Source organism: Vidua chalybeata, chromosome 13, assembly GCF_026979565.1.
Source record: "Vidua chalybeata isolate OUT-0048 chromosome 13, bVidCha1 merged haplotype, whole genome shotgun sequence".
In the NCBI taxonomy this organism is placed as follows: domain Eukaryota; kingdom Metazoa; phylum Chordata; class Aves; order Passeriformes; family Viduidae; genus Vidua; species Vidua chalybeata.
In genome coordinates this window covers 14326706-14451246 of record NC_071542.1, presented here as the reverse complement: position 1 = coordinate 14451246, position 124541 = coordinate 14326706, and the positions used below count along the sequence as shown (strand labels likewise).

Genomic DNA, 124541 nt, shown 5'->3' with positions numbered 1-124541 from the left:
AAGGAAAAGGGTGCCAGGGGTTCTCATCCTTTAGGACTACAATGGGTTGGTGGATCTAGATGTGGATGGGCAGAAGTGAGGTGGTTTAAGCACAGCCCTTCCTCACCACAGCTGTGCTGGAAAAAGGCAGTGACTGCTGGATTATTGTGCACCTGGGAAAATGAGCTTTATGTGATCCACACTGTGTATGCAACTGTCTGCCTCTGCCTCTGTAAAAATCATAATGTCCACTGGCTGATTTGAATGAGATACCTGGATAATCAGAAAGATTTTAAGTTCCCAGAAGGAAATAGGCCAGCAGGTAGAAAAGTGTGTGTGTCTATGTTCAGGCTGATACTAGGAATGAACTCACATTTCTTATGAAACACTAGAGAACCAACATTAGACAGAGCTATTATGAACATCCCAGCACTGCCAAGCCCACCACTAACCCATGTCCTCAAGTGCCACATCTACACATCTTCTCAATACCTGCAGGGTTGGTGACTTCACCACAGCTCTGGGCAGCCTGTTCCAGTGCTTGACAACCTTTGGTGAAGAAGTTTTTCTCACATCCAATCTAAGCCTCTCCTGGCACAACATGAAGCTATTTCTTCTTGTCCTGTCCCTTGTTATGTGGGAGGACAGCTCGACCCCCACACGGCTACACCCTCCATTCTGGGAGTTGTGACACCAGAAAGGTCACTCCAGTCTCCTTTTCTCCAGGCTGAACCCCCAGCTGCCTCAGCTGCTCCTTATCAGACTCCTGCCCCAGTTCCCTCACCAGCTCCATCTTCTCTGGACACTCTCCAGGCCCTCAATGTCCTTCTTGTGGTGAGGGGCCCAGAACCGACCCCAGGATTTGAGGTGCAGCCTCACCACTGCCAAGAACAGAGGGACAATCACTGCTTTTGTCCTGCTGGCCACACTGTTGCTGACACAAGCCAGGATGCTGTCAGCCTTTTTGGCCACCTGGGCACACTGCCAGCTCATATTCAGCTGCAATCCAGACGATTAAACCCAGGATAATCCAAATACCAGACGCAAAATGGCAGGAAGGAGGTTTCGTGAATTCACTTGGGTTTTTTCCCCACATCTCTCCCCAAGAAGTCCTGCCAGGAGGGCTGTTCATGCCAGCCCTGAAGACCCTGTGCCCACACTTGGTGTGTGCTGGAGGAGGAGAGGCAGCCAGTCTGGGAGTGTGAGCAAACCAACAGATCTGCTTCCAAGAACAGGGGAGGCAGCTGAGTGTGGAAGGACACAAACTTTGTTTGTTTGTCTTGGATTGAAAATGAAGGCTCATTTTAAGCTTCATAGGGTTTTTTGAGGGATGGAAGAAATCAGCCTTTACCAAATGCAGGGAAAAACTGACTTTTCAAAACCTGGAGAGGATCAGGGCTTAAACAAACAGAGCCTCTGGAATTAAATCATGCAAATGTACTTGACAGATTCCCTGTTCAGAAAATGGTGCCCAAGAACAAATAGTTCTTTGGCTGTTGAAATGTTACAGGATATTGGCAGCCTAAAGAAATGAAAATAACCCCCTGAATCAAGACATTCTGCATCCCCTGAGCTGCTGTGCTCCTGCCCTGTGGTCAGGGGGTGTGAGCACTCTCAAGATGGTGATGACTGAATGATTTATGAAGTCCCTTTTTCAAAGGATGCCTTGAAAGGTGCATCTGTATAGCTGATCCCAGCCAGCCATGGCATCAGTCTCTGAAGACTGTTCCACGTGTTGTCTGTTCATTACATAAAGCAGAGTGTGGGCCACGGGAGCCTTTGTTTGCTGCCTCTCCAAGCAGTTTAGAGAGGGGACAAATGTGAGCAATGTGAAAAATGGACTGCTCAATTCAGTATTTAATAATAAAGCAAGGACCAAGAGGGTGGGGACAACCCAGAAGATCATGTTGATGGCCTGCTTAATCTGTCCCTCCAAACCTGCTGCAATCTCAAGCCTCCAGAGCTCATCCTTCCAGGTGAGCCAGCTGATTCCATCAGATTAGGAAGATAGGATGTTGTTGGGAAAAAAGGCCTCTTCATTAGGATCATTTGACCATGGAACAACACGCATAAGAAGTTCCTTAGCTGGACACTGACTTGAAAAGCAGTAAAAGGAGGGGGGAAAAGCAAGAAGTCTCTTGGACTGCACTCTGACAATCTGAAAATTCACCAGTCATTTCGACTATCAAGCTACCCCAAAACACATGAGCAGTATGAAGCATGAAAGTAGAGCAAGATCTGAATTTGATGGATCAATATCTCCAGTGATTTCATTGCACTAAATTCAATCTTTAGTTCAGAGAGGTGACACAGAGCTGAAAATTGAAGCTCAGCTAGAGAAATTGAGTCTGAGGAAAGCAAGAAAGCAGCAAGGCATAAAGGGAAAAGAAAATAATTTTTAAATAACTTCCCTTTAGATTCCTCTAGCTAAAGCCAGTGTTTGCCAAGAGATAATCCATGCATAGCTTTGCCTCCTGTGCTTTGGAAAGGGAGCCTCTGGGGGCCAGACTTTGAAACCCCAGCACCCAGCAGCCAAGTATGAACTATATTGCTGAGGAATTTCTTTCATGACTAATCCTGCTGGCTGTTCTGGTAGCAGGGGGAGCCCTTCCCTCCTTGGGGGAAAGGAAACTCAGCCTGGGCCATGATTTGCACACAGCAGAGACCCTGAGGGCAATGGTCAGTGCATGGTAGTGTCATGCCATGGAGATGTTCACCTACCAGGAGCAGGTGCTCCCTTATCACTGGGGCTGAAGAGGGAATGGATTGAAGATAAGATGAGCAGCTCTCAATGTGTTGGCAGAGACCCCAGCCAAACTGGGGATTGTCTACAGGCTGCTTTACTTTCCAGGGCTGTCACCCGTCTTGGAACAGTTGTTGTTCTCCAGGAGCCAAGGCCATGGCCCTGTGCGGTCCTTGGAGCCACTTCATGTCTCACTGTGAGGAGTTCTGTTTTGTCCTATGATGACATAAAAATTTGGTCTTTCCTGCACTCAAAAATACTCAAACAAGAGAAACTCTGAGTTTAGCCCTCTGCAGGAGCTTTTGGGATTTCCTCCCTTCCCAGCCTGGGAAACCTCTTGCAGGCATGGTAGAGATTATCAGTAGTAGTTACAACAGTATTTATACATTGTATTTTAAAACATTTTGCTTGAAGCGTTCTGCAAATAACCAATATTACAATAATAAGAAACAATTTAGAAATGATCATCAAAGTGGAAAACCAAGATAGATATAACATAAAGAGCCAAAGGGCATCATTAGAAGGAGGCTTCCCTTTGGAATGCAGCCATGATGCAGAAAATGCCTATTCAGAGCTAACTTTCACCTGATCCTTCTTCCCTTCCAGAAAATGTGCATTAGAATTTAATGTTGCAATTTCTATTTTAGAATTCAGAAAGCAAACATAGCCATGAGCTTCTGCTTGTTCTGAGATCTCGTTCACCCTACTTCTCTCCTTTTAGGTCTTATTCCTCTTTAATAGGTTCTAAAGGAAAACACAGCTCTCTTGACTGCACCAGGGTTCAACAATATTTTCTGCTCTTGATTAAGTGAAAGAACAGGATTTTCATGGACTTGGGCCACAGTTGTAATGTGTCTGACCACACAGTCCAATAGCAGTGACACAAGCAGAGAAGAGGAATAGTTCTAAAGTATTATAGACACAATTTACCATGCTTCTTATGTCACTGTGACTGTACAGATTCTTACAGCAATCAGCGTTTTTCATTAAAGCCCATTTTTAAGAGAACTTTCATTTTCATTGGAGGGAAAAATATTAAAGACATATCTGCTTTCCTTAAAGTATGGGAATATTGTAAAAAATAGTTGGAGTCCTAAAGGAGAGTATTTTAATTTTCAGCTGGAAAACACTGGCTGAAGTGCCAAAATCTCAGCTTCATACAGAAGGGGAAAAATAAATTAAAATGTTTGGTGAAATCTTTTCCTCTTCCTCTGGGTCATTTTTACTAGGTCAATGCTACAAGCTACATTCCTTTTCTTCTCTTCCTTGGCTGCTCTAGAACATCCCTTCACAATTCTGCTCTTTCCCTGGAATTTCCCACCTCTGCAGTTTTATCTCCACTGTCCCTCGAGCCTGGCAAAGCCCCAGAGGCTGCTGGTTTGGGGCAGCTGCTCTGTTGTGCTGTCAGCTGAGAGTCCTCCCTCCAGTGCTGATCTCTTTCTAAGGCAGCTTTTACATCCGTTTGTAGGTGAAGGTGTCCTTCACTCTGCCATTTATGGAGTTCAAGAATAAAATATTTAATATTCTCATCAAATTTCTCATTTCAGACTTCTCTAAGCTTCATCCAGTTAAGCTTAACTGGGCATACAAACTATTCAGTTTATGTGAAACTTCTGATAGAACATATAGTTTTTTTTTAAAGAACATGGAAGATGGGACAACTATGACATTAATTATTTTGCTGCTTAAGCATTCTTCCTGTTTAAATGTTTTTGTCTTGCACTCAGATTGAATTTTTTTAGTATTTTGATATTTACTTTTAAAGTATTTTCCACAGAACCACAAACAAATCTAGTGGCCATCTGTATTGTAAATCTTCCTTTTGATCCTAATATATTTTAAAATTTCTGAGTTCTGACAGCTGTGGCTTTCCCCTTTTCATTCTCACAGAAGTGTTTCCACCGTTCTTGATGGGATGATTGATCACACCTCTTATTTTTCACATGAACTACTGTGTGTGTATATATATAACATGTATATGTACATTCTATATGTTTAGTTTTGAGCAGCTGGCTGTCAGTGAGGTGCCCTTAGCCAAGGCTGTTGGGTGGTGGCTCTGGCTTCATCTATTTAAGACAGCAGGAGCTCCTCAATTTTAGGACCCTATTTGCCTCTGCTGAACAGTGTCTGGTACTTCTGGCACTTGTGCTGGTCACTGAGTAAGTGCTGTAGATAATTTCAAAATCATTGGCAAAATATCTTCTGGAGGCACCAAGATCGATCCTTTGTGAGGCAGCAAAGGCTGAGTGCATCAAGGACTGTCTTTCCTCCTGATCCAAGTGGCTGAGCACATCTCTGCCTTTAAGAGCTCAGTGTGGGAGGCAGCTGGGCTGGCAGGCAGAGCCAGCCCTGTCACAGGGGCTGGAGAAGGTTGACCAAGAAGCCACAGGTTCCCCCGTGCCCCATTGTCAAAAGCAATGTTCCCATTTAGTCACTCGCACTCGCTGTCTTTCAAGCCTCATTGAACTCCACCAGGGGTAAAAAAGTCTCTGCCACGAATGTGATCTTCATCTGCAGGACAGAGATGTTTAGAGGATGGCACTGCCATCACTCAGGCTGGGGGTAAGGCTGAAATAACTGCTGTCAGCCCCATGAGGAAAACAGGACGGAGGAGCGCTGCTAACAACAGGCAGCCGTCAGCACTTCCAAACTCTCCTCTGAAATAAGGCCACCGGGCTGTCTCTAAACCTTGCTGCGGGTGTGCGTGGTGCTGTGAGCTGCAGGTCTCTGGGTATTAGGGGCTGTCTGGAGCAGTGAGGGGCCCTGCAGCTGCCAGACCCCAGCCGAGGGTGACAGCTGTAGAGGCATCATTACTGCCCGCCTCCCACTGCTCCTGCTCACAGCTACAGCCGCCTCGGTTCAGTTTAGTTTATGTGTGACATAATTTCCGCGTAAAGGAGGGCTGATTGTAAATCCAGATGGAAATGGATTTGCATGAAATGCACTTTAATTAATTAGCTAAATGTTTGCAAAGTGCTTTGAAGATGTAAAACTCCATGCAAGTGTTCAACTGTTCTAATAATAAAATAACAATAATTAATTTCTCCAGGAAGCGTGTGTACAGCATGTGCTCAGAATATTCCTATCCAAGAACATAAAAAAAAAATAACCCCACTTTACCTCTGACATTTTATTGAGGACTGAGTACTGCAATAAAATAAATTAATTCATTTATTCATCCATGGAGACTTCAGTTTGGCTCGAGTTTAAAAAAGAAAATAGCAGCCATAGTGCCCATAAGTCAATGTGACAGAACAGAAGTATAATTTAGAGCAGTTAAGCAGGAAAGAGCTGTTTAGCAGTGAGGTATCAGATAGGGGACCAAGTATCTCTGCTTTCAGTTTTCCCCTAAAAGCAGTATGGCCCTGCAATAAGGTGGCCTGCAGTGACTCAAAATCTGGATGTTATTCTGAGTACATGAAATATAAAGAAGCAGCAGAAACCTGGGCTGTTGCAGATGCTTTTACACATTGCTCCTGGATGGAGTCTGGGAAATTCTGCTCCCTTCCCTTGGAAGAAGTGGTCATTGTGGTGCTTGCTTTCCTTTGGATTTGATTTCTACAAACATTTGGCCAGATTTCTGCTCGCAAGAAGTTAGTGAGATAAAAAAGCCATCTCAAAAGCTCATGCAAATATGCATTTACCAGAGGATTTGCTTCTCCAGCAAAAGCTTCTTTACAGCAAACCTTCAGCTCAAGAGTCAACCTTCCCTGTGCTGCACCACCAGGACTGTGTTCTCTAAGGGAAACTAGGCTAGATCATCCTCACTCTGAAGGAAGAGTTGACAATGCAGTGCTCTTCCCTCAGCTTCCTGACAGCTTTTCACTTGAAATCATCAGACTTGTTAATTTACCCATGACATCCCACCAAACACATCTGCTGGAGCTGGTCACCACAGAGACTCAAGGGCAGGGCAGAGAAGAACTGTGGATGGGCTGATTTCCCCCTGCATTTTTCATGCTTTATACAAGTGCAGAGATCAGTGGTGAAAGTTTGTGTCATTAATCAGTAGCTTATACCCAGAAAATTAGGGATTTTAAAGCTGAGGAGATAATGTGACAAATGAAAAAAATGATGTGAATTAGCAGAAAACTGACTTTTCCCCTTGATATTAATTCATTTCTATGGCAAGGGTGCACTTTCAGAGTGCAATCAAATTCATGAAGAGGTTTTGATGGATATGGAGAGACAGGAAAACACCATTTATCACTTGGAAAAGCTTCACAAAGCACAAGAAGGGCCCCTTTATGGAGTCATAACTGCAGGAGATGTCATCTGTCAGGGAGCCTGCACGATGGCTCTCCCTCCCCAAGTGGGGATGTGCAGATTGCAAGTGAGGCTTTAAACTTCTCTCCAGAGCCTGAGTTCAGGAGTTTGTTTTTAGTGTATTTTAGGAATAAAATCAGAGAAGAAAATTGGGAGAGCTGGGCTGCTTTCTACAGAGGGACTCACTGTGAGATTCACCTGTCTCGGAGCAGAATTTTATGACAAAAGACATCTGGTTTGTTCCCAGTAGTTATTATTACATAACAAGAAGCACTAGAATGAGACACTCAAACAAAACCAAACCTGTGCTTTATCTCCATGCATTTAAGCAGATTGAGTGAGAGCAAATGATTTTAGATGTATCTCTAACCTCCTTACCAAAGCAGAGGAAGTATTCATGTTCCACCAGAAGTACAAAGAAGCATTCAGAAGAATAGCTGAGGCCAGCCATTTTCCCTAAATACTGAGCTGTTTGCCAGACCCTGGAAGATTATTTGACAGTCATCAGAATGAATTTTCTTGAAGAGGATGCCTGGAGTAAGTAGAAAGATTTTGAGCATGCAAAACTAATATAACTTTACCCTGACTCTGAATTCATCCTGCTTCTGGAGAGAAGCAAGGGGGAATTTGTAATCTCCATACAATCTCAACAGCCTGACTGAACAAAAAGAACACGATTGACCTGCTGCATTTGACCATTATGTTATTGAAAAATTCCCACCTATGAACTAAGGGATTTAGCCCTTGTAAAACCTACTTGTATTTGCAGAGCTGTTTCCTGACCTTTTCTGTAAGCCAACGTAGTCATGAGCAGTAAGATCAAAGGCCTGATGAATGTCTGATGTGAAGAGAAAAGAAAAGGCTTCAGGCTCTTTCCCTTAGAGACTGATGAACACTCATTTCTGGTTAATTTAATAGGGTATATGCTGAAACAGGGACTCTTGTATACAGTACATTGAACACAACCTCTTATATTTTCTCTGCTTAAGTGGATGGCCTGTTCTAGTGAGCCTCTGTCTTAGCAGACACTAAATATTTTGTTTGTCAGATGAATGTACCTCTTCAGGAGCTCAGTTTGCAGGCACTGAGGGCACTTCAGAGGGCAGATGTCGATTCAGAATGGATATAGAAACCCTGCCTGGTTTGGGACAAATGGAAGAAGTGACCCGAGCCTCCAGTGAGGTAAACCAGCCAAATTTAACCAATTTCGGTGCAGCAGCAGTGATTGTGGTCCCTGATGATCCAAGCTGGATGCTCTAGACCAGCTGACTGTGGAGCAATTAAAGAAAGGGATGGAGAAGGAGCGTGTTTTAAGGCAGCAACACCAGCATCAGGCTTTAAGCTGACAACTGAAACTTAATAATGCATTTCACAACATGTGAGCATTTTGTTCCTGAGCCATCATTGTGGACTGTTTTTTGGCATAATAATTGGGCCACACACCTGGAAGGAGCAGGAATGATCCTGGGGGGAAACAGCCCCCCTGCCCGAGGCACAGCTCAGTGGGACCAGCTCTGCCTGTCAGCTCCTCAGCATTGACTCCTGCGCATTCCACAGGAGAGGAACACACAAATATGTGTTCTCACTGGTAGTTCCTAGCCCAAACCTCTCTATACAAAAGCAAAATTCAGCTAAATTTGTCAAAGATATCTTCAAAAAGCTTTTTGGCTGGTTCCTACCTGCGGAGTAATAATCTGTCTCTATAGAGAATGACTTTGGGAGGGACATAATCAAAGTGAGGAGGGAAAGAGTTGACATTATTTAAAGAAATCCTTTTAGTGAAGCTAAGCATGTCATCTAGATCTTAATTTTGTAGGTGTCAAGTAAATATAAGAAGACTGTATTTGCAGTAGGCAGGAGTCCATGCTCAAGCCCAGGTATCTACATTAATGTAGATACCAACTGCTTTAGGGTTTTCTTCACTGGGACATTTTTACAATTTAACCCCTTCAGCTGCTAATTTCCTGTGCTTTGCAGGATGGTAAGCAAGGTACAGGGAAGGGAGAATGTTCTTAGAGGGGAATGGGGCATTTTACTGCAGTAAGTAATTACCAATTTAATTATTTAAAATACTCTCTGCCTTTGATGGTTATCATCAACATACAAATACTCTGCAACAGCATAATTTCTCTGGCAGCAGCAAATAAAGAATCAAATGGTGATTGGAGCCATGACCTTTGTCATCTGTGTCCCTTCTTCTTTTGTCAGGTTCCTTTGTAGAGCTCAAGTTTGTGTGGAACTCTCCCCTAAATCCACTGAGCAGAGTCAGGGCCACAAAGCAGACTGTTCTCTGTTCTTTTTGGAGCTTAAATGAAGTCTGGAAGAATAATAGAATGTCCTGCGTTGGAAGGGATCCACAAGGAGCATTGCTAATCTATTTCATTGTAGCTGGGTGGTCAGGGCAGTAAAATGGTCCAGTGCTTAACTTTAATAACCCTGTACAGAAGACAGAGTGATGCCAGAAAGCCTCTGCATTTACCACTGCAGAGGAAGTGGAAGGAGACATGTTCCTAAGAGTGCAGCTTACCAGGGGAAGCTGCAGCAGCTGTATCTGTGCTAGCAATGAGCTCTTCCCTCAAATTCAGCCCAGAACTCATCCTCCCTTTTTCCTGAAACTCAGACAATTCCACGTTGGATCAAACACATGTGAGAAGCTACCAGGCTGATCTCTGGCAGCTGGAACAGCTCCAAGGATACTACAGACTGCTTCTATTGTAGCAGGTCTGAATTACATGAGCAGGAACTGAGAGCTTGCCATCATTACCCTCTGCAAATCAGGACTGAGAGGCTGCCCTGCCTGTCCTGTTCACTGCTATCACTTCACTGTTCTCTTATCCTCTTGTTCTGTTTTCTCTTGATTTAGTCTTCAGTCATGAGCACTTTCATGCCACGTTTCTTCTCCTTGGATGAGGGTAGAATGTGGCCCCTGCATTAAATAGCCACCCTACCTCACAGGGTACCTGCTGTGCCTTACAGGCACTGTCCCTGTGAACCAGCTGGGACAGAACTTTGCCTCCAACCTGGAAAATGGAAGTGCCAGCAAAATGAGGAGCTGAAGGTCTTCTCTCTAAGTCCTGTTGTTGGTCTCAGTGGTAATAAATCAGTGTTTAAAATACTTTAGCTTTTCATCATCCATTAGATGAAACATCCGCTACTCATCTATTTTCCTTCTGCGGTATCATTGTCTTTACGAGTCGGAATTAATTGATTTCTTTGTCTTGGGTTGGGTTTCATAAGAAGACTAAATATTCCCAAGAGATGAAAACATGAACTGAGTGGTGTGTGTGTGCAAAATAGACTTCCATCTAGATAAGGGGAAGAGTTCAATACAGAGCTACTGTGATAGTCCTGGAGATGCAGGAAAACCACAGAATTGCCCTATGTGGAACATGGGAACAGGTTGCTCAGAGAAGCTGTGGCTACCCAAACTTTGGAATTGTTCAAAATCAGGCTGGATGCCTCTGCACACAGCAGAAGTTTTGGACTAGATAATCTTAGAATGCCCCCTCCAACCCAAACCAGTCTGTGATTATATGGGGCCTCTTAGGTAGGTAGAGAAATATCTATTTTATAAATAAAGTAGAAATCCATGACAGAAGTTAAATTGTTTGAGAGACATCAGACAACAGACAAACTACATAATCCTCAAGAAAACAGAGGAATTCTGGATGTCACTCATGCTCTCCCTTCTGAACCATGTTATCATCTGAATGTGTAAGAAAACAAAATCTACAGTAAAATAAGCTTCAGTCATAAGTCAGTGAAGCTGAGGGGTCAGCAGGTCTCTCAGTTCCTCTCAAAATCAAAACCCAAAAAGACAAGGAAAGTTCCATTTCTGTCCAGTACAATGCCATTATTGTGTCTGACAATGACAGGTTTTGCATACACAGACACACAATGTACATGCACATGCATACAAAGCTGTTCCATAATAATAGGTTTTCTGGCTCGGTCTCAAAGCTGACATAAATGAGAAGACCGAGAGCTTCTCTCCTGCTATTTTATGGACTATGAATAAGATTGCACTTGTCCTGATGATCCTTCCATTTGGCCATCATTCATAACCATCAGACAGAGTGTCCCTCACAAAGAAAGGACACATCCATACCCAGGAGTCTGTCAGACAGAGTGAACTCTAAACTTACCCACAGTGACCCAACACATATTCTTCTCCCTTCTTTAATTTAAAATAGTTTTTCTCTTTGCTTTCCATTTTCACCTGCTCCCTGGATGGAAATTGCACTGCTAGGAAGGCAGGGGCACCAGCTGCTCTGTGGCTCTCTTCATTCATCTCTCTTAGGTCCTGAATCAGTCAGGTGTTTTTGTGATGCTGAATGATAAGCACCTGCTTGAATCCATCCTTGTTCAGTGAAACATTTAAAACTCATTGTAAGCCTCACTGACACCAAGCAGAGTTAATGCCATACTTAAAATTCAGCCCAGTTGTGTAGTGCTTTGCCAAATCATTATTTGGCACTGGATAGCAATGCAGGCCTAAGTGACCTCCAAAAGGCTGCTCATTATAGCTGTTTATAGCAGTTAGAGGCAAATACTTTAAGGTGCAGTTAAGGAAATGTACCCAGCTTCAGATCTTTGCCACTCACAAGCAAAAGCTCAAGGAAGCTGAGAGGAGAAGGTTCAATTTGTTCTCAAAATGTGACATAAACTCTGAGGAATAAATGCACAGAAATGCTGCTTTTAAAATTTTGAGTTTAGCAATCATTCACAGCTGCCATAAAATCCAGACAATTTCCATATACTGCATTGTAGCTGCCTAAAAATTAAACTCACATGTTACAAAATCTGAAGGTAACTTCGGGATGTTTGCTTGTGGCTGCCTACCTACAATTTCTAATACTTGAAAATTCATCATCTAATAAAATTGAGTGGAAACCATTCAGCATCTCAGTTATCTTCCTGACTTTTCATGACCAACTGAGATAACTCATCACTAACACAAACAGTGCATGTGCACATCAGCATGAGCAGAAACAGCCCCCTGGAGGGTGTGCAGTGGGCTGGTTATGTGAGAGTATTTATGCCAGAGTACAGGGAGTGAGGAGTCCAGAGCTGTACCTACACCATCCTCAAGAACATAAAGGCACTGAAACTGCCTGACTCTGGTCTACAGAAAATCTACAGAAAAGCTGTCTGAGCCATCTGTTCTCCAAGAGTTTGTTGACCAGTGCACAACTGGAGTGGCAGTGCCTAATGGGAGGTGTCTAATGGGCAGATGAAGGGAGCATGCTAAACAGCTCAGTCTCTGACTATTAAAAACTGGCTTTGGTTGGGCTGCCTGGCTGAACTGCCAAAGGTTCAGCTATTAGAGGGCTCAAGATGCTTATCTAAAAATAGGTTTAGGGCTTTTTGTCAAATTTCAACGCTTTGGTTCTTTCTAACCCGCTATAAAATCTGCCTGATCTTTGGATCTGCCTGGAGCTCTGTAAAGATCAAACTAAGGCAATGAGAGCCACAGAAAAACAATAGATTTAGTGATGGGAAGTATTTAAGCCTATCTTTTATTTTCTCTCAGATACAGCTGCTAGTACTGATATCACCAGAAACATCTGGAAGTTCTTTCAAAGTGCAGGGAATCTCTCAGGTCAGGTACTAAATGGAAGAAGCAAGACCTCAGCACCAGCCATGCTGTCTGCAGGCAGAACCCCTCAGGTCCCACTTCTTCCTGTGCTTGAAGGAATCTTATGCCTTGAAAGAGCTCCAGTGGAGCACAGCTCCTCTGCCTAGCAGTATACTCACCATGAGCTCAGCAGAGGTGACTCTGCACCATTTCTCTTGTTCAAAATATCTGCTGAGATGTTTATATTTGGCTCTGCCTGTGTGTGAAACCTCTCCTCAGCCAGGACCCTGTAAAGAGCTTTGCTGCAAAGCATTGGTGAAGCTCCAAACTGGTGAAATGAGTGGTGAGACAGGAGGCACAACCTCCACAGGAGGGAAATCATGACAACACAGCTTGTAAAGAATAGCAGATGCTACCATGTTCACCCAAAGCTTGCCAAAGACATTGTTTGTTTGAGTTGCCTCCATTGCCTTTTTCCACGTATGTGATTGCTCATGCACACAAAGCCAATGAGAGACTGCACGGGGATGAACACACACATGCTCAAACCCAACCACATTGTGCTCCTTCTGCCAGCTGAAAAAGGAGGGCTGGAGTGTTTCTTGTTTTCCCTGCTTCTTACCCCCACAGAAAAGTCTGGGATACCAAACAACCTGTATAGAGAAGATAGGGTGGTTTAAAATGGACAAAAATACCAAACAATCTCATCTGCTTTGCCCAGGAGGAGCTGCTATTTCACATCCATGCCTGCTGAAGCTGTGGATGACTCCCTTAGTCTCAGCAGTGATTTTCGTTCCTTAATTAATCAATTACACATGTAACTGTGGTCCATTAGCAAGGCAGATGACTGTCTTCAGATGCTGATTACTGGTTTCGGAAGAGCCCAAAAATATTTCAGTAGGATGAATAAATTTCCTCTATGAGGTTTTAATGAGACCATTTAGCTTTTTTTTTTTTTTTATAAAAAAAAAAAAACAAACCTGCAATGGGCATAATAAAACAACTCCATCTACATGATGCACAGGGGAAAAACAACAGGCCCCAATTTTAGACCCTGTCTGCACTTAATTGTACTTGGAAGAGTATATAATGGAGGACTAATGGTACCTATGTGTTTAGCTCACTTAGCAGTGCAGGAGGGATGATTTCCTATAGACAGTATAGCACTCTGATTGGCTGTTTTATAAGATAATGATCAGGACACATACATTAGTAATAGACTGCCGTGGCTAGTATGTCCTGAGTTATAAACCCCAGCTGGTCATGATCATAATTATTAATAATAACAGTAATCTGCATTTCTAAATCATATCTGACCCCAAGAGCTACTGAAATCTGTTTACACAGATTATAATGTATTATAGTATACACATTGCAGTAAATCTAAATTCATCTGTGTATGAATATAGGGGCATTTTTTTCAGTATGGGGACACATTTTTAAAGAAGCAAGAATTCAGTTCTTAGAGCAACTCAGTCTGCTGTGCTGCACACAAAAATACAGCCAGGATTTCAGTACTTAGTTTTCTGACATCTTCCCATAGTATGCACATTGTGTCTGTTCATTTCATTAATCTGTTATTGACAAGAAGAGCTCAGGACTTTGATTTTAAATCTCATCTGAGAGTCTGAAAGCCTCTCCTTTCCAGCAGCTGCTTGCCCCTGGGTCACTGCTACTCTTACATGATGATTTATATTTACATATTCTGCTTGGAGGTTGCATTGTATTTGCTTGCTCCTGTTTTTCTTCCTGACATTGAGGATAAAAACAGCAATCAACATGGGACATCGGCAAGGGCTTACAGCTGGCCCCATCCCCATTACCTTCAGCCTTTCTTAATGTTTCACTGATCATTTTCCAAAACAAGAGGCTTAAGCTGTGAAATTCCTGAAAAATTAGTTCTGAGCTCAAGTGTTAAAAATACACATCTCATGTAATGCTGGAAAGAAGACAGCGTGATCCCCACTCTATGTTTGCCAAAGCATCTCTGAAATCCAAATAAATTAAACTTCTTATTCAATCAGTGTTGCCAAGTGGATGGGTACAAGCAGCTCCAGTGGTGAGCAAGTAATTTGGCCATATTCTGGGATGTATTCTGGTAGGGTTTTTACTAGTAAGGGAGGCATCACAGTCTTTTATTCCTGCTGGACCAGTGTCCTACATCCCCCTGGACACATCTCCAAAACTCCTGGTGCTGTCCAAAACTTTGGAGTCAACTGGGCTTTGACTCCTCTTTCCTTTAAGGATATTTAGATTCGACTCAGGAATCAGAAGTCAGGAATACATGGATAAAACATCCCCAAAGCTGGGATAAAGGCAGTAAGAAGCAATTTGCATTGTAAAGAAGTTTTATAAGTATGCAGCCTATTAATAATTGCCTCCACTTGTGACAAATGTCACTGGGCTGATTTGAGCTGCTTTGGAGGTGGAAGAGATACAATTATCTATCACCCTGGAAGATACTCTCAAGAAATTATTCACATTTGAAGGGTGTTGGGATGGTGTTTTATTTTCTTTTGTGTACCTGATGAGCAATTGCAACCCAAAGGTCCTGGTTTTTAAAGGCTTCAGACTCAGGGTCACTTCCACAGGGCATTTGTATCTCCCCAACCCATCAGCTCTGCTGTGTTTGTGTTGCACAAACTTGAAAGCAGAACATTAGAAGAATTAGAAATCAATGGAGAAGATTTGGGCATTTACATAGCTTCAGAGCTGTGATGGCCAATGAAAAGGTTGATTTGGCACCTGGAAAGACAGGAGTCTGTGAGCCTTCTTCAGAGAAAAGTTTTGCAATTACCTGGCCCTCATCATAGTTTGACACTTCTGAGCTATCTTCTATAGATGAAGTGCTCTTGCTGATCCCAAGGCATTTGGAGGAGAAAACAAACTCCCACACAGGCAGAAAAATCACTGTAATTCACCTGGTGAATTCACTCTCAGCACAAAGCCCATGAAACAGATCCCATTACCCTGCCCTTGAGCTGGGAACAGGGGGAACAGAATTGGTCACATCTCTGGATGTGACTGTATGTGGGAACTGTCAGTCCTCAAGACTGCATGAATCATGAAAGCCAGACAGCAAAGTCAACAGTGAACATGTCAGCTCTCTCCATCTGTCCCTGCAGATGCACTGGAGAGCCCCATCTCCTGCCAGCTCCCAGGGGCTGACTCTCCACATCCCCAGTCATGTCCTGCAGCAAGCTGGGATCTTGCTGGAATCAATGAACATGGTTCTTTGCAGGACTTGGCTTCCAGCAGAAACAGTCACACAAGGTGTTGTGACAAGTGACCTCACACCCATCCCAGTCCAAGCAGGCACTGACTGCAGCCTTAGGCCACAGGAGTGGTTTTGTGCCCAGTTACAAAGGCCCCAGTTCCTCACTGTCACCCAGCCCTCTACACCTCTCGGGCAGTTCGAGTCAGTAATGGCACAGTTACCAACACCTTCACATTTTCTGTTTTGTTACCTCCAGTACAAATATCAATTACACTGTCTGACAAGGAGAAAATGAAATTGCAAAGTGTTAGGCTGCAGGTATTTAGCCCAATGATTGGGGCTGTCTTTAAGACACTGTAATGACACCATCCTGGATGGATAAGAGAGAGATGGGGCATTATGTTGCATTCCTACACTTTGAATTTAAATTAAAATTTGCTGTGATTTAAGATGTTATCTCCTTTGAAGGTCCTATAGTTTCCTCGGAGAGAATAATTATTCTCAGCTAATAATGTGAGTTGCTAGGCTAGTGATTAGTATATTTGCAACAGGGTAAATTTGCTTCCTATTGACAAAGACTCAGGTATATTATTTACTGTCTGATAATTTCAATCTGGAATTAATCTTTGACTTCAAAGGACACCTATTCTTTAAAGCTCATCATCCCCTTGCCCTGCTTTTGCTTATGTCTTCAGTTTTGAAGGTACATTTTTCTTCATGATTTGCAGAAGTCATTACCAAATGCTTGGAAGTCCACCAGCCAGATTACCTTGATAATTTCTTTTATGAATAGTAATAACAACAATGTCAATAAATAAAGCTAAATCATGCCCAGAGGAAAACAAAGTAGTCACTTGTGAGTTGTGCTTGCAAAGATTGGTAATAAGAAGGTAGCAAGGACATAAAATAAGTAGTCAGCATTAACCCCCGTGTCTCATTTTGAAACCAAATTAATCAGGCCACCACCCAAGGACTTTATTCATAAATGTAATGCCAAGCAACATGTTTTTGCTGCAGAGTCAAAGGGGAACACAAGAACTAATAGCTCAGAGCTATGACCACAGAGCAGCTCAGGACAGAAAATTTGAGTGCTTTATTCTTCAATCAGCACAAGGTTAGACATCCAACTGGACCAGGATATCTATGTGGCAAACAGAGATTGTCCTCCACACTGGCTTTAATGCCTTGTGCACTTATTCCAGAGGCCTATTGAGAACAGGGTCATTGCACTGGGAATCTCTGTGGGACAAACATTTCACCTTGTGCTCATTCCCTGTCACGTACGAGGAAGCCCTGGCTGAGTAATGCCTGGTGATCAGCTCAGCCCTCACTCCTTCCCTGCTGTTATCTCACGGACTGGGGGAACTCATTCTCAATGATTATGTTGCTGATAAGGGAATTCCCAGGACTACAGTGGCTGAATATATTGGATTTACATAATCTTGCTTAAAAATCAGCATTTCATTTGCATCATGTCACCAGATTCCACCTGCATCAAGCAAGGGAGGGTGCCTGGGGAAGTCATACCTGACAAGAAAAAAGAAAACCCAGAGAGAAAAGGAGACAGAAGGCAATTTTCCCAGATTTTGCTGTGCTGTGAGACACCTCAGAGACCTAGTTCAGAAAGTCTTCTCCTAAAGTGAGAAGGAGCTGTCAGCTTTCCAGTGAGCCACACCACCACCCTAATTTTCATTCAGAGAACTTGCCACCCACACCTCCACGAGCCTGGGGCTTGCACATACAGCAGAGATCTGGGCTGAGGCCTCTGCCTTTGCACCAGTGTGACCAGTGTGGCACTGGGAGAGGGCTGGATACAGCTTTAAACAACCTGCTCTAGTGGGAGGTACCCCTGTTTAATATGAGATAGTGGTCAGAAAAGGGTTTGGGTTTGAATTTGGGGCATTCTGTTTGGTTGGATGTTAACATTTCTCTGCGTAATTTTCCCATCTAGATGTCTTCTTCTTTATGAAATCCTGTCTCTAAAGCCTATCAAGGCAATATTTCATTCCCAGTGGACACTGGAAGGTCGCAATAATCATGTTCATGATTTAGGGATACACTTAACTTCAGCCTTGAACTCTTCTGTGGTTGATGTGGCATTCACTCATGGTTACCTCTTTTTTTTTTCTTTAACGAGCTTTTCTTCCCACAAGTTTTATACCGAGGGGAACTGGTTATTTGGAAGCAAATGTGTAGCATTTACAAGGAAAAGCTGCTTTAACTGACCTGGAGGAAGGGCGTTCTGCAATACCAGAGATAAATGTCAGCAAGGACATGGAATAATAACTGGCACTCCAAACCCAAAACCTCAGAAAATCTGTCTGAGAAGGTCTCCCAAGCCCCTAAAATAGGGGTCATCCCACACAGAGCAAGAGATCTGTCCCAAAGACCAACACAAAGGTGACACTATTCCTGTCCTCTTCCAGGTGGGATGCAAAAGGGGACAAAGCAACTTAGCAGGGTCCCACAGCTGTGCCAAGCCAGGGCTGCTCAGAACTCTTGATGGCCTCTTTGGATAGGGTCAAAAGAGGGCTGTAAATAGTTGTTCTGAAATATTTATAGGCCTAAGGGCCCAGTACGAGGCTGGTTCCTTCAGAGCAGTTTGTTGTTCAGGGGTCTAAGGGAAGAAACAAGGCTGCTGGGAAGATTTCTTATCCTAAATAAGAAAGGTTAAAAGAGCTGAGTTTATCATTCAAAGATGTGTTTTGGAGGGCTGAGTACAATATTTTTTTCCCATTCTGAAGCAGATTTCAAGGCTAAGAAAGGGCTCCCTCTGGAGAAATCTCACCAACTTCTTCTGAAACCCCAGGACAAGAGCAGCTCCTGCTCCTGTCTCTCCACTGCTGGACAGGCTGCAGCCCTGGGAAGTCACGTCCTGCCTGGGGTGTCTCTTTACTGTGCCAGGGTAACAAAAGCAAGGAATGAAGATACTTGAGATCTGGCTTTGGTTTCCTTGCTATTAGCTCTGTTTGTATTTACTGAGTAGCTCTTTTGTTTATTTTCTAGAGGGAAGTTTAGAATTCCAGGGAATTCTAAACTTGTGGTTCTCAGAGGGAAAACATCAACACAAAATCCATGGTGGACCTCAGCTGTATCCAGGTGTGGCAGGAGTGAGCTCCTAAGGCTGGGGTAAAGCCCTGCTTAAGAGGATCACAAGCCTCAGGCTGGGCTCTGTAGGTTCTGGAAGCTGTGGGCAGGACAGCTGCAATGTTGATTTTAGTTGGTTAATTCCCAGCAGGATCAGAATTCTGATCTGAATCATCCATAGAGGGAAAACATCGAGGGTTTGCGGCCTCAGGTTGTTTTGAGGTGATAAGCAAAGCACTTAGAAATATCTGTGTTGTCCCCTGCCTTACATTCCTCATACAGAGATTTGGGAGGGTTCTCACCAAACCACTCTGTGGTGAGACTTCTCCTTTTATTAGCCCAAATTTTAACTGCAGAAGGTTCTGCCTTCTGGAGAAGGAGGAACTTACGAGACAATGTTGGTGACATCTTGTCATGAGTAGCTGGGCTGGAGACCTTGTCTACAAAGCCCATCCCTACAGCATCTCAGCAGGCGGCCCCAGGAGGCACCACTGGTGCAGCCCCACTCAGAGCCCTGCAGGTAAGGCACTGCCCAGTCCACAGCTTTTCTCCTCTGACTGCAGTCTCACCACATTACTACAAAGAATCTATATCTCCCCTGGAAAACTTTCAGGTTGTGCAGGCTGAGAAAGCTTGAAAACCATTGCACTAGCCTACTGAAGCAGAAATCCTTATTTTCTCCCCCATAATTACGTTTGCTTTGCTTCAGGTTTGCACAACTTGCATTCCAAAAGCTTTGGCATTAGTCAGCACCGTTTGTTCCCTAAACTTTTGAGTCACTGCTTTTTTTGTGACCTCCTTTTCCCCGATTTCGCTGAGGGTCAGAGCCCTGTGAGCTGTATCTGATGGCACTGCTGCAGCACCTTGTCTGTCTGATGGGGGTCCTGGGCACAGCCTCCAGCAGTTACTGGTGAGCCGAGACCAGTTAGTGTTGTGGGCAACTGCTGCCATCTCCTGGTCTTTCAGTCCCCCAAAAAGCTTGGGCATCACCAGTAAGGTCAAGCTCAATAATTTAGTTTTACATATATGTGCATGCATGTGTATATATGTGTATGTAGGTATATACACACACATATTTTTATAGGTGAAAAAAGAAGTGCTGAACAATAAATTTAAATCTGACTTCTATTATTATTTTCAAATGGTACTATGTGGGTTAGTGCAGTAATAACTCTGTACATGTAAAAACTGTATGTAATCCCATAAACCGTTTGCATTGGCCAGGGTAGCTGAAAGTTCTTCAGCTAATTCTCTTTGCTTACTGAGAATGGTGGAAAAAATATTTTGATAGTTTTTTTCTGGTTTATAATCACCTGCTCACAGAAAAAAAACAAAAACAAAAACAAAAACACCCCAAAAAAAACCCCCAACCTTGTCTGAGAAGGACAGACTTACTTAGTGTCAGCCCCAAAATCATACCATGGTTTGTGCATTGGCAGGGTGCTCAGTCTACAGCAATTTCTGCCCCAAGCTGGAAAAAACAGGGCTCCATTTCCCACCCACAAGGACCTGGCCAAATTTTGCCCTTCCCTTGTCTTTTCAACAAATGTGAACTCAGATTGCCAAGTTTGATCTCTACATTTAAAGTCCCCAAATTAGGATCTGAGATACAGGAGCACTGGTAAAATGATTTGCCATCTTACCATAACCTGACTCATATCACAGTCCTAATATGAAGCCACTTCACAATTCAGAAGCATCACTCAGACCTATTGCTGGATTTTATGGCTGCTAAGAATGCCATCATCCCCAGCTTTCTTCCTCCACCAGGTAACCTTCTGTGACAGCTTGGATGAACTTGCACATCCAGGGAATCTGGGTCATTTATTAGTAGCTAGGAGAATCTGTGCCAGAAAAGCCACATGATGAAAATGAGATGGTCAGGGCAGGAACACCAATATGGAAAAGCAGGAGCACAGATTTGCAAAGGTTTTCTTACCAATCAGTCCATCCTATGTGATCTCAGGCAGACGTGTCACATAATCCTGCCTTTAAATTCCCTGTGCCCTACTTTAAAATTAGTCAGGGTTTTTTATGCACTGTTTTCATCAGCAACCCTGCCTGAACATTCAAATATGGGATTTTTGTGCTTACTGAGACTTCAGCCTTATGCAGAATGTCAACTAGCCTGGAGTAAGAATGACTCAAAAACACCTGCAAGGCTTTCAGAGCAAATCTCTGACCTTTATCTAAAAACTCACTTTGTAGAAAATGCTTTCTGATGGTGTTTGCTGATGCACGTTTTCCTACAGGCCAAACACACAGAAGGGCTCAGGGAAGGTTGACTCCATAGCTCTGTACTCTGCAGCTGGACAGGAGCTTTGCAAAATTCACAGCTGGCAGCTCCCACCTGAGATCAGTCCTTACTGATTCCCACCTGAGACCAGTCCTTGCCAACCCCAGCTGCTGCTGGCTCTGATTCACCCAGTGGAATCCCAGCCCAGACAGATCCTATGGGACCCAGCTGAACCCAGGCTGAGGGAAAATGCTGGTTTAGTCCCCTGATGGTGGAAATACCTTCATGGTTTCATTATTACATTTCCAATCTCTCTGGCTCTTTATCTCTCATTTTAATATTACCTTTGGCATGTTGCAGTGGATGTGATGTGTAATCAATGATTTACCCAACAGCTTTTCAGCACTTAAATTTATTAACAACAAGAGGGAGCTGACTCAAATCAAAACCCTTTAGTGGGCCTAGGACAAGTGGGATTACTGCATTTTATTTTCTACATAGAGAAATTCTTGCATAAGCCCTATAGTCTGGCAGCCAGCCTCCACTGATTGTGCCATGAGCTCTTTTCCTATACAGTTGCTGTTGTCTGTATCATTGCTCTGAAAGCATGGCCTGGACAGTTAGATGTATACAAAGAGCTGCAAATAAAAAGAAAGAGCTCACAACCCTAGAAATGCATCCGAGAAGGGAGTATACTGTGGTCAACTGGTGTGCCAAGCCTCAAAAGCAATGCTTCTTTGGGGATGCGTTCTTGTTACAAAGCAGAGTTTAGCTTTTTGGTCTTGCACAGCATTTGAAGATATTTTGTGCTTCTTCCTACCAGAAAATTTCTCAGGGTAAAGATTTTCTCATGTCCTGTGTTTGGAAGTCCACAGTGTGAAAGGATTGTGATAGAAGGCAGACTAAATTGAGTTGGGATTGTATAAAAGAAGGAGGATGAACAAGTAGCAAACATCAAAGAAAGCCCCTACAGTGTCAGGGTACAAAGTTACCCAGTAGAGCCCTTGTGAAAAGGCTCAAAAAGTTCATTAAACTCAAACACTACAAGAGCCATTCTTTTTCTTCCAGCCTTTTAATGTGACAGAGAGAACAAAAACAAAGTCCATTGGAACAGCTGCAATTTCCAGTGACAACCAGACACAGATCAAATAAAAAAATAAAAGAAGGTTTTAAATGAAGAAAAGGAACCAAGGGACTGGAATTGGCTATTTCACACACAGAGCTGACAGAACATCTAAATGAAACTTTCCATTAAAGCACAACACCAGGTGTTATTTACAGTGGGACTTGCAGTGTGTGTACATTTATACAGCACTAGCATCACATACAGCAAAGAAATTAATTTAAGTTTGTTTCCTTCACAGTTCCCAGGCTTGATTCTTCCTAAAAGCAGCATTTGCTAATATAAGGGTAGGAAACTGAGGGAAAAACTTAATGCAAAATAAAATACATAGGGCTCAAATCTACATAAAACTAAAAATATCCTCTCAGGTTTTGCGACTCCTTTGGAAAGTCAAAGGACATAAACAGGGAATATAAAAGGATCTAGGGCCTCCTTAAGAGCATCAGAGTATACTCTGCTGTTGGAGGTCTCAAAGCAGGACCTGGAAGGAACCTGGAATCTGCAGAAAGCTCAGCTCCATGCAGTCCTGCTCTGTGCCCTTGTGTGAAGGCAGCCTTGGGGCTGGACCACTCCCAGGCTTGGGAAACATCCCTCAGTGTCTCTCCAGTATCACTGAAGGACATCAGGATGTGCCTGAGCACTTCCCAGTGTGCAGAACCTCTGGCACTGGATATGGGTTTTCCAAGACTGACCCTTTTCATAGTCCAGAAGATCCCATACACCACCGTTTGTAAGTCCCATAGCATTTCAAGGAATTTCGAAGAGTGATGTTGGTATGGACAAGGAGGGGATCACCCCACCCAGCACAAGCTGCAGCCACCTCCTCTAAGATGTAGCAGAGCCAAAGGCAGTAACAGGAGCTTTCCTGCACAGCTGGAGTAAATAAATCACAATACCACAACCTGTTAAATCAACAGGGAATACAAGGAGGCAGAACTCTTATTGTAATTCCATTGGTCTTTAATAATAGCATCAACAGTGCTTGGTGTTCCAAGAAAAGGTTGTGTCTGCATGCTCAGAAATTCAGCAATGGTCTCCTCCCTCTACAGTGCTGTAGAGCTGAAAACACAGAGCCACAGCAGGCCAGTTTGGGGTCCCTAGACTCACCTTTCCCATGCCACAATGTCCCTGGCTAAGTGGCTGGCCTGCTGTGCAATACATGCATGAGGAGATCCAGGTGTCCTCTAGAAGAGATCTTTGGGATTTAAGGCAAGTCCCCTGCCTTGGTCCTCTGTGTTGCAGTGAAGTTCACAAATCCTTGGAAATGGTGATGTGCAGAGACCATCAGGGGACCTGTGGCCAGCAGATTTCTCCATGGATGGTCCAGTGTATCCAAGACAGAGACAGTTCCCTGTGACAGACGTGGGCAGAGGAACTGAGGGAGGAGATGTGCTGGCCCTTGAACAGCAGGAGCAATGCTGATTTTACAGCAGAAATTGAGCTGAGCCATCAGAAGAGGTGCCTGAGGAGAAATCTTCCCTTGCTTGAGGCTCAAGGATCCATGACTGAGGCTAAGCCTAGCAGGTGGCCAAGGTTTGAAACTGAGCCTAAAACAAACCCCAGCCAATGAAGAGGAGTCTGCACCCAGCTGCTGTTTTGCTCTGGAGAGCAGCAGTGTGACACCTACACTGATTTACACCATGGCAAGGGCAGCAAACAAACTGGGAATATTGACTAACTTGGGAATATTGACTAAGCCTGTCCTCACTGAACTGGGTGGGAGATACCAGCCCAGGAGGCACAAATGCAATGCCTGAGCTGGAGCTGTTGCCCTGGATCTCTCTGACCCTGAAGAAGCAGGACTGTCCAGGGCAAGTCACCTCCAGCTCAGCACAGGGCCTGGGCAGGGTCCCACACATTCCCTCTGCTTTCAGCTGGGAATAATGCCAATCCATTCAGTCCAACCCTAGGTGTCTCAGCTAGGTGATTGGAGCTCTCCTCAGCTTTTCCTTTCTTCCTTCTCTGCTTGTTGTTGTCCTTTATCTCAGGCTCTCATATGCCAGCTGTGCTGTGAGTTTGCTCTCTCCTGTTAGGTCACAAACTCCTTGGTCAAGCCAGGGGTAGGAGCCTTGTCCCAACACGTGCAATATCCCTGAGCCCTCAAGTGACTGACCCATGGATTTTAGGGGTGCAAAGAATTTCCAGGTGACATTGACAATGAGATCCCAGTGCTCTTTACCTGTTCCCAGCTGGTCTGTGAGGTGAGGTTTAGCCATTTTGTAAGGAAGAAAGGTTTCTAAGACTGGATAATATTTCCTAATATTACCTTGCCATTTCTATCTCCTCATGATTTCAGTTTCTTCCTTCTCTGAAAATTAACAGGGAAGCTTTGCAAAATGAATGATGTCGTTAATGTCACTGCAAAATGTCAATGGAGAACACAAATAGTCAGGTTTGCTGTGAGCGTTGGGTGATATGTAAATAGGAATATTATGCAAAATAAATATTTAGACAAATAGGTTCTAGCTCCTCAGAGTAGCACAAGCAAATAGTCCAGAAAATGAAACAAAATTTCTCCCCCTCTCTCTAGTTGCAATGTGGTAACCAGCAAGCACAGCCCAACAAAATTAATGAAACCTAAAGGTCATGCTGACCTTTTGTGTTAAAATACATATTTAAACTGTTTCTCATCATGCAAAAAGACCAGATATTCCTAGAGAAAAAACCCACATTCTGGGCTGTGATTCTGAACAGAAACTGTGAACTGCTGCCAAAGGACATAATTACATTCACTTCTAACTTAGAGAAGGAACCTTGTTGTTTAGAAGACAAATAAATAAAATAAATAATAATAATAAAAAGCCCTAAGCTACCCATAAAATGAAGAAATGAGGCATAATAAGCTAAGTTATTAGAGCAGCTTGTGATTTCATCAATTTCATAAACTTCAGAATAAAGGTCAAAAATTTCAAACAGTCCATTGTAGCCTAGCTGATCCATGAGTGTTTATCCCTGATTGACACAATGATAAAAGTGATGCTCATTAGAGGCTTTTGCCTCATTGGCAAGGATTTGCTGCTTGTGATCTAACCCTGCTGTGTCCTTCAGCTGCCCCTGCAGCAGCACCACGCTGAGTCCCACAGCTGCAGCCTGGGCTGGCCCTGGTGCCAGCCAGCCTAAGTGCAAGGGGCTGTGCCTGTGCAGCCAAAGGCAGGGGTGTGAGACATCACTCCTGCAGGATTTCAGCCTAGCCTGGCTTGGTTTTCTTAAAAGAAAATCACCAAAAAAAGCAAAAACAAACAAAAACCAACAAAGAAGATCCAACAAAAGGTAAACGGGAAGATCACCAGCAAAAGTACAAAAGAACATTTTTATGTCACAAAATATCCTGGTTTGACAAATTAGCTGCACTATGTGGTGGTTTCAGACCAATTCTGGTCTGTTGCTGAGCTTGTTGAAAGGGTATAATTAGTGTTATCTCATCCATTGTGAGCACTGGTGTGTTATTGAACAGGGTGCTTTTCGTTCTGGTTTCCCAAGAAAACACACCCCAAAATACACAACTCACTCTGCCTCTAGGTGCAACAGGACTTAACTTGTATGATAAAAAGGGCACATGAATTTCAGAAATGTTCTCCACAGGATATCAAACTAAACTATGCCACTTAATGGGGAATTTAATGTTCTGTACAGTGAAAGCTTGCTGTGTGCATTCCCTGTGTAACAAGTTAAATGGCTTTAAGTAACTGTGCTTACAGTGTTTCAATGAGACCCAAGTATATTATAAAATCAAGCATCATATTCTTCAAATAATATGGCTAAAATGCTGGTAAATTCACAGTTACCATTCTCTAGGTATTAGGCAAAAATCCCCTATTTACACTGGATTATATGTACACATTTGGTTTGTGGAATGCTCCAATATCATATCAATTTCTCCTCTGTGAAAGTTGTAGGGAAAAAACCCTCTTAATCATTATAGAAATATATATTCACAGCCACTAATACATTTAAATATTTGGTATCTGGATGTAAAGAATGAAGTGTCACTAAGTTGGTCATGACTCCTGATAAACTTGAATTACTGGGATTTGTTTCTAGTGCCACTCTTAAAATCCTCTTAAGGGTGCAGAAATTAGAAATCCTAAATTTTAATAGCTGATCACTTCAATGGGTGTACGTACATTTGCAAGTAGGTGTAAATACATATGTATATATAATTATTTAGATATTTCTCTTCCACAGCAAGAAGGTGTCTAGTGATTCCCTGTGCCCAAGTGAAGACAATAAAGGGCTTTGAATCTCTGAGTCTTCTGAGAGAGCTGAGCACCCACCCTTACATCCTCGAGAAATCAGGGCTCTCACTCTTCCCGGTGGGTGGAGTGGTAATCCCAAAATCAAGACTGCTGAGGCCTCTGGCCACATCTGCAACTCTTCCCCCTGTTGCTGGAGCTCACCTACAGCAGGTTTGTTACCTGCCTCCCCCGGATGCTCTGCGTGGCTGAGCACAGCTGACGTGGCTGGCCAGGGGGTGCTGGGCGGGCAGGGCAGGGTGCCACAGCTGGGCAGAGGCAGGAGGGTCGGGTCTGTCTGTCCTCCCGTGTCACACCCACGCGGGCACAGAGCCGCCGTCTGCGACTGGTGGCCTTGCAGGCGGATGGACAGGGACAGGGGGGCTCCCAGCATAGGCAGGGTGGAACCCAAGCTCTGCAAGGGGTGTGTGGGGGCTGCATGCACCAGTCGTGGCTGTAATAAGGTCAGGAACGATGGTTTTGTTTAAATCCCTGCGGGTTCTTCTTTCCCTCTGCCGTCTCGCTTTGAGGTACCGACAGAACAGTACAGAATGAACATTTGGGGTTTTTCCAGACACGGCTCTTTTCTGCTCTTCTTCTACATCTGCCCCCCCCCACAAGCCCCCACAGCCTCTGTTGCTCACATCAGGACCTGTTCTCGAGTCTCTGGCAGGCGCAGAGCGAGCAGGCCACCTCCAACCAGAGCGGAGGAGGCCAGAAGGATGGGAACCACCTTGGTTATCCCTACGAAGGAGGAGAAGATGGAGTTCCCCAGGATGGCACCAAACTTGCAAAGCCCATTGAGGATGCCAAAGGCAGTTGCCCTGTGGGGAGGAAAAGCAGAAAAGCAATGGTTAGGAGGCAGGTTCTGGCACAGCTACAGAAGGTTTGGATGGGTAATTTTGTGAATGCTCCTATGCTGCCCAGGCTATGCTTCTAGCAAGTAAAACCGGGTGGAATAAAGAAGTAGATAAATAGATGCATCTGATTTGCATGTCTGTGTGGATGAGGAGGATGTCTGTGTGCACTCATTTCTCCTTTTCATCTCACCTTCTCACTAGAGTGACCCACTCTAGGGCCCTTGAGTGGCCCATTCTGTCAGCCTTTGCCCTCCCCAAAGACAACAGGACAAAATCTGCTCTAGATCTCCTCAAAGCCCTTCCAAGGGCTGCCTGGAGTGGGTTGTCACCAGAGAAGCAACCACAGCTCTCCTCTAAATCCTGTTTAACCCAGCAGCTAAATGCCCACTATATTCAACGTACAGTCCCTCTCCTTCATTTTTGGCTTCCCCCAACATTCTGAAAAAGGCAAAAAGGGGCTTATAATGATGTAAGGAAAGATTTAATCTGCAGGACATTGTCCCAAAGTCTTCTGCTCTTCCCCATGTCTGAAATCACTCTGTGTACATGGTTTTCTCCTGGTTTTGGAGGGGAGGGCTGCCCCAGTGATGAGCCATGATGAGAGGATGGGGATGCAGTATGAAAGGTCAGACCTCCATGCACATCCATGGAAATGACAGAGTACTTCTTTCATCTGGTGCTTTAGAATTAGTTGATCTTTAAGGTCCCTTCCAACCCAAACTATTCTATGATATCATGATTCTGTGATTCTTTGATTTATCAGCCCATAATTTCCATATGTCCGTGTGATCCCTGTGTTCAACCTGCCACGCATGCAGAATTATGCTTGCAAATGTCTGTTCTGACCCAGGATTACACAGCCCTGAAGGACTGGTGAAAGTAAAACAAATAAAAATATACAGCTCCCCCACCTACATGTCTCTAGGGCTGCTTTTTCCGTTGGGAACCAAGAGGACTAGGTAGAGGGTGGAGATTAAAGGAGAAATGTTCTGAGCACCTTTTGTCTGTGGGGTAGAGCTCCACGGTGATGACATCCAGGGCGTTCCAGGCAGCGATGCTGGCCCCGCAGAAGAGGCACTGCCAGCCGATCATCGCCGACTCGCTGTTCCCGAAGAACAGGAAGAAGCAGCACACGGCTGAGATCAGCATCGAGCCGCCTGCAGGGGAAACCAACAGAGAAACGCTGGCACCAGCTTCCCCTGTCCACAGCTGAGCAAATACATTTGTTAAAGATGGCTTTCAAGTGATGGCATTTCACCCCAATAAGAATGAAATCTGTGAGAATGCAAAAACACCTTGATGCTGCCTATCTGTCACTCTCTGATGCTGGAAACCAGCCTGGAAACGTTCTCAATGTCCACTTGGTCCTGCTGATAGTCCTGCTCTACAAAGACTATGAAGACAGGCTTTTCCAGGCAGGCTTCCAGCATCTCAGACTTCCAGATGGACCCAGGAAGAGCAGAGGGAAGTAAACATGAAAGTCAGTAAGGAGGAAGCATCACTGTGAAGGTTTTCCAACTTGAGTTTCAAGTGATAAGCTTGTGCATTTCATATTGTATTGAAGTCACTTGACACATTTCTAGTCCCAATTAGTTTAATTTACAGTCACTTGTATGAAGCACTTGAGGTCTCTTTTAATTATAAGAACATCATTAGATTTCATGGCACATTTGCACAGGAGCCATAATTTTATGAACATCACCGAGGGAGAAAGTGAGAGCATTCATGCTCAGTTAGGCACAGTTCAGATTCAGAAATATTAATAGCTACATCACTGCTTTCTACCCCATTGGGAATTTTCAACTGAAAGATGAAATCTGGGAAAAATCAAACTATTTTTCATGAGAATGTTCTATTATCAATGAAATATCTCCATTTATTACCAGAAAAGCAAACAATTTTCTCTGTTGTGTGGTGATTTTGGAGTCAATTTAGCACCATCCAAAATAATTTGGATGCTGAAGTGTAACTAAAATGCTTCAATTTGGACATTATGTTGCATCTTGCCACTGCAGTGGCCTGCCTATGAAAAGCTGCTGTGCAGGACTCCATGTTCACTTCTCCTCCAAGGTACAAGGCCAAACTACATTCCCACAGTGTGGTGTGGATATTCCCCCTGCTGCAAAAGCCCAGCCCAGCACTGGTCACTGTAAGGGCACCAAGAGATCTGCTGTTTTGTACAAGAGAAGGTTTGGCAGGACGTGATAAAAACAAATTGAAGCCCCAGCGAGGCACGTAACACAAAGGAGAAATTCAGTTTTCCTGTTAAGCTGACCAGAAATAATATGTTCGACGGAGTGATACAGGTGGGATGCCAGAAGGCTCTTTCAATTGGAAATTCCATAGTGAAACGTTTCAGTGTGTCATTACTAATTTTTGTCCTGTTCTCTTCTTTTTGCAGGAGAAATAAGCATTTAGGGCTTCAGCTGTCATCTCAATTCCAGATGAAAATGCTGAAATGCTGACATGTTTGCAGGATGGACAATCTGATTCTCATTCAGCTTCCTCTAATTTATTTCTCACGGACCCTCTGGTTTGTTTGGATCCTTTTCAAATTCACCACATGAATGCTCATTTTCCCTCAGTGTAAATTCATGAGCCAGTCATCTTGTTCTACTTTATCCTGTCTGAAGGTGAGGCTGAGCTAAACCTTCCCTCTGTTCTCAGAGGAGAGAGAAGAGCTCAAGAGAGTGTTTCATCCCTTTCCCCTGAGCCACATACCTGATTTTATTACCTTCCTTTGGCTGTCCCTCAGGGCATGATTCCCATATCATGGGATGAAAGCAAGGTCTGAACCTGGAGGCTGCAACATCAGCAATTCCCAAAGTATTCATAAAGCTGATAAGGTGATAACTTGATAACTTATTCTCATGATGCTAAAGGGTGGCTCCTTTCTTGGCTGTGACATGGTCAGTTAATTTACCGTATGGTCTCTGAAGCTGCTTGTGCAATCATTTGAAAATCAGATAAAAACCAAAAGAGGGAACTCCTGGGCTGTCAAGCTGCCACATCAAATAACCTTTGTGAATATTCATTGCTACAAGCAAAATGTTCATTTATTTATACAGAGGCTTTGGACTTCAGCAGCAACTCAACAGGACCAGGAGGTCCTTTTTTAGCTCTGACCCTGATTTACTGAACACTGCAAAAACATGCAGGATTTGACACAAACGGCAAAATTTAAAAATAATACAAAAAGATGTTACAGACACACAGAAAAGCAGGGTGAGGAGGAGGGGAGTAGGTCAGTTGCTCACTGCCATGGATCACCTGCCTCACCCTCCAGTCTTTATCCTTCTGCTCCTTTTGTTTTGGGGATGTCTCATTCCCACCAGAGCCATGCCAGCGAGCAGGGCTCTTTGCAGGTGTGTGCTCCACCCTGTCCTGCTCCATCACCCACATCCCTACTCACCAATCATCTTTATCCTCCCAATTTTGTCCATGAGCAGAGCAGAGATGATGTTGCCTGGCAGCACAGACAGGCTGCCCAGGAAGCTGACCAGGTAGATCAGAAAATCATTGTCCTCCTCAAAGTCGATGTGGCAGCCTTCCTTCTCCTTCATGAACGTGCTGTTGATGAGCCTGCAGTTGATGAATTTGTGTTCATAGAGATCTGTGAGGGAAAAAGGCAAAGGCTTGAACCTGCTTGGCTGAACTTTCCTCATACAACAGCAAGGACGAAACCAAAGACCCAAGAGAAGTTTCTCATCCAATGGAAATGGCCAGGGAGTATTTATTTCAGTGGAAATTTATTAGAGTGACAAACTAGCTGAGTCTTTGGCTCCTGGTAGATGCAAGCTCATACACTCCTTTTATTTGTGGAGTATACTCAGTATACTGAACCAGTATCCCCAGGCCACAAGGACAGGGTAATGCAAGCTTTGGTTTTCATAGCATAATAATTTGTTCTTTATTAGAGTAGAAGTTAAGAGCTTTTTTGGTATTAATTAGTGACTATTTTACTGCTGGTGATCTTCAACTGCTGGTGGCTTGAAATTATATTTTAAGCCAGTTTTACTGAGTAGAGCTGTAAAGTGCTGAGAATTTTGCCATTACTTTAACCTGTCAGGGCCTGAGCACAGAATTTTGCATTTCCCATGCAGCACCCAGAGATACCAGTAACCATGGGGTTAAAATCACTGATGGAGCCACCTGAGGTCTCCCTCCAAATGCATCACACTCCTTTCCTCCAGCATCACTCTCATTACCCAGCACACACTCAAACACACAGATCCCTACCATCTTTTCTCCCAGAAAGCAGATAAAATAGTTCTAATAAAATAGTTTTCTGATAAAAAAGTTCCTAGTTACAGAGATGACACCGCAGCAGGAATCCCATTACCAGTGTTATAAAAGACAGTGGAGATGATGGTGCAGTTTTCAAAGAAGGTCTCACTGGATCTCACATCTTCAAAGTAGCAATCCTCAAATAATGAATCCTCAAATCTCACTTCCTTGAATTTCATGCCAATAAATCTGTGGGGCAGGAAACAGAACTTCACTCTGTGCTTTAAGATATTTTCTACACTGTATAGTGTGCAGTGGCTGTTTCAAGAGATAGAGCACTAATTCTAATTTCTAGTGTCATTTACAGAAAAGGTGTTGCTTGAATGCCTAACTCCTCCAGGTCCTTCTGTGTTTTATTAGGAGGGAATGGTCTGAAGAGTATTTTTTTAGAAGAGACATGGATCTTTTAGGATTTGTGCAGTTTTTCTATTCCTCAATCACATCTAAGAAAATGTGCTTCTAAAGCTGTGGAGACACAAATCCTCTCATGTTCAGTCCTAGTCTGTCTGAAGAAGACAGAATTCCACTCAGTGCAGGACATTTCCTTCATGAGCTGACCTTGCTGCCTTCCTTAGTCTCTCCCTTCCTCCATCATAAATAAAAGCAGACACTATCAGGAGCCCATTGAGCCATTTGGTGAAAGGTTTCTGACAGTTGTTTAAACTCAAAGTGATTCTTTAAGTGAAAATGCAGTAGGGATTCTGGAGAGAGTGGGGAGATTATCTGAGTTCTGCTTGTAACCATCTCTGTTTGAGGCTTATTACGTATCCTGTAATGAAAACAGATTTCACTAAAAATAATAAACTGTGTCAGGTGATTGATTTCTCCCCTGATGGGAAGCGTGACATGTCTGACCTGGCTGCCTGAAGGATGACACAATATTGATTTACCTGTGAGATTTTGCAGGAACACTGAGAAGATGTATTAGGTAATGCACAGACACGTTTAGAAGATGTAAGGAGCTATTAAGAACAAGCATTATTGCTCAGTTAAAGAGGCTATGACTGTCACCAGATGAAAAAAAGCCTGCTAACATATACTCTGCAGCTTAATTGAATTGAGCAATTTTAACACAGCATAACGTGATGGTTGTTTACACCTTTAAATGAGCACTGCAGGGCTTCTTGACTGAGCCTACTAACTGAAATTATTAATGCACAAAATACCACAAGATTATTCAAGTGTTTTGCTCCATGTAGAGGGTCTTATAGGTTACAGCAAAACTTAAGCTGCTTTGCATTTACTCAGTGATGTATTTGCTTGTGATGTATTTACTCCTAAAGGCTGTTAAAACCAATTTTTTCCCCCTGCAGTTTGCTTTCTTAACAACCAGCTTTAGAAGAGTCAGATAGCAATGGCCTGGTGATCCATGGAGTTTTAGCTCACAGCCAAGGGCTGCAGAGAAAACACAGCTGTAAACCAAACTGAGATAATTTCTGGGCATTACTGCAATTTAGCTTGATGAGGTTTTGAGTATTTGAAATGGAGAGGGCCATGGTGGGAGAATAGTGATTTACATCAAGCTTTATGTCTTCATCCAGCAAGGTGCTGAGTATCCTTAATTCTCAATGAAGTTAGTGAAAATTCAGCACCTCCTGTAGGCATAAGAAAAATGTCCCCAGTCCCTAAATTTGACCAACATCCACTTCTCACCACTTTCTCTTGGGGAACAGGAATTGTGGGGCTAGGTTTGCATCATCAAGCTCAGCTCCTTGCTGCAGGGAAGGTGTATGGAAGGACATGAGGACACATGTTGGGGTCCCTCACCAATGTATATCAAATATATAATAAGGAAATGGTTTCTGAGGGGATTGGAACAACCTGGCTGGGCAATGAGATGTAGTTTCAGCTGTGAAGATTAAAACAATGAGTGTTTTGTGTAACATTGAACATGGGGAGGAGCTCCCTCCAGCAAGGCAGCTGGAGCAGCATCCTGTTACGACAATGAGACCACAGAAATTACACAGGGATATTTTTCCTTTCTGTTGGGATTTTGAAAAGTACTAATGGAATGACTAGGATTTACATTGCTGTGGAACATAGAGTGATTGGGGTCCAAGCTGGATGCAGACAAAAAACAAGTCCAGCCCAAATAGGAGGAAAAAGGGAAGGAAAGCAATGATGTTCTGCTGGAGCAAATGCACTGACTTCAAAACACTAAAAGAGAAGGTGACTCACTCATCTGTGGGGAGATAGTGACTGCAGTGGGAGAAGCACCCCAGTATGGCCATGGCCCAGCTTGCCATGGGCTGCAGGATGGAAACTGGGGTAATTCTTATAGAGGACTTCAAGAAGAAATAGCTTTTTCTTTTGGAAATACAGCAGCAATTTCATTACCAGTGGCTGCCCAAGCCCAGTAGATGTCAGTGTGGGCTAAGGAAAAAGAAGCCACCTCTGCATCCAGGGCTGCCCAGCACAGCCAGGTGGGCACTTGCTGCCCTGATCCCAACACAGGGTTGCTGGAAGCAGGACTCCTCACAGACATCCTCTAGGTTCTGCAGAAGTCAGTGACAGAGGCAAAGTAGGAAAAAAAGGATTAAAATGATATTTTAATATGTCAAAAACTGCCTCTGGGACTTCAGAGATTTAGATTGAGTGTCCAACTTGAGAAGTTCAAGTTGATGGAAAATGGAAAAGAAAAAGAGCTTTCTAGAAATTTATTTCAGTTTGAATACATCAAAGCAAATTCTGTTCACTTACTTGTCATTCCTGTATTCCCCATTTCTATGGATCTGGTTTTCCAGGGTGAAATTAAAGGTGAAATGGGACACTTCTTCCTCATCAAAGATCTTCACTCGGGATTCATATGCCTCATCTTGGAAATAGCGGATCATGTCAGGGAACCAGACAATAAGGCCATAGTAACTGCAGCAGGATTGGGAGACACATCAGGGACACAAGATTCTTCCAAGGATCTACTTCACAGCTTGTAAAAGTGTTAAACTCCAAATGTGAATGCATGTCTGACACAAATTCTTGCTCATTTCTGACGCGGGACTGAGCAAAGTGTTTCTGCACTCTGAGCACCCTGCTGATCTCAGAAGTATGTTGGTCCATTCCCTTTCACTTGAAGCAGGACAATTCATTTCAGTTCCCTTTGGCTGGGGAATAAAGAAATGTGCTAACCTTGCTACCCATTACATTAGCAGAGAAGAAACAAATTGGGCAGATTTCTGTAAGTGTGCAGTTCAAGTGAGAATTAGACAAAATTTACCTCGATTTAGACTCCCTTGAGTCGTTTGAGTAGTTTTGATCTAGACTAAGGAACAGCTGAGTGTCTGGTAGGTCTGTGTCTTTCTTTTTTTTTTTTTTTTTTTTTTTTTTTTGTGTGTGTGTGTGTGTGGACAAGAACAAATGAAAGATCTAAAGGTGAGAAAGTCAATCTATTTCTGTGCTACCAACCACTTCTCAAGTCCTGATTTGTTCAAAGCACCTTGTATTTCATATAAAGCAATCAGGTTGATCAATATTTGTAGGAGAGCAAGGATTAGTTGACAAAGACTCTTTAAAATAAGACCAGGATTAGTTTATTTACATGTGTAAATAACTATTCAGACTCTGAATAGTGCTTTGGTTTCCTGAAAAAATATAAAGATGTATCTTCCTTACCTTAAGGCCATTGTAAACCAAACCACAGCCAGCATCAGTGTGTTCATCCTGTACTGGGCTGTTAAACAATATAGCACATTGTCCCAGACCTACAAATACACAAGAAGGAATTAGCTGCCAGGACACCCCAGCAGACACTTGACAGCTTAATTTCTAAGTGCATCATAAACCTAAAGTCAGAAAAATGGGTTCATTAGGGGAAGGTTAGATGTGTGGCTTATATTCAGTGTTTTTTCAAAATTGTATTTATTGAGTAAATGGCTCACAAAAAAATCACTTATTCAGCTCAGTGCCAGAGTACTTGATCTGAGCCCTCTGTAATGAGCTGGAGTGCATGATTAGGGCTGGGTATGAGGCAGTGTCTCTCTCAGCTTACATCAGCAAATGTGGATGTGAGATCGTTCTCAGATCTCTGACAACTTTATCTTTTCAAATACATGTATGGTGTCAGGAGTGCTTTCAAACTGAGATCGAAAGCTCTCCGAAGAGCAAAACCCCAAACACAGCTGGCACTTTAGGAGGTATAAGATGAAATCAGGTAGGGATGAAGCCAATCAGGAGGCAAACCAAGATCTGCTCTTGAGTCATTGCAGAAAATGCTGCCAAGAACAGGAGGGGATGTAGCTCCTCAAGCTCTTATCTAGCCACGTAACTATAGTAATAGTATAGCACCTGCATTGCTATTAATTAAGAGGAACTTTATTTTCAGCTCATCCTTCAAGATAGAAGTTCTAGCAAGGTTTTCCACAGTCCTACATGGGCATTAGGTGAGCAGCATAGCAGGTGTGAAAGTTTAAATTAACCTAGGAGACATTATAACATTCTTAGAAACTTGGTCTCAGCAGGAACAAAGAGCAAACACTTTCTGCCTCCACTGCAGATGGTAATTTCACTTAGGCCTGGGGAGAGAGCATCAATATTTATCTGCTCAGGAGGAGAGCCAAGTGCTTGGAGCTGTGGCTGCTCTTGGAAGCTCTGCACTGCTGGATGACAGTGATGCTCAAAGGGGCATTTTGGGGTCTGGATGGCAGCTTGGCAGCTTGCAGGTGCACACATCTGCACTGAAAGTGCAGTCAGATTACAGATCTTTGCAAAAACTAGATTTTCTGAGGTGGAGTCAGGATTTCAAGGTACAATGACCTGAAGTAAAGAGGCACTGGAGCACTGTGTGAAGTTTTTCTCTTCTCCTTACCTGTTTTAAAGTAGTTGTGATTCTGACCAGCCACCGCTGGTACCAGGTCCCTGTTGAGCTCTGGATTTCAATAAATTCATCTACTTGCTTTGGAGTTTTGATATAAGAAACCTGGAGAAAAAGGGAAAAGAAAAAACATTGGACTGCTGTTTCTAGAATTGACCTTGGGTGGATTTAAATTCCACTGTCTTCTGGGCAATGTTTCTACCTAATAACTCCTATTATTTTTTCCTTGAAAGTTAGCATTAGCAATTGAACTCATTGATTTAATTACAGCAAGAGACTATTAACAGAAATAAGCCTTGCTTCTTTCTTTTCATCCATCCCTTCATCCTCTCTCTCTCTTCTTCCATGAAATAAAGTACATAATGTCCATTTCAATCTTTCATTTGCTGGTTAATGTGCCTGTATACTACCTTATTTCTCTATCTTCAAATTCCCACTACAAATTAGGACTCAGAAAGCACAGTAAAAATTATCTCCAAGATCAGCCACTTGTATCCAAACTGTGTCCTCATGATTTCATTCTTCTAAGACAACTAGCAGGAATATTTCTCATTCAGTATCTTCTAAATAGCACTGACAGAACTTCTATGACAAATAAATGTGTAGATGGGAATCTTTGCAGCTGAAAATGTATTCTGCCATCAAGTGAGCCCACACAGTGCAATCAGTTTGTTTCACCAAAATAATCTGAATTTTCACTGCTGAATACCTGGAAAACTTACTCAGGAAAACTTATAAATGTATACCAATAAATATTTGCTTAGTAAATTCATTTAAAGAACATATTCAAGGAAAACAGAACTGTTTGTAAACACATGGAGGAGGCGAAAATCTGCTGAATAAATTTCTGAGTGTGAACGAGCGCCTTGGCTCAGCTGTGGAGTCTCCACATTCCTCTTCCTGGCACCAATTAAATGTCAGATCTGGGAACTGTCCCGTACAGGCTGACTCACCACAAACTGACAACTTCTGGCCTGTCAGAAAAGCACAAACGCTGGCAGTTTGTGCACACCAGGAGCACTGATCACCCTCCTGTGCCAGCGGGTGTCAGTACATCTCGGCTCAGGCGGTGCCTCGAGGGGCGATGCCGAGCTCAGCTCCGCTGCAGTCATGACTCTGCTGCATGGAGTAACGAGCACTAATGGAGGCTGTACAGCTGCTCCTTCATTCTCCTACTCAGCTCAGACTCTCACAGTGCCCTACTTTGTGAGATATATATATATATATATTTATATATATTTATATTTGAGCTTCATTTTCCAGCTCAGCAACACAGCAAAGCCAGTGATGGATTTGAAGAAAATGTCTCTCTCACCTTTGCTATCAGGGCTTGCCTTACTCAAATGGTTGGTAGCCTAAAAATAACACATGCTCGTTAAGATCCTACATGAACCTGCATGCAATTATCATGCTCATGATATGAAATTTTATTTTCCTCAAAGGATCACTCCCAAGGGGCACAGCCTCCTGACAACCCCTCTGAACATGGAGTATTGCTCTCCTTCTTGATCAAAAATACATGTTTCACACACAAGTGTATTTCCTTTTCCCCCATCCTTTAAAAGCATGTGTGCTCTCATCTTTAAAAGAATAAATCAAGAGTTCTTCCCTGGCTGGCTCACCAGGATTGTAACACTGAATTATAGTAATTTGCAGCTAACCCCAGCATAAGCCTTTCCTCTGATTTCACTGTTAATGACTCCTCTGGTGTGACCTTTTTCACAACAAGCAGCAGACCAATGAGTAATAGCCACTCATCCCACTTTCCCTTGGAGAGATTAAAGACTGGATATGAGGCAGGTGGAGTTTGGAAAGCTCATTAGAAAGTATATGAAGTTTAATTAGACTTTGATTAGAAGCCAGAATGGAGAAAGGAGTGACTCAGGTCTCCCGCATGGCTAATATGTCTCTTATTTTGTTTTAGTCTCTTAGAGCAAGCCAATTAAACACGTGCATAATTGAGAAATCACTGGTCTAAAGGATGTAACACCAGGAATGAAGAGTACTCACTGCAATTGACAGACTTGACTAATCTTGGAAAAACAGACTGGCATCTAAGTTTAAACACACAAAATGTTTCTCACAGTCCTTTTTCTGGTTGCTGGGGGAGAGATTACATTGATAGAGTCCCAAGGAGAAATAAAGTCGTGCTGTGCTGCACTAAGGAGGGTATGTCCAGCTTTTCTTAACCAATGGCTTTGCTCAACTCACCGTAAACACCCTCTCTGGCTCGCCCTTGGCCCGCATGTTGGTGTCATGAACTTGCTTGAGTATCATCCAAGCTTCATCATGTTTACCAATCTGAAAACGCCAAAGAGAAGGAAAGCAAGTGAGAAAGCAATTCTAGAGGTCCAGCATAGCAGAGAATCACACAGACAGCCTGGGCTGCATGAAACCCAAAAGAGCTGAAAGCCTGCTTGGTATTCACAGAGTGCAGCACCTCTGTGCTGGAGAAAGGAATTGTCCTAAAACTGCCCGAGGCAGAAAAGGGGTCAGGGAGAGAGCTTTAAAAACAGATGAAAGAGGAGATGGATGAGGAGAACTGGACTCTCATCCCAACTCTGCTGAAGACTTGCAGGCTTGAACTATGTATTGCTACATTTCCCATCTGTGAAGTGGAGATACAGAATACTTGCTTAAGATTTCTGAGGTTTAAGTATTTTACTCAATGAAATGTATTTTACCCTTTGCTCTACTACCAGGATTCAGTAGTTCCATGCCCAAACTCTGTGAAATGTTTTCAAAGTGCCTTTGTTGGACATATAAAATTCCCATCTCTCACTACCTTCCTTCTGTACCCCATCTGGCAGTGACACACTAATCATCAGTGATTGACCCCACAGTCTGCAATCTTTGGGGTTCAAGCAGTCTGTGGAGCTGCTGTAGACACACAGGAGTGGCTTTGCCTCTGAGCTTGTGCTCTGTGTGTTTGATGGGACAAAGAAAGACAGACAGTGACACATTAGGGACCTGCCATCCTCTGCAGATATCAGAGATGAATCATCTTACCTCCAGCAAAAACCGTGGGCTTTCAGGCATGAATTTCAGTGCCACCAGGGAGGCGATACAGGGCAGAGCGCACACGAGTACAAAGACTCTCCAGCTGTGGAAATGGTACTTGGTTCCCATACTGAACCCCCAGCCTGGAAACAGCAAGAGCCAACACGTAAAAATACTGACCAGGAATTCTGAGTTTTTCTCAGCTGGGGCAGCTCAGGACTTTGCAGCTCTGAATGACATGAGGACAGGTTGAAAGTTTGCTATTCTTAGTACTGGTGGCTCTTGGAGGCATGCTCAGTGGATAGCAGCAAGTTCATGTTCATTACAGAAACTGGAGCATGCTCAGGCTCTGCCTTTTAAAATCCTTCTTTTATCTTTGAATTTAGAAATCACCTAGTGATAGGAACTGCTCAGAGCAGCTGTAGGCAAGTAAGGCTGGAAAATGGTGCAGGAATAAGGGCCACAATTGATCACTTCTCATTAAATATCTGATCTGAGAGACACAGTAGAGACAGCTTCTTTCCATCTCCTACATCACGTATGTATTTCACATTTCATGGAAGTGAGCAAGAAAAGCAAGTTTATTTTTTTTCCAGACCTATAAAACCTGAGCTGGGGTTCAAACTTAAAAACATCAAAATCCTCATCCTGCATTTGAGATGCCCCCTCTCCTGCTTTTTTCCTGGTATTTGACCAAGTTAGGTAGTCCCCTGCTAAGAACTGGAAAGTACAGCCTCATTCTCTTACATTGCTCCATTCACTCTCCCTAGGCTCAAATTGCATAAGGAGTGTTTAATTTATTTTTTTCTTTAAAAAAATTTATTCACGTAATAAGGAAATCATCAAGAAATGGGTTTTGCAGAGGCCTCATCTGAGCCAGTCATGTTGTTCTAATGATTTCACAAAGTTCCAAAAGAGTAGGTGGAACACTGGAAATCAAAAAAGAAGCTACAAAAACACAATATTAAAAAGTAATCTGAAAAATAATTGTAATGTAAATATCTAAGGGCTTTCAAAACCAAATGTTGTTGCAAGTATTTCTACCTGAAACCACTGCGGTAAGTTTGCCTATTTCTTCCAACAGTGTCTGTCATGTCAATCAAAAGCATGAATATTTCTTTATACGGAATGTGCTTTAAATGTGCTAAAAATAAAATAATGGATAGGTAAATGTTAGTGGTTTCCTTTGTGGGTTTTGTGAACTGTCCTACTTTCCTCAAACAGGATTTTGCAAACAGCTGGTGTCACTGAACACTGGGGGAATTAATCTTTTCCAGTGGATATTTGCTTCTGGTGTTTTCCTAGGTTATATACAAAAGTTACAAGGAATTCCATGTGACATGCAGACTTTACTTCTCAGAGCACAAGTAAATTTCAGTTTATAGCCATCTATTTTTTCATTCCCACTTCCAGTTGAGGGCAGGGAACCCATTCCACTCCTGCATCCACTTAGGTGAAGTCAGATGTGACTTCAAACCATCACATGCTGGGCAGATGTGTTCCCAGGTACACAGCCCTGATAGTGTGGACACTTGGCTAAGGGAAAGCACATGTGCTATCCTCACTGCTATCATTCACAGCATCTAGTAATTTCCTGATTAAATTTGCTTATTTTTGATAACTGAATCCATTTTTGCAATATAATCTCCGTCAATATTTTCCCTGAATGAGCTGACATTTAGGTTAAGAGCTCAGGCTCCAGCAGTGTAATTCAAGGGATGCATTTTAGGCTTTAGATGGAAAGCAGCCCCATCCAGCCTTAGTATCCATCAGTCAATCGTGCAGTCAGTTTATGAGACCTTCTGTGAGCACTTCAGGTATCTATTATTTTCAGTGATATTTATGCTGGGATGTGTAAGAATTGTCACTACCTGTGCAAGGGTTTGGGGAGGTGTAGTGGTGTAGAAATTCAAAAGCACAAATTACCGTAATGTGGGATGATGCTCCAGGCCATTGCTGAAGCATAAATGCCACCAATCATCCAGAACATGCAAAGCCAGCTCAGGTGTTCTCCCCTCTTCTCACGAGACAGGAATTCAGAGAAATAGGCAAACACGATGGGGAGGGTGCCCCCAATACTGAGGAGAAAAAACAGCACATGAGAAAAATGAGAGTCTGCTTCATGTTTAATGAGGGAAGGTCACACTCACAGATGGGCTGCTCAGAAGTGGGACTTGAAGGAAAAATGCAAATCTCTCTTTGGCTACATTGGTCTTAGACATCAAAGATGAGCAAGATCCTTCTCAGGCTCTAAAAGCTGAATTTTCTGTTGTTTGTACAAACCCAGAGTAATACCCTGTTCTTCACTTAAACATCTTCTCTTGTTATTTAATGATCATTCATTTTAGAGAGGCAAAATACAGGGAGCAAATGGGAACTGCTGAGGGTCTCATTGGAGGCCTTGGAGGTGGGCATTTTTCAGTCTCACCCACATTTCTGCACAATTTGGGCAGTACCAGAAGAACATCAATGACCAAACTTTCCCACCATTACAGCTCTAAGGGTCAAGAGTGAGGTAACACAGCCACACATTCCAAATGGCAATGCCATCCCGGCTGGGTACCAGGGATGCATCTCCTGAGCACCTTTCCTTGTCCCACCCCACACACCCACACTGCCCAGCTGTACTGGGGCTCCTCCAGGCCAGGGCCCAGAGGTATTCACCAGGTACCCACCCGAGGCCTGAGATAAGGCGGCAGAAAAGGAAGAATCCGTATCCCTGGACGAAGGAGGAGAGGAACGCGAAGGCAGCATTGATTGCAAGTGATATGATGAGGCATTGCTTTCTTCCCAGTTTGTCAGCGAGGCCGCCCAGCAAGACAGCCCCCACCATCATTCCTAAGTAGACTATCAAGCCTGGAAGTGAGAGAGACAGTCAGGTGGTTAACAGAGTGGAAATAGTACACAGTAGAAGCAGATTTGAGAGTGCCCCTGTGGCAGCTGATGTCGTCCTGGCATACTGTGCAATAAAGCAGAGATACTCCTAACCACCCCAAATCTCAGATGCCAGAAACTCTGCCCATTGCCAGGACAGCAATTTTCCCATCTCGTGCCTGAGAGCTTGCATCACTTCAGGCAATATGGACATACCCTCATTTGACCAGACCCACATCTTTCCTTCCCAACCTCACTGCTCACATATCCCCTGCACGTAAGCAATGGCCAGGCATAAGCAGCTTAGGATGCACGTGTCCCAGCTATGTGCCACCAACAATACAACAGAAGTCTGATGTCTTAACTCCTCTGACCCCCCTGAGTGCAGTGGGATGGAGGATGTGTAGGGAGAGGCTCTGTCAGGCTGCTGTTTATGCTCAGAAAGCTGTGAGAGCAGAGAGACTGATGAAGAACAGCTGAATCTCTTTGCAATGTTTCATCTCTTTCACTCTCTGCTTTTCCCAGCTGTGTCTGAAAGGATCAGTCTGTTACCCAGACTCGCCTCATGTAGCTCAGCTACTTCCTTCCTTACTGAGCCAAGATCTGGTGTCTAACTAAAGGACAGCTTACTCAAGAGTGCAGTCTTCATCTGAAAATTTCAGAAAGGAGAATCTGAGGCCTGTCTGGACAGTTTGCTCTATAGAGTTATCTCTCTAACATTGTTAAGAAAGATGGATTCTTCTTTTTAACCTGACTTCACTAGATTTTCTGCTATGGGGTCCTCAAAGACAGTCTCAGTGACTCATTTAGTGCCAGGCTGAATAGGAGAGAAAGAGTTTCCACCCTAGGTAGTCTCCCTGTACCCTGCTCAGTTTTTTGCTTGCCACTGTCCTGGAGAACATGACAGTTGTCCTTTGTTCTTCTACTGCCACTGCTGCAGGAGGGCCACAGATTTTATTGCCTTTTGCTTCATGCAGGTACCAGTGTAAATAACACTAGTTCATAATGCTCAAAGGTTCTGGAATATATTTTTTCATTTATTTTATCTCCTTTCCAGATGTAGTTCAGAAGAAATTGGTTGCAACCTCAGCTTTTCCTGGGGAGCACAGAGGTACAAGAGGCTGCTCCCAAGAATACCTCCTGCATCATATCAAACCCCATTGACAGGACTGTAGCCTGTGTCTGTAGGCTGCACAGTCCTGCTGTGGAGATCCTGACCATGGTGATCCAGGTGGGCTGAGCTATTTCAGGATGGAGAACATCTGCTTGCTGGAAAGCAGAACTTGCAGTGCAGGGAGCTCTTGAAGGAAAGGGATGATGCTTGAGGATGTCTGGAGACTGGGGACATGTCAGGTTCAAGATCCAGTTGAGCAGGGGTTGAAGGAAAGCAGCAGTGCTCCCTGCATCCCTGGCCCCAAGTGAAGGCATTGGATGCTGATCAAGTAAATGCACTGCCTTAATAGGAAACATTGCTATTCACTGACCAAAGAAATACAGCTAAAAGAAACATTTTTCAGGCATGGTTGACTCTTTGGAAGTTCATTCATCACCTTGAACCAAGCTTAGCTTCTCTTGAGAGCCAACACCTTCCCCAGGTCCTGTTCTGTCAAATACACTTGAAAAACAAGGTGGCAATGAATGTTTTTGTAATTAATTAATGTTTAAACAAAACAATCAGTCTGGTGGCTGAAGGTAGCTCTGCGCCATCCAGCAAAGCCAGCTAAGGGCTAATGCAGAGTTATCTGGCAGCTGATCCTTTCTTCCTTTTGATTGCAAATGCCTGCACTTGATTTAAAATGCATTACTAAATTAAAAGCTATGCAGCAGAGATCTATTGCAGCATTTGAAGGACACTTGCGTCACATTGATCAGATGTGGAAAAGTTTGGATTTCTAAAATCTCTCTATTCCACAGTGAGGTCACCTATCTGTGAGTGATTCTTTTCAATCCACACAATGTCTGACAGGCAGGATTTATGTGTCAAAAGCAAAAAAAATCTGTTCTTGTCTATTGAAAGCCTTTGTACCAGAACTGTGGAGCTGGATTTGGCCAATTGTATCTCCACCACGAGCACGTGGTCCTGAGCAACTAATCCTTGCACTCCCTGCCCTACCCTCCTGATCCAAGCTGTTGTCCTGGTGAGGAGATCTGAAGGTGTGTAAAGGTTTCAGGTACTCATCTCAAGAGAAGATACAGACACATCTCAGAGTCTGGGATCTCTATTTCTATTAACTTTGAGCTCCAGCTTGTTCACAAATTACAAGGGTGAGCCAAAGCAAAAACAGTTTCAGTCAAAAACTTCCTGAAGGAAGGATCTTAATGCAGTGCTGGATGGCTTAATGCTTTTACCCTGGCTCCTGAGCCACATTTAATGGAGCAACTGTGATGGCAGCAGCAGAAGGAAGTGATGATGAGCCCTGTATCTACTCACTGGTGCATCACAGCCACCCATCTGACAGTGAGCCCTGCCAGCACTGCCAGACCCTGGTGAGGAAGAAAAAATTATCTGCCAAACTATTTTTTTTTTTTTGAGAAAATCCCTGGATGGCAGATGTTCATCCAAATCCTCTTAGTAACAGAAAATGTCCCAGGTCAGGAGGAGGTGGAGGAGATTGTTACTGTCTTCTAGCTGGTGTTTTACCGCAGTCACTGGTGAGGGCCAGCCTGTTGTCTGGCCAGAAGAGTGGGCTTGGTATGGGATGTGGCAGTGCTTGAAACTTGAAGCTCAAGTGGAGCTGCTTTTGTAAGCAAACCCCTGCAGATTCTGACTAAGGAGCCCAAACTTGGGATAGAAGGGAAGATTGGATCTTTGCAACACAGCATTCATCACACAGTGAGCAGACAAATCACGGCAGAGCTGTTAATGTCACAAACTCATCTAGAGGATGTTGCTTTAATTAGTTATTGTATCTGATAAATCAATTGATGTATGGTCCCCCAGAAATTTAAAACAATAAAAATCCATAGAAAAGGAAAGGGACAGCCAGAGACCGTCTACTTAGACAGGTTTTGAGGGAAGGATCCTGGTTATGGATGGTTTTCTTTCAGTGTTGAAACAAAATCAATAGAACACTTCCTTATCATGGAGAAGTCTTTTTTTGGTGAAGACTGCATGTTCTGGCCAATGTAATTACAATTTTGGGGTAGCTGCTATAGAACACTCTGTCAGCTGATGGATCTCGGGACCCAGGGTGCAGAACAACGTCTGCTTTGCAGATTGCTGTGTCCTGGATTGACAACAAGGTGGCAGGGACCCAGGGAGGAGTGGAATAGTTACTCAAACAGCCTCTTTGCAGGGAGACAATCTTCTAGAGAACACAGTGCTGGCTGCTACCTCTGAAAAAGATCCAGCTCATGTCAAGGAAACTAAAATTTTAAGGAGAGTTGGACCAAGAAAAGGGATTACAAAATTATATTTGTTTTGCTGGGCTAGTGCTGTCCCTCAGTTATTCTACAGTACAACATTACAATGGTCTGCACCAGAATCTTGACTTCTAAACTTGGTTTCAAACCACACAGACTTAGACTGTGCCAGGAGGGATCACCTTCCCTATTGACACATAAGGTGTTCAGATGAAATGTTAAGGACAATTCTGAATAAGCCATTATTTGCAGGCTAATATATATACTATACTCCACAAGTCCTGGAGTAAAATGAATGCCTGTGGGAAAGTCTGCAACAGCCTCTCATAAAAGTGGTGGAAAACCAAAGAGCTGAAATTCTATGAATAAATTTTGGGTTATGACTCATCCATTGCTGAAGTTATAAGGAAAATATGTGACCACTGACTGGGCCTATTCCCACTAGAAAAGGGGTAACATATTTAGCATTTTCACACTAAGAAATTTATTAGCCTTTACTGAAGTTGTGTGCTCTGTATTAGACATGAATTTGAAGTTAAAAGCTGAAGTTCTAGGAATAAGGAAAGGAATATACTGCAGATACAGTATATGGCTCTTGGTGTGTTAAACTGTATTTTTACTACTTCAGTATAGTTAAAAGTAGACTTCTAAGGGTTTCAGAAAAAAAACCCAAAAAATTCCAAGGTTTACCTAAATCTGCATCACAAGTGTGAATTTTTCTTATTGTTAGTTAATGGGATTAAAGTCCTTAAAAAATAGGCATATCTAAAAATAATCCCTTTAAGGACAGGACAAAGACTTGTGGAATAAATAGAAAATTTGAGCTATTTGAGCCAAATAGCTCACTGAGAAGAATTAGTCCCAGATCCTTGGGGCTGTCACAGAGGTAAGGAAGCTGCCTGGGCCCAGGGTTGTCTCTGGTTTGCGTGTAGCCAGTAACCACAGGAATGGGAAAGCTCCCACCTGCCTTCCAATCTCAGGTCACTACCAGTATGTAAAAAAAAAAGATGCTCTTGAAGAGGGAAAGCATTTGGACAACAGAAAATTATTAGGCCCTTATATATCTTGCAGTTCAAATTGTAATAAAAACAAAATTAAAATATTGTTAGTGGTGTAGATTCTGTTAGGGATGCACCTTATGGACACAAAGAAAACTTTGTGAGTCAGGTCTGGACAATTTGGGAGATGGATGTGGCAAGGCAGAGGATCCAAGTAAGTAATTGAAAGAGAGGAATAAAGTAGTGATAGTGCTGACTCTCTTGTACCATAGTGGTGGGACGGTCTTGACAGAGAATGCGCTAAAGGCGAGTGGCCTTTTTTTCCATTCTTCCTGCAATTTTCAATCTGCTCTTCCTTGTAGGTTTATTAATGCCTTCCCCATGAATCAACCTGACCTTTTAAATGGAACTCAGAGGAAAGGCTTGTCCCGTTGCACTCTCCTTGTTGGTTAATACAAGCAGTGAGACTCCTTCCACAGCCAGCGCCTCCAGCACTGAGAAGGGAAAGGCATGGGAAAGGCAGCGCTGCGATTTGGGAGATCTGTGTGTGGATATCAGGCAAATCTGGCTGCTGGGATGGAGGGGGTTGTGCAGCTGGAGCCAGGGTGGGTGGGTGAGCCCATGGGGCTGTGGCACAGCACGGGTGAGGTGAGGCATAGCCGGGCTTGGCACTGCCAGCGGGGCGTGGGTGGTGTTTGTGCTCAGCCGGCTGCACATCTCCCCATGGGACTTGTCCAGCACCACAATACTCATGGGACCATCTGGTTGTCCCCACCCAACCCCTCTGCTAAAGCAAAGATTTCAACAGAGCAGGCCAAACAAATCCTTTTCTGTCCAGAAAAAAAGTCCTCACGCTGGAATGCATCAGATGAATTTCCCACAGAGTTTACAGATGGGGCCACAGGCATTCATCCTCATATCAGATCTACACAAAATGTGGGGTGTTCTCAAATCATAAAAACACCTTTCTTTTTTCCCTACTGCTCAAGGTGATGATGCTCCTTGGGCTGCATCTTGGGCTGGGCATTTCTGACTGAGAGCAAATTTGCAGCCAGGAATCCGTGCCTGCCATGGGCAGGTCTCATCAGGGTGTAGTGGCTGCTGAGTTGGGGGTCCATGGCCATGGAGGAGCAAAAGAGGCAGCAAATACCCATGGCAGAGCAAGGGAGCCATGGCTGGGCTTGTCTGTGCTCAGGCAAAGAAAAAAAAATGAAGTAGAGAAAAGCCATTGAGCTCTGCAGAGGGGATTAGGATTTACTGTCATATCAGGTGAATTCAGGTCAATGAGAAGCTGCGACCAGATTTTATCTCAGCTGATAATAAAACATCCTCTTCACACAACTAAAAGCAGGCATGTTGCACACATTCTATTTATCCTGACTCACACAGTCAAGATTGAGTTGCTACATAAAAGCATAATTACTCATAGGATCTTTTTTACTAGGGTTTTTTTAATCTGGCATTGTGAGGTTAAGAGTCTGTAATATGATATTCTCCTTAAAAAATTATTAATAAATCATAAAAAGGAGAAGGGAGCCTGAAAAAGCAATTTTATTCTCAGCTTTGGTGTAGCTGTTTCACAGTTATGGGCAAAGCCCTTAAAAATTTCCTTGTTTCAGTTTAGTGAACTGTGAAATGACAATAACACAACTGCAGCTCTGGGATCTGAGAGAGCTGATGCTTTAACTGTGCCTCGAGTTTTTTATATGCAGGATGTGAAGAAGTTTAAAAATTACTATGTCATTATCTTTTAAACTTGTGTACTTACTGGTCTGTGCTTGCAAACATAATATTTAGTCCTCTAAGAAGTGATTTATAGCATGTAAAAATATATATTTATAAGATATTTCTCCAAATATTCAGCAAATATAAAAATACAAATTTTATTACTCTTTTGATTATCCTTAGCACATTAAAAAAATGTTTCCAATAGGCTGTATCATACTGAGAGGGAAAATTCTGTTTCAGTAAATTTAAGAATTGAATTATTACTTCGACTACTGCTGATGAAAGCTCAGCAAAGCTGATCTCTCAAATGAATATGTAAAAATAAAGTTGTTACATGTTACCAAACTTATTCTTAACAACTTGTATTATAAGTTGATTGATTAAATCAAAGTGCTTAAATACATATACTGTTGTTTCTTTTTTCCTTTTGTTGGGTTTTATTTTTGTAATACCCCTGAAATAATCTTTAAATAGTATTTCTCATAACTGAAAAACTCCAAATACATGTTTTGTCCCACTCAGGATATTTAGGGCTAAAATAGTTGTTAATTTGCATCTGATGGTGAGATGTTTATTTTCAGAATGAAATGTAAACGTTTTCGAAGACGTGTCATATCCATTTCACACATGTAATGAAACACTGTGGGCATCTGTTTATTTGCAATTTTTGCATAATTTGGCCATAGTTTGCTTGATATTTTCCCATGACTGCTTTCCAAGGGAGAAAAAACATGCAGTATGCAGAGTGTTTAATGCAAAATGTCCTTTTAACAGAAGCTGAACTTCACTAAATTGGTCTTTAGGAGGCATCTGCTTTATCGCTCTTATTTGTCCCTTCCTATTTCTGCTGGAGTTTGATTATTCACCTGACTTATTTCCTTTCTTTCCCTCTTGGCCTCTCTTGTTATGGCTGAGCCTTTGTATGTTTAAATGTTAGCAGCTGCCTGGAAGTGACCTTAACTGCTCCTGGGAAAACCTGGTTATGTTTCCTTAGAAAAACTGGGGAGATAATCAGTTCCTTGGGAATAAACATGAGCTTATCTGTAGATGTTTATTGGTACATGGGGATAAGGCAAGGGGCAGTAGCTTATGTGTGGATAATATCCCTGCTTCCCTAAAACCGTGTGATAACTTGAGGGAAAGCTGTGCCTGCTCTAATCACCCCTCTGTTCATCCTGTGCACTCTCGTGCAAGACTGTCACTGCACATTAGAAATTGAGGTGAAGGCTCTTTGATTGCCACCAAATCAATCTCCAAATGCAGTTGAACCCTGATCAACGTGCACTGCCACAGACCATTAAGGGAATGGATTCACAGAGGGACGTGAGCTTGTCTTGGACACTGAGCTTTGTGGGAGATACATTTTTTTCTAGCTGCAGGTGGATGGGAGCTGAAGATATCCTAAGAAAGATTTTGATGATTTTGTTCTTGTCTCCATCAATAGCACTTCCTCAGCTTTCCCCTTGAGAAGCTGATATCTGCTGTCCTTATGCCCCAGCTGCTGAGAAAAGAGATGAAACCTTCTTGCAGGGGCAGTATGAGGCACCTCATGTCCCTGCACTGCCCTGCTGCCTGTCAAACCTCCAACACCCTCTTCCCTGCTGCTGCCACCCTTCCTTTGGTAGAAAGGCCTCCTTCCCCTCTCCAGACCCAGAGATCTGCACTGCTCCCTTCCTATGCCCTCCAGCAGCCCCCTACCGACCCCAGGCTCATCACACTCTCTTCTTGATGTCTTGTGTACCCATTACTCACATCAGAGCACTGCTGGGCAATGTAAGGCTTTCCAAGCCACGCTTAATTCATTTTCTCAAAGCCATCCCTCAAATCTCAGATCCAGCAGCAGAGAAATGTCCAGCAGTCAAGAAAGGGGGTTTAGCAAATAAGATGGACTGAATCAGAGACCTGCCCCATGTACACCACCAGTCAATAAAAACTGCATGCTGCCATAACCACCCACTCTCCTCCCTGCCCTAAACTAAGATGAACCAGCTTTTATTGTTTCAAGAAAAATTATTTTTTCCTCTCATAATGAAGTCATGAAATACTTTGAATACAAGCAGATTGACAGCAGATCCCCCAAACAAACAAGCTAAGGACAGGAGAAATTGTTCTGCAAAATCAGGTTCTCACAAGCTGTGTTTGAAAGTGGGCAGGAAAGGCAGCAAGAAGAGTTCTCTTCCCCTCATTAGCAGTCCCAGATTAGCTCTGTTAGTGTGCAGGAGCTGGGACTGGATACGGACCCAAATGTATCCTTGCTTATTCAGAGCTTATCAGAACACCCTGAACTTTCAGCCTCACAAATACTGAGCTGGAAAAAGCAGAACGCGCTCTCTGGGGAGATTTCGTGTTCATTTTTACCTATGGTTGGGCCAGAAATACTTCAAAGATAGATCTCCTTGTGACATTTGAAGTTTTCTCATTCAGGAGCCTGCCAGAGCTTGAGCTATACAGAGGTAGATATTTATGGGGTCAGAGTTTCAGAAAATCTCAGCTTTCATAGAGTCACCAAAATAAATGACCTGCTTTTCAAAAAAGGTCTCATCACTAAAAAGACACCAAGCCTTGTGTCCCACAGGGAGCTGGTGAATTCCAAAGTCCCTTTGAAATCAGGATCTAATTGTGAGAGGTTTGCTTTTAGATATCTGACCGGAGATATTTTGAGCTAGAAATTTTAATGGGTTTGTGAAGCAAAAAAAGTTACTAAATTCTTTATGGCATGAAAGTCAGTACAAACCTGGCTAACTATAGAAAGAAATATCCCAATCCTCAAGTTCAAAGAAAAAAGGGAGAAACAGAAAAGTAAGTATGACCTCAGTACACCAAGAGGAGAGGTTTATATAGGGATAATTATCTATTGCCTTTGTCACATGAAAATAATGCCAATAGAATGAAGTCAATGGCTGGGGTCTAGTCCCAAATCTGCATTTTCCTTATATCAGGCAGGGCTTCTGGGCCAGCATGTATGACCTAGAGTCCCTGATGGTTCCCTGCAATACCAGTACATGTCCATCAAGACACACTGTCTCCCTCCTCAAGTTATTCCAAGAACTATTTTATTTCCCTTCCAGATGCTCTGTCCTATTGCGTGGCTGGCTCTCACTACAGACCATGCTGGATCCTGTCCTGATTCTTGGAGATCTGGGAGGCTTTGCTGTTTTGGCTGATGGAATTTGGCTTGCCTATTGTTCAAGGGAAAAAATTGTTCGTCCAAACCTTTCCAACCAGTCGCACTCCCAATAAATAACTAAGCCTTGTATTTTGACCTCAGGGAGATGTCGGCAGTGATGCAAAAGGGATGTTGCCAGTAGCCTCAGCTTTAATCTTCATGCTGCACTTTAATTGCATTCCACAGACCTAAAAAGAAACCTCTATTGACTACATCTGATCCAGGACATATGAGCACACTGAGAAGTTAGCAGGCTGAAGGAACTGACTGCACAGTTGATTTGCCTGTTAGGACTTTGGGCTGAAGAAAAGGGAAACCTGTAGTTTCTAACAGCTTTGAATTTTGAGTCACTAGATTCACCTTTAACTTTTCACTTATTTATCCTTGAACATCGCTTGGAGTTTTGCCCTGTGGACCTGCAGACTGTGATCCAGCCCACACTGACCAGACTGGCACTGGGGCCACAGCACGTTCTGGTACAATTCTGCTGCTCATCAGCATTGAACCCCTCCTGAGTCAGATCTACCCAGGCATGACTATTCATGACATACAACACAAGAAGAAAGTCATCAGAAGATCCTGAAATCAGCTGGTGACTAGAAAAAGGTGTCCCAGCTGCTTCCCGCTGCATTAGAAGAGCTGTTTGCCAGTGGCACTTACCCAGCATCCCTTTGTTGGAACTGGACAAGCACATATCCTTCTCAGCACTGGGAAGAACAAATCCAACCACAAACACCTCCACCCCATCTGCCATCAGTGCCAACCCTAAAACAAAGAAGAGAGTCCACTGGAAGCGTCCGTGGCCACACTCCTCAATGATGTTCTCATACTGGTGGGCAAGTTGCTCCTCGTCCTCCATCCTCTCGGCCATAAGGTCAGCACGGTCTCTGTACTCATCATCCATGGCAGGGGCTCGCTTCTTCTGCTTCTCTTTAATGTCATCTGGGTGTGGGATCCCTTGGTACTCCCCCTCATAGACCTCATCATCCTCATCGTGGCCTTCTGTGACATCACTCTGGGCATCCTCGTCCTGCGCGGGCTCATCCCTGCCCCGGTAGTAGCCGTCATTGGGTGCGTCGTAGTTGCCATCCTGGTACCTGTAGTCATCTGAGACCTGGTTTGTGTTTCTATATCCATCATCCATTCTGAACGGAGAGTTCTAAATGCTGTAGGTCACGGTGTAGATATTCTAAAATGGGTATGGATTTGTGCAATTTCTGGTGTTGGTTACTTGAACATATCTTCTCTCCGTTCTTTGGAACTGATGGGATGCACAGCTTCCCAGGCTCAGAAGGAGGATTATATATAAAGGTTCTCTTTGACAGAGTCTCACGCAGCTTTTGGTAATGCTTCACTTTTCAGCTGTCATTTGTGACTTGCTGGCTTCTGTGCTTTGGGTGAGAAAAGCTGCTGTCTGGGGAACAGCGAGGGAACAGCAAATTGCACAGCTGGGGAGCTAGGAGGACTTGACAGGTTTTTCCTGATTCATTGTGGTGCTGAAGGTCATGTCCTGAGAAAGAGGAAACAATAGCAATGAGACAGCAGTAAGCTTGCAAGCACACATGCACTGAGTTTAATGCCCAATATTTTGAATACGTGCTTTTCTTTTGAAAAAATATGGCAACAGAGGAATGTTTTTGCATCATCAAAACCCAAAGCCTCAGAAAAAAACAGAGCATTAAAATGTACCAAGTTCAGTGGGAACCCAAAGTAGAATGTAAAGTACCATGTGGTCCCAATTTCTGTAATTCCTGGAAGTCCTGCCTCCCATATGTGGTCCTCCTTTCCACAGAGAGCAGAACAGCACTGGGCTGGGTTGCTGGAACAGAGCTCTCAGGTTGCTAAAAATGTTTCCATCTATCTCCTCAGAGTACACTCATCCCTGGTCCCTACAACTGGCTAGCGTCATAATGAGACAAAATATGATCTTGGTTTTGTTTTTCATCCAGATCCCCACATTAATTTTATTTATTGGTTTCTTCTTTTCCCTAGTGTCTTTCCATCTGTATCCCAGATGCACAGCTGGCATACAGAGTCTGCCAAGTCACCAAAAGTCACACCAAGCCCTGTTCTCCCCATATCTAAAAATCAACAGGGGATGATTTTCACAGAGAGCAAAAAAGCAAAGCTAATAGAGAATCACTGCTGTCTACAGGGAAAACCAAGGGAAGTCAAGACACATCTAAACACATACTCTTTCTGGACACCTGATTTCCATTATTTTCCAGGCGGTTTCCAGCCAGCTGGCTCTGCAGTGCTCCCCTGCCTCACACAGCTGTAGACACAGAGCTTGGAAGGAGAAGCACATGGGAAAGGGAGTGGAGTCACACCAGAGCAGCCAGCACAGCGTAGGCATGCACAGAACGTGGACTTTGCTTTAAGCTTTGAGCTACTTGACTAAATAAAGTGTAAATGAGGTATGGATTGACATGGGCAGGCACAAGCCTGAGGATGTGTGGGTGTTGTTACCTACACAGTCATTTGACCTATAGATGCGCACGCAAGCGCACACACTGTAAATAACAGTGCTATATGCAGCTAAAATGACTTCAGAGGAGAAATTCAGTAGCACTCTCTATAATGAAATGCTCTGAGGGGCATCACTCTTGCTGCAAATGCTGTGATTTTCTGGCAGCCCAAATTCTCAGGGTAAGGAAGGAGCAGAGGCCTGACTTCTCTGCATGGATTAATGGCCATGCCTTGCCCGTACTGTTCATGGAACTGCTCCAAGGAACTTCATAAAATCTTCCTCTGCCCTTCTGTTTATCTACCTCTATATCTGTGGCCCATAATTACAACACAGCCTCTGCAGAACCTGCCAGAACCTCTTCCTTTTCTCTGCTGTTTGTCACTACATTCAACGTGTTTCCTCTTCCCTCTATGCTGAATCACACCACACATTTTGCATCAAGTGAAAAAGGCAACATGATGTTCTTCCAGGGCTCAAGAAGAGTGATCAATAAAGGAATAGAAAAAAAAGTTTTAAAAATGCCAAATGAATTCTGATCAGGTTATAATGATCAGGAGTCCACAGTGCAGGAAGGGGTAAAGAGAAGTATTTGCATAGGCACCAGAGCTGTTAATGTTCAGGGGAGTTAATACATCTGACAGCCATCAGAAGCACTTAAGTGAGTTCTACAGCTCTTGTTTCAGTGCTGGAGTGTTACCTTTAATGGTTAAAAAAGTCTAAAATTACTTTTGAGTCTCAGAACTCTCTCCCAGTCTGAAGTAGCTTTCTTGATTACACAAAGATTTGTGTCATGACTGAACATCATGTTCTCCAAGGCGGTAAAAATGTAGTTCCACAGAGACATATTTTCTTATGAAAAGTAGAGGAAGGAGCCTTTTATTTAAAGAGAAAAAACAAAAGAACAATATGTGCAAAAGAACATTAGGCCTCGCTTTGGAAGTCTTTAAGAATCATCTGCTGGCAGGTCATGCTTCAAAGCAACCTCAAATGTTGGAGCAGGAAGCACAGTGACCTCACTGTGTTTGTCCCTTTCTGGTTGCCACAGAACTGAATTTAAAACTCATTTTAGAAAATGAAGTAACAATAACACTAATGATCAATAGCAGAACTGATCAGACTCTGAGTCTCCACAGACCTTATCTCTCTTTTCAAAAGGTAAAAGTAGGTTCTTAAAGACCAAGTGCTGGAAATCTTTGTTCTCTATTTAAAAGCTGCTGAGGCTTAAAGCTGGGCTCTTTGCCTCCCACAACAACAGGACCAAAGATCACAAGCTTAGAAAAGACCTATTGAAGCACCCGTGCTCTTTCACTGACACACAAAGTCTGGCATTTACCAGATGGAATCACATCTTGGGCAGCCTAAGAAATAATGACATGAGCTGATGAGTCTCACAGACCAGTGAGAGTCACCTGTTTGGGGAAGAACAAGTAACTCAGAGAAAAGGTCATGGCAAAAAATAGTGAATGGTTTCCCATGCAGTTTGTAGGATGGATATTTTCTGGGATCACCTTAGGAGAAGAGGCAGTGCAGAGAAGCAGGCTATAACTTCAGAATGCTACACTTTCTATATTTCACACCACTTGTTTTCTTTCTTTGCCACATATGCACAGGCTGATTCACTCCAGATCTGATTCTTTAACACCCTTTCACTCAAGCTGAGCTGCTCTCACTCATTAACAGCCCCATTTAGCATTTAGATGCGAAATCATGATGTGTCAGAAAGATGGCAGGCTTGGGTTGCTATAATTACCCTTCACAGTGATGCATGAGGCTTGAGACAAATATATACATCTCACCAAGCCTATTGTAGCAGGGTGGGTGTCAGTCTCTTCTCCCAGATAACAGCACAACAGGAAACGGCCTCAAGTTGTGCCAGGGAAGTTTCAGATGGGATATTAGGAAAATTGCATCATCAAAAGTGTTGTCAAGCATTGGAACACTCTGCCCAGGGCAGTGGTGGAGTCACTACCCCTGGAGGTATTTAGCAGACATGCAGATGTGGCACTTGGGGACATGCTTTAGTGGTGGGCTTGGCACTGCTGGGTCAATGGTTGGACTTAATGATCTTGCAGTTCTTTTCCAATCTAAGTTATTCTAATTACAACCCTTGGCCCTTTTGAACGGTCATTTCCCTTTCTGAGACATACAAGTGAGGTTTAAAGACACAACAAATGTCAGGCTCCATAAGGCAGAATCTGCAGGGGCAAGAAGGCAGAGGCACGAAAGCCTCATTCTGGGTCTCCCCAAAACAGCCCATTAAACTGTGTTGGACATAGAAACCTGGAATACATAAGAATTCAGATCCTTTCCTCATTTCTTTATATGCGCCTTGCAGATTTCTTGTACTCTTCAGCTCTTTAGTTAGCTCAGATGTTGCATACTTAGCCAGGAATTCACTCATTTGAGCTCTGCAACTTAAAATAGGAACCTAAAGTCTTGGATATCCTCATAACAGAAACAGTATCTACTCTAGGAGAAGGGATGTTTAAAAAAAGCAGATCAACGTCTGCATTTGCCTCTCTGAGAGGGCCTATAGGTAAGTCTGGCATGCTGAGGTGATAAACTGGGGGCTGGAGGGCAGCAGAGCTTGGAGGGGATGCAGAGAAGGGTGATTTTTTCATGCTGGTACTAAATGAAGAGAGCTCAGGGCTTGTCAGAGAGCTGAGCTCTATCAGAGGACAGAAATCATGTCAAATTAGTGAACAGGGTAGATATGAGAAGGGTTTTCTTATGAAATATTGCACCTTGGGGCATGATGGAGTTTCTGGAAAAGCAAAGAGAGTGAGGATGTTGCTTTGTGGGAGCACAAGCTGTGGGTGCACACACATAAATGCATAATGCACATCCATGGTGTGGATCCAGCAGGGAGAGAGAGCCAAGGCTGGGAGCTGCCACCCAGAGCCTTTCTGCATGCTCAGAAAGGGAGAACACTCAAAATCAACAACAGGAGGGAGAGGTTATTTGAACACTGAGGAGAAGGAGCATGACAGGGACACCATAAAAATGCTTTCAAGGGATTTTTAGCATTCACCAGAATAATCCCTGAAAAACAGATGGCAGAGCAATTTAATATTCTGCCTGAAGGACGACTCCTCCTGCAGAACATCCTCACCCCCAGAGCTGCTTTCTGCTGACAGCAATGGGAAGGTGCCCATATCCTACAGTGACCATAAGGACATTCTGCAGTCACAAAGCTGACTGCAAAAAATTCCTGAGCAGGAATTTTCCTCACTGAAAGGAGAAAGACGATTCTGTAGATAGCTTTCTGAGAATTTCCAATCTTGGATTCTAAGTCAGGTTGCAGTTAATGGATCTGCTTGTACACATGAAGGGAGAGATTTTTGAGGTGCCTAACAAATCACAGCTCCCAGGGGAGCAGCATCCTGGATTTCAGGCAGCCAGCAGTGACACCAATATTATCAGGCAGGCTGAGCAGTGTAGCAATGAGTGATCACTGAGCTGCTGGATGAAGTGTTGCAGGCTGAGCATCCTGGGCTCTGTCCTTTGGCTTCTTGGCATCTCTGTGTCCCTCCTGGCCCCACATCAGGACAGCACAGCTTTCCTCTGGTGGGAATTGCAGATCCTTCGCAGCTGTGGTTGTATGAATATATGAATATATGGGCAACTTGTGTCCCCAAAACCTTAAACCTTAAATACACCAGAATTTGGGGGAAAGAGGTCTCTGTGCTCCCAGCTTCACAGCTGAGGAGCTGTAAGGAAAGGTGCTCCCAGGTCTTTGTCAGGTTAATTTTTTTTTTTTTTTTTCAAACTAAGAAAAATGCTACTTCACCTCAGGAGAACTTTGAAAATTTCCCTATTTCCAAATAATAATAATAATAACAACAACAACAACAACAATAATAATAATAATAATAATAATAGTAATAATATTTAAATCTAAAAAATTAGACTGCAACCCCATAATTCACAACAAAAATGCTTTCAGATCAGGTGCATTATAAATTATTCATCTTATGCTGTAGAAACTTGCCCTTTTCATTGGCATAAAATAAAAAAAAAAGAGGTGTATGGAGATTTGTTTCAAACTGAAAAAAAAAATTCATTAAAGAAATGCCATCCTGTCAACTTGATCCATTTTTTATTAGAAACATTCATTGAAACTGATTTTTTTTTTCCCTAAATAATTCAGGTTTGGAAAAATGGCATGTTTTTACCAGCAAAAATTGTAACAGGAGCTCTGATTATGCTCTCATGGATGTAAAATTATCTCAGGTGCACCTTTAAGAAGACAATATGATATAGGAAAAGTAATCCTGCTATTTATATGCATATGACTAAAAGTATCTGACCTCTGTGAGGCAGAAAAGTGTTTTTCTTCTACAGGGTTCTGACTATTGTTAGGTTTTCCTGTTTTTTTGGTGGGTTTTTTTGTTTGTTTGTTTTGGTTTTGTGTTGGTTTTTTTTTTTGGTTTTTTTTTTGGTTTTTTTTTTTTTTTGGTTTTTTTTTTTTTGTTTTTTTTTTTTTGTGGTTTTTTTTTGGTTGTTGTTGTTTTTTTTTTTTTTTGGGGTTTTTTTTTTTTGTTTTTTTTTTGCTAACATTAAAATTGCTGCTACAGCCACACAATTCAACATCCAGAAGAGAGCTGAGCAATATCATCACTCTCCTGGACAGATGGCAAGGCTGGGTTCTTGGCAAGGATCCTGCAGAGGGAAAAGCAGCAGGATCTGAAGAGAATTTATATGTGAGGGAAGGTAGAAAAAGGAAATGAGGGGGGTTTGAATACAAAAAGGGAGAAACCAAGTGATATTGGAAATTAAGGAGCAAGAACAGGGATTAATGGTGCAAACTATGCTCAGAATAAAGGAGGAAATGCCAGGGAAAGATGGAAGCCCTGACATATTACTGATCCACAAACTGTGGAAAAAAATGTGTTGTAATAACAGTAGCTCTTGCCTTCATATCCAAGGATTATAAATGCATCTGGTGCCATCTCTGTTAGAGATCAGCCCTAAGCCTTATTAATTCTTGCTTGACTTTTGGCATTTCTCTTTCACTGCCAAAATAAAAGGAGAAAAGTCTCGGAGCACAGGACTCTGAAACACTTTTGGAGGAAGTTGGCTGTGGAAGACATCACTCAGTCAAAACAACCCAGCCCAAACCTCCCCAGTGACTGAACATTATTTCAGGGGATGATTGTATCAAAATAGATCACATCTCTTACAGGTCTTCAGCAGTCATTTTCCTTCCTCTGCCTTTCCATCAAATACCCTAATCAATGGTGGTGGACAGCAGTGTGAACAGCCCTGGGGAATTTCTAGGAGGATGTTCTCAGATCTGAACACTGGCCAGTGAATCAGTGTGATTTAATCAGCTGATGACCTGGTCCCTTTTTTTCCAAAATACAGATCAGCTCTTGGGATGCAAGTTTCTACAGGATTCTAGACAGGTAAAGGAACACTACATGTATCACTAGGAAAAATATTCCATTCTGATTCCCCTCCAGTCCCACAAGATTGGAAGTAAAATTTGTCTGCAATTGATGTCCAAAAGAAACCATGGTCATCAAGCATTCTTGAGGAGGACTGTATCACAGACCCAGGGTGAAAACCCATTGCAATGGGAGCAATATCAGATCCAATATAATTTCTGAGGTCTCTTTTCTGTTCTTGTTCCAGAGGGACAAGATAATCAAGGAAGGTATATGGGTTTAGACATAATCAAGGAGGGTATCTGAGTTTAGTTTTCTTACTCAGTGACGTGGTAGCTGGAAGCAAAAAGGAGCTGCTTTGCCATCAAAGACAACAAAATTACATGGAAGGGCATGTCAATATATGTTTTTCAGGTGTAAAATGATGTGTTAATGGCTACGACAATCAACTGTGGCTGCAAACAAAGGAGGCTAACTGGGTCTGTGCAGCAAGAGATTTAAAAATCAGTCTGTAGCAGAGCCTGCCTTTTAAAAGAATTTGCTTTGAACTGTGGAAAAATAGGTGTCTTTTGTTGTAGCTTCAGAAGAGAGCACTGTATTAAGTGAAAACTAAGGAGAAAACTAGTTTGTCCTGAAACTTTTTTTATTATTAAGAAATTGTTTGATAGATATGTAACACAGGTTCAAAAACTCCACGGAGCTTGTTAAGCAAGCTATCTGTGCCACAGATTCTGTAAAGAAGAGCAAAATATTTGAAAGTCATTGACTTGAAATCATCTGGTTCAAAGAAGTGACTTTCAGTAATACAGATGGCACCTGCTGATTGCTCCCCTTACAGCACAGGTAGGACAGATAGGGTAAAAGTCCTCTGTGTAAAATGCATTGATTTGCTCAAAGATCCTGCTCTGAGACAGGACACATTTATTCACTGCTCCCACACTGTAGGTTGGAAAAGATTGATGCAGATGCAGTCCTGTTATATCAAGAAATGCAGGGAAACCAGAGCTGGAGTATTTAGTGTGTTACCAGCAGCTCTGATTAATTATTTAGAGAAAGCATTTTCGTTCAAAATTCTCTGCTACAGAGTTTATTGAAGTTTTCCTACAGTTTCTGGATAATCTCTATTGATCTGTGGTGGGTTTTACACATTCCTGGGCAGGTGCACACTGTGTATGTTTGTTCCACCAGGAGAAAATACTTATTGCATTATTTGATCCTACAGTCCTGCGTTACACAATGTTCTGTGAGGAGAAACTATTATCTTTGAAGCTGAAGCATTTACAGTAGCCCTTGGATTTGGAAGCAGAGAGGGATGGGGTATGAACACAAATAGTTCAGTAGTTTGATTGAACTGACCTGATTTATGCTGAGTAAGAATCTGGCTGCACTGCTCCAATGCCTTTACATTTTTTCATTCTCACCCATCCCACTGGGGGAGATTTCTGGTTTCCAGCACACTGCACACTAAAGTGCCATTGCCTTATGTGGTGGTGGTCGTGGTGATTCACAGCAAAGTGGCTGTGGGCTGAATTCAGCTTGTAATCCACTATGTTATGTTATGTTATGAACTAAGGGACAGAAAGTCCCCCAGACTGTTAGAAGGAGATTATACCCTAAAGTCTGATACTGTGTTGGTGCAGATGCTTTAAAGGTCATATCTAAGACAGTATGTGCTACAGCAAGCTGGCACAGCAAACATGCAGCAGATGAAACAAGGAACAAGCATCAGTCAGGCAGAATAAACAGCTTTTCTGAAGTTAGGGGCACAGACTAGCAAGTTGGGTGTTCATGAGATAGATACAGAGAGGAGTGTTTAACAGTAGGAGTTGGAAAGCAATGGCTTAGCAACACATATCTATATAAGTTGGGAGAGACTACACATTAGGATTCCAGAGAAAGGCCATAAAAGGTCAATTTGACAAGCTGAATATGGATAATGAGTTGAGACAGATGGTGTAAGAGTATGGGAGCTAATAAATAATGAACAGACTCGCTTCAAGGAGCAAACGAGGGAGAAGTCGCAGCCGAGAGCTTAGTCAGAAGGGAGGTGGTGAAGGGGAAAAGAACAAAACCATGGAGGATGGAGGAGAATCACAGCAGGAGGGCTGGTGGGAGAGGAGTGCCTGCTTTTATGTGCCAGAGTCTTGTAAAAATGATAATTTACCCAAAGAAAACAGAAATGCATATGCCTGAGGTGGAATTTGGTCATTTTACTGAGTTTAACAATTTTTTAGCTGAGAAATTACTCATGGTCTCTAAACTTCTTCTAGATCTCTATTTCCTCTTCTCCTCCACTCTCATTACTACAGCACCTAAGCAGCCTACAGTGCTCCCAAGTCCCATCAAAGGCTGGGAAAAATTCTCAGGTTTGTTTTGCACATCATGCCTTGAGACAGAGAGAGACTAAAACAGTGTCTGAGCATGGAAGTGGAAATGCTGTGTGCTGTCCCCCATATTCCAGGGACCCTGTGGACAAGCAAGGTAAGGATTTATTCTCATCTTCAAACCCAGCTATCCTCCACATGATGACCAAGATAAAGGTGAGCTTTGCTGCCCCACAAACATTTTCCTTCACGTGGAGCTGAGGCACAAACCCCATCCTGGACACCAAGTAATACTTAGAGGTGTCCCAACGTAGATGCAAATAAAGGAGCTTCCCCAATATCACCTGGGGGAGCCATAACAGAGCCAAACAAACAGCACATGCTTCTATTTCCTTGTCTTTTTAAATATCGTAATGAGCTAGAATCTTTGAGGTTTTACTGCTTATTAATAAACCAGCCTCCCTATCAGCATTGCACCTGGCAGAGTAAACCAATAGCAAATTGGATATTTATTCAGAAACAACAGTGCCCTGGTGCCCTTTCATGAATTTGAGCATTTCTACATGTGTTTGCCCTTGGACAGCTTATTAGGTTTAACCTGACTGGGCTTGGAGGCCCTGACAAGCTCCCAGAGAAGACTGTAAGCAATAACCTTGGAAGGAAAGTGCTTGCAATTCAGCAGATTCTGCCTGTGTCAGACAGCAAACATCCCTGATTAACTATAAACTGCTTAGCTTATTGGCAGAGATGTGCCTCTGGCTACAAAGGGATTTTTATTTCATCACACTTACAACCTGAGTTATTAAATAATGAGCTGCTTAATTAACTAATTCATTAATACATGGCTGTGATGAATAGATTTGCTCCAGTGACAGAGGCATGAAAGCAGAAAAACCCTGAGTGATTTCTAAGTACTGCTTTCTTTCAGGAGGGATTTTATTTGAGCAAGTATCCTTATTAAATATCCCTTTCCTTCTTTTTCCTGCCTCTACCTAACAGAGCGGCCTTGAGATCTGCTGTGTCTGTTTGCCCCCAGCGCTCCATGCTCTTGTCCTTTCCTCCTTTCTGCCTTGTTCCCCCTTTCCTTTGGATCCATGCAGATCTTCAGAGTGTTGTGCCACAAAATGACCCTTTGCCCAGTGCTCCCACACTGCTGTGGCCAGGGTGCCTCATCCCCAATCTCAGATGGGAGGTGACTTTGGTGTTTCAGGTTCTGATAAAAACCCATCAGTTATTGCCCATGATCACCTTCCCATTGCTGGGGAACCAACCAACCTCCCTGCTCCTGAAGACAAAAGCATTTATTGCACCTCACAGCAGCCTTTGCAGGGTTGTTATCTCCTGTTTTCTGTGGTATGGGAGTGTGTTGAGAAAGAGCTCTAGCAGAGACATTTCCACAGGCTGGAAACCACTCCTGCCATCAGGAACAGTTCCTGCCCAGCCCAGGATGCTCAGGCATCAGTCTCGCAGACAGCTGCTTGCCACCCCCAGTGAAATGTACAAATGCAGTGGCCATGCCAGAATTCTCTTCTGTTCCCAGAAATCCCCTGCAGCCTGTCACAGACACAGCCAACCTTATGCTTCCATCATGCCCTTCAATAGGTTTGATCCCTGTGTTTCCCTTCGGGGCTGCCCAGTGATCAAGGCTAAAGGGGCTCAGTTATTATGAGATCAGATAAAAAGGGTGGTTCTCAAACCAAGTCCAGCCTCTTTCTTTTCTGCATAAGTCCTCCAAAACAATTGTATTGTGGCCTCAAGGGCTTTCAAAATTGCAAATGTACTGTTCATTATGCACCTTGCCTGTGGAGAAATACAAGTGCAAGCACAAGCAAATTTAAAGAGACTAATTTCAAGGTTAAGTGTCAGGGAAAATACTGGAGCAATTGCTTTTGCCATTCATGTTCATGCAATTTTGATCAGTTTAACCTTTTCTTTTTTTTTTTTTTTTTTTTTTTTAAATTATGAGACACTACTGAGGAGATCTGAACCTTGCAGCAGTCATGATCATTCAACAGATTTGATTATCTAGCTATCAAATTCACTATGTGGCCCACATGTATCACTGCAGCACAAACAAAACATACCCACAGAGTGATGTCTTCTTCTGTAAGGAGACAATTTGCAAAGCCTGTCTGAGCTGTACCTGGAATATCTCAGATTCCCAGATCTTTGAAGGACCTGCTTTTGAAATCAGCATCTTGAAGAAAGTCATAAAAATTGCCATAGGGCTTGAAATATGCTGGCATTGACTTACCAGCAACCTTACACATAGCAACTCCACATTTATACTTAAGTTTTTATACTCATGAAGGATTTTTACTCTAAAGAACACCCAGCAGTATTTTTCCACTTGCAGAAGAGGAGAACTGATAATTTGAGCACGTGTAATGGGCCCCTTAACATTTTGGAAAATTGGATTGCCTGGCAGTGGTTTTTCCTAAGCCTCCCTCATTCCTTTCTTGTTCCTGCAGGAGCCTTTAGGACAGGTCTTTGCAAGAGGAGCTCATTTACACAGAGCCTTAAGCTTGGCCAATATTCTGACAACCCAAAGTCATGTGGCTTTCAGCTGTGCCATGGGACATTTGCTGTCTCACAGCCTTCTGAAATGATGTTTGTGCCTCTGTGCAATAGAGAAGGAAAGGAGGAAAAAACTGAAACAAGAAGATACTGCAGGAGCCAAAGAATGAAAGCAGAGCATGAGATACAGGAAAGGAGGCAGAACAAGGCAGGGGATGGTGAAGGCCAGAAAGGTAGGGAGAGAAAAAGGCATAACAGTATCAGTCTCAGAACCTAATGCTGCCTTGAGCCAGTAAAAAGAAAAACAAACAAACAAAAAAACCCTGTTAGTCTCAGCATTTCATGGCAGTGAGAAGGCTCTGCATGTGCTTCCCAAACACAAATAAATTCCTGCATTCAGGTTGGACATTAATGATGAAAAAGCTTCATCTGCCCAAATTAATAGCCACAATACATCATCAGGCTGTAGCGCTATACCCTGTGTGTACGCAGAGAGAAAATCCTCAGCATCACCTGTCGAGGCAGAAGAAGGATTTAGCTGTTATTTATTGCTCAGTGTGACTCATGCCTGTGGGTAGGGGCGCGACAGTACAGATGGGAGTTAAAATCAGACTGCCATCAGGGGAATTTATGCCAGGAGAGTTGAATTCAGGCAACTTCTGCCTATGTTCTACCTGGAATTTCTCTATAAATCATGAAAAGAGTAAAAAAAAAAAATTTGAAAAATACATGCCTATGCAGATATTTGTTAGGACTCAGACAGGTTTGATTAGAGGAGAGATGGCTTAGTGACTTGGGCAACATCAAGAACTCTGTACAGCTCTCTCTAATGCCACAAATGCCTCGATTAACCTAAGGCAAGGCATTTAGTTGCCCTTAGGCTTAGTTCTTTGTCTGCAGAATAGCTGTAATAACTTGTTTTCTCTACCTCTCAGAGATTGTGTAGGGAAAACACAGACATAAATGCAAAGAGACTCTTGTAGCCACTGGTTAAAGCTCAAAAGTTCACCCTTCTGGTCTTCAGATTGTCCTTACCAAGACCACTGTGATGTTGAAATTATGCTCACAAGGACACAGTCTCCTGTGAATGACCTCCAGTGTGCTGTTTCTGATCAGAATCAAGAATATTTGCAGTATGTTTCATAGCTCTCCTGGTCCTTTATTTCAACCCGAGCCAGAGAAGACATCTAAGAGTCATCAGAGTCCCTGAAAATGAGAAGGCAACTGAGAGAGATCCTGAAGCTCGAGCATCCCATGCAAAGGAGACACTCTGGCTTTCAGAGGTGGGGGGCAGGTATCTTTTGACCTGTCCCCATTGTCCCTGGTCCAAATGTGCTCCTTCCTGCAGATACTGAAGTGAGGGGCATCCCTCTACCTGCTCCCAAAACCCATATCCTTTGATCCAGCTCAAGGAGTTGTACAGCAGAAATGCCAGCTGTGGACTCCCTGGAAGTGAGTTTAGTGGAGGAATATGGCTTTCAGCAAAATTTAAGCAGCAAGGACCATCATCATCCTCCTTGCTGCTGGGAGTCTGGGACTGGCCTCATGTACATATTGGCTGGTCTCCACTTGCCCTGAGCCTGCTTGCAAAATCTCCTTTGCTATCCAGGCAGCTTTTCCCTCAGTCCTCTCCACACCTCAGCTGGAGCACAGCTCTTTGTGTCAGCAGGAGAATTGAGGGACTGAGCTGCATTTGGCCCCATCTGAGCATTTCATCTGTCACTGTGTCATTACCCAGCTTCCAGTCCACATCCTGACACGCTGAGACCAAACCTCGCCAGGCTCCTCAGGGATGGTTTGGCTGCCTGTCCTTTTGACTGTCATTTTGATAGTCCAGAGCTCCAGGAGAGCAGAGCCAGGCACAACAGGCCTCAAAGAGCTGCTCTTGAAAAGCATGTCAGGGACTGGCTGCCAGAATTTGGGCTCCAAGTGGCCCCCTATTGCCAACCCTCCCCAGCAGTGTTCCTCCAGCTGGCCTTCGAGGAGCAGATGCATGGGATCAGGGAATATGGGCTTTCCTCTAGCCCCTGCTTTCCCAGGCCTCACAGGGGAGCTCCTGAATTTGGCAGCACCTGCAGGTGGTGCAGCCTGAAATGTGTTCTCACACTTGCTCCTAGTGCTGATGCTGTTCCTCCCTGCCAGGGTGCAGAGGTCATGTCCTGTGCCCCAGCACAGAGCTCTGGTTTCTCTCCTCCCTTCAGCCCCAAGTCAGCTGGCAAGGCTCCTGCAAGGCTCCTTGTCAGGACTGAGAGAAGTCACTCACTGGCAGGTGGGTCTGGTGGCCAAGTGGCTGCCAGATTAGCACACACCCAAGACCTGTGTTGGTTGGAAGGGAAGGCACAACAAGGCAGCAGCTTCTGAGGGGCCTCCATGCAGTGTCTGCCTTCCTTACCCTCTGGGTGGGCTCTGTTTCCAAGCTTGTTTTGGGACAGAGAAAATGTCCCTTGCAATGGGGAAGAAAAAAAAAAAAATCAGTCTCTGTCCTCAAAATGTAAATGAGATGGACTTGCAGTCTCATAATAGGAGACAAAGGGACATTAAGGAAATTTGAAAGGCAAGAGATTAAAATGTTGCACAAGGAAATTCCTACTTACACACTAACCCGTCGGGCTCCGGGGAATAAAAGGTAAAGTCTTGGAAGCATTAAAAAGCAGGGATTGGATGTATTTGAGGAAAAGAAGGTCAGTTTCATCTGAGTTTCTTTTTCTACAACTTTTTTTTTCTACTGGGAGAAATAAGATCTTCAAGACATGAGGCAAACATCAAGAGAACTCTGATCTAGACTGATCTGTAAGTATCCACCAAGAAGTTTTCTTGGACATATTTCCTGGTGCTAACTGTCAGAGAGGGCATCCCAAGCTAGATATTTCCCTGGGCTGCCAGTCCTGGGTAGCAGTAATAGGAAGGCTGTGGAATGTTTTCCCCTTTACCTGCTACACTGGGGCTATTGACACAGAAATGACACCAGAAGATATCTCAGCAAATGGCTTCTGCTCCCCATGGGGAATAGAGAATTACAGTCTATCACACCTGGAGTAAAGAAAAAATAGATTCAAGACTTTGGCTGGAAGCAGGAATCCTGGATGATATATGGGAGAAGGCAGGAAGAAGTGGAGTGTGAGAGCAGGTGTCCTCCAGATGACAAGCCTGGGGGGATTGGCTGGCAAATTTCAAGGGGATAACAAATACTTCAAGGCAGATAATGTTAGTGCCTCTTCAGAGGAAAAAGGATAGAATATCCCAGGTGAAGAAAGTGGCAAGGAGGTGATGATCAGAAGTTATTTATCAAAGTGTAACCTCACACTTCCCTGTCAGGGAGCCAGGGAGTGGCTGACAGACAGCAGGGGGATATCAAGCCTTGCAGCTAACCCAGACTGGATAGGCAAAAAGCTGCTTTGTGATGGCACTTCAGTGATGAATGTAAAGTCTGGTGGCTGCAAAACCTTTCTGGTTGCCCAGGAATAAGCAGCCAGAGCACAGAAAGCCACAGTGCCAAGCCTGCAGGAACAAGCCAGACAGGAGGGGCAAGAGATGACCAGTCTTCCTCTTGCTTGCATGAGATCCCTGCAGGGAAGTGATGGTAGGAGACCATCAAGGACCTGTGATTAGCATATAAATTTTGGACATTTTATATAGAAAGTTCTTTCTCTGAAACAGAATTTTTGTAGGGCTCTATCTATGTGACTGCCATCTCTATTTCCCATTTTGGGAATGGGATTCAGTACTTTCTACTTTCCAAATATGCTGTGAGATACTTGGGAACAGAGGTAGATAATGTTGCATCTCCACTGAACAAGGGCATCCAAAATGCTGTTGCTTGGTAAAAGTGGTGTGTTTGTGCTGTAGATGAGGTGTGTTGGGGTGTTGGTGCTGTAGATGAGGTGTGTTGGGGTGTTGGTGCTGTAGATGAGGTGTGTTGGTGCTGTTGGTGAGGTGTGTTTGTGCTGTAGATCAGGTGTATTGGTGTGTTTGTGCTGCAGATCAGGTGTATTTGTGCTGTAGATGAGGTGTGTTGGGGTGTTTGTGTGTTTGTGCTGTAGATGAGGTGCGTTGGGGTGTTGGTGCTGTTGGTGAGGTGTATTTGTGCTGTAGATGAGGTGTGTTGGTGTGTTTGTGCTGCAGATGAGGCCTGTGGAGTTGGTGCTTTGCCTGAGCACTGAATTCCCTCGTCAGCTTTTCCAGATATGAGGAATCCAGGTAATGAATATGGAATGAGGACAGTTCCAAGTCTCTACAGCCCCTGCATACATGAAAACCTCAAAAAGATCTAGAGATAGGCACAGAGCTGAGAGCTGAAGGCATTGATGTGCCTGTTGTGTTTTAAGCTCCATGCTGGAAGAGGGCCAAGCACCACCTGCCTCTGTTCCACAGTAAATGGGTTTACTGCTGGGATTAGGAGGAGATGGGTTGTCAAACTGCTCTGTGGAAGGGTCTGTTATTTCCAAATAAAACAAGTTTCTCAATTCCCTGTAGAGAAGCTGAGGGCTGGACGTAGTGGCAGCTTCCACAGTTACCAATAACCCATGACTGGGGCTGGGTCCTGTCCAGACCTCCAAGCTTTGAGGTGCTGGTGCTCCAGGACTGATGTGACACATGGATATTCCCTGCTCACTGCTTCCCATGGCATTGTGCTGCTGTGCAGAGCTGCTCATGCCTGTAGGATCCAGGTAAACCCTTTTTTTCCACACAATTAGAGAGCAATAAAAAGCCACACTATACCTCCAAACTAATCCAAGTCAGGTACAACAGCCTCCAGGTGAGGCATTTGGTCCTTCATGTTTTTTTTTTTTATTTTTTAGTAAGTCCTTATCTCCTAAAATTTCGTGTCTAAAAGGTCTGTCTGTCCTCTACACATTGTAGGTGACAGCTTTAGCTGTTTCCTAAGTGTCCCCTGTGCAGCTGTCCTCATCTATGCTCACCTTCCAAGGTTCTGCAGGAGGTCTCTGTTCAACACCAGTTGCACAGTGCCTGAATTTGTAAAGTGTGAATTTGGGGTACCAGAGTTTGATGCAGAAATGAGAAGATTGCAGAGGTTTGCTGCCTGCAAGCAATGTACCATGGAAATTTACTGTGAGATGGGCAGGATTTTCTCTGGGAAATAACTCCCCCTAATCATTTTGAAATTACTCTCCTCCCTTGCTGAAAACAAAGCAAATATCTCTCCCTGAGGGTTCCCAACCTGTTGCTGTCTCTGAACGTTGCAAATTGTGGGGAACTCCCCTGTGGCCAGAGCTGGGTGACAGCACAGTGGTGCTGCTCACTGCAGTGGATTGCAAACATAGCAGGGCTTTGTGAGCCCAGATTCATCCCTGGTATTTGCCAGTACAGTCCCAAGGCTGCCTCAGTGCTGTTCCTACAAACCAGCAGCCACTTCTGCTCTGCTCATTTAGGGCTCCTACCTCTCCCAGCCAGACTAAAAACCAGTCTGAGCTCACAGAACCGCTGGTACAGGCAGGGAGGTTTTGCCTTTTTTTCCCTGCTTCTCCCATTTGTGCTTTGCAGGAGGGAAGCACTGACTGTGGTCTCTGCAGCAAGGGGTTCCCCTGCAGCATGACATCATGCACAGAGCTCCCTTGGCTCACGGACAGGGCTCATTTCTTCTGGTCGAGTAACCCTGGCTGCCAAGTGAAGGCAAAAGTGCTGATCCTTCTGCACAGCACCCTCAGCACCTGCCCCAGCCACAGAGCAGCTCCTTCTCAGACTGCTTTCCACTCTAACCTGACAAATCTGCGCTGCCACAGATGGCTGAGCACTGCCGACTTTCTCTGCTCAAACGTGGCCACGTTTTCCAGCATTCCTGCCCTCCCTGGCTCCTTTCTAGCTCAGTTTTTTAGCACATTCCATGTACTTTTTAGGACCTTACCAGCGACATTGGGTCATGCTGCTGCTCTGTTTGCCCCTGAGCTCTGGGATGCTGGAGCAGTGTCTCTGTTCAAAGGGTGCTAAAAATCACCTGTGCTTTGCTGTAGGAGACCATGTGAACAGAGAGTTGGAGAATCTGAATCAGCCCCCTGAGCTGTTTGACTCTGAGAGGGGTAAGATCAGAGGATATTTAATTAGGTTCCTAATTACAGCAGGTATTAACTGCAATAAAATCACCTGTGTTGGGATCCCAGAGCAATGTGAGCTGGAGATTTCAGAGATATGCATTGCACAGATACAATTATTCCTTTGGCTTGATCCCAGCTGCAAGAAAAGTGAACTGCACTATCAGTGACTGAAGATTTAACTCTAATGTGTCATTTATTCTTTCCACAATAAAAGCAATGTAAAGAAATCACACATGGACACAGATGGGTTCAAAGACCAACAAGACCCACTGTATTTCAATCCTAAAGTAAAATCAAAATCATAAAACAGTGGGATCACTATTGGAAAGCCCATATGTTACTTGAAGAATAACCACCTTACTTCTCTTTTTCACCTTACCTTTTCTCTTCTAAAAACACAGCCCTGCTGAGAGGAACAGACATTGTTTCTTCCACATGATTCTGACTAAGAGCCCAGAAATTGGGGAATCTACTAGAAATCAGGGGAATAACTTTGAAAGTTAAAAAAATCAATCTCTTTTCTAGTCCTTGCTTGTTTGTTTCAGCAGGCTGATAAAGTAGGAAAATGCATTAAAAATAGACTGGTTTTCTATGAAAAAAGAGGTGCTAATAATTCTTTTTCTTTACATAAATAATATTTTTCTTGAAAATTTGTCTGTATTTTCCTCATTCAGAGTTCTGCAGCGGCTTCAGTAATTTTCAATGTAAAAGGACAAAGGGAAACATTTGCTTCTCAAACATTTCCAGTTTGTCCAGAACAGATCCCTTTTCTTTTGAGAATGAAATTTTTGGATGAACATTCTTTGACCAGAGGGAAGGAACATGTTCTTCAAAGAGAGATGGGGAGTTTCTCTTTTCCATGAACCCATTGGTTTCACTGGGTAGTACCAAGGGACTTTCCAGCTGGACCCAACTCTGCTGGGATATTTGCAGCAGATGCCAAACCTGAAATTCAAACTGATGCTGAAGTTTAGACAAAGCTTTCTGACAGCAACATTTCTGGGGCTGAAGGACAGCATCTTGAGGGGACAGAAACCTCATCAGCGGGGTTGCTGAAAATCAAATTGCTGGCAGTAACCTGTAAGTGTGAGCCTGCACTGGCTGTACTACTGAGCCAGAATTTAAGAGACCTTTCTTTAACCCTTACATGAATTAAAGATGGAAAAGACACCACAGCGTGGCAGGAGGGGGTAAGCACTGCTGTTGGCTTCCAACTTGCACAGTGTGTGAGGAGCAGCTTGTTCTCTACATCAGCCCAGTGGCAGGTAGATGAAACATCAGGTGGTACCTGGCTGCTGAAAAGAACATCCAAATGCCACCCAGCATTAAGGGGATAAGGCCAAGGCTGCCAGGAGAGGTTAAATCCAAGGAACTTCATCTGTCTGTGTGTTTCTCTTGAGTCATTGTTGCTTTTGCACTGGAGGAGCCCTTCACTGCAGCCAGAGCAAAGTGCTGCAAGCCTCGGGGAGGGTTGAGGCTGATGAAATATAGATGGGAGCCTGGCAGGCTCCTTGGGCTGGGTAAATACATGCACAGTAATTGACTCCATCTTCAAGCAAGAAATGCTCTGCATAAGTGTGCAGAACAGGCTTGTTTGGTAAAGTGTGCTATGCACATTTGACTCAGCAATCACTGAGGAAAAAAGTAAGAAAACTCCTCTGTGATGAGTAACTGAGTAGTAACTAACAGGTAACTCCATTTTCAACCTTTCTCCCTTTTTACTCCACCTATTTTTCCATCATCCACTCAGAAGATGCTATCTCTGATGCCCTATAGAAGAAGGATCTGATGAAAGCAGATGCAGCACAAGCACAATATCCCAATCCAAACCACTTATAGTCTCCAGAACACTCCCAAAGAAAACATTTGCCTACCTGGAACCAGCAGGAAATGGAGTTGCTGATGCACAGATCATGCCATGGCTGCTGTTGTAATGAACATTTGGTTACAGCTCTTTTCCAGCTGCAAGGACAGGAATTCTCACTGGGATGCCCCAAGCTCATGCAAACCTGTGAAATTACTAAAGGCTTTGACTGAGGGTCCTGCCTGTCCTTTCTATATCAGCTGGATCCTGGGAGATCTCTGCCTTTATGTGTTTTAACCACACATGACTGGTCAGAACAAGCCACTGCTTCTGCAACCACAGTAAATGAATTATTTCTAGGCACCTCTCAGGAGCCTCTCTTGTTTAACTGGACCTCCCTCACCTGGAGCAAACAAGATTTCCCCTTCCTAGTGAGAAGATGAAACCTGAATGACCATGCCTGTCAAGGGCAAGGCACAAATCCAGACATGAGCAAACAGGGCCAGATGGATGTGAAATGCAGCCATGTAGGAAGATTCTGGACTGAAATCTCATGTAGATTGAACCTCATGATGGAGTCTCACAGTGGAAAGAGCAGAAGCATCTCCTGCTAAAACGGGAATTTAAAACATTTTGAAACAGATATTGAAAATTATTTTTGCTAACAGCAGGGACGAAATGCATCCCAAACCCACTCAGCTCCAAGCTGCATCTGTGGACAAATTAGTAATGCCTAGTATCCTATATCTGCCCACTAATTAACTCAGCAGCCCTGCCAGAGTTAATCAGGGAAGCAGCTCCATTATCCCCAGTACCCCCACAGGGCAGGGATCCACCAGCTGCCACCTCCCACGTGCTGGAAAGGCAGGGCAAGGAGCTGCTGGTTTTGCTGCTGTTTAAAGGCCACTGAAGCCCCTGCCAGCTCCCCAGGGGAAAGGGGTGTCTGTGGATATCCCTGGGTGTCTGTTGGTGTCTGTCCCTGAGCTCCACTGCACCACCACTCCTGCAGCCAAAGAGCTTTTCCCATCCTGGGGACATCCCTCCACAGAGAATTCCTCCCACACACTTTACTCTGATAGAAAGGAGGGATTAAAGGAAGAAACTGAATGAGAGCTACACTTATTAATTGGAAAAAGACAAAGGTTGTGTCCTATAATTCAGGTGCCACAAACTCTGATGGAGCCCTGAGCCCCCATCCCACAGTCCTCGGGCTGCTGCCTTCCCAAAGCACCTCAAGGGGAAAATCCTCTCATTCAGGAAGATGTACAGGAGATCAAGACCCCTGGAAAGGGTCTGTTCTGACCTGACCTATTTACCTGGGGGGCTTAATTCCAACTTGGGGGGTTGGCAGGCTGGGCATTCCTTCCCATTTGAGGGAAAAGCTGCATAGTACAGATGTAACAGACTTCATTTGCTTCCTGACTTGCCATGCATTTCTGCTGAGCCACATGGGCTCAGATGCTGTAAGCGTGCCAAAATCATGGTATTATTTCATAGCACATAGGAGGGAAAAAACCCTCAGCAACAGTTAATCAAATAATTGAGGTCCTGCATTTTTCAGTACACTGTTGGGAGATGGAAATTCTGGATGTTTTTTTAATCGAACAGCTTATCTAAATCTAGTAGGAATTCAAAACCATTTCAGAATTTGATTTTTAAATGTCAAAAGAAATATTTTATTTTGGAAATCTTCCAGATGGAATATTTCCCAGTACAAAAACTTTTCTTATAATTATGAAAAAATAATTGAAATTGAAGAGCTACACTAGATGCTCTGAAAGAATGAAAAAGATGCCAAAATGATAGTAAACGACTTTCACTATGAACACACATCCCATTTTAATAGCAGTCTCGATTTTTAATTTGATTTCAATTATATTATGGACCACAACCTTAGGGCTATAGATTAATCCAGATTTGCTCAGATGAGAAGCCATCCATCAGCCCTCCTGTGACTATGTTCTTCTAATCAAATGCAATTAACTGTCATGAAATACTAAAAAAAACCACAAACTGCTTAACGACTCCCATTAACTGAACTGATTCATGGAATTTTTGAAATCAAGTTTCAAGGTCCAAAGAATAATGAAAACAAAGATTCTGCTGTGGACATAACACCTCACTTTGAGCGAGGAAGATAAATATCTCTTTTCTCCTTATCATTGGGAAAAAAAATTAGCTGCAAATGCCTTGTGTAGCAAATGCTGGCTAGTTCACTCAGGCTGTCAGTAAGCAAAGCTTTGTTTGCATGTTTACTCACAGGCATTTCTGGACTTCTCTCCCACTGGATGCAACCATCAAACTCTAGAAATATTTCATAAAATTATGACAAAATTTGACTTAATTTACAGATAAAACAACCAGAAATCCATTCTCAGTGATGATTATGTATTAAAATAAATGCAGTCCAGTGCAAGGGCTAAATTCCCCTTGCAGGAAGGATGGAAAGCCTGTGTCTCCTTCCTCTGTCTGAACCTCTTCATGACCCAGAGGGACCAGCAGCTTTTTACCCATCCTGTCCTGTTCCTCCAGGCTCCCTGCCTGCCTGCTGGTGGCCTGGTGCTTTCAGGACAGATTATCCCACATCTCTGCAGATTACAGCAGCATTTTAATCAAGTTGATATCTTTTCTCTGTTTATACTTACACTAATGAGATCAGAGACATTTCCCCAAGTTTTCCGTTGATCACAAGATAGATTTGCATGCCTGTTTTGGACACTCAGACAATGAAGGTAGTTTTCCTGCTGAAATGTGTCTTTTCTGACAGCATAAAGTGACAAAATGTCTCAGGCCAAGCTGTGCTGCTATGACACTCCCTGCAGTCACAGCCCACAGATCAACCCTCTCAATCTCTCACACTTTTGGCCCCTACCTCTAATCCCAGCTCTCCTCCTGCCTCTGCCTTTATCCCATCACAAATCCCTCCCCTCTCTCTGCCTTCACTTCCCCCATCACTGTCTCTCCCAGGGTTTTGGGGCTGTGTGGGAGCTGAGCCTGGAGCTGTTGTGTGAACACACAGAGCTCAGGTGTTGGCTCCCATCACAACCAGCCTTGGAGCACCTGCAACAGCCTCTGATGCCACAAGGTCTCTGACAGCTCAGCCTGACCCCCATGTGCAAACCCCACCTCCCTGAGCACTCCCACACCTTGGCTCTGAAAATGAGGAACCCAAACCCATGTCCTGATGGTGCCTTTTTGTTAAAACCCACAAAGCTATTTTGGGTCTGTTTGTATGGTACGGCCAGATGTATTCAAACAGAGACTAATTTCACCAGCACAAACTTGTCCTCACATAACTTCATTTTCATCCAGACAGAAGCTTTTCAAGCAACAGCAACGAAACCTTTTCAATATTTAATCAGCTGCATGGCCTGGAACAGCAGGGACCAGCAGCAGCTGCCTGGCACAGAGCGGGCGAGGGGGGATGAGGGCTCTCATCCTCACCAAGCCTCTCTCCATCCTGAGAGCTTGCCTCCTCTACAAATTTGCTCTGGAGAAAGCCAAATGTGAGCCCTGTTTCAGCCTTCTGCTTTAGCTTTCAAACAGCATGGCTTTGAAGCATCTTATTTTTTATTCCTCCCTTCCAAATTCCCTGACGCTTCCCAGGTGTAAATCTTACTTCCTTTCCTAGTGATGGCTGGGAAATTGCTGTGCTCAGCACCCTGTAATTGTGAGTCAGCAGGACTTGATCTCTCTCCCATTTCTTTCTGGTTTTACAGCAGGCAGGGTGTAAGCTTTGGCTATAGATGAGGCTTTGCAGAATTTGCAGGGTGTTTGGGGGGGCAAAATTAGGCTTTTCCTAATCTTTCCTCATTCCCTTAGTGCCTGTCCTGTGTGTGTCAGAGGGATTACAGGAGTTGAAAGGACATCATCTGGGTTGGCTCTGCAGCATTCAGCACAGACTCTGTTGGTGGCCACCATGCTTTAGGAGGATAGCTTGGAAATAAAGCCTTAAGGCTTTATTTTATTTTTTTGGGGAGACCCCAAAGTGACCTGCTTTAGTCATGCCTGACTTTCCGAAATCATGTCAAAACACCAAATGCTTTCTGGTCAGAAATGGTCTGCGAATGTTTCTTACCAAAGCCCCTGATCTCTGCAAGATCCCCAGTGCCCAGCAGCCCAGCAGCAAGGCTCTGGTTTGTCCCTCCCCTGCTGCTGGGCACCTTGGGCTGGGGGTGTCTGTGCTGCCAGCACCCCCAGGCACTAATTCAGGCACGGCCACAGCACAGGCAGCATTCTCTGATGGTTTGCACTGTCTTAGCTCCTAAGAACAAAGGATCCTCTCCTGCTAGAAGTATGAAATAGATACTAATAACCAACCCTAAACACCCTTATCTAAAAGAAGGAAAAAAAAAAGCACCAAAAGCATAACCAATTAGTGATAAATAATAAGTACAAGATTAATTAAAATTACTCTTAATTCCCATCCTCTGGCTCTGAGAATGCAAAAGGCATTCCCTGTCTTCCCAAGGGTGTCCCAACATCAGGGCATCACCACAGGCCCCAGAGGGCCAGTGACTGGCAGTGCTGACAGCAGGATTTGTCATGCACGTGCTGGCCCCACTGGAGATGGGCTCCCTGCGCCCTTCATGCTGGTCACAGCCTGCCTTGGCCCACCAGGGAGGCTCAGCCTGCACCAAGCCCAGCAATTTTGGGGCTGAATTGAAAGTGAACACTCCTCATCTCCTCCTCAGTGCCAGGAAGTCTGACTTTTTCAAGAGCAGCTACACATCAGGAGAAGAAACCACTGGGATTTCTCAATCTGGGTCTACGAATAAATAATTTAATGCCTCATTTACACACACTTATAATTAATGCACACTGGATTGCTGCAATGAAACAGTCTGAAATGCACTGGACAGCAAGTGCATTGGTTTAGGGGTGTAGAAGGACAGATTAACTCCCCCAAGAAATGGTTGATCCCACTGGCTCCTACTCTCACTTTCAGTGGAAGCAGATGAGAGGAATTTGGGTCAGATATTCTCCTTTGTAGAGTGCTGAAAGCATTTGAGAACCAGTTGTCATTTTGTAAAAAGCCCACACCTCTTGTGGCCACAAATCTCCTACTTCCCATCTATCAGGTCAGAGAGAGCCCTGGACTTTGTGTACAGAGCAGAATTATCACTTTTTGTTTTATGGAATTATGAGGTGCCATATCTCTCATAGTAGCCCATCTATCTCTTATTCTGGTATAAGGCCAAAGAAATTTTACTTATTTTACTGGATTTATAGTCCTGAGAATGACATCAGGATCCACCCACCCAGGATAGTTTATAAATCTAAAAGAACTTTTATCCATCAGTAGGAACTTTTATCCATCTGTGCAACACACCCTCTGTGCCAAGTACAGCTGGAGAAGAATTTTTCATGCTTCCATTCTTGTCCCTCAAACCCTCAATCATCCCCTTGGAGGCATCAAATCTAATCTGCCTCTAACCTGATTCCCCAGATGTGCTACTCCCCCGGGGAGTGTGACTCACAAGGGCTGCAGAACAAGGTGTAACTGGACTTGATGGAGGACCATCACTGCTTAAAGAACTGCAACATAAATGAGGTTCCTCAAAGAAGTCACAACCACCTCCTCTACAGGGGTCTCCTCTGAGTGTTAAGGGAGAGAGGAGACACCAGGAGAGTCCTGCATGCCTGAGAAGGGTGTGGATATAAGTTCAGGAACCTGTAAGCTGCAATAATTACAGCAGTTAATCTGCAGCAGCCTGACCACCTGCCACAGAGGGCAAGAAAAGTGTCCCTTGGAGGAGACAGGTTTTTCCCTGCTGCCAGGAGGGACGTGGTGGGAGCAATCCCTGAGACACCACTTGTGTGCTGACAGAGGACACCTGTCTTCAGTTTACCACTGCAGTACCTCGAGAGCAGGAGGGGTGTGAAGCCTATCATGTGCACAAGCAGATTGGCTCCCACAGCACTTTCCCCAGGGTGAAAAACATCCTGCAGGGATTTATTCACCTCTCACATTTTACAGAACACCCCACAGGGATTATCTCCAGGCCAGGACTGGGAAAGTCTCCACGTTGCAGTGCTGCTCAGAGGACACCATGCCTAACTCCCAGCCTGGGAGGGTAGGAAGCCAAGGAGGCAGCTGCTGTGCTGAGAACCAGGGCTTGGATAAATCCATCCATCATCCAGTTGGGAGCTGCTGAATTCCAGCTTCCTGCAAACTCATCTTCCACAAGAGCTGCTGTGAAGCTCAGCAAAACACCGAGTTTGACTGGAAACACTGAATCAGTGTTTCACTGAGCCCTCACAGTCCTGCAGCATCTCCTGGAGGAGCCTGCCCAGAATCAAACCTGACCCAGTCCTCATGCCAAGAGGCATCTTGGAGCTGTACTTGGCTTCTCTTGGTCAATTCTGATGTTGCCTGGGTCTTGGATTTGAGAAGAGAGGTCAGCAGCCCTACTGACTGTCTCCTTCACATCACAACTTTGTAGATCTTGATTGCATCCCTCTCTATCTGCAGTCATATCTCCAGGTTTGACACATGAAGGTGACCAGAAAACATCTCAAAGACCTGTAGCCCTTCCAACTTTAATGAGGGAGATTAGAATACTTACAGTGCTCTCAAATTTCAATCACCTCCAAGCAAGAGAAGCTGTAATTTCTTCTCCATCCCTGGCATTAGGGCAGTCAAGAATATGCCCAGGTGAGTTTCCACCTTAGATATTGGAAACTCTCTGACATCTGTTTGTAAAGATTCCCTGGGACACTACTAGAAAAAGAGAAGAACTGTCCTCAAAATGGCCTGAGATCCCCAGCTCCCTTTCTCTGACTAAAATCTTATTCATAAGAGGTTCTTCCCTCAGTTTTAAACCAGCTCCTCTTTCAAATTCAGCACAGCCAAGGGAATCTGCCAGGCCACCTCAATCAATCCCATCTTCCTTCTCCCCCCAACACCAGTGAGCTCTGCCATAACCCTGCTCACTAAGTCGTGACTGCACGGGAAGAACAAACAGGCTGAGCAGATGGGCTGTGCGGGAGGAAGCACTCATTTCAAACGCAAATAGCTGGTGGTAATTTAGCAGATGTGGTAAGAAAAATCTGGAGAGACATGAGGTGACAGGATTCCAATTTCAATTAAATAATGTGGAAGTCTCCCTGGCTAGGAAAGGTTTCATCTTCCATCTTCTTGATTGCCTTGTCTTGAAGAGATAATGACTGATGCCAAGTGTCATCACAGGAATGATGTGGAGTATTCTTCATTTAGGATCCCATATGACTCCCTGCCCTCACCAAATGGATTTTTTTTCACAAGGGAAATCCATCCTTTATAATCCAAATGTCCATAAGAAAAGACTAAAATTCAATTAAAGTCATAACATTCATTAATTCTGTAGCACATTCAATTCTGTTTCTATGCAGAGTCAAAGACTTTAGGATCAGTCCTTCACTTCTCCATTATCAAATCAGGATGGCTCAGGAAATTTGGAACATTATAAACATCTCTATATCCAGCATATTGTAATATTCATTTGGCCCTAGAATTTCATCTTGGCAGAAGCACCGAAGTTATCACAGATGGGTATGAGGTTTTTTTCTTTATAAATATTACAGAGCCATTAATTAAACAGGGGAAATTAACTGTGCCAGGCTGCACTGCAGAGGGACAGGAAAGCACAGTCACCATTGGCCAGCGTCTCAGACTGAATGTGGCACAAGTGCTCACAACATCTAACTGACAGCAGAGGTACTCTGGCATCAACATTACTGCAGGTTTTAGAAGATATTTCAACAATAAAAATCATTTATAGACATTACTGGTGTTCAGAAGCAATGTTCCAGGTAACATGAAGGATTTTCAACCTTTTGAAACAAACCATGGTGTTTTGGTTAAAGGACACAAAAGCTGTCCTCTCTAAGATGATTTCCTCACATTATCAACCCCCCAAAGACAACAAATTGGGCAATTCCTGCACATGCACTCTTTCCTTCTTGCCCTGTGCTGGGATTTAGTCACGCAAAGCCCCTTCCAGTTCCCTGTGTTCTCTTCACCCTCTGCTTACCACACAGATTTGGTCAAAAGATTGTCCCCCCAAAACACACTTGACACAAAACCCAAGTTGAACCCTGCTGCTGAAGAGAAGAGGATCTTTTTCTTTAAATTTAATGTAACTTGTGCTTGAAATGTCTAGGTTGCTCTAAAATAATCACAAACCCCAAAGTGACTTACTCTCAGTGCCACAGCATCTAACATCAAAGAGTAGGAAATGTGTGAGTTTTTAGCAAGTGGAGGTTTCTGCATGAATACATCATGAGAGGAATATTTTTATAAACAAGTCATCTCTGAAATGTTCTCCAGAACTAGTTTTAATTCTGCTTGTCATAAATAAATCTAGAAAAAAATGTTTTGGTATCCCCAGATCCTGCACCAACTTTTGGGTGAAACACAGGTCTGTCAAGAAGGTCATATCTTTGTACCTGATAGAAAAATTGCCAAAGCCCCCCCCCCCTACATTTCTCCTCTGTTTTTTTGTTATGTACAGACCTTTGCAGATTCAATACAGCCAGATTGCAAAGGCTGCTCTTAGGTTTATTATTCCCTGATCCTCTTTAAACAAGGGCCCTAAATTCATCCCTGGTATAAGAGCTCTGCTGTCACTCAACTAAGATGCAGGACATCTATTTTGAGACTCCCGTGAGACAATGACTTGCAAACCTCTCATTTGGAGTAATCCCATGTCCAGAACATCAGACAGCTCATGGTCCCAATAGAGTGTCCAGTGAGACCCTCTTCCTTCCAAACATCTTCATCTGCACCTCTCTCTATATCACCTACTGGCAGAACCTAGGGGACTGGTTTCAGTGAAAAATGCAGTTAGACTTTAGGATGGAGGTAGTTCATCAGCTAGGAAAGTTGAGAGGCTTTATGTATCAACTCAGGGGCAGGAATTTATGAATGACTTCCCACAAGTCCTGCAATAACAAGCACAGGGCAGAAAAAGCAGCATTCAGGTAGGAGCTCACATAGGACAACATGGAAAATATCAGACCAAGCTGGAAATCACAAAGGAAAAAAGATACAGGGTAGGCAATGGATCTGCCAGTGGGAGAGAGCTGGTCCAGCTGCCCAGGCTCACACATTGATCTGCTTGATTCCCAGTCTCTCACTTAACAGTAAATTAATTTGCTTTGATGAGCATTGACCCCTGGAAAAGCTTCACTGCAAACCAAATGAGCTTCACTGTTTTTATTTTTCCTGTCTCTTTTTTAGCTCCCTCCTTTTGCTTTTCTACCCTGCTAAGCCCTATTACTTTTGCATCTGCACTGATTGCCCAGAATGGGACCAAGGAGAAAAGCATCATTGCTTACCAGAACTAGGAAGTATCTCACCACAGCCGTTCACCAGCCATTTCCCCTCTTTCTAGCCCGCGGAGCTGCTCCTGAAAGGTTTGCCCCTTTCTGCTGGGATGTCACAAGCCGGAGATTAGAAGTAAATGCTCTGCAAGCCAAGGCGATCATCCCGCTGCGAGCACATGCAGGTACTGAAGCAGGAGCTATGGAAGAGTCCCTCAGCCAGCAGAGAACAGCGGCGCAGGCACACACCCCCAGCCACGGAGCAATGGGATGGGAGGGAGGAGGGAGAGCAGATGGGAGGGGGTGCTTGGGGAAACCAGGCAGCGGGCGATGCTGACATGACAGATGTGTTGACTTTAAGTTAAACAGGAAATTGAGGATGTTCGACGACGAAGGGAGGAAAGACATTAGCTCACATTAAAGGCAAAGACTTTCCATGGTTTTTTCCTTCTTTGCTTTCTCTCTTTCACCCAGGCTTTCTCCAGTGATTTCTAGCTCTGCCTTTACAGGCAGAAACAAGCCACGGTTGGTACTGACTCTGCCTGTGTGTCTGAGCAAGGCAGGAGCTGCCACAGAATTCCCCATCCTAGCAGTGAGTTGGGAGACTGTTCTTTTATTCCCTCTTAAATTCAGGCTCCCCTGACATTATTTAAACAGCATCCTCTGGATTATATGAGTAAAAGAGAGAATGCTGAACAGGAGAACACGGCTTTCAATTTGTCCCAGTTCTGGGCAGGGGAAAACACAGGGTCAAAATCCTGATTTAGCTTATGTAGGATAAGCAGCAGAGAGTGGAATAAATTGATTTAAATGCAGGGGAAATAAAGTGTCTTGGTGCACTCAACTTCCCCATGAATAAACCTGATCTTTCCACAATCCACACCAGGGTGACCAGGCTGTCTGGGGGATAAGAGCTGTACTGTGAGGGTCCACAGGTCCAGGGGGATGTAACTCCAGGGCAAGGTGGCTACGTGTCTAGACAGCAGTAAACTGTGAAGAGAACTGGGGGAAAAAAGCCCACTGATTTCTTAGCTACAGCCTGGAAAACTGAGTGAAGGAAGGCAAACCATACTGGCTTAGAGCTAGATGCCAGCTTCTAGAGATTAGGGCAGGAAGAGAGTGGCCCTGCCACAAACTCACAGACAGAAAATCAGCTAGGACACAAGGACTCTGTTCCTGTTTCATGAACTGGTCCTCCCTAATGGCTTTTTCCACTGCCTTTGGCTCAAGGAGGAAGAGCCCCCTTGTCATCCTTGAGGAGCTGGGTGTCAGCCACAGCCGAGCCTCCACAGTTGAGCCTTTTTCATTCATCTCCCCACCAAAGCTTTGTCCCCCAGAGCTTTGACCCCCACATGTAGAGGGTCAAGAATATCTCTTCTGTGGCATGAATGGGCCCCCAGGGTGAGATTAGTGATAGGACTCTTTTTTTTCTAGCATCTGTGCATTAGGTAAAGAACAGAAATCTGCTATGGGCATTTGCTCCATAATGGAGTGAAATATTCAGGTTTTGGTGCAATCTAGCCTGCCTCCCTGTTTGCATCCCATTCTTCCCCACCCCCTCACTGTCCCTGAGCTGCGCTGTTGGCCTCCCTTCAACATTTTAATGGAGTATTGACAGTGATCCATTCGCACTCCAAACAGATGAACCTGACTTGCATCCCCAGAATTGCATTTGCTGAGCCAGCCCAAGCAGGTGGGTTTGGAGCATCTCCTCGGATGGATCAGCTGCAGTTCCAAAAGCATCCCTTTTTCTGGTTAGAGAAACAGCTTGGAAAAGTCTAGCAAGCATATTACACTTTGGAAAACTGCTGCCTCGGGTCTCTTGTCCCTCCTCCTACCTGCTGCCACACTCCTTGTCTCTGGAATTATTTATAAAGCCCCATGTTCTTTCCTAATTGGGATGTTCCCTTTCGCCTTGCACGTCACTCCTGTGTCACTCTGTGTCTGGGCCCCTGGTGACCTCTTGGAGTGCTTGGCAAGGCTGGCAGCAGCCAAATGAGTCATCAGCCACCTGCTGGCATCTCCCTCCCTCCAGCCATTGCCCCCCTGGCTCCCACCGAGCCTGGCTGCAGCCGGGGAGGCCTGGGGGAGTTTAAAGCTGTCTAATCCCCTGGATAATTCATGAAAAGAGGATTACCCATTCTGTGCAGAGACTTTAACCTAAATATAAACCAGCCTTCCCCTTGCATTGCAACTCCTGTGGCATGGAGACGCTTTCCCTCCACTGCTTCCCCGTCCCATCTTAGGGGTTAACTCTGCTCTTGCTCAAATCTGGGACAACCTGGTTGTAACCCTACAAACCAGGGTTTGTAAAGCAGAGGTGAAACTGTGCTCTGTGAACACCAGCAGGATCAATGAAGACTCATCAAGAAGCACGTTCTCCCCCTAGTAAATGGCAAACTCCTTTGTTGGGGGTGTCAGGGAATATACTTTCTTACTGTATGTTTGGAAACCAGTGTCATGGTGCCATCAGAGCCTGACAGCAATGCATCAGCAGGGCAGAGAGAAGTGCTAAACTTGGATAACCCATGGGGGTTACAACAGCTTACCCCAGTACCTGGGCTCTGGTGCCCACCCTGGGCCACCATGAGCTGGGCTATCTCTGCTGCCAGAGGGTACAGCCAGAGAGATGGTGAAAAGGGAATAGTTAACATGTTACCTTTCCTGCTTGCATTCAGAGATGGAGGGATAAACTGATGCAGGAGGGATTCCTGATTAATTCAGCAGCTTCCTGGGAGACTACAGCAAGCTTTTCTCTCATTTTCTCTCTCCTTATTTTCTGGAGCTTGTCTCCTCACCTGCTTCTCATTTTTCCTCCTCTCCTCTTCCCCAGATGGTGAAATGAGGTCTGACCCAGCCACCACAGGCTCCCCTTTCCTGCAATGCCTTTTCTTTTTTTTTTTTTTTTGGCAGTTAAAGTCTTTACGGGACTTTAGTCACCGTAACATTAAAGCATTCATTAGCACACGAGTAATTCCATAATCTCTTCAGAAGAGAACGATTTCAGAGGTTCAGCTGGAAAATCAATTTGCCAGCTTGACGATGCAGGAAGAGGATTTTTCAAAGGCTGGCTTTGGCTTCCCCAGCAGGACTGTCATCAACCCTGGGACTTGGTGGCCAGGAAGAGGCCACCCACAACAGCTCTGAGGGGAGGTGGCAGGACCCAGGGGCTGTCATTTGGCTCAGGAAAGGAAGGGAGCTGTGGCAGTTGCAGGATGAGCCTCAAAACCAGACCTGTCTCACCATTTCGCCCAGCACTGTGCTGTACAGGTGGGACAGCTTCACCATGGGTGCATGAAAGGGATGCATCTCAAGCATCCTGCCTTTTCCCTGCAGTTACAGGCTAAACTAGACTTTTGCACCTCCTGTACCAAGTACCTGCCCATGTGCTCTTCCTCTCCTCATGGAATTTTTCACACTTTGACTGTGCTGTCAGAAGCTGGGGCCCACACTCTGCCTGTAAGCAGAAACTGGCAGAAATCATCTGCAGGTGCAAGGCTGACTTTAGGGAAGCATCCAGCCCTGCACTTGCAGGCTGGGGGCTGCCTCAGAACCTGAGTGGGCTTCCACCTCCAGCTCAGCTCAGCTCAGCTCAGCTCAGCTCCTTCAATCAGAAGTTGTCAGGTACCAGAGACTTTCATTTAAAGATGTGCCAGAACACAAATAGGTGCAAAAAGCTGCTTCGTGGGACAGACCTCTCAGAATCTGGCAAGCTGAAGTGGAAGGCTGTCTCATGTCAGCTGCTTTCTGGTTCTGGCTTTGATGCTCCCAAAGGGTTCCCCAGCACCCACATTATGCAACTGCAAAGTTGTGTTAGGAAAACCTAAGGTGTCCTTGCAGATCTGATCTCCAGCTGAGTTCATCTGACAGTGGTGGACATGCTTTTGACAGCAGGGCCATGAGGAGGAGAAGCAACAGGAGTTATTTAGGACCTCTTGGAACTCTTGAGACCCAGGGCCCCAGTGTGGGTGCTGCTACCTGTGGTAGCTCTCTTACAGAGAAGGGAGAATTCCCCTCCTCTTTCTGATGGAAGAGGTCTTTTCTACTGAGAATCAGAAGAAGCCATGGATGCTGCATCTGCTCCCACTTCTTCCTCCAGGCTGTCCTCTAGGAGTCTGACCATAGACATCCCACTGCATGAAGTGTTAGGGCCCCATGTCTTTTAGGGCAGAGGCACTAAAGTATATTCCCAAATGAGCAGCAGAGGTTGGGCTCAGTGCCTGGGGCGATCAGTGCAGAGCTGTTATATATTCAGTATCTGGCTAAGTAAACCAGAGAATTAAGCCTTTTCCTCTCCCTTCCCTTAAGTGGTAACACCAGGGACACAGAGGAGACATGAAACAGCAGTTTTTATGTCATGTCAGACATATGACTTTTTCTCAGCCTACCAGAAGCTTCTACTCTGACTCCTCATGGCAGGAGTCCCCCATAAGCTTTAGTGGGTGCTTACAAGTTTCCAACCTGAACATAGTCAGGGATCCCCCTCAGCACACATGGAGCACTGCATGCTCCTCCCCTGAACGTTATCACCATCAGGCTGTTACTCTTCTCCTTTTTTTTCTCGAGATGAGGTCATCCCTGACAAGTAATATCCTTGCAGGGCCACTTTTTGCCCATTATTTTTAATAGGCTCTTGGTGTCATGGATCATATTGCTGTAGTTTGACACATGTAATAAAATTTTTCCTTGAACCACACTTGTCCTCCAAAAGAAAAATAATCCCTGCAGAGATGTGTGCCTGGATGTGTTACAGGATGTGCTGTGGGCATGCACACATGCACGGGAACTTGTCACCACAGCACCTGCATCCCACCACAGCCACCGTGCAGAGAGCCAGCCAGCCCTGCCAACTCGCAGGTCACTGCTTTCTCTCAGCGGCTTCATTTAACCCTTCCTAAGAGGGGAGACTAACTGCAATTTTTATCTTTAGCTGCAGCTGAGCTCTCGTGGAGAGGAGGGTGAAGGGGGGACAATGGCAGGGGGTGCAGGACTGCTCGGGTTGGTGCGCACAGGCACACCCGCACAGCCCCGGGGTGCCAGCACCGCCACAGTCCCGCACGGCTCCGTGCGGACACCACAGCCCCTGTCCCCAAGCAAACAGCTTCTCCTCCTCCCTGCCAGTCCACCCCGGACGGAGCACGCACCAGGAGCGCTCCGGTCCGAACTGCTCCAGCCCAAGTTAAAACTCCACAGCGCAGCAGCTCCTGGGCTCCCGGCAGAGAGCGAAGGCAGCACAACGGGGCTGCTTTAAATTGTTCCCAACTGCCCTGACCCCTTCAATCTCATCGCACTGACCTGGCCCCTACAGCTCCCACCGATCCATCCCAACTCAGCCACCGACTCTGCGCCCTTGCGCATCTTCTTTTCCAGCGGCACCTTTTGTTTTAATTTCTTTTCCCTGCCCGGCACCGAGCCCCCCCGATCCCGGGCTGCCAGCTGCCCCCTGTTCCGTGGGGCAGAGGGAGCGCCTGGCTCTTACCTTGTGCGGCCCCGGGGCGGTGCGGGAGGTGCGGGGGAGCGGCGGCCGGGGCGGTGCGGCGCAGCGCGGCTCTGCGCTCGCATCTCCTCTAGCACTGATGCAGTCCTGCCAGGCGCCGCATGCCAATGATGCAGCCCCGGGGATCCCAGCCCAGGAGCCCCAGCGCTGGGAGGGAGCCCAGCGTGTCCTACCTGCTTCCCTGCCGTCCCCAGCCCGGCTGCGGAGCCAGCGGGGAGGGAGCGTGCGGAGGCAGCCGAGGAGCAGCGGAGAGAGCGAGAAGCTGCACAGCAGGCAGGGAGAGACAGGCAATGCTTGTGTAATTTCATCAGGGTAATAAAATCCAACCCAGAGTCTAGTGTTGGAGCTCTCTAGCAGAGTTCTTCATTACATGAGGGATTTTTTTTTTTTTTTTTTTTTTTTTTTGTGTGTGTAATTGCTGACATATAGGAATGTTTCTAGCTGGAAGCAGAAGGGAATCCCAGCATGACTGGGCATCCTTCATCTCTCCACTTCATATATTAGACCATTGCTACATTTGAGACCCCTCTCCCCGGGATGGCTAGGGAAGGGGCATGTTTCAGACAAAATCCTGGGAAAAGCCTGTTCTGTTTAAAATTCCCTTGTGTTTATAATTTGCAAGCTCATTGCCAGAAGAGTAGCAGGAAATAGCCAACTGTCCATGCAATTTGGTGCTGGAAGGAGACCATGTGGACACAGCAGCATGGAATACAGTCTGCCCTGGAAATCCATCCCCATCATTCTGTGTTATTAAAAGAGATAAGCAGTAACATGAGGAGATGTCTTACTGAGGAGAAAAGCATGCAGCTCCTAAGAAAGCCTTCCCAGTGCACATGGGGGGCATGTCCACACTTGGCAACATCTCTCCATGCAGAGGTGCCCAAATTAGTCCAGATAATGAGAACAATATTGTCACTGACAGATTTTCATTGCTGCTTCTCCTAACCTAAAACTAAAGAGCAGCACGGATCCACAGGCTTTTCAGAAACAAAACAGGGGCAGATTTACAGGGCAGCATGAATTCCTTGTACTTGAGCAAAGAAGTGGAAGTGAAACCCCAGCCAGCCACCCTGCCTCTGTCAGCAGATGACATTTGGAAAGCCACTTTCCCACTCTGTGCCTCAGTTTCCCCTCCTGTAAGCCAGCACTGGCACTACTGGCCCCTCCAGGCTGTATAAGCACTAGAGATTGTCACTCCTTAGGCTTTTTCCAGGGTTCCTCCACACACATCCTCCACCTTTCCTCCTTGGCCTGTATGTTACTGCACCCCCTCAGCTCACCTGGTCTGAATCTCCAGCTCACGTGTGCTTGTACTAATTGACAGCATTCCAAATTGGGCCTCTAAATTTTCTGTTTATCTGATGGCTTGCTGATACAGTTCCTGTGACTGCACTGGTGGCATCACTGCCATACAGAAAACACAGTAGGTGATTAATTCAGATCTTTTTTTTTTTTACACCCACTCATAAAAATTGGAACTCGAATCTGAGGTTCAGCTTTATTCTCCCTTGCACAATACATTAGCTTAATTGCATTTTGTGTTTGGTACAGTGCACCAGTCACTTTGATGTGGGAGCACTTCAGAAGTCAAATTATTACCAGAACTCCTGCATATTACAGGCCAAGTATCAAGGCCTTGGCAAAGCTAAAAAGAGCCAGTCTATCACCATGCCACTGAGCATTGCTTGCTTGCCTGTCACTGCTTCTCTGAGTCCTCCAGCTCATTAATAGTTCAAATTCCTCTAATGACAGGAGCTCTGTTTGCAGGAGTCAGATCCATGCGTGGGTCATGCTCAGGAAGCACAGCACCCTTCATGCTCTGCTCTCCTGGAAAGGGCTCGGGGCAGTCCCAGCTCCATCCCAGGGGCTGTTGGAGGGAGGCTGCTCTGCCTCATGTCACCTTCCACTTGCAGGAGGGACTGGAAGAGAGGAGAGACATGGCAGGCTGGCCAAATGACAGCAGGGACACTGGGGGCTTGTCTCCATTCCCAGGAAAGTCCCTGCATCTTCCTACTGTTTCCCATGCAGCAGAGGTCTCATTCAGGTAAACTTGTATTAAAGCTCACTGCAGAATGAACAGAGAGGGAGGCAATAAACCTGGGAGGCGTTCTTTGCCAGTGCACTGTGATTATCAGAGTTTCTAATTACCTCTGCACCCTCCTGTGCTCTCTCTGTTAATCACTGCTGCCCGTATCCAGGTACCTCAGCCAGACAGAGCCACTTTCCGTGGTGCCATATGGTGCCAGCAGGAACCCTCATGGGCTGCCTGACATCCAAGGCAGCAGGATGGGAAGGACTAACATCTTTCTGTTCAAAAGAGCACATTAATGAAATCTGCAGCCATCTGACTGTCTCAGAGCTGCAAGGAGGAAATGGAAAACAAAGTAGAGCTGCAATGAATAAATACCTGGCATGGAGATGGATAAAATTATATAAGCTATTACATCCCAGGGAAATAGGAGACTTTGTAAAGGCTAATCATGAAGGTGTACTAACCAACATGACTACACAGGCAAATAGAGCTTGATCTAACCCCATGAACTCACTGAGCACAGTGCAAAGCTCACAGATCTACTGTGAAGCATGGTGGGATGGGAAATCTGGCCAATCCATGTGAATGGAGCAGAGACCCACAGTCAAAATCAAGCCATATTCCTCTTTTATCCCACCTCAGCGGTTTCTCTTTTGCATCCTTGCGTGAACCAGACACCAGGGACCCTTGCACTGAGGTGCAGAGCTGGGCAAGGCAGGGTACCCTCCCTCAGCAGTGCTCAGATGCTGTGGGGAAGGTGTACAAAGCAAAACAAGAAGTCAAGTGGTGAAGGAGCAGCCTCTGGGATGGCTCACGGGCTTTGCAGTGAAAGGAAGGTAATTAGAGGGAAAGCACAACTCTAAAAATGAACAAACAATGCATATTTCATGGCTCTGCCAGAGCCATGGCTTACCTGCCTGGGCACTTGCTGTGAGAGGCAATCGGTACCACAGGGTGCTGTGTGACCAGGGGAGGGTCAGCTCAGGGCTTTTAGGGTGGTTTTCAGGGCTGCCTCCACACACAGACACTCACACAAGTGTAGGGTGCACACAGAGCACTCACACACGCACTCAAGTGTCCCTCTCTCCTGCCCTGAGCCCTCCTGCACGATCTGCAAGAGGAGCCCCAGCTGACCTGTCCTTGGAAGTGTCCATGTCCTAACAGGAGCCAGGAGGAGCCAGCTTTAACCGCTGACCAGTCTGTCAGGGGTTAAACGAGTCTGAGCGGTCACGATTTGAGGCTGGCGGCTGCAGGGCGGTGGCAGCAGGAGCTGGGCGTTTCCACCTCTCCAAGGTGTGCAGTGACAGCAGCCTGGTGGCTGCTGCTCCCCACTGGTGACAGCTGTCCAGCCAGAAACAGCCCTTACCTCCCCCTCCCTCCACCACTTCTGCTAATGAAATTTGCTTACAAAAGCCAGAATCTGGCCTTAATAGAAGGGAAAGTCCCAGGCAATATTTGATTGCACCTTCAATTACACCTGATAAGCAGGATTAGTAATGAAGATAACAAATACAATGTAAAGAGCTATACAGGCATTAAGTCTGATTATTGGTATTGCTGCCTGATTTAGATAAAATGCATATGGAATCAATCTGCATATCAATAAAATAGCTGTCAGTCCTCTGTGCTGTGGGTTTGCTGTGAAGGGATTGAGTTGGCAAGACCCAAAAACGAGTTAGGAGGAGAGAGCACATGGCAAAGGGCCAAAGCCACACCATGCCACATTGCCTCCTGCCAGAAAGGGACATGGCTGCTGCCTGGTCTGGGGAAAAAGTCAGCTTGAAGTGGGGAAAAACGGGTTTTACACTGAATACACTGCAGCGTGACATCCTGCAGAAGTCAGGGTTTGGGTCTGTGAAAGGTGTCCACGCCCCCAGGTCAGATGGGGTGTGTGGATATACACACATCCCACTGGATGGGCCCTGCTGCTCAGTGCTGCTCAGGAGCACAGCCCCTTGCTGGCTGCTCTCACTCCTGCAGCACCAGCCTTGCCACCCACAATACCAATGAGCTGCAGAAAAGGAGAAATGGATTACTGAACGTAGGAGAAATGGGGCAAACACCTCAATGCATTTCATATTTTCCTCCAAGATTCTGAGCTTTTCTAATTAAGGCTCTGTTTCCACAAAGCATAATAAAACTTTTTTCCTTAAATTAGCCTGTTACTTTCTGCTTGACAGGAGCTCCTGACTATCATGGCGACCCAAAGGGCTGCACAGCTCCTGGAAGACCAGGAAATCCCAGCACCAACTGTGCTTCTGAACACTGTGACCCCATTACCTTCTCAGAGAGGTGGTTCAGGCTGCAAAACACAATCTGCATTTGTGCCCTCCAAGCCAAAGGGGCTCCTGAACTATCTAAAACCCACTGATGCTGAGATTTCAGGGCAAAAGTGCAGTCACTGTGGCAATATCAACTTACCTGAGCTGGAAAGCTGAGCTGGAGAGGCTGCACCACACCAGAAAAATAAGAAATTAACATCATGGTAAACATTTTGCTGAAAACTATTTGTGGCCAGCTTCAGTTTTCCAAGGAGCCACTGCTCTTAAAAGGTGCCACTGGCACGTGCTGTGACAGGCCAGGGGATGTGATGTCAGCTGCCATCCGTCAGCAGCATCGTGGCCTGTGAGTGGTTCAATGTGGGGACGAGGTGCTTCAATGTCTCTAATCCAACAGAAACCATTCTGTAAGAAAGTCCTGAGAGAAAAAGAATGGGGACTTTGGCAGGTCTATGTGTGAGGGCCAAGCTAATGAGTAAAGCAAGACATGTGCTGACAGCACTGGACTAAATACATCACCTAAGAGCTGCATCCTCCAGGTTCACCCTACACATTACTATTTTTTTTGTCCCTCTTTCCCCCTCTCTTTCTCTAATGGTTCTGTTCTAGGTTGAAAATCCCAAGCACAGAGAGCCATTAAAGAGCAGCTCACGCATCTCTTCCCCTATTTTCATCTTTCAAAATGAAGGAATATATTGTCAGGTTAACTCTGACTTCGCAGAGCTCTAATGAGTTAGTCAGAGTTTATTTATGGGGAAAGGATGAATGGTTCCCTACATGTTAATAGCACAATCATCAGCAAACCCCTCAGCATTAATATTTAATGTCCTTTGCTATGAACATGCCTGGCTGTTATTCAGAGAGGGCTGAGTCAAGAGAGCAGAAGCTGCTGGGAATTGAATAAGCATTATTTGTGGGATTTCTCTGAGTGGAAAATGGAAAGTAGAAAAGGTGTCGTTTTTATGTGTGGCAGCTCAATTGTCAAGAAACTGCATTTCTGGATAGTGTATAATACATGCAAGGAACTGCTGCAATGGAACTCTGTGGCTTTTTGCATTACCTGATTTCTTTAATGTGTAGGTATTAATTGTTAGGTTTATTAACCTTTAACATCCATAGCACAGTATATCTCCCATCTTTTATCTAAATTTGCTACAAGTTAGACAACAATGTAAAATAAAGATGTGAATCCTACATCATTAGCACTTCTTCTATATACAGAGACAAATATATTAAATCTATATATAATATTAAACAAATATTAATCTTAAATCTGTTCTTCCTGTGTACCCGCTGTGATACAGCTGCCAGTCACAGATGGTTCCATCCTGCTCCCCTGTACAGAACAGATATCAATAGTGTTTTTCCAGATAGCAGAGCTATGCCTGTTCTTCAATTTAAATTGCCCATAAATGCTCCATTAGCAAAACCTTTCCATATTTCCATGATTACTCTGTAACTACAGCAAATGGCCTAAGCCTGGTGTACAATATTCATTTTATCTGAGTGTTTTTTCAGAACACTCTGATAGATGTGGGCATCTAAGGGATAAGAAAATGTGCTATATTGCATTACAGAGAAATTAAATACGAAGCTGTAATTTCAGATGCAAAGGCTCAGGTTCCAGCTTTTTTCTTACTTGTCTGGAAGAGTCTTTATTCTTGAAGCTGTGCTTTCTGGGGAATTTCCTTGAGGGAAGCAGAGGGGCCTCTCCCTCCTTCAATAAAAGGCAGAGAAGAAAGAAGCTTTGGTATTTTCAAACAAAGTCACCTTAGCTGTTCACTCATGTCTTTGCTTCTCATCCTATGCACAAGGCTGCTCGAAGCTGGATCAGAAGGGATTTCAGTGAGTTTAATGTGCACAGGACAGAAGGCACCACAGCCAGGCTGCTTTCCAGCAATGTATCTGCAGGGGGAAAGGGATGGGGAGATGTTTTCATAGAATGCAACTGGAAATCGTGTGGAGAAAGAAAGAATTGCTGACAATCCTATGAACATTTCAGGTATTTGCACCACTGAGTTGTAACTTTGTGGTATCACCGGCCACCACTGAGGCTCGACGTGAACTGGTCACTGGGCAGAACCTAAATGTAACAATGGAGAGAAAGGGGAGCATTTCCCCGAGCAGAAGCGAAGGGGAGGCGGAGGGGAAGCGGAGAGAAGCATCGCTCTGAAAGCACAGGGAGAGAGAGAGAGAGAGCGAGGAGCCAGCGACTGTCCGACGGCCGCGCTGCAGCGCGGAGCCGCCTGCGGCAGGGGGCAGCAGGGAGCCGGACGGACGGACGGACGGACGGACAGAGGGACAGACGGCCCCTGCCATGGCCAGGGCACCCAGAACTCCACACAGACCTCGGGAAATTCGTCAGCCTCCTAAATAACTCCCGTCTACCAGCAAAAAGTTAAAAAGAATGCAAAGAGTCAATGAAGTCACAAAATCTACAGAGCGCTTGGTGTAAAGAGATGAGATAGCAGCTGGCTGATGTGCTGGCAGCACCACGCCTCCGAGGCAGCAGATAGGCACAAGTGGTTATTTTTTATTCTGTAGTTATTTCAGTAGTTCTGTCCTAGCACCCAGGTGTCACAGGTCCCTGGGCTCACCCCTGAGGAGTTGCATTTGCCTTCACAAAGCAGCCTAGAGATCATCTGCAAGTGTGGGCCAGCAGATGAACTACTTTGAAGAAGAAAATGGAGATTTGCTTTCCTTCTTTCAGCCTGATTTTGGTATAATATCCATGCTCTATAATAGCAATGTTATATACAAACAAACATAATGATGTTGCATCTGTATTCATGTCTGCATTCCTGTTACCTGCAGGTCCTTCAGGAAGCCACAGATGCAACTTTGCATTTGCTGAGATCCAAAGCCCCACGATTTACTGACCTTTTCCCAGTTCATGTTTTCCCTCTCCTCAGGATCCAGCTGAATGCCAGTTGCACATGCATGTGTGCCTCCTAACAGGAATTTCCCTAGAAGGGATTAGATAGGGCCCCCCTTCATACAGCCCCCAGGGTAAAACAAGGAAACCCTCAAGCTTTTGTCTTTGCAAAGTGTGTGATGGCTCTTTATTTGAGTTCATGGAGAAAACACACATTTTGGGAGTTGCATGACTCGTGTTTATGTCCTCTGCAGCTACATGTAAAACCACAGTGTCAGAGGGTCTCATCAGGCTGTGTGACAGGTCAGCATGTGACCTCAAACACCACTGGCAAGACACACGGGGTTCAATATTCCCAGCAGGGATGGGCACACAGGCTTGCTTGATGATAATAAAGATGCTTTTGTGTTGTCCAGCTGGAAGCAGGAGTGACTGGATGCCCCATGAGAAAACTGGCTCTCATGTGATTTCCAGATTGTTTTTTTCATATCCCATAATCTGAAATCACATTAGAGACAGGGCTCAGTCCTGCTCTGAGTTCCTGGGCCATCCACTGGCTCGCTGCTCCTGGCCCAAGCTCACATAGATGGCTTCTCTAAACACAGCTGTGCAGCACCACTGTAGAACAACAGCCAAGTATCCGTGTTCAGTGGAAAACACAGAGCTGGAATGGTTAAGCAACATGCAGAAACCTAAACTGAGTAGCTGAGATATGCCTGAGTACCACCTGAGTGTGATGGGATTGCCAGGGCACTGCAGATTTAATTTCTGGCCCTCTTTTGAACTTCAAGCAATTCAGTGCATGAATGCTCAGAGAGGTGGGAATGGTGCTGCAGAGCAGAACAGGGACACAGAAGAGATGGGTGACACTGTCCACCACGGGCAGTGCCCAATGCTCCTGTTGCTGCTCCATGTCCACAGTGTGAGAGAAGACAGACATGAGGCAAATGCAAACTCAACTTCTTTTTACTTTTCGCTCCCTCTGTAAGCATCTAAGCACCAGTTACCTTCCTGGGACTACTGGCTCCCTGAATCTGCTCCTCTTGCTGGAGCAGCTGCCTGCTGAGAGCTGAGACTCTTCGATGCTGCACAACCCCAGCCCTCGCCAGAAAGAAGAATCTCATCCTCATCTCTAGCAGGGATGAGGTGCCAGCCAGTCAGCGGCCTCATTTGTCTGGAGTCCAGCCTTGTCCCTGCTTTGTTTGCTTCTTCTCATGGCAACAGACAAGCTTCAGAGAAGGTTTTTCACCCACTCATTTTACCTGATAACAGCCTTGAACCAGCATCTGTTTGCCTGCAGGCACAACTTCTCCCTGCTAGTTGGGACCTATTTCTTATGAATTGTTGCTAAATGATATCACTCTGGAATGAGCTCCCAACAAGCTGTGTCTGTGCTACCTAAACTCCAAAACTCCTGAAACTTGCTACTGCAGGTGTCCGAAGGGTACGACAACCAGAGATGTCAAACGTGGGATTCATCCCTCATTTTTCTCAAATGGCACTAGGCAAGCCTTTCTTGTTTGAAAAAGCCTCTTCCTGGGGGAGTAGGAATGCAGGTGCAGGGGTCTGCTCTCTGCTCACCCAGGCATCCCTGAGCCTGCCTTTTTCCTGCCCATGGGAAAGCTCCTGTTCTGCTCCCTGCCTTGGCTGGGTGTGCTCCTGCACCAGCAATGGTACATGCCCAGCACTGCTGGGCTGTGAGCTGAAGGAACAGCAAAATGACAACCAAAGTCAGCAGATGAGCATTATCTGGCTCATCCCAGCCAGCACTGATATTTGGGGTGCTCTCTCCAGGCCGCTGCTGCTGCACACTGCTCACCCTGCCCCTGCTGCTCTGCTGCTGCTGGCACTGAGAGGGGAACAGAGGAGATGCAAGGTGGGAACTTGCCCTCATCTCCTTCCTCAGCTTTCAGGTCTTCAGTGGCATTTGACTAAGAAATGTGGCTACTTCAAAACCTTGCACAGAGCTGGTTCAAGCATAGGGACCCCTGTGACTTCCAGTTTGGGGTTGGTTCTAGCAGAGCCTTTTTAGATTTCAGCTTCTCTGGCTGGTGGTCAGATGTTAAAAGGGACCAAAGTGCAGCTCAAACACAAAAGTGGCAAAAAGGGCACAGTGAATAACAGGGTTAAAGTGGGGCTGGGTCAGAGATGTAGCTTGCTCACCACCCAGACAAGGCTTAGCTGCAGGTGTGGAGCTGCCTGTCCTTGTCAGGGGGGATGCTTGCCCACAGAAATGTCACATGGTTGCTGCCAGGGATGGGCAAGGGGACCTCAACCTGCCTGGGGGAAGCAGGCTCTAGTAGGAGAAACATCAGGTGTGCTTTTTTTGAGATTGTGTAATTTTAAAAAATTGGCACAGACACCAGCTGGACACCACAGACACTCTTTGAACATCTCTGAGAGTGTTCAAGGCCAGGTTGGATGGAGCTTTGAGCAACCTGATCTGGTGAAAGATGTCCCTGCCCATGGTGGGGATCTTTGGGGTCCCTTCCAACCCAAGCCATTCCATCATTCTGTGATCTGTGTTGAGTCTGCATGTAGTTCAGCACAGCTACAAAGCACTGAGGGTCCCAGCTCTGGTCACAGCTGCCTATCTCCAATTTTCAGCACAAGCCAGCATCATATTTTAACTCTTTGTTGGACTGGCAGGCTGTCATTCCCTCACAGTGGTGTTATTGTAAAGGAGTGATCAATACCATTTTTAAACACTCCTCTGACATGTTTTGGACCTGATCATGTTGGGTGTGGGACCAAAGACAAACACAGTCACACTCAGACACACGCTCCTACGTGTAGACACCCTCCACAGCCTCATGTTTCTTGCTGGCTGATGAACAAGGGACCAAATGATCTGAGGGAATGTAACTTAGCACCAGGACCCCGTGCAGCACAAAATCCCACTTGGTGCCAAGGACTTGTGATTTATGCTTTTGTTTCTTCAACAACAGACAGAGGCATAATTTTTTTTTTTTAAAAAAGGAGCTTTGCTGGATTTTCCATCCCCTGCCGAGACACAAAGCCGAATGGCAGCCAGTATTCCCAGCAACACCCACGGTTAAGCACCAGTGCTGTTGCCAACTCCTGCAATCTTATCACAAGCACCACAGAGTTTGCTTTCCTTTCTTAAAGCCCCAACTCCTGGAGTCATGGGATTAAGCAGGCAACTCAGCTTTTGATTTTAATAGCAGCTTTTATCCCTCACTGTTAAGAAGAAAAGCTTTTGAGTGGGACAGGTTCAAACCTACAAAGACAATAAATAAGAGTATCTGCTTAAAATCTGGTATTTTTAAAGCCAATTTTATTTGGAGAAAGAGTTTTGAACATTTTGGGGGGCAGAATTTGTCAGCAACTAAAAGGAGTCCCTTAAAGAGCTAAAAAAAATTAGTCTCAGCTGAGAAGATGCTGCAGGGGGAAAGCAGACTTGGGTTTTCATTTCTTTATCCTGTCAGAAAGATCAGCAAAGGGAGAATATGTGGGTTCAGTAGCTAAGGCAAAGTACAACTTGTGTAAAGAAGCCGGTATTAAACTTCAAAATGTGAAGACTGGGCCTCCCCTAGAAAGGGAATTAAGCTCAGTAGATAAGCTTTTGTCCTAAGGTGAGACTGGTGGATGGTGTTCATATATCAGTGCTCTAGAAGGAGGAGGAGAGGGATCAGCATCTTCCCTTTTGCAGCACTTGCTCCATGTGTTGCAGTCCTACAAAACTGTCTGAGGGATGGACAGATGTCCCCAGTGCTTGCAGCCCCCAGACCCACATGGGTGATCTGCTCTGGCTCTTCTGCTGCAACTTATTTGGATCTGGAGCTGCATCAAATCTTGTCCTATCAAATGCCAAAAGCAACTTCAGTGTGAAGCAACTAGTTAAGAACAGTAATTATGCAGATGCCCTCAGAATGGGGCCATCCACTCTTTTGCTGCAATTTTTAATAATTTTAAGTTGAAAAAGGTTGTATGATCCTTGAACACATCTATAGCTTTAAGTGCAAAGTGGGATGCTTTAAATTGTGAATGGTGAAAATTGTTCCCATAAATGATGAGAAATGTTAAAATCAATACAACATTTGTTTAGATGTCCATATAGAGGAAAGATACAGTCTGTTGCTCTTCATATTGGATTGATCCCACTGTGTTAAATTACAGCTGGCTACAGCCCTTCATCCTTTACTGCACAGCTTGACAAGCATGTAAAATATTCACATTGAGCGCAAAAATTTTGACTGTCTGATCTCTGCATTGTCCTTGTCACTTCCTCCCAGCCAGGGCCAAATTAAAGGCTGCTGAATGCAGGGGGAAGCTTTGCTGCAGCTCTCCCACAAGCCTTTAGCCTTGTTAGCCAATATCCTCCTGGCTGGCCTGTGGCAGAGAGCAGCTGGGCAGCAGATGCAGGCAGCCTTCCACACGTGATGGCCTGTCTGCCACAGCCCTTGCATTTGGGGTTTATCAGCAGCTCTGGGCTGTTGATCATAAATACATAAATGCAACAGAAACCTGGGCTTAAAGAGTAGCTGCTGCCTGAAGGTGCCTGGTCTGTGCTTCTGAGAGGGTGACAGCAGTGACAGTGGATTGTAGCAGAAGCAGCCAAGGCACTAAAGGGGATCTGGGAGCTCTGGATGCTGTTTCCACCCAACCTGGGTGATGCAGCTGGCATTTGCCTGCCTGTACCTCTCCTCAAAACACAGCACAGTGTGGGGTGCTCCCTGTGAGAGCCACAGAAAGAGGCCAGGAAGGTCAGTGACAGCAGCTTTTAAAGCCATCTGAAATTCAGCAGCAAAAGGACCTGTGAATCAGAGTAATAATTCTGGGTACAAATGGATCTTGAAATTGAAGGTGTGTGTGTAAAAGCACCTGCCTGCACATCCCATTGCCCTGTGAAAGCAGGCAGGCCTGTCACTCTGCCCACAGGCAGAGACATGGTGTGACCAGCCAGGTCCTGAAGGCAGCTCCTGAAAGCCCCATCCATCAGTGGTGGAAGGAGGACAGCCCTTGTACTCCACTCCGCTCGAGCCTCCCTCCTACCAACAAAGGGCTGGGGGAGCGTTAAGGAAGAAGTGGGGCTGGCACCCTGATCCCTGCCTTGAGGCACAGTGCTGATCCTGGCCTGACTGGCAAGGCTCACAGGGGAGCTCAGGCTGGGCTCAGGCACAGGAAAACTGTACAGCCACAGTTCTGGCTGTGCAGCCCCAAAAGGCAGCACAGCACAGGTTCTACTCAGGAACTTGGATCAAGCTTCACAAAACCCCTTCTCTGTCCAGTTTTGGGATCCCAATGAGTGCTACTGTGCATCCTGCAAACTCACTCTTCTCAGGGTCTTGCTTTTCCCTTGGGAAATGGGGATCTGTGCCCTGCAAAGCCTGGTCACTGCTGAGGCATCCCTATTAGAGCAGGGAGAGAAGCAGGAGAAGGAAGCACAGCTGGTGCCCTGACTGGAGCCGGCAGAGAACACTGCTGTAAGCTCAAAAATAACTCCAGGCTGAGGTCTCTGATGTGGCCTTCACTCCCAGGCATGCTCCTCACTCCAGAGTGTGTTTTTCTCTTCTCTGTGGTGTCATGTCTTGGCTCCAGGATCCCCAGGCATGTTGCAAAGCTCTGGGTCAGAGCCATGCTTTCTGCTCTCTGCAAAGGGGTGATGTCAGTGTCTGCGTCCCTCCCTTCCTCGCCCCCAAACTCACCATCGTCACCAGACAGACCATCAGAAACCACTGCTAGGAAATGCAGGTCCCCAGGGAGCTACTGCATGCCAAACCAGATATCTTTAAGGCAGTGTGATAGAAAGACTTCTTTTTTTTAATGAGAAAGAAAGCAAAATTAAATCTGGAGCCTCTCAGACATGGTAGCCTCAAAAACGTGCCCACTTTCCACCAGGGTATGGTCTGCTCTCCTTCCTGAGTTCCTGGCACCTGGCCTTCCAGCTGGGGTGATGTTGGTCTGGGCTGACCCTTGTCAAAGCTTTTAACCTTCCATGTGTGTGTTTAGGTGATATAAAAATGATACAAATTGGGTTGAACAATGAAACCCATAAAAGTATTGCTGCCTTTCTGCAGTTCCACAGCTCAGGTCTGTTTATACATACCCAGTGATGATGGAGCAATATGTGAGGTGCCTTTGATGCTTGAAATGACTTGAATCTGTGAAAAGAAAGCTGAGCCGTGCCTTTACTTTAGTGAAATGAACAGAGAGGTGACTATAAATGCCAGTAACTACTCTTAAAAAAGGCAGCAATGTGGAAAAATAAGTAGGACACCATCAGTAAAGTCAACAGTTCTTTCTAAAATAGCTTAATTTCTTTAAAGAGCTTTCAATAAATTTTAGAATAGTTTAGGAAGTGAGGTTTTTTTTTTTTACAAGACAGAGGGCCTTTTTCATTAGAGGATGAAAGAGGGTGTTAATTTTTTAGAAATCTGGCATTTTTTCAATGTGTGCCTTTCAGATTTATGAAGACAAACTTGCTCCTTGTGCCTGTGTTTTATCATCTTGTTACTCCCAGTACCAGGGGGAACAGTGTGCTCTCTCATAGTGTACTCGGGTGGAAATGTTGTGCCCCAGACTGTCTTGGTCATAATGAAATGTGGCTGAGCACATTCAGCTTTGTTCCAGCTGATGTTACACCTCTTTTTGCTGTCCAAGTGGAAATGTAATCATCACAGGGTGTGTATGTGTGGGGGAGATGCCTTCCCAACAGGCCCTTTGGGATCCAGGCACGGAATTAGCAGTGTTGCCTAATGAAGGAGCTGTTAGATGTGGGTGTAGATTCAGCCCAGCCTGGGGTAGTCTCAGTTTTGTGACCAAACTTGTAGGACACATAGAGCCACAACCTAAATGAGGATAAAGTTTACAACTTTCTGTCAGTTTACCAATCCAGTAATTCTGGCCCCTTTGATTAGCTATTCCAACATTTCTGAATGCAAGTATTAATTAACTGCTATTAATATAGATGGGTCACTGTTCATTTCCCATCTATGACTCTGCATAGTCTTGTTCCCAGTTTGAGAACTGAAACTGTGACTTCACGACCTGCTGCCAAGGTGCTGCCAAGTACAGAAGCTAACCATCCTCAATTATCACTTTTCTTTCCATCCCTAAATAGAAAGGACATGTGCAGCAGCACAAGCATTATCTTCTCAATTGTTTTGTGTAAGCAGCTCATTTCTGGAAACGATCTCTAGCTCGTTTATCCCCAGCATGCTGTGTTGCAAATAAGTCCAAACTTTCAGTCCCCTGCCACAGGAAATTAGGTCCAGAGAGAACTATCAACACTTTTTTCCTTGTGAATATTTGTGTATTTGCAGTCTGCTTTTCCAGTTTGAATCAAGAAGTGGTGTGGGTGTATTGGGTGAAGAATTAACATTAATCACTGATGCTACACCCTCTGTGCTGTGCCTGAAATGCTTAGACAACCTTAAAATGCTACTTCTAACCCATAAAACTGAACTGGGTCTGGCTTTTGCTTCTGTTTCATCAAAGCACCGGAGGTGATAATCCTATTACCTCTGCACACTCAACCAGAGTAGACCCAACTGGTTATTGTGAGGACCCCTCTGACCTGCACTGCCAAAAGCATGGCACAAATGTGGGGTGTGAGCTTGCTTTAGAGAATCTTCTAGGGCAAGTGGCAAGCAGAGACAATGACTGGTTGGACAGAAGTCCAGGGGTCAAGAAATAATTGATGGGAAAAGTGCAGAAGATACTGGGATCCTTATGACAGCAGGAGGGGAAAAAAGCAACAGCAGCAAGATCTGCTCTAAAAGCTTTAGGAATTAGTGCTTCAGGAGGCAGCAAACCCCCTGGGCACAAATAACACTTCTTTTCTAATTCCTTGTACTTGTTTCAGCCATTGAGTTAAGCAGCTGATGCAGAGTTAGAGTGGAAATTGCCCAGGGAAGGCGCGTGGTGCACACGTGCATGGAGGTAATGGCTTTATCGTGACTGGCCCTGGGGGGCTGAGAGCCAAACAAGAGCCCAGTAATGGCTGCAAAGAAAATAAAGTGCTGCCCTCCATCTAGTGAGTGTGGGTCACACATAAATGGCTGTCAAAGGAAAGGGTTTCAGGCAGGAGAGTCAGACACATCTCTACAAGGTGTTAGATGGCAGAAATCTCCAAAGGAAAAAGAGAATGGAATCTTCATTGCTTGAAATACTTCAAGTCCAACTGATAAAGCACTAAAAATAGATGCTGGGGAACTAACTGAAGTAGAAGAAGTAGTGTGAGGGTGTGGGAAAGCCTGATATGTGATCTAATGGATGCTAACTTCTGTGATCCTACAAAGCCATAGTAATGACACACATCATGTGCCTCTCCCTGTCAAACACAACCAGCTCCCTTCCTCACTCAGCCTCTCAGCACACTCTCCATCTGCCATATTGCACAAACCATACTTACAATAAACCACTGAAAACAACCAACACCCTTTCTAGATAAGGGCAGGTGATTGTCTACATCTTCATTTTCACTTTTATAATAACCATCCCAGTGCTCTGTTCCAATGCACAGCAAAGCATTATGCACAACGAATGAAACCCTCCATAGTCCATTAAGTTTCTGCCTCTCCTTCTCTCTTCTAGACTGATAAATTATATCAGGGTGGGTGTAATCAGATGTTTGCTGCTGGTAGGAAAACCCCTGCAGGACATTGAGTTTCCAGGTTCTTGCTGCCCGTGCTAGAAGAGATGAGTGCTGAAAGCAGCACGCTCAGGTCTGAGGAGCAGGGAACACCACAGGTTATTCTCCAGACTGGTGCTGACTGATGTCAGTAGCTGGGAGGATGCAATGGCTACGGATGAGAAGAGGGGATCCCCTCGATTCATCTGAAAGCAAGGAGGGATGGGAAAAACTGGCATCCTGCAAAGATGTAGATATCAGCTAAGGCCCTGATATTTTGAAGCAATTGCTCTTCCATCATTAGCTGTCACATCTTGCACAATTAAATTGTGTGTGAGAATAAACATATTTAAACAAACATTTGCAGAAGTAATCATCAGATGGCGTATACAGTCACAGTTAATAAGCAGGCAAATTCTGCCCACGAATTCTTAGCTTTAAAATTGTTTTAAAACTACAGTTTTTTTTTTCCGAATAGCCTCATATATGCACAGCAAGATGTCTTCATACACAGCTGTAAACTTCTGACCCCAGGCTATTTTCTTTGCCCAGTGATTTCAGCATAAGCTGCAATATTTGCTTTATTCTTCTGCCCACTACAACAGCCAAAAGAGTAAGTCAGTTCCTTTTTCTTATTTTAGAGATGCTTGGAAAAGGAACCGAATGTGATTACAGGAGTAACCTGATGGGGCCTTATATTGGCACAGAGGGATGAACCTCCTGTTTCATTTTCGGAATGAGGCGCTTTGTGTGGCAGGAGTGTCTGTGGTTTTAATTATTACAGAGTTGTAAAGGAATTGCAAATAGTTTTATTGATATTTGGATTAGTGGGTAGATCAGATTAATGATAGAGGTAGAGATCTGTTTGTCTATGTTCATATAGGCTTTCAACAATTTTTCATGATCCAATAAATTTTTTAAAAGTTTAATTTCACTATCTTCAATGAGAAGCAGTCATGTTAACACCATTCCAAGACAATTAATGCTTTGCAGGACAAAGTTTGCCATGGGCACCTTTATTCCCTACTTGGTGCAATAAACAGGGGCTATTTTCAGGGATGTTAACTTGATTCTCTGCCCATGTAACACTAATCCCTCAGATGTGGTTTGGAGTTGAATATATATATATATATATATATATATATATATATATATATATGAACCAATGCTTTGGCTTGTTACAAACATGAGAAAATGGATGCCAGCATTTGAAAACTTAGTGCAGGAGAGAGAGTCAAAATCAAAGCAAAGGATTTTGAAGGACATACTTATGGACGAGAACCAAATCTTATGTCTCTCTGTGTAGCATCAAAGAGTGTTTTTTTTTTTAATATTTGAGACCTTAATTATGTGAGGCATTTAATCTCCTGTTTTGTTAAGTGATCTTGCTTGATGAGGTGCCTCTCAACTTTCTGATCTGTTACTGTAAGCACACAAGTGACTTTCTGCTAACCCAGGCAGGCAGTGGGAGGAGGGAGAAGTTAATAAAAAGGGAAACACAGCTTTTGCTGAAGTTCTCAGATGTCATGGCCATTTAATAGGTCACAAATGAATTCTCTGGGCTGGCAGGTTTACCCAAGACAGCCACAGCCTCAGCCCCTGCCCACCCTGCTACCCGGGGCAGGTGTGCCATGGTACACTGCATCAACTTCAATAAGAGCAAACTCAGATATGTCTGAGGATGGGTTAAACTGCTCTGTGTTGACAAAAAATTTATAAAATAGTTGTGAAGACAAAGACCTTATTAGCTGAAGTTGTCTGTTGCCTGTAATGACATCCTGCACACCTGTCAGTGAAGAGCTGCAGGGATGGAGGAGGCTGTTTGATCCTAATCTCTTTCTTGCCAGTCTGGATCAGTTCTGTCTCTGTTTGATCTATCAGAGGTTTAAATGACCAGTGCAGTGGCCTGTTCTGCAGCCTGCAAGGCTGGAGATAAGTCTGCAGAAATACCCAGCTGACCTTGGAATGAGCTGTGCTTGGATTTGCTTACAGGTGGTGATCAAAAATACCGTGTGACGGCTGCTTAGTGGGAAAGAGATCCCTTCCACACAAAAGTGTGTCAGTGCTGCAAAACACAACTTGCTCAGCCAGAGATGCCAGAGATGCCATACCCCATTCCTGACATGGGCTCCTTAGCCCAAGCTCCTAAGAAATAATTGAGAGGCAGTCTAGCATTACAGAGTGAGGGGAGACCCTGACAGGCCAGAATGCCAACCCTGCAGCGTGTCCATCTCACAGCATGTCCCAGAGGCTTGCTGCTGCAAATAGCCAGCCAAGCCCATGCTGTCTCAGCAGCCTGAGCCATTACAACTGGAGGCAGAGAAGGGAATGGAGAAATGATCTTTTTATGCTGCCTCTCCTGGTCTGGGGAATGTGAAGAGAGAGTGTCTGTGAGCCTGATTTCTCCTTGAGAACCTCCTTTGGCACTAAGGACTACCACCCTACCAAAGCCATGTGCATATTCAGGATTAACTCTTCAGAGCTTGCCATGCTGAACCATATTCCATCACTACATGCATGCACAGCCTCCAGTGACTGTCCAAATCTCTGTTGTCCTTCCTGGCATTAGTTTGATTTCCTAGGACCGACACAGCATTTTTATACAGCACATGATAAAGCAGCTTCCTTTTCCCCTCTTGAGAGCTGAGGTTATTTCAACCTACTACTACAAGAGATCTGCACTTGTTGACAGGCCAACTGTTCATGCTGCTGAACAGAGATGTTCAATGGCCTTTTGTGCTTTTCTGTGACTTGGAAGTGTGTTAAACTGAGGAAAACCACGGTGCATTTTTGCTGACCCTTGTGCACATCAGCAGTTCTGGTGCAGAAGTACGAGGACCATCTGGTGGGTGCATGTCAGCTTGCAGAGCTGGGCTGACTAGCAGTGGGTACAGAACTTGTGTGTGAGAAAATGAGGCTTCATGAGATGAGCTGAGAATTTTTCTGGCTGTCTAGCACTGGAAATCTCTATAAAAGGAGTCTATTTTGCTCTCAAGATATGAAGCCAACCACAACAGTCTGCTACAGGTACATGTTGTAACACACAGGTGTTGGCAAAACAGTTGGTGGGCGGCTGATGATGGAAATTCAGAGCAGTTTTTAAAGCAGTTCAACCCATAGGTTTTGTTCCTGTGCCTGAAGCGGATGGTCTGTGATGGGAGTTTCTACTGTGCACTTGGATCTCTGTGAAACACATACAATCCCTCTTTGCCCTCCTGAGGAAGGAGGTACTTCTCTTGGTAGTTATTTTTCATTTGGCAGATTTGTGAAGATCCATAGGAAAAGTCTGGGCAGGTATTTCATGCAAGGATATGAATGGGAGAAAGTGCTTATATGTTTGGATAAGCTGGAAATATTTGCCATTACCCATGGTTCACAGAACCTGGAGGACTCTCTCACATTCTGTAGTTTGGGAGGTCTCATCCAGTCCATATACAGCTGCAGGGAAAATCTGAATAGTACTAGACAGAGAAAAAGACACTTTTGCACATCCACACTGTACGTTCAATTTCAGCCTGTTTCACTCTTCATAATATTTGCAAGACTCAAGCAAATATTGTCAAGTGACCTAGATGTTAACAGTTTCTCTTGCTGCCTCACACAAAAAGCAAATACAACCATCACCTCTGGCATGGATTCAAGAGAAGCCAGGAGTGCCATAAGCGTTCACATCCTGGCCACATGTGCTGATGGCAATAAATAATTGGTTGCAAATGCACGTGTTTCTTTCTTGATTAGTTGCTTTACTGTGGGATCTGCTGTATTGATTAATTGTAATCTACTTTGTATGCTATTTAGATCTGAAATTGAGTAGAGTGCAAAGGATAAGGAAACTGCTCTAATTTTGTGGGGGTATACTGCATTTGATTAGTTTTACAGACTGTGTTGATAAAAGCTTTTATCCCAGTCTGCTATCAACTTAACTCTCTGTGTTTGTCATTTTTTACTCCTGGGGTCCCACGTAATTCAGTTTCATAAACTGATTTGATGAATGTTTTCTGATACTTCAATGAAACCTTTTGGCACAGATTTGCCTATCCCTTGCTCTGCATGTACCTGGACAATGCTTGCTGAAGACAGAAATGGAACTGTATTCAATTAAAAGGTGTATTGAAAAGAACAGGATGGCCAGAGCAGGTGGTTGTAAACAGTGTGCTTTGACAAAGCATGAAGTATAAAACCCAAGTGAAAGAGAAAACTGTCCCAGGTGGATTAAAGACAGTTTTTGGAGCCTGCAAGTCCCCTTTCATCCCTCCTTCTGGTCTACCATCCATCCCACGGGGCTGAATGGAGGGTAAGCCTGCAGTTATATCTTGAGCCTCTTCTGGGCCAAGGAAATGCTGTCTGATCTTCAAAGGTCTGGCACAGGCAATGGAGGCTGTTACTTCTGTAGTTGCTATTAGCAAAGAATCACAGAATGACTTGGGTTGGAAGGCACCCTAAGGATCATGTAGCTCCAACCCCCCTGCTACGTGCAGGGACACGTTCCACTAGACCAGGTTGCTCAAAGGCCCCATCCAATCTGGATATTATTTATTAGACCAGGCAGGAGGGCATGAAATGTCACCTTTTTTTGCAACACACCTGCACAGATCTTATCCCTGTGGGATGGCAAAGGTGACTGTGGAGTTCTCGTTCTTCTCTTGCTTTTATTTCTTGTTTCTGTGTAACAATTCAAGCCTCAAGAGTTCAAGGAGTGTTTGGACAACATTCTCAGACCCATGGTGGGATTCTTGGGCTGTCCTGCACAGGGCCAGGAGTTGGACTCAATGATTCTCATAGGTCCATTCCAAATCAGCACATTTGATGATTCAGTGAAGTTACAGATACAGATGTAGCAAGGCAGCATGTGCAGGTACCACATGGACTTCACTAGAAGATTTTTTTGGTCTGAAGGATATGTAAGGATGACATGAAATAAGATGATTTGTACCTGTCATAAATTCAGGTGGGTGTGATTTTGCTGGGGCTGTCAGCAGAGATGTTCCCTGACCTGTTTGCATGTCCTTTAAACAATAGTTGCTGGAAAGTTTTGACCAGAAGAAAAACACAGTATTTATGGCAGGCCTTCCAGTGATATATGTAAAGGAGAGTTTTGAGAGCTTGGTGTTAGCACAGCTTATCAGCATTGGAGGGGCCCTGTGAGCTGCAGAGGTGGACCTGCTAGATGTGCCCCACCAATTGAGCAACTCAAATGACATCTGCGTGAGCAACTGATAAGCACTGCCTCCCAGAATTGAGAAATCATCACAAAGAGCTGTGATGAGCAGCTGGGGTGCATGGTGGGTGACACCGACCTGCAAGCCTGCACCCCTTCTCTTCCCAGCAGAGCCCCCCAAACTTTTCACAGAGGGGCAGAAGAACCCAGAGCACTTTTAATTCATTAACTTAATTTTGCACGTCATTAAGTATTTTGTGTTTTGTATGGGTTTTACTGCAGTTCACCCATTCCACACCATCTCCTGTGCCAAGGGCGAACTCTAATGTCTGAAGATTGTGAGACAATAATTTTTACATTTTAACTGAGATATCTATATTATACAGGAGTGGGGCTGTCAGCTGAGATGTTCCCTGACCGGTTTGCATGTCCTTTAAACAATAGTAACTGGAAAGTTTTGACCAGAAGAGTGGGTTAACTTCTCCTGAAGGCTGCTTTCAACCACAGTCCATAATTTTGCAGCAAAGACTGTACCTCTTACAGGACTTTAGTGATTACAATGGTAGAGTTTCAAGAAGGAAAATAATATTAAAATATCTTCAGGTGTAGCTGCTGTTATTCTCAGCTACCAGGCACTGGCTTCAAACAAGCAGGGACACAAAGAAAACACCACACACTGTTGTCAGCCACACTAATGCTCAGTGTCTCAGTTTTGTAGCTTGGATATGATGAAAACAAATCTTTAAGAGCTGCTGCTTCCATCATTGCACTGCCCTCTGTTTTCTATTCAGTTGCAAGGACAGCTCATTTCCAGCAAACGGGAACAATGTGCTCATATTGCTAATTCATGCCACTACACACAAATGTTCAGATTATGTTGTGCAGAACCAAATTCCAGCCTCATTCATGAGTGCAACTTGCACTTCAATCCAGTTCCCTAGCAAGAAGCAGGGAGCCCTGCAGCAAAGCTTGTGACAAATTAAAACCTGAAAGAGGCAATGAAAGAACATCTGATATATTTTATTATTTTTTATAAGGTTTGAAAAGCAGACCTGGACATATAGCAGAGGATGGAACCCAGGGGAACTAGTGTCAGAGATGATTTGAAGGCAAATGATTTGTCAGGAGGTTGGCATTCACAGAGTGCTGCACAAATTTCCCTTAATCTACTGCCTCCCTGTTTTTGTTTGTGGTGATGTGTGTTTGCAGACAGGATATTTTGATATAGAGAATTTGGGGGTGGATAATTTAAAGACTAAAGTAGAGTGCAGACTAATCTTGGGGAAATGCAAGGTAAAAAGATGTGTTAACTGCTGCTGAGAGCAGGGGCTAGGCATCTGAAGTGGCTGATACAGCCTTTTTACGGCACACGCTCAGTGGTCTCTGCTCCTGGGGCATCAGGAGCCCACCCACAGGCCAGGGGCACCTGGGCTCAAATCTAAACTGAGATCCTGTCCAATCCCTTGGCAGTCTGGGGAGCTGCCTGCCCATCCCACGGCGCTGTCTACTTTTGCTAATTCTCTTCCTGAGTTACCACCAGCACCTGGCACTCCAGGGATATGTGGGAGGCTGGAGAAGCCCACTTTGGCAGGGAATATTTATCTTAGGGAAAATTACACCATCTCTGCCTGTGTTTTGATTCACTTTCTGTGACTGCATGGGCCAGAATATCTTCAGTGAATGGGGCCAACCAGCTGATCCTCCTGCTTTGGTGCTAAGCTGCTGCACTGTCTTTTCTCAATATTTTCCATGGTAATTTCCTTGCCGCCCAGTCTGGAATATAATGACTATGTTAAATGCCTCTGGGCAGCCCTGATGACAGATGATCTTCACACTCTACACCCCAAAAGCATTTCCCAACTCTTTGCAAGGGTGGCACATACAAGCCCATTTGTATGGCCATGTGCACAGCTGGTACAGACTCAGGGAATCCCTGCTTTGGGACCCCCACTCTGTGACAGGGGGGCACCTACAGCAAGACCAGGGCTGTGTCAGCTCGAGGTGAGGCAACAGAAGACAGAGATTGATTTGCCAGGATGGAGCTGACAAGCAAAGAATATTCCATTGATGGACAACCAAGAGGGTAGAGCTAAAGATCTCGGTGTTCTTGTTATGGAAAAATTTAGGCATGTGTTATCTGTTACCACGCTACCTCGCTCGTGATTGCTTCAGATGCGATGAGGCAGGCTGGGCTGGGCTGGGCTGCCTCAGTCATTGTTTGGTTGGAGCCTTGTAGGGGACAGTTTCTTTGTCAAGACGTGGCCTTTCACTAGATGGTGCTCTTTGCTGAGCCATCGCTGCGTCTGACCTCTCTTCTTGGAGCTGGGAACATCCAAGTGATCTGCCCCATAGGCCCTTCTTGTACAGATGGCACTAAGGCAAAGGAAAATATTTTTCCAGAGTCCCTGCTCTCATGTGCCTTATTTTATTGGAGCCATATGAGAAAAAAGTACTGCTTTATATCTGGTTGTTAAGGGTGTACAATGCTGGTACATTCCAGTCTCCAAAACGACCAAAATGCACAAGCATTGAAACCATTTTTATTGTTTCAGTTGCTTTCAGCTGAATCAACAGTGCATATTTTGGAAGCCAATGCCAAGTTCACGTGCAGGGTTTTCAGGAGATAATCTTCTGCACCATTCACGATGTTGGTTTTTCTGTTCTACTTAGAGAGAACACGATGTACGGGAATTACCTGCAGCCTTTGCCCAGTGCTCTGATCAGTAGCAGAATCTCTGGAAAGTATTGTGAAGTGGTTTTGGGCTAGTTCTCGTGAAGTGACACGTGTTAAGCTCAGTGCTGATACTGCCTTTGTGCACATCATCATGCAGCCACTGCCAGGGCTAGCAGGACACACATGTGTGCTGTAGAAAAAGCCAAGTGGAAATGCTGGGCCACCACATGTACACATCTCCAAAGAGCTTCCAACAAAAGCGGTAACTGAAGGCAAGTCACCACCACAAGAGATCAGGCATCTTCACTGTGCAGGGCCTCCTCCAGCCCAGCCGCACACGGACCGCAGACCACATGAGCTCATTTGCTAATGGTGGGTTGCTGTTTCCACTGCTTTTCCGGGGAAAGGCGTGGGAACGGTACAGGAGATGTTCATCAAACCTACACAACCATAGGAGAACCAAGAAAGAGTGTGAGGAGCAGGATGAGGCTGCAAACTGGGCTGGTAGGACTCAAGTGGAGCTCCTGGGTTTGTGACAGGTACAGATGTGCAGCAGATTCCATTCACAGCTGGACAGCTCGTGCTCTGGGCACTAGGAGAGGCTCTAACTGCTGGAAGTGGGGACGCCAGAACTCCAACACCCACCAAAACAGGCCCTACAGCCAGAGCTCAGCACGTGGGAAGGCAGGATGCTAAAATCCCAGAATGGTTTGGGTTGGAAGGGATCTTCAGCATCATCCAGTTCCAATCTCCCCTCCATCTGCAGAGACACCTCCCACAGTGCAGGTTGTTCAAAGCCCCATCCAGCCTGGCCTTGAACTCTTCCAGGCATGAAGCAATCCCCAGGTCCCCCTTCGATAAAAACAAACCCGCAGCCTCAGCAGCTGCCTGCGCTCTTTCAGACCCGCACCACCATGTTACACGCGCGCCGCCGCCTCTCCCCCAGCAGCCGAGCAACCGGGAAGGGGCACAGGCGAGGGAGAAGCCCCCGGGGCAGGGAGCGGGGCTTTCCCCAGCGCTGCTCACGGCAGGCACGGCCGGATCTCAGCCCCAGCGAGTGCCGCCGGTGCCCCTCGGCCCCGCACGGCCCCGCACGGCCCGGCCTAGGGCGGCCCCACCGGGGCAGCGCATGCGGGCTGGCCGGGCCCGGCCGGGCGGGCGCGGCGGCGGCTCAGGTTGCGAGGCGGCAGCCCCCGGCCCTCCTCCTCTCCTTCCTGCCCGCCTCCCCGGGCGGAGAGCACCGGCCCGGCCGCCTCCTCCGCCCCCTCCCCGTCCCCGTCCCTCTCCCTTCCCTCCCGGCCCCGCTGCCAGGGGCGAAGCCGCCCGCCGGGCCCCGCGGTGAGTGTGCCCCGCCGGAGTTGGGCGAAGGGGTGGGGGAAAGTTTGGGGAGGCCGCCGGCGGGGGCGGAGGGGTGGGCGCTCCCCGGGGCCGGGGGTGTGCGGGAGCCCCCCGCCCCTTCCCGCGCCCTCGCACGCTTCCCCCGCCCTTCCTCGTCCTCGGGGGGTTTCTTTCTCCGCGCAACTTCGCGTGGTGCCGCTCCGGGCGGCTCCTCTCCTCCGCGTGGCTTTATTCCTTTTCATTTTACGGCTCTCGGTAGTTTTTCATTTATTTGGAGTGTTCTCTCGCGCGGCTGCTCCCCGCCGCTATTGTCTGCGGGCCGGGGCCGGGGCCGGGCGCGGTCCCCCCGCAGCCGGGCGGGGGTGGCGGCCGGGGGGACGCGCGGGGACGAGCCCGGGAGTGTGCCGGGGACACGCACCCGCCTGGCCCCCAGCCTCCCTCCACACTGGAACGCTGATATCCTGGTGGGAACCCCCCTCCAGGCTCACAGACACAACTTTGTATCTCAGTTTATTGCGCGGAAAGTCACCGCGGATTCTTATCTAGAGCCCCCCGCAACACGCTGGTGTTGGTGTGTGTCACCTTTGGGTCTCGGTGGCCTTTGGTGTCACTCAGAGGGTCATTGCCGTGGGGTCTATTTCATGCTTTCACTCCGTTGCTTGAAAATATAATTATTTTTGTTCCTTCTCGAGTGCAGACCCTTCTTCTGAAGCAAATGCAGGATGAAGATTGCGAAATAGTAGTTTTTCTGAACCTGTAAACTGTTGGGGTTTATTAATCCACCTTCTGTGACTGTGTTGTAACCACAAGTCATATAGAGGAGTGAGGATTTGCAGAATCTGATTTTGCTGACCTCTGGAATTGGTTCTGCTCCAGTGTCCTTTACAGGGCTTCATGTTAGCTGGAGATTGGAAGTGGGAAAAAAGTGATTTATAAAAAGTTCTTTTTTTTTAAGAGCGCACTGTACCAATTCTGCTGTGGATGACCAGATAGGGATTCGATAAAGGGATTAGAAATCCTGCACTGCTGTAGGACAGTTGGTCACTGTGGCTCTCTGTAATCTCCGTCAGCCGTAAAACTTTAGGTACTCATGGAGATATGCGATGCAGTAGAAATATGTAAAGCATGTAGCTTCAGAGCTGAGTTTAGACAGTTGGTCTGAGATCTATGGATGTCTTGTGTACTGGGAGTTTTTGGCTAATGTAATCTAATCGGTTTTAAAGGGCCAAGTGACATTTCTGTTTGTGGTGACTCTCCTTGAGTCCCTTGTTGGGTGTGTTTCTCATGTTTTGCACACCCTTGCTGAGTTGTTGTGGAACTGTAAGGGTGAACCAAGTTCCACATGGGTCCTTGAAGGTAAGATATCATTTGTTGTGGTGTTAGAGGAGGTGTATTTTTATACATAGATACCTTAGCAGTGGGAGTAGATTGATTGTTAACCTCATAACATCCCTGCTGTGGATAGAAACTGCTGTCTGTAGTAGAAGGGCATTTGCTGTGCTTTGGGACATGGTGACAGTGTCTTGTTCGCAAACTTGAAATTGGGTTTGTTTGGGTGTTTTTGTTTTGGTTTGCTTTTTTACAAGGCTGATAGAGTAAGGGTGCATTAGGCAAAGAGACGATCATCTTTGGCACGAGTTCAAGATTGTTGTTCATTTCATGGGTTGAACGTTTCCATCGCCGTCTGTCCTTGCAGCGCTGCCTGGTGCTGGACAGACGGGCTAGCCTGGGGCTGTTGCTAGAAGGGCATGGATGTTGAGTTCTGCCAGGCAGACAGGTTTTGTAGGTAGCCTGAATGACAAGTCCCCCGCAGGTAGTGTGCATGAGCTGTGCTTTGTGACAGCGTTCCAGCCTGGATTTCCTGCCCGGCTCCGGCGGCCACGGATGGCCGGCATAGCCCGAGAGGTGAGGACACGACGTGTCCGAAGTGAGAGAGTCCAGCCAGGGACTGCAGCCAGAGAGAAAGGCAGGAGCTCGATGTTCCTGATTTACAGCTTCGCTGCATCAAAGGAGGGAAACACATTTAAAAACTTAAAGCTTCTCAAAGGAACAGAGCTCTGCCAGGTACTATGCGATGATGGATGTTTTTAAACACAGTGTGCGTAGCGCAGCTTTGAGACTCAGGCATATGCAGAACTCACTAATCTCTCAGCAGGATATACTTGTGAGTAAGCCGTGTTCTGGTCTAGGGTACACTCCTGTGCTAAGAGGAGGATTAAGTACTGTTAAAGGAATCTGGTTATTCTATCCAAAGCATGAATTAAGAACAGCAGTCAATAAATTATCCTAGAGGAAAAAAACATTGGTAGGTTTATTGGTGGTGTTCACATGCTCCTGTGTTACAAAAGCAGTGGGGTTCTTTCATATAATTTTCTGCTGGAATATTAAGTTTTAATAAATAGCTACTTAACAAAAAAATAGTTAGTAGAAGCTGCAGTGCCTGCTGTACCTATTTCTTTCCCACTGTTTCCAGGACACCAGCATATCAGTTTTCTCTGCCTGGTGGTGATCCACTCGCCAGTAAAACCGACCTTGAAGCAGCTTGGGAGCTTTTCTGCTTATTACTGTAGCTGGTTATCTCTACAATCTACTTGAGTGCTATTAAATGCTATTTCTATAGGGGTTCCCCACACAGACAATAAATAGCCTGAAGTCAGCTAAACCACACAGCTGATTGATAGGGAGGAACTATTTGGTTTTGGCTTGTCTCTACTGGTAGAAGGCACTGCTAAGAAGTTAAAAACTTGAAGAGAAGGCTGGATAGTCCAGGAAGCCATAAAGGTGTGATATGGCCTCCCTGTGTGATTGTGGCCTCATGTTTTACCAGTCTCCTGCATAGGGAGTTGGCAGTTGGCGTGGTTTCCAGCTGGAGGATAACTCCTATTTGCAGGCACATGAGAGGCTGGATGTGGAAAGCTGGGGAGGAAAACACCTTGCAGCCTGCACCTTGTGATTACTGAGTGCTGTTCGGTGCCAAGTGCTCATGTGCTTGCTTGCATTGATCACCTGTAGGACAGATAAAGGCAATGAGTGATGTCCTGAAGCAGCTGATAGCTCTGGTGTAGAGTCCTTCTTTGCTGCCCTGGGGTTTCCCACAGGGGACATAATCCAGTTGGGAGCCTGGTTGGGGCTGGCATGTACCACCTGGTCAGTCACGTCCAAGGAGCCCTGCACCTTTTCTAAAACAAAACTTGTTTTTAGGGTGTTGGATATAATGCAGTTTTTATGAATAGCTTAGTCATGCTTCACTTTTTTTTCTTCTAAAACAGCTGTCAACAATCTCACTGTGGGGAGGGAATCAGCCACTCCTTGTACTTACTGAATAGTCAGACACTTCAGCCTGGCATTGCACTTCTTAGTGGCTTTTGGAAATAAAGCTGTGGATGTGGCACAATGGCTTCTTTTTATTTATTTATTTATCAAGCCTGCCTTTTTCCCTTTGCAAATGACCTTTATGCAGATCTAGAAGGCAAAGCCCATCACTGGGAGTTAGCTGGTTAGTTACTTCAGTTACTGATAAGAAAATATGATGGCAGTGCTCCAGGAAAAGCAGCTATGCTGGGAACTTGTTGCTGCACTGAAGCTATACAGATCTTTTTCAAACCGATATACCTCTGTATATTTATGGTGCTTTGTCAGGAAAACAGGGTGACTCCTCTCATAATGTCTGCATGACAAATAAGCTGTGACGCCACAAATCCTGTAAAGAGTTTATTGTCCTTCTGGAGATGGCTGGTGGAGACATGCACTAGGTAAAAGTTTCAGTATCGTGCTAAACTTGAACTGTGGTTTTGTCATCTCATCTCTTGTGTGTGTTGGCGTAGCATAAGCAGCCTCTTCCAGTTCCCCATCTGGGCCATACTGGGGGGTTTGGGTCTGTTCAGCAAACCAGACTGGGAAATGGATCCCAGTTAAAAATACATTATTGTTTTTTGTGTGTACAATTCATAACTTATGTCAATTAAGGAAAAAAGTTCATTCTGTACCTGCATCAATAACCTGGCTTGTGTTCCTTTGTGTTATCACAAGCAGCTGCTGTGGCAGAGGGTTGGATGCTTTCACCAGGAGAAACCTAAACTCTTGGAAGTGCTTTTCCATTTGCAAATAAGGCATTTGGCTGTGGTGCCCATCCCTTTTTTATAGCATGTGAAGACAACATGGGAGATAGATGTTTCTGAGATAAGCCAGTGAGCTAAAAGTCAAAGTGTTTAATTTTTAAGTTCTGTAAGATAGCAGTTCAAGAGCAAAGAGAAATCTCTGCAAAATAAGTTCTGCCATTTTAATAATGTTCTTTAAAATTTTCTTTATAACCATTTTAGATAGGTTGCTAGGTGTTTGAGGAACAGGGGAAGAAAATGCAATCACAAATGTTTTTAAGTAGTCAACAGTCCTTAAAAAGTATGAAGTGTGATACCTTGGAAAAAGTAAGCTTTAGTTCTGTTGTAGCTGTAATGGATCACATGTTGTGGCATGGTTAGGCAGTCTAACAAGAATGTTTTATATATATTGCGAAGAAACTTACAAATCTGATGCTGAAGAGTTTATTGGGTGGTTTGTAATATGCGTGAGAAAAAGATTAATTCTTTGTTGGCATAGCAATGAAGTTCTCACAGTCCAAAGGCTCAAATATTTAATCTAGGATTGGAGAAAACTTAAAAATTATCCCTGAAACTACTGTCAGCACCTTCTACAGCACTTGTACTGAGGGCTTGAAATACAGTGTATTCCAAGCATGTTTTGGGCGTGAGGTTGGGTTTGGTGCCTCTGGGTGAGGTCTGCTGGTGGTGTGGGCCTTGGGGGCTTGCATGGTCAGTGGAGGACCTTGACTGTGGCCCCGGCTGCAGAATCCAGAATGGTGCTTCTTCACCAGTGAACTCTTAATTCTGTAGCACAGGTTTTCTTGACAGAGTTAATTCTCCTGAACCATTTGGATTTTTCTTGAAAATCTCTTTCCCCTTATAAAGACTGTGAATTCACTTTTGTATTCAAAATGATCCAATCTCTTCAGTCATATTTTTTTTTTTTTTTTTAAGTTGTTAATAATAAATAATTTTCCTGTTTGGCTGCTCTTGTCTTTCCAAAAGTGGTCATAGTATTTTGTTCAGTCAATGTGGCAACTGAACTGTCACAGTTTTCTTGTAGGCTTGATCCTTCCATGTGGTCACCTTTTGATTTCCTTGAAAATCATGGGATGGAGACTGATTGCTCATTGGATCCTGTGGAGCTGCTTTTCTGAGATGATATTTAAAATATATGAGCACAGGTAGTTGTAAGTGATCCATTGTGTCTTTGTTTCAAGCACTTGTGAAATTTTCTAATAGACTATGCAAAATTTGTCACATTTTCTGACTGCTTCTAGTCTCTTTTTGTATTTTTTTGACTACTTTCCGGTGTCCGATCTAACTTTCCTGTTAGTCTCATTGCTGAATTGTTTTTACTTTAATGTTACATTTGCAAGATACATGGTGAGACATCTCCCCACATTGTTTTTAATGTGAGATGTTATTTACAGTGTGGCAGCACTGCTGAGATTAGCCTGATCTACTGTAAAAGGAAGGATTTAAGGATTTTCTTCTGTAGCAGCTCCTTCAGCTCCTTTATTTCTGAGAGCAAGGGAAAAGTGACCAATTATTCATTTAAAAATGAGGCTAAATTTTGGTGAGACTTTTTTCCTCTGTGAATGTGATTTAAGGTGGTCATCTTAAAGGTCATTTGATTATGATGATCAAAACTTTGTGTGGAGAGAAAGTGCCCCATGTGTCATGTGTGAGTCCTCTGTGCTTTTTATCACCCATGACTAATACAAACTGGAGCAGCAAATTATGCTAAAATCTGTGACATATTTGTATCTTCATCTAAACCGTATCTGAGGTTTCTGGCAAAGTTACTTGGGAAAGTAAATCTTTTTCCCAGTGTGTCTCTGCCCTCAGTGGTGTAACTGTTCTGTAAATCTGAATGCTGCACTTAGTAAAACCATTACAAACAAAGATTCTGGCACGGAGCAGTTGTTCTAAACCAGACTGTCTTCAGATCAAGCTACTGACTCACCCATTCATGTGTCACGCATGGGTGCTGGCCGAGTCATCGTGTTCTTGCAGGTATCCCTGGTTCTAGTGGAGGGAGGGCTGAAGTGGGAGTGTGAGTGTGCACAGCAGTTAAAAACCTCCTGGTGGAAGTTCATTCTGAGGGTGGGTTTGCCCAAAGGCTCCTTTTACCATGTGCCTGATGTTGCTCTGCTTTTGCCACGTTTTAGGGATGCACGGAGTGGCTGCTTGTGTGAAGTCTCTCCCTTCAGGGCAACAAAGCAAAACGCTGTGCTGGCTCAGACCATGGGTTGTCTGGCCTTGTTTCCTGCCCCGTGGTGTTGGTTGTGGGTTCTTGGGGAGGTGTGAGAGCAAGAAAAGTCCACAGCAGTGACTGTGGGCACAGTGGGGTTCAATACCAGGATGTGTGGCACATTCCGCTTCCTAGCACGTGTGGCTGTCAACACCCTGCCAAATCTTGAAACTTGCTGTCAATAGGAAAAGAGGGAAAATAAGGGATGGTGGGAGTGAGATTGCTGAAGGGAATGAATCTTGGTCACTTTACACATGCTGTTTTCCCTCCTGAGTTTCCTCTGGGATGCTTAAGCCTTTGGTCCCATAATAGCAGTGGGACAATGAATGCTTGGATGGAGGAAGCAGGTGTTAAAGGAAGGGGGGAAGTGATTTCTTTTGGGGGGAAGGGGAGGACAGGATGGCCATATTTGCCTCTTATACAGACTAATTTCTTTTGGCTCATGAACTTGTGCACAGCATGCTTCCTAATCGCTGAACCCACAAGTAAGATGGCAGCAAAACTGGGACTTTTTTTTTTTTATTTATTTTTTTTTTTTTTTTTTGAGTTAATATCACTTAGTGAGTCAGCTGAGGAGTGAGGTTTACGTGATGTACCTCTGGTGTTACGTGATGAATTCTGTTGTTTTGTTCCCTGTTACCATAAACCTTTCACTGCAGCAGCAAGGCTGCAGTGCTGACGGCACTGGACATCTTCAAGTCTGCACTTTGTACTTGAGAGTGCTGGTTTTTAATTGTTTAAAACCAAACTGGAGCTGATTGAGTATGTGTGGCCTAGATGAAAACAGTTTCTGTAGTGTGATCTGAAGGTCTTTGAGTTGGTGCAGAGGATGATTCTGAAATAAAGTAAAACAGGCTGCTTCACGTGCTGTGTAGCAGATGTGTTTGATCCGTAGCCCAAAGATTTCCCATCCTGGGAGTAATGACAACACTCCATTTCAGTGGGGTTTTCAGCCTGTGCAGGAACCTCTCTTGAGCATGGGAGTCAGTTTTTCCATCACTGAGTGTTTGCAGCCACTCCACCCATTTTTATGATGAGTGATCATCGTCAAAGAGCACAGTGGAGCACAAGAGGTGGTGAGCAAACCTTTTGTTACATTAAATGTAAATGTTTATAGTTTCTCTTCTCCTAGCAGCTGCAGAGAAAGTAGGTTGTCTCAGCTGGGTATAGAAATAAAGACTAAACCCTTTTTATATGTACTGTCATAAAAGAAGGCCTTGTGTAATAAACATTCATTTCACAAGGTCCAGGTGTCTCTTTAAGCTTTTGTGAGATTCAAGGCGAAAGGTTGCTGCACATGTTTGTTAACTGCAGGTTTTTCTCTATTGTGGTGCAGATGCCAACAGGAAAATACACATTTGTCCTCAGACCCATTGTGGGAGGATGCTGGGGGTTATGTTGGTACCCACTGTGTAGCTGCATTAGAGTGCTGGTGGCTCCTGCTGAGGTGGGCAACGGAGTGTGAATCCATTTGTGCAGTGGGGGCTTGGGAGTCTCCAAAATTTGGATCTGCTTTTCCACCCTGGCTAAAGCTACTAATAAATTTTGGAAGAGTCTTTTAGTTATGTAGCCTGAAGAAGACTTTGTGTGTAGCATGGGGACTTGAGATCTGAGCACTTAACTAGCATAAAATGCTTTTAACTAGCTTATAAAAGTATTTTCTTGAGTGGGTGCCTTTCTTGTCTGTTAGATGCTGATGGGAGTGGGGTGATGGGAGCAGATTTCTTGAGAGCTGTCCCACAGTGAAAACAGGGCTTTGATGATTGTTCTCATGGGCAGTGTATTAAGCTAGAAAAAGAAGTAGACCGTTGCATGAAGAGCTTACAAGTTACTACTGTGGATAATAAGTATGTTTGCATGGATGTTAAGGGGATTAATTTTTTGTGAAGTGCTTTGAAAATGGGAGAATTAAAGACATACTTAAGTGCTAACTGGCTTCATAGGTCTTGTAAATTTCTTTCTCCCTCCTTCCAGTCAGTTTTAAGTTGTGTTTGTTATGGGTAAGTTTCAAGTTGTCTTTGTTATTGGTATAAAATTTACCTGTCAGTCCCACACATTTTTTTTTTTTCTGTGTTCTGGGAATTTTGCAATTTACCTATGGGCAGTAAGGTGGTAAAATGTTGTATTTTCAGATGGCATTTCAGAAGGAGAGGTGCTCTGCTGAGTGTGATGTGCTTCCTTCTGCAGCTGGAATTGGCTCTACTTAAACTGCGGGGTTTAGTGTTTAGACCTCGCTGGTTTTTCCTTTATCAGATTAGCTAGGATTTTGGCAGGACTTTGTGCTACTAAGTAGCGCTTGCATGTGAGTGTTCAGTAACTTTCTTGCTTTATAATCTCAAAGTTCAGAAGTCATCGGGTTCTTTGAGACTAATAGGAGATCCTATCCCAACACCTTACGGCAGGCAGAGAAAACACTTGAGTACGTGGAGAGCAAGTTTTGAAATGAAAATTCAAAACTACTTGAGGAAGATGGAGGACATGTGGCAAGGAAAGTGCTTGGAAATGCATACATCTTCCTGAAGCTACAAAACATGAATTTGCTTTTTACCTTTTCTTTCTTGGATTATTTGCAGGTCCCATCCCCTCAGTGATATCAGTTCATACTATGAGATGGCAGATAAATGGCAGTCAAACAGTTACTGTCCAATTGAATTATATAAAAAGATTAAGCGTTGTGATAAAATGTATCGAGTGAGTAGAAATTTAGCAAGCTTTTTAATACTCTGCTTAGAGAAGTTCTGATTTTCCCAACTCTCTCCCCACCCTGGAGTTAGTAAAATCTTCACCAATTTTTACTAAAAATCTAGTCTGATCAGTGCTACTAATATTAATTAAGAAAGAATAATGCCATTTGCATGAATACCTGTGTGTATTTATTCCTTGGGCTTGTGATATCTAGTGCCAAGAAAAACCTAGGCCATTATGGAGGAAATGTGCTCTAAGTCTTTGTTGAAGTTTTTCTTTGAATAAGTACATCACTTGGTCTTTGCAGTGAAGGAAATAAATTGTTTCCTTGCAGGTTTTTTTTTTTTTTGATTCTTAGATAAGTCTGAGTCTGAGGCACTGGATACCTTGGGGATAGAGACTTGGTTTAACATTTGGTGGAAGTTGACTGAGGAGCAGGAGCTGTTGTAGTGTGGTTGTGTTAATGTGGCTGTGATGCTTTTTTAAATTCCCACTCAAGGGATGTACAACTCTGTCTACTTGAGACCTTGTTGCTTCTGCCTGGTTGGGGGGGGGGGAAAATATGCCCATGATGGAGAGGAGAGAAAGAACTTTTGGGACGCTGCTAGATGAAAGCCTAGCAGCAGTGAGCAATTTGGGAATACACCCGAGCTGGAATGCAGGGTCAAGCTCTGTGACTGTGCCTTCCAGCCAGGGAGAGTTGCAGGGTGGCGATGGCAGGGACCACCCTGCATGTTGGGAACTAATTGTCACCTCTGCTTCGTGCTCAGCTTCGAGCTGTCCCTTGTTGAAGAGCCTGCTGGGTGTGCACTGGGCACTCAGCAGCATCCTGTGATGAGACAGGAGTAATCCTGGTTTTTGCCTTCTCTGTGACTTAAGCAAACTTGAAATCACTGCTTAGTGCAGGATGCTGAACCCCTGGTGCTTGATGTGCCACGTTCTGGGTGTTGCTGCCTTGGTCAGTGTCCTTGTCCTGCCGAGGAGCAGAAGCAGGATCAGAACACATGCTCATTTCTCTTTGCTTCTTTAAATTATCTGTGTTAACTCCCTGATGTCTGTTATTTAGAAAATAAATTTTGTCTCATACATCCAACCCAGGAAAACGCTTATATATCCAGCAGCCAGCAAATTGAATGAGTCCTGATCTATTCTTAATTTCTTGTGTTTCCTGTGGTTTTATTGTTTGTGTTACCAGCCCTAATATTTACATGCTTTTGAATGAGCTTTTCTTTTTTTGGAAGATACTGCTTTGTTTGTATGCCTTGCAAAACAGGTTCTTCCATTTTTTTTTTTTTCTTAATAACCAAACAACTTACTTTCTCAAAGGAGTAGGAGGGAAAAAAAAAAGGAAGATTATAGGAATCACCAAAGGGAGATATCTAAGAATAGATTTTTTTTTTTTTGGTTGATGATATGCTAAGACTCATTCTAAACTTGCATCTATCCTTCCAAATGTCCTTGGGCTCTTTGAGAACTTTGTAAAACTTGTTGCATATGAAATTAAGTGCTTGTGGGTGCTTTATCTGAATAGCAGATATGTTTACAGTTGACATTTTAAATGCAAAGGTGCTTCCATGAAAAATGCTTGTAAGAACAAAGCTGTAGTTCCCACTGAAACCCCAAAGACATAGGAAGACAAGTCGGTGGAGTCTGCTGTGTTAATGTTTAAAAGTAGTGCTGGTGACTGTTGTTCATCTATGTGTCTCTGGAAAGTGATTTAGTGCTTTTTTTCTACAAAGTAAGGAAGATGTCACACTTATACTCCCTGCCTTTCTTCTGGATATGGAGGACTGATAGAGCTGATGTTCTTTAGGGGGTCTGTCCCTTGGACAGACATCAGCTGGCTGCCTTTTCCATGGATGTTTGCTTTCCTTTAGTAATCCTTTAGGAACTAATTTGAAATTGCCAATTAAAAAAAAAATAAAGTGTTCTCCATGGAATCTGTGATCAGCCTTCATTTGCAGGTGTTACTGTTCTGTGTTGAATTTCCAACTAATCTTCAGATATTTATTTCTTTCAAAAAATAAGACGGAACGTCAAAACTTTTTCTTTCAAATCTCTTCTGCCTGCCATGGATAAAAAAACCTAGTTGCACCTTGATGAATAGTGGCTGGGAAGCCTGTCTGGTTCTGCAACAGGATCAATAAATAGCATTAGTGTCTGGTTTACTTTGGGAAGGAAGGTGTCCTGTTGTGGCAGTGGCAGGAGGGGAGCCTTGCACTCACTCCCAGTGAAGTTGCCCTGTCTGGGCAGTGTTCACCAGCACGAAACTCTGAGAAACATGATACAGTGTCTCTGCTGAGATACAGAACCCCTTTGAAACCTCCAGAAAGTACTGACATTTATAGAAATGGGTAATACTGGCCTTTTTATTTTCCCTATCCCTCTGCTGTCAGCTCAGAGAGGACTTGGAGTATGATAATGTGGTGTGAAAACTGTTTCCCCCATCACCCTCCCTATCATTTGCTGCAGGGAGCACCTTGGGACATGCAGAGCACATTGCTGCATGTGGTCCATGTCTAACACTCCTGTGTGTTCGGGTGGATGGGCCAGCACTTGGAGTAGCTGTTCTAGTTGCCAGACTGGATCTGGCAGCTCATTAGCAAACATGTTGGGTCTCAGGATTGAGGTTTGGATGAATGCCTCTGAAATGCACCCTTCCACCAAGGATATTTTCAGGTTTGGTCTTTGGAGCATTTGGTTTGTGGCACAGTTGCTGAAGGAGAAACTCTCCTCTCTGCTAGATCAAAAATCAGTTTATTTTAGAAAATGGAAAGAAAATGTCCAGGTGGTTCAGGAGTGGCACAGTTAACCATTTCTGATACCCCAGAAGCAATCATGTGTGCAAAAGGGCTATGGCTGGTAATTATCTCAAAGTCAATGAGGTTTGGGATACTTGTGTCCTGTTTCATTGGCAAAATGAAACCAGGTAAAGTTTCAGAACTGGAATAAAAAAAAGTTTAATTTTCACCCTTTTAATGAAGATGATGATAAAACTCTTTGGCTGCATGTTTTTTTCCTTTCCTAAGCTGCTTGTGGCATGGTTATTGCTGGATGTTGTGAAATGTAAATAACACCAAGGTAGTGAACTCGGCATCCCCTGCTCCTTGGCAGCGTTGGTGAATGGAAACATCTGTCCAGGGCCTCTCTGGTTCCCTTCCCTCACACAGCTCCTGCTTCCAGCACAGTGCTGCAGAACGTGCTGCAAAGTCCTGCAAACCCTCTCCTTAACTCTGCACTGCACAAAATGGAGGAAAATCTAGAGAGTAAAGGGAGTGAGGAATTTTTTTCCCCATAGTGGGTATTTCAATGCAAGTCATTCAGATTGCTGGTGTTCTGATGCCAGCCTGCGACATGGGACAGACCTGAGCTCATGCTCTTGGCACAGTCCAGCTCCTCTGGTGTGTGCATCTCTTGCATTTCACTCTCAAGTCACTCACTTGGCAAATGCTTAACTCTTCCCTGTCTCTCCTATTCAGATTATACAAATAGGCTGTGGCAGGGTGTAAGCTTCACCAAAAAGGATTTGTGGGTTTGCAGGCATGGGGATGGGTGATAGGGGTTGAACTTTTTTTTTACTTCTTCAAGAGGAGTAGGAGGCAAGGGGACAACACAAGACTGCAGCAGCAAGTGCAGAAGGAGGGTGGGAAACCACCCTGGTAATTC

At 44.6% G+C, this 124541-nt stretch overlaps 1 protein-coding gene across 2 annotated transcripts; it reads right to left on the bottom strand.

Annotated features, from left to right (window-relative positions):
- Nucleotides 1-22159: 22159 nt before the first annotated feature.
- SV2B (synaptic vesicle glycoprotein 2B) lies at nucleotides 22160-90132 on the bottom strand. Of its 2 annotated transcripts, none has more exons than XM_053954963.1 (13): nucleotides 90069-90132; nucleotides 52205-53054; nucleotides 42091-42271; nucleotides 41342-41493; nucleotides 39425-39558; nucleotides 38627-38716; nucleotides 36410-36520; nucleotides 35218-35306; nucleotides 34309-34473; nucleotides 31664-31797; nucleotides 30734-30934; nucleotides 28319-28478; nucleotides 22160-27285 (listed from the first exon to the last, which is right to left on the bottom strand). In XM_053954963.1, exons 2-13 carry the CDS (start codon nucleotides 52686-52688, stop codon nucleotides 27102-27104), a joined length of 2085 nt encoding a protein of 694 aa, XP_053810938.1. In that variant the 5' UTR covers nucleotides 52689-53054; nucleotides 90069-90132; the 3' UTR covers nucleotides 22160-27101. The 2 variants fall into 2 exon arrangements, with proteins under 2 accessions (XP_053810938.1, XP_053810940.1); XM_053954965.1 differs by lacking the exon at nucleotides 90069-90132 and adding an exon at nucleotides 89848-89996.
- Nucleotides 90133-124541: the final 34409 nt, after the last annotated feature.

Bases quoted from the DNA above. Each gene is read 5' to 3' on its own strand.
- SV2B (XM_053954963.1), bottom strand. From the start codon at position 52,688: ATGGATGATGGATATAGAAACACAAACCAGGTCTCAGATGACTACAGG. The intron at 35,307-36,409 runs GTAAGGAGAAGA...GTGTATTTGTAG, and splicing joins TCACAACTACTTTAAAACAG to GTCTGGGACAATGTGCTATA. The intron at 28,479-30,733 runs GTGAGTAGGGAT...TTTCCCCTGCAG, and splicing joins TGGGAGGATAAAGATGATTG to GCGGCTCGATGCTGATCTCA.